Below are 144,179 nucleotides of genomic sequence, written 5' to 3'. Positions count from 1 at the left end.
CCTGGTACCACTGGGGGGGGCTCTGGAGAATTCTGCCGCTAGGGTCTGCAACTCACTAAAGAACGTGTTAGAAGATAATTGTGCCGATTCGCCTGTTTGTCCTGATATCTGCTGTGCTGGTCCCGGGAAGACTCTCCCAGTCTGTAGTTCATGTGGGTGGTAACCTGTGGACTGATTAACAGACATCCTGACAGACATTAAAGCAATTGGCAAAGCATCCACCAAATTTAATTTGGTCTGTGCACAGATTTTAGCCAATTTTGTTTTCAATGTTTGTTTCATTCTTTCAACCTTGCCCTGTGATTAAGGATGATATACTGTACCGAAAGCATGTTTCAGTCCAAACATTTGCTCCAACTGTTGCAGATCTTTGCTCCTGAAATGAGTTCCATTATCAGATCTTATCTTTTCTGGGAACCCATGTCTGGGAATGTAATGATTAATTAAACATTTTACCACAGACTTACTGTCTTCCTTTCTTGTGGGCCATGCCTCAGGCCATCCTGAATATCCATCCACATAAACCAACATGTATCTATATCCTCTTGATCTGGATACCATGTCTGTGTAGTCAATGATGATCTCCTTCCCAGGTTGGGTGTAGTTTTTAAACTTACCTGGAAATGGATGCACAGTGGGTTTTGGATTAAATTGTCCGCAAATAGAACAGTTCCTGATCTTCTCTCTCACCATATCTTTTAAATATGGGTGCCACCATTGTTCCAGGTTGATAAGCATCTGTGGAATACCTACATGTACCTGTCCATGTGCCTCTTCCAAAATGTGTTCCCTAATGTTTGGTGGCATCACAATTTTACCCTCAGGTCCTCTCCACAGACCATCTTCTTGTTTTGCACCTTTTCTCTTCCACACAGTAAGTTCTTCAGGGGAGACCCCCTTTTGCTGTTGTTTAATTTTTTCCAAAGTTAGATGTTCAAAGGTTTCAGCTTCAACACTTACTAAATTGAAGCTGACTGTATAACCTGCCGCAGTTTTCGCTGCCAAATCTGCGGCAGCATTCCCCTTTGCAGTCATACTGTTTGAGAAATCATGACCTCTGCATTTGATTACAGCTACCCTTTTAGGCAACAACAAAGCTTCTCATTTCATTTTCATGTTTGATTGGCTTCTGTGCTGCAGTCACAAATCCACTTCTCAACCATTGTTTCAAATCAACATGTCTTTTTCCATATTATCTAGCATACAGATAAGATACTGAATCACCTCTATATCCCCCTTTTTCTGCAACAACACTGTTGTTACAGAAACATCTAAGCAAAAAGGCAGACTAATCCTGAAAGAGCAATTATGCAGCAAACTACAGCAGCTGTTTAAACTTAATGAACGATTCCTCACGTCTGTGTTCCAATTCAGTGATGCATTAAGATTTTTCCAACCCTGCTTTTTTACCAAAAGACTCAGTGGTGCTGTCAAACCAGTGTAATTAGGGACATAGTTTCTGCTATTGGCTGTCAAACCCAAAAATGACAACAAGTCTTTGTTTGGGATGATGTAAAATGTCAGATTTTTGTGCATAGAAAATATGGGTTCCTGTAGTTGAAATAACTATTCCTAAAAGGTAACCTGTATTCTTCAAACTGTTTTTCATTTTACTCACGACACCTTTTTCTGCAAGCTGTAAAAGAATAGTGTTGGTAGCTTCAATACACGCGGTTGTTGTTCGGGCTGTAATCAGAAACCACCTCCGCTGGCAACATGCAGTCCTGGAGCTGCTGTTTGAGAACCTGGTTTGAGAACCTGACCCAGGTATAAGGCAAGATCTTGAGGCAACCTGGTGTCTCTCAGTTGCTAGTCAGCTTTCAGAGCTATTAATTTATCTTAAATCGTGAGCCATTTTGCAGTTACCTATAACTTTCCTTTTTACAGGCAGAATGGGGGTGTTCCAAGCAGATTGGCAGGGTTCTGACCTGCCTGCTTTTAACAGCCCCTCAATGGTGTCAGCCATTCCCGCCTCTGCAGCAGGAGAGTGTGGGTACTGGTTTTGCCAAATGGGGAAGACATCCTGCTACTTAAATTCCACAGTGGCAATGTTCACACATCCAACATCAGTGGGTCCTTGAGCCCATAGATGTGGTGGACAACTGGATAAAACAGCCTCAGTCAGAACGTGATCAGTTAATTCTCTGCCATGTTATCTAGATAGCTAAGTTGCTAATCAGTGGCTGCAAGGGAACGTGTTACACCTCCTCCCTGTTCTTTAGTCTGATGACTTGAGTGCAAGGTTAGAGATATGTGAGGTACAGCTTCATCAGACATTTCATAAATGTTTTAGAGGAAATGGTCCATATTTTCTTTTCCAAAGTATTCCTCAAACTGTTCCTGAAACCAATCTGTTTGTTTTCTCATTTCTGTCATAAAACAAAGTCACACATGGCAGAGCATGAATTGGGCCACAAGGAGGCAGGGCCCAAATCCAGGGTTTCCAGATAAGGAAACTGGACCTCACCCCAGCACTAGAAGGGGTTTCAGGCTCAATGAAGCCCTGAGAAATGTCCACACAAGGCTCTACAGACTGCAGTAAATACTGATGTGCTTCAGGGCGTGGTTCCATCTGGAAAAGTCACAACCAACCCATCCATGGAACAAAGTATTGTAGCTCCCAATGCAATCAAAATGTCTCTGCCGAGTAGATTCACAGGTGTGTCAGGCGAAACAACTAATGAATGCAACAGTTTTTGTTTTCCAACCATAGTGTGAAGAGGTGTAGGCACAGGCAGAGTCTGTTTAACCTCATCAGAGAAGACATTTTATTGGATGGAGGAATATTCAACGTGGAAGGAGTGGCTTCAGTGTTCACAAGAAGTAGCAATGTGTCCCTTTAATTCCACTGGAACAATGGGTTCTGCCTTTTTCTCATTGTCTGGACCTCTCTGTGGGGTGTGTCACTGTGGTATGAGTGATGCATTGTGCGGTGACAGGAGCTTGTTGTAGCTCCTTCTGGGCGTGCCCATAGCGCTGAGGGCAGCTGCGGGCCCCATGATCCGTCTGCCAACATACTAGGTAGGAGGAGGAACCAGCTCCTCCCTGTCCACCCCTTCGTCCGGCCCTCTTTCCAAAAGGCCCACCCCTGGCCCAGCTACGAGGACTATATGGGTGTGACTCCCACTGGATGGGTGGAGCCAGTTGATATACATTGGTAGGAGCTAGGGGGTTTTACCACCCACGAGCTGCTGAAGTGGGCGGAGATGTAACAGGAGCCATTATCCAATTGCTCCTCTTACAGCCTCTGCAGTGATCATTTTCTTATCAGGCTTTTACTATTCCTCTTCTATCTTACTGTGGTTAATTGGACAGTTTTAAGTTTTTTGTCTAATACATCAGGCTGTTTCTTTTCATGTTCTATTTGTTCTTTTTTTTTTTTTTCTCCAAATGTTCCTGCATGTGGTTTACCAAATGTCTCTCCAGCCTAATGTGACCAAACTTTTCTAAATCTGGGTTTCCTCGCATTATTTTCCTTCAGGTCTTCCATCCATGACAGTTTGTCTAAAATATTGAACTCCATCAAGTCACTGTCTGTTTGATACAAGTGTCTACCGTCTCATAAAGAAACATGTGTTCGCCCGTCTCAGAAAAATTAAAGCACGGTGTCTGAATTTTAGATGGGAACATCCCCCGCAGCGCGTCTCCCATCCCCTCACCCACAGCAAAATAAGGTGTTGCGATGCATTGATGAGAGGTGCGGGCCACATTCTCAATAACTTGGAGATTACTACGTATAGTGCTGCAACCCAAAAGTTGTCTGAAATCTCCCAATGCTAAAGTTATACCAGCTAATAATCTAACTCATCTAACCATGGCCTCAGTAAACGGATTATTAGGGTGGATGTACGGTGGTGAAGGCGACACCTCAGTGTCTGTGTTTAGTTCCTTGTCACGCAAGCAGCTGCATTAAATGCTTCCGATTACTCTCTGCCTTTTCCTCCACATTTCGTGCATATTTGCCCTTATTCAACACACCCTCTGACAATTTATAGGTAATTTAACATTAAAATAATATAGGACATATTTTACCAGTTCTATGTCTCGGCTGGTTTTAGACTGAATGTAAAATATTGTGAACAAAAAAGGTTTGCATTAATTGTACTGTTTATTTTTGTTAGAAGCTGAATGAAGGACAAGGAGAAACAGAGTTTAGGACTGAAGAAAAACAATTTGTTGAAGCAAATAATGACACATTTGAGGTATTTAGAAAATAACTTAATTTGAATTTTGCTGACAAAAGTTTTAGCCCATTCCGAATCAGCATTCAGGTTTTATCACTATCTTCTTCTGGGTTATACCGCTCTGCTTCCACCTGTTCCTGAACACACCAGCACCAGCCTCCCACTCTTCGGTTGGCTCCGCGGTTGCTCTGAAATGAGCCGCAAGTGCGCAAATAACTATTTTTTGTCTTCTCCTTTTACCTTATTGTCAGGTTATTGTGGAGCGGGACGTGATTATATGGAACACAAGTTAAAAAGCTGATTGTTTTTAAATAAAAATGTGAAGTCCAATACCATTTTGTGGCTGCATGTTTTTACTCGTACTCGTAGTCTTCCGCTTTATCCGGGACCGAGCCGCGGGGGCAACAGACTCAGCAGAGACGCCCAGACGTCCCTCTCCCCAGACACCTCCTCCAGCTCCTCCAGGGGGAGCCCAAGGCGTTCCCAGGCCAGCCGAGAGACATAGTCCCTCCAGCATGTCCTGGGCCGTACCCTGGGCCTCTTCCCGGTGGGACGTGCCTGGAACACCTCCCGAGGAAGGCGTCCAGGAAGCATCCGGTATAGATGCCCGAGCCACCTCAACAGGCTCCTCTCGATGTGGAGGAGCAGCGGCTCTACTCCGAGCCCCTCCCGGATGGCCGAGCTCCTCACCCTATCTCTAAGGGAGTGCCCGGCCACCCTACGGAGGAAGCTCATTTCCGCCACTTGTATCCGGGATCTCATTCTTTCGGTCATGACCCAAAGTTCATGGCCATAGGTGAGGGTAACAACGTAGACCGACCGGTAAATCGAGAGCTTTGCTTTTCGGCTCAGCTCTCTCTTCACCACAACGGACCGGCACAGCGCCCCCATTACTGTGGCAGCCGCACGATCCGTCTGTCGATCTCCCGCTCCATTCTTCCCTCACTCGTGAACAAGTCCCCGAGACACTTAAACTCCTCCACTTGAGGCAGGAACTCCCCTCCAACCTGAAGAGGACAAGCCACCCTTTTCCGGTTGAGAACCATGGCCTCAGACTTGGAGGAGCTGATCTTCATCCCAGCCGCTTCACACTCGGCTGCGAACCGCCCCAGTGCATGCTGTAGGTCTTGGCTAGAGGGGGCCAGCAGGACCACGTCATCTGCAAAAAGAAGAGATGAAATCCTCTGGTCCCCAAACCAGACCCCCTCCGGCCCTTGGCTGCACCTAGAAATCCTGTCCATAAAAGTTATGTACAGGACCGGTGACAAAGGGCAGCCCTGCCGGAGTCCAACATGCACCGGGAACAGGTCCGACTTAGTGCCGGCAATGCGAACCAAACTCCTGCTCCGCTTGTACAGAGATCGGATGGCCCCTAGTAAAGGGCCTCCGATTCCATACACCTGGAGCACTCCCCACAGGGCATCACGAGAGACACAGTTGAATGCTTTCTCCGGGTCCACAAAACACATGTGGATGGGTTGGGCAAACTCCCATGAACCCTCAAGTACCCTGTAGAGGGTATAGAGCTGGTCCAGTGTTCCACGGCCGGAACGAAAACCACACTGATCCTCCTGAAGCCGGGGTTCGACTATCGGCCGGACTCTCCTCTCCAATACCCTGGCGTAGGCCTTACCAGGGAGGCTGAGGAGTGTGATCCCCCTGTAGTTGGAACACACCCTCCGGTCACCCTTCTTATGTAGGGGGACCACCACCCCAGTCTGCCAATCCAAAGGCACTGTCCCCGTCCGCCACGTAATGTTGAAGAGGCGTGTCAACCATGACAGCCCCACAACATCCAAAGACTTGAGGTACTCAGGGCAGATCTCATCCAACCCCGAAGCCCTGCCACCGCGGAACTTTTTAACCACCTCGGTGACTTCAGCCTGGGTGATGAAAGAGTCCAACCCCGAGTCCCCAGCCTCTGTTTCCACCAGGGAATGCGTGATGGCAGGATTGAGGAGATCCTCAAAGTACTCCTTCCACCAGCCGATAATGTCCCCAGTCGAGGTCAGCAGCTCCCCACCCTCACTATAAACAGTGTTGGCGAAGCACTGCTTCCTGAGGCGCCGGACGGTTTGCGAGAATCGCTTCGGGGCCAACCGGTAGTCCTTCTCCATGGCCTCACCGAACTCCTCCCAGGTCTGAGTTTTTGCCTCTGCCACCGTCCGGGCCGCGGCACGCTTGGCTCCACGGTACCCGTCAGCCGCCTCAGGAGTCCAACAAGCCAACCACAGCCGATAGGACTCCTTCTTCAGCTTGACAGCGTCCCTTACTGCCGGTGTCCACCACCGGGTTTGGGGATTGCCGCCACGACAGGCACCGCAGACCTTACGGCCGCAGCGACGGGCAGCAGCATCGGCAATAGATGCGGAGAACATGGTCCACTCAGACTCTATGTCTCCAACATCCTTCGGAATCTGGTCAAAGCTCTCCCATAGGTGAGAGTTGAATACATCCCTGGCCAAGGGGTCCGCCAGACGTTCCCAGCAGACCCTCACTATGTGCTTGGCCCTGCCAAGTCTGTCCGGCTTTCTCCTCCCCCAGCGGAGGAGCAGCATCTTTTTAATATTTCTAAATGTCTTTTATCAAGAAGCCCACCCAGGTCCAACTAAGCGCCTGGTTATACGTATTTCCCTTCACTTTGACAGCATTTTCCAGACATTCTTTTACTTTATTAACGTCGTGTGAATCTATATGATCAATCCAAATATGCTACAATTCATCTATTTTGTTTTGCAAGGGGTTTCCAACCATTTCCCTTGTCAACTTCCTCAAACACCCTATAATACTCCTCCGTGTTACTATTTGATAACTGCAGCAAAAAACCAACCAGTGTTCGAATCACAATGCTTGTTTCCTCAAAATTTCACAAACAGCTCATGTGATGATGTCACCACTCGCAGCCAAATACACACAGTCACACACACACACATGCACACATACACACACTGTGCACAGCAAGGAGAGAAAAGGGAAATAAAAAGAAAGCAAAGCAGACAGTTGAAACCCTACGGTTGCCGGCAACAAAGAGAAAGATTCTCAGTTAACTAAGTGTAACATTTAGGTCCTGACCATGAAAGTTACTCCGACCTCAACGGGCACACGTTTGGTCGCTTTCAACACGGCGGGGCAAAGCACTCCTATGACTGCATCCTGTTTGAGGTGAGCACAAACCTCCGGGTGAGCCAACCCGTTCCTAAGTCCAAACGTCCCCGACTAAACTATATCCACGTTTTGGGTGAGTGTGGAACTCTCAGCAAGATCTGCAACTCCGCGTCCGGTAGAAGGGGAGCTAGGCCAGCGACCAGCTCTGGGACAAAGAGTTTTTTTATCCTAACCGCTTTTCTAAATGGCCTCCGCGCGGCCCTTTAAATACACCTCAGGTTCATCACATCATACAGCGGGGAAACAGCCAAGTAAAAACCACTTACCTTCGTCCCCGCTGATGATGCGATCTCCTTCGGTTATGCTCATGACATCCGGGTCACGGCACCAAAATGTTGAGGTAAAACAAAGGAAGCAACCATTAGCTATGTCATTGAAATGAGCGAACCAGACGCAGGTGCCAATTTTGAGGCAATTAAGACACTGATGTCTGACTATTATAACATAATATCAAAACAGTAATTGCAGTCATAAAATATATGGGCTATAATCCCAACAATAAGAAATAAGACACCACTTTTCACTTTCCAAAACTTTTTAATTTGGCTAAACCCTCCTTTATGTCGAATATCCCATGAAGTATTCACTAAGCCGATGCATTGGTGTATGTGAATGGATGACTTTTTGTGCTCTGATAAAAAGGAAATCTGCCTAATATGAATGAATAATATAATTGGTGCTCACAGGAATTTGCCTTCTTCCTGTAATTTTGATTTTATTTGATCCTAAGAAGAAGTTTAACAATCTAGATCTGTTCTTCTCTGAGAATTTGAATGATTTTTAAGGTGTTTGATAGAAGAGCAGTTGTTTTTTAACACAGCAACACAAACCGGAAATTATATCTGATTGAATGGATGGATCAATAAACATCCAACCAGAACACAAATTCTGTTGTAAATTTTACACTATAAAGCACTTTCATTCACAGGATTGCATTCCAGTCCTTCCTATTAGTTCATCAGTGCTACCATGACAACATAAGGGAAAATGACAAAAAAAAAAGCCTTATTTTGAAAAGTTTAACTATCCTTTTTTTGACGCCTAATAGTTTCTTCATTTCCACTGCTGATTGTAATGGGCAGTGTACATTGTTGTGATTATTATTATTAATATATTATTTAATTTTAATATTTTATTAACTAGTAATTTGGTCTGTTAAGTGTTGTCCAGTGAATATCAGCCCAATAAGGCATGGTGTTAGGTCAATAGTTCAAGCTTACTGAACAGCAAAACTCTGCACACACATGAAATAATTCACGCAATTTCTAAAAATACAAGAAATGAGCTGAATGAGATCGAGTAGAGGGGGGAAACGTGCTATTGGTTCAGAGATTCCAGCTCTAACTCCTCCTCTTCCTGAGCTGTGATAGGAATAGGTTAGTGTGATTTTGAAAGGTGTAGAGATTCATACAGGCCTTTGTTGATGTACAGTTCAGAGTCTAAATTCATCCATGTTCATCCCTGGCTGGGGTCCCAACAACACAAAGGGTGCCACATCCATTGGCATCCTGGGTAAACACGTGAAAAAATAAAAAAATGCATTTGTCTTTTAATGCAGTACCATTTAAAGAAAATTAAGAATTCCAACCTGTAATCTGAGTCTAATGTTTTTTAGCTCAACTGTAACTTAATGGACATATTAGAAAGATTAGCATTTACTCTGAACTAAATCATTTCAACATTTCTTTACCTGCTTACATTGGGTCAGTCGATTTTAGCAGATCATTAGGTAGGTTCAGTTTTTCTTTTAGGCGCATTGGCAGCAATGTGAGGTCCATTAAAATGAAGAACAATAGGGTTAACTGGGCAGGAATGTTGTTCATATTTTTAGAATGTATTTTTTATGCAGCACATGAGATGCTGCACAGTGTTGGTATTGCGTATTTCATTTTTATGTTTTTTGCATTTTTGACTGACTTTTTTTAATGGCTTTCTGTTTCCCTGGGGTATAAATATGATGTGACACTGTCAAAATCCTAGAACACTGTTGTGCAATTAGGATGCGTATGTTATTTAAAGTTTAAGTAATTAACCATTCGGTCTGTCAGGTATTATCCTGAGAATACTAGCCTAATATGGCGGTCGTAGTAGAACAATGGATGAAAGAGTGATTCGAGCACAGGCATTATCGAACAGCAAACTCTTCACACATTAAAATAAATTCAAAACAACATAATATATATAATATAACATATAAGCATATAAATACTGTGGCAGGGGTAGAGGAATGAGCTAATATGAGGAAATAAATTGCAGTTCAGACAGAAGAAAAAAGCAGAGAAGGGGAGAAAGACTAATAAACATGAATGGAACAGAACAAGAAAATGCCAAACAGAGATCTAAAATTAAATAAACTAAATTTAAAAGGACCTAAGAACCTAAGGACCTAATGAGCACGACAAAAACTATATGGCAAAACCCAAGTGTTAAAAATAACAGAATATGGCAAGACCTATAGAACATAACAAGGAACGTGCTGAAAAACATAAACACTAATGAAAACCATGTTATAACACCTCAGGATGTTGACAAAAAACCTGTGAAGCTAAAATTTCTTTCAATTTGAATAAAGATTTAATTAAGTTTTTTGTAAATTTTTTTATATGTGGAATTTTTGTAACACATTTACCAACAAATTCCTTAATATTATGAAAATACATTTATTTATAAAGACGCCTGGGTGACAATTTGCTGTATTGGTCAATCAGATAATCGCAAAAGAAAAAAGAAAAAAAAATCAAGAAGACCTTTTTTTCCCTCGTGTCTTCCACTGCATCTGGGACCAGGTTGCGGGGGCAGCAGACTCAATAGAGACACCCGGACCTCCCCAGACAACTCCTCCAGCTCTTCCGGGGATAGCCCAAGGCGTTCCCAGGCCAGCCAAGAGACATAGTCCTTCCAGCGTGTCCTGGGCCGTCCCCTGGGCCTCTTCCCGGTGGCCCAGGGGACGTCTGATAATGGCTTTTACATCTTCCTCCTCTAACACAGATGCTCAGAGGACTGAGGTAACCTAAAGGTCATACACTTTGGAACACTTAATAAAATAATTTCCATTACAACTCCTTTCTTCTGATTACAAGATAATCACAACTAAAGGAAAATTCTTCAAAACCAACACCTCCCTCAGCTAACAGATAATCCAAAGCCATTCTATTTGCAAACTCATCGTTCTAATAGCTTAGGCTGATTGAATTATAAGTTGTGACCGTAGGTAGTAAATGAGCTAGATAAAATAATCCAGACCAATTAGCAGGCAGATACAGATATAATCTATTTCCACACATCCAAACCATGTTCTTAGGACATGAGTACCCATCTCATAAAGGAAAAGTAACAAAAACGCTGGTTAATTTACCTGCCATGCCATACAACTTACCTCCATCCGGTAAGGCTGTAAGATTAAGAGTTAACACAAAGGGATCTGGGACCAAAGATCCTGAAATAGTAGAAGGATCAGTTCTGACAGGACATGACTCAAATTTATGTCTGTTGATTAAAGCACATAAAACAGATATAATAGCTTCGCAACCTACTGTCTTCCCAAGGAAATAAGGTCTACTTTCCTCCTGTGTAATACAAATATCTGGATCTTTAATCGGATTTCTATTACCCCAAATTCTATAAAGAGTTCCTGTAGAAGCACATGTTAAAATAGTCTCACTGGAAAATCTACTAACATTTCTGCTTTCCCTAACAGTATAATTCCTCACCCAAGAAAAAATGACCTCCACCATCTGGAAAGAAAGTAGCTAGGGTATAAGCAGTATCAATAGGAACAGGTACTAAAAATGGTTGATCATTAATAGCATGTGGAATCAAACAACAAACATAGCAACTGTCATTTCTTATCTTCCTCACAGTTTGATGCATCCGTTGCCACCAGACATTATCAGTATGATCATGGTAGTCAGAAAAGTGATGAATCTCTCTTCTAATCCGCTGATGAGTATTGTTAGCATAATTCCTCAGAATAGCCTTACATTGTCTTTGCTGCACCTTTTCCCAAATGAACACAAGAGTTATAAAAAAAACTTGCAATACCAATCATTAGCATCAGAACAGACCATCTTCCATATAGCTGCATCGTGACCTTGAAGTGGAATGTCCTTTCTTCTGGTACTGAAAGCAAACAGTTTTTTCCAAAGAAAACAAATTATAAACACAACTTTAAAAAAAACTTAAAAAACTTAAAGCTGCCCTGTTACCAGGCTGGTACAGGTGGGCGGTCGTAGGAAGCTCCTCTAGAAATATATTTAGAAGCAGGAACTCTAACCTGCTGGAAGTTAGGCTTCCATAGTCCAACTAAACAACGGTGGAAATGAACACATTCAAATTTGTAATAATACCATAATGATAGATATCAAGCAATAAACATGAAAGTTAGATAAAAGCATCCAAGATTTCCTTCTCAGAGTCAGTCTCGCTGTCAAAGTGGGAGAAAAGAATTTGGCTAATCCTCGCTGTCCAGGCAAAGGAGCCCCTAGTAGCCACCAAATGTTAAGAAATTAAGGAGAATAAGCATCATGGCGCATGTTTGACTGTCTCTCTGTTGCAGACGTCGCCAGTCCATCATCCAGAGAAAGGTTATGTGCAATGTGTAGAGGTCTTCCCTGTATGTTTCCTATGTGTCTCTCACTGTGGTGTGTGTGCAGTGAGGCAAATGACCTTATGATTTCTAACTTTCAGGCAATGCGATGGCCTTAAGTAGATTCTGAAATAACGTGGCACTGCACAAGGGATTATTGTGCCCTTGTAAGAACGGTGTTCTTCGACCAAATCTTCAATCACTCGCCAGTGATCAGCTTACAGTTCTTTGTCTTGTGGTGGTCCGCTGTCCTCACACCTTTCAGGCCGTGGATTATCCAGTTGGAAGGTGACTTGTGTCCTGGAAGCCAGATGAAGCTGGAGGAGCTTTCCTGCAGCTTTCCTGTGTGTCTAGTAGGATCTGATATGGGCCATTCCAGCCCTGGACTTCCTGTGTTTTCTCCTAAATTCTCTGAGCAGAATCCAGTCGCCAGGAATAAAGGACTGGAGGGTGGAAGTGGCTGTTTCTGGTAATGCAGCCTTCACCGTCTGTGAAACTTGAGAAAACACAGTGGACAGGTTTTGACAGTAAAACAACATCCTACCTTCAGACAAAGATGTGGAAGAAAATGATCTTGGCAATATTCCCAAATCCAAATTAGGAGACCTGCCACACAGCACTTCAAAAGGACTGAAATTTGCCTGTGTCCTTTGTCTCAATCTCATATAAGTGAGAACAATAGGTAGAGCCTTCACAACACTTGGCTAATTTTCAATTCAAAGTCCCATTCTCAAACCTAAGTGCTTAACTACATGAACGTCATCAAAACATCCAACAATATCAAAAGAATTGATCTTCTGACTTCACCTGATATACTAGCAGTGACCATCAGCTAAATATTCTGAATATCAAAAATGTGACATGATGTTTGAGGAAGGTCTGATTACAGGTCAATATTTCCATAGTTTCAGAATACCCACAAAGAATTTCAAAAATGGTCTAATCTGTGGAGATGTAAAATTTCACAAAAGAATCAACACCATAATTTCAGAGAGGTTTTCAGAATGTGGTCTTAGGGAGCTATGCACCATTTATATAAACAAAGTACAACGTCTCTCTCGCATTGTCGCTAAGTCCTCACTGGAGGTATGAGCTACCCTTTTTCCCATGAGTGCTAAAACGTTTGGAACCCCATGTTGCTTTATTCTGACATTCCCCTCTTCTGGCGCAGGGTCCAACCCATGCGACAATCCAGCAAACGTTTGTACAAAAATGTTCTAGTAACCAAGATCACATTACATAGAACCAAAGAAATGAATTCTGACATAACTATGTGTCACTATGAATTTAACGAAAGCAACATAAAGAAAATCCAGATGTTTTTAACTGCAATTCAGTTCCATTAACAACTAAACACAAACTTTAGTTATTCAATTCATCAATGTCTCACTTAGAAATTAGTCACATATCATCCTGATTTGTCTTGTATTAAGATGAGTTTTAGATTAATGGACATCTAATGTAATTCAGATGCATAAACCCTACAAATTCGAATCTAATAAATAATTCCCACCAAGTATAAAGTCATGACTCAGATTCTTTATCAAAAATATATTCCTCACTTTTGGCATATCTTGAACTGTCAGCTAGCTTAATGGCACCAGGGAAACTTTCAATCTAATAAATCACTAATGATTCTGCATGCAAAACTAATTCTTCAAACTAGTTTAAACTATTTCATTAACCTTTTAATAGTAAAACACATAAATCTAAAAGTTATGCTACATCCAAAAAAAAACATGTTTTTAAGGCAACAATCACTACAAGCATTTTGATTCTATTGTCTCTTAAACAGTGTTAAAACTCAGGAAGGGAGGTACTGAGCGTTACCATGACAACAAAGGCATGAACCAACCTGGTAGGTGGGCGGAGTCAGGCAGAACTAACCTCTGATGGGCAGCCTATGGGTAGAGCCACAGTTTCTTCATTCAAACCCATCTTAGTGTACCTTAAACTGCAAAACTGTTAACATGCACCTACCTCAGAAACAAGCTGCTTCTTAACTCTCCTGAAAATTCAAAGTTTAATCAATCTGGGATTTAGAAACATTATTCTAAACATGGATTATTGTTTCATGCAACATATAAACAAACATTCATTCCAACAAAACAAACACAAAACATCAAAGACAGACAAATGGCCAAATTTGAGGCTTCAAGAATTCAAAGAAATTTTTAACAATCTCTTTTCAGAATATGTTTTCTCAGCCACATCTTTTAATGCTATAATTGATCAATTTTGTTATGACAATCTTCAGGATCCTTTTTTAAGATGAGTGCACATAATCCAAAGAGATCTCAAAGTATTTAGAAGCACAGCAACAGTTTTCTCTTAAATGAATCCAAATTCACTGATGCTGAAACCTTTTGCTAATTTTTTGTACTGTAACTCTATAATAATAACTACAATCCTGAGAGTTATTGTTACAATTCTCTTTTTGTTTGGCTCAATTTGATCGCAGCTGTATAACAGAATTTCAGGTTAAATGCAAAGAAGTATTTTAATTCAATTCAAATTCAAATTCAAAGATACTTTATTGATCCCCGAGGGGAAATTAGAAAAGTCTGTCTCCTCTCTGAATTCAGATTAGTTTTAATAAACTTGTGGAAACGTACAACTGATCTCTGACTGAGGATTGTCCTTTGGGGTGCCAAATAAAAAAGAATCAAGAGGTGAGGAGTAATGTAAGTGTTAACGAACGGCCAGTAAAGTTTTTCTATCTCAACAGTTGGTGCCCTGACCCAGATTTGGCACTAACTAAAGGATAATTAATTGACTACGAGGCGGACGTCGTTCTACAACACCACAGGGTCGACCCAAAACAAAAGGTAAGGAGATCTATATTTATTCTCCTTTTGCCTGCTAATAGTGTAGGTGGTGTTGTGGAATAGATATCTGTTTTCTCTTAAATTTGCAGTCTTGATCAGTTTTGGGTAAAATATTTGTTGGTTGAAATAATGTATTACGGTAAAGAAATGATATATTGTGTAAAAATATTTGTTGATTTACACAAGATACATTTTAGCCGAGATACTTGAATGTTGAGGCTGTAACATACTTTTCACCGAAGATACTTCAATGGTGACGGTGTTGAAGTAAATAAGTTCTGGATTTGGCAATCCAAACTCAGTCCTGACGAGGACTGGGGTATTTAGGCTGGGGTTGGTAAGAGCCTCCCCGAGGGATTGGGACACCTCAAAGTGGCCAGGGATAGGACCCTGAGACCCTGAATTGGCAGGTGAGGGTAGACAGTTGAGATACTTAAATGGTGAAACTGTAATAATAAGATTAAGTAAAAGGAATTCCATGGAGTCAACGGAGAGTTGATTCCTAGGTGTCAAACCGGGTTTGGCATCACAGCGGTTGGAACAGGAGAGATTGAAAAGTCCTGCTGAGTGGAAGGGTTAAAGGCCCTCCGCACGCGCAAGCTATATATTCTGTTGTGTTTTCATATTTGTCTAACTGGATTTACTATGCATATGAGTGAGAAGAGAATACAAATGAGTGGCTGCGAATGGCTGCACTTGAGTGTGAGTGACTGTAGAAGCAGTGATTATATTACAAACTGTATTGCCATAGAGTGAAGAAAAGAAAAAAAAAAAAAAGACAAGTTGTTCAACATGGCAGGAGAGATTGATTGTCGAAGGAGGAGTAGGAATGAATGACAGGGAACCGTTAGGTAGATGGTTGAACCGAGAATATAAGAGGAATCTGAAGGATAAAGAAGGTTGGTTGATTAAAGCTGATGAGGAAGGGTGACTTGGTGGAATAAAGTGTAAAGTTGAAGCAAAAGAGCTGAAGTAGGGCCTAAGAGAGACAGAAGCACAAGAAATGCTTAGACTTTTAAGGGGGGTTACACTATTGGAATCAAATGTGCATAATTTATATGAGAAAGCTTCTCAACAGATGACAGAAAAACAGTTTAAAGATTCTGGAAGAACACACACCATGACTACTCATAGCCAGAGCGGTCCATCCAGATTTCAATGTCCGTTGTTGACCTCATCAGTTGGATTGACAAAATATGTCCCTTTTTCATTGGGAGATGTACAGACATTAGTGGATAAGTTGCCACCTATTGCAGGATGCGGACGTGTCTGGTTACAGGAATTAGATACATTGACTAAAGGCATGACACCGGCCTTGGGTGACATTAGAGCAATTTTGGGATGGTCTGTGCGTCCCTCGGTGGCTAGGGAGATAGAACAGAATGCTGATTGCAGTAAGGACCCTGATGACATACCCCTGACACGTGTAATGACAGCCCTAGGGATGGCCATAAGAAATCAGTATCCGCCCCCGTTACAGTCCCTCAATTCGATTAGGACACTAATCAGCATCCTAAAGAGCACATTAGTGCTGCAGTGGACACGTGGATGAGACACACAGGAGTTAATCCTAAGGGTGATGGGACAGGAATGGGACAGCTGTTTAAAAAGCCATATTAAAAGGAGTTCCTGTTGACGTGTGTCAAAAGGTGAAAAATAATCCTGATTTGCAGAGAGCAGACTTCACAAAGTGGGAAAAACATTTAATTCACCATTTACATACAGCTCAGGAGGCAGAGAAAAAGAAAAGAGGAGAAAGAGCACCTACAGAACTAGCTCCTTAAATTACAGCTGCAAGAGGCCAAAGAGAAATTAAATAAGAGAAAAAGTGATATAACTGAAAATGTAATGTTAGCTGCATCTCAACCTGTTCCTCCTGCAGCACACACCCCTATGTTTATGTTACCACCTGTGACTGTTCAGTTCCAAGCAGGGGAGTTACCCCCTCCTCCACCCTATTTATTTTATAATTACAGGTAGAGTGGCCCCGGTCGTGGAGGCGGATGGCATGTTGGTGGTCAGCTGGTCGTGGTGGATGGTGTGGAGCACCCAGAGGAAGGGGTGGAACCAGCAGGGCACTGGGAGATGTGTGCTACAACTGCGGTCAGTCTGGACATTGGGCACGCACCGGCCCCACCTGGGGGTAACAGCAGGGAGGAACGGTCCCTCCTAATGCAGGTATGGCACCTCTACCACCCCAGCAGGGCCAGTATCCACAGATGGGTGGACACCCGTCTTACAGCCCATACTGACGCCCCTGAGGAGGACCAAGGCAGCGTGGGCACAGCAGACCCCATGTTGCTTGCAAAGGTGGGAGACAACTGTCTGAATTTTTTAGTGGACACTGGAGCTACGTTTTCCACCATAACACAGCAACCTCCTAAACTACTGTTCTCTACCAAGACTGTTTCTGTGATGGGCTTCTCAGGGGCTGAACAAATTCTGCCTGTGACTGTACCATTTCCTGTTCAGATTGGAACTCAGAGAGTAACTCACCCTTTTGTGTGTTCACCCAGTACACCTGTTAATTTGCTGGGCAGAGACTTATTAGTGAAGCTGGGAGCATCAGTACTGTCTGGTACTGATTGGTTAACGGTAACTTTTCCAGATGGTTCCTCTTTGGCAAGTGGACAAATGCTTCAGCAAGGACAATATTTTTAAAGCCAGTTGCAGAGGAATATGCTGACATATACTGGGGACTGCTGATCGCACCTTCTTCTCCAAGCAGCATCTTCTCTGTGTATCAGCTGTGGAAACCCTGGATTCAAAGTCTCTGCCCCTACACCTCTCCGCCTGACCCGCCCCATGTCACTCTGTTCTATGACCGTTGTCACACTGAATGGTACCAGATTTGTTTAATGAAACAGTAGAAGGTAGGACATGGTTCATGTCATCCAAAAATATTTATGTGGCTCCTGAGGGTGTGGCTGTAACTGTTGATTTAACACCTGACCAAGCAGAATGGTATTTACTGTCAGATGAAGCTGTTCCTCATGTTTCTCTTTCTTTGCATCCTGAGCATCAAGCTAAGGAATTGGGAGGAGTGGTAAAGCGCTCTCTGGCAGCTGGGGACTGGCAGGACACCTCAGTCACCAACTTAAGGTATTCTAAGAACACAGACACATACTGTATAAATGTATAGCTACTGATGAAGTTCTGTTGTAGCATGAGATGCACATACATCATCCTGGAAGAGAAAAAACAGATCATCATAATAATTTTAAATTACATTTCAAAGCACAACAGAAAGTCTTCGTTAATCCTTCGTCATCAAACAAGAAGTGAGCGCACTTTCCCTCAAGAAGGTAGGATTATGGCAAACTTTTCAAAGCTTCTTGCCAGAGCAGAACTTAGCCTGACCAAAGATTGCATGAACGCTTGCTCACAGTACCACCTAGTGGCGATGTGAAGAATCGAGCGCCGGGCTAAACGGTGGCGTGGATGCAGTGATGCTAGTCTCCCGCGGTCATGACACTGCGAGGGCCATCCCAATGCTGCTTGCAGCTTTAATTCAGAGTTATCAGTTGTTAGAAGGTTAAAAACTCCTAGGAAACAGTCTCTGTTCCTAACATAATAGTATCAATATGTAATGTTGACAAGGTTTCAGATATTATTTTACTTTCTATATTATTTTCTTTTCTTTTAAAGGTTATTTTTAAGCTCATGATATTCTGCTAACATTTTAAGAAGCATTAATATTTTAATTCAAAAATACTTTATTAATCCCATAGGGAAATTAAATGTTGTTGTAGCTCATTATGAAGGTTTCTTCAAAGAGCCGTTAAGAAGCACACATAGTAGCATGCAAAATTTACATTTTTCATTTATACCTTTAAAGGTGTAAAAGGGGGGTTGTTAAAATAATTAAGCTTTTAAGCTAATGCTAAGGGTAATAATATTCAGTGTAGCATGAAAATTGTTGAGTGTAAAGGGCAACAAAATTAGTTTAACAGAAGCCATATAGGTGCGAGACATGACTCTATTAATGTTTTCGTATATGAGTTTCAGAGAAGAGGTTGTGGGTGTTTAGCACTTAGAAAAAGAAGGGTGAGCTATAATCATCCTCTGTCTCTAGGTAAAGGATGTGAATAAGAAGAGGAACATCAAATAAGGGATCAATTGAAGTACCGCTCTCAATGTATGTGCTTGAAACCTCTCGAGCGTGTACCAGAATTTACTGTGTGTAAAGCCCATGTCTAAGAAGAAGATGACGCGTGTGCTGCTTTGTTAAATAGAAATGTGTAAGGTTAACACAGGCATCCTTTTTGGTTCTGAAACTTGCCCTGATCCCCGCATGTATTCCTGTATCCAGTGGATACTTACTATTGTTAATCTACTTTTTCTTTCTTTCTTTCTTTCTTTCTTTCTTTCTTTCTTTCTTTCTTTCTTTCTTTCTTTCTTTCTTTCTTTCTTTCTTTCTTTCTTTCTTTCTTTCTTTCCTAATTAATACAGATTGAATAATTACAGCAGTTTCTCCTGTGATAATTCAACTAATAACAGTCTTCCTCCCATGTTAGAAGAATCCACAGTTAAGGAAGGAGGGTTAATAAAAATAGATGAAAATAGAGGATTCTATGCAGGATTATCTAAGGTGTGATTTGGAGCCAATCACAAACAAAATGCCATGACGTATGTCCTATGATTAAACTTATAACCCTAATCCTAACTCATTAAACTCAGCATTTTGTGTTTTACATATTTTACTGTTGTTTTGTACCACTTTGAGATACGATTATTACCTCCAACTCCATGGCTTCGAACTTCATCTTTCTTTTATGGCCACTCTGCTCTCCAACACTCTCCATGATGACAGCCAATAGCACACAATTTCCTCATTTAAATAGGGCGGTCTGCACCTGTTTTGCACCTATAATCCATTGCGCATTCAATCTTTGCTGATAGTGCGCACCATGCTCAATTTACTGGTCCTTATTTGGAATCTTTGAAGATCAGGCCCTCTGTCAGATTGGTTTTTTTTTTGGGATAAGATTGTGATCATTCTGAATCCTGCAGAGTCAGTGGCGAGGCAACCCAAGAGATGACTGACTGGGGAGGGGCCTGGAACGCAGTGTGGCTAGACTTGGAGTCTGCGTCCCAAGGACGGCGATCCATTGACATATTCCATGCACCCAGATAAGATCACACAGTAGTACCCGGGTAGCCATAAGAACAGTGTACACACACATTTGGATTGGAGGAATTGAACATTTTCTTTGACTTTAGGGAAGGACACTTTTATTTGAACTTTTATTTCTTCTTTTTATTTTTGAAGAGCTTTAGTTCTGGGTTTCATTTAATTTTCTAAAGTGATAATGTTGCGCCCTCTACTCGGGCAGTTTGGAAGAAGTACGTGGTCCCTTTTGAGTCAAATGGGACCATTCAAAAGAACAACCAAGCTTCTTTTCTTAGGCACAAAACAATTTTGTCAAAAGCAATCAATCTGAGAATCATCGAACTCTTAATGGACTGCAGATAATACACATATTTATACTGACAATGTTTTTAAATGCAAAAATCATGACAGAAAAATAAGAATTATGAAAATCATTTTAACTCTCATTACATTTTGACACTGGTTTTTAGCTTATGTAAATTCTAATATCAACCTGTTTTAAGCTGTGTATAAAACACTTTCTTGTAAAATAATCTAATAATTTTACCCTGTCACAATGACATTTAATGTATTTGTTGTGGGGCAATAAAAAATGTATTTTGCTATTTACTCAGGTGATTTGGGCAATACATTTTCACGCTCTACAGCTTTGGAAAGATGAGTTCCTTCTGAATGCTTTCAGTAAAATTCCAGACCTGTCTGCTTTTTCTGTCTGCATCCACTTTTCTTCAACAAAAATATCAGGGGGACAAATTGCTTTAAAAGGATTTTCTCCCTGCATTTATGTCTCTGTTCAGAAAATATTATATGGCTTTAAGAGTTTGTAGTTTGCAGGTTCCATGGATTGAGAGAAAATAAACTTAATAGAAGGGAAATATAGTAGGAGGAGGGGGGTGTGGGACTGCAGCAAAAACTTCTCTTCCAGTCAGGTCAGGATCCATTTGAAGGTCAGACATACCAAAAACCTATATTCCTGTAAGTGTACCCATATATTTTTATAGAAGACACCAGAAGTGAAACAAGCCTTCCACACACAGCAGTGTGAGCCTGATTGCCTCAGACACATTCAATTTGACAATATTTCATACTCAGCAAACCAATACACTTAATCCCCAAACCCATGTCAGAAAATGCACAGCCTTGATCTGTGTCCTGAGAAAAAGACAAATGTAAAGAGATAATTATTGTATAAATTACATGAGGAAAAGTCAGAAGTGTTAGATTTCAGAAATGTTCCCTGCATTTATTTCATTAACCTTTTAATAGTAAAACACAGAAATCTAAATGTCATGCTTCATCCTCTCAGTTATTATATAAATATGCTTTTAGAGCAGCAATCACAACAAGCCTTTTAATTCTGTTAACCAGTGGAAACTCAAGAAGGGAGGTGCTGAGCGTTTCCTTCGAAGTTAAGGCATGTACAAACCTGGTATAGGTGGGTAGAACCAGGCAAAACTAACCTCTGATAGGCAGTCTATGGGTTGGCCATGGGCGGTCCCCACAGTTCCTTCATTCCAACCCATCGTAGTGTACCTTTAACTGCAAAAATGTTAACATGCACCTACCTCAGAAACAAGCAGCTTCTTAACTCTCCTGAAAACTCAAGGTTTTAATCAATTGGGGGTTAGGAAACATTATTCTTAAACACGAATTATTGTGTCAACACACAAACAAACATTCATTCCAACAAAACAAAGACAAACCATCACAGACAGAGACAAATGGCAAAAATTACATCTTTGATCAAATTCTAAATATCAAATTTACTGAGTGGATTACTGAACCTTCAGGAATTTTAAATACATTTTTAATAATCTATTTTCAACAGTGTTTTCTCAGCAATAGCTCTTAATGCTTTAATAAATAAATTTTGTTTCGATAATCGTTAGAATCCTGTTTAAGATAAGTGCAAAGAGTCCAAAGAGATGCTGAAAGCCTTTCCCAATTCTTTGTATTGTAATAATATAAATTATAATTCAGAGATTTACTGTTATAATTCTCATTTTGTTAGGTGTTAGGTGTAATTTAATTCACAGCTGTAAGAATTTCTCTGTTTGGTTAAATGCAGAGAAGAATTTTAAGCCGGCATTGACATTTTTATGGTATAGCCAATCAGTGAAATAAAACAAAAACTGCAGTGTTAAACTTAACCAGAAATTAAACTAAAGAAGCTGGACTCCAAACTAGATTTTGTTCCATCATAATTTTCTTTAAAATCAGGCTATTTAAGTCTTTAGAGTTGCGGAGAAAATTATTCCTAGGACCCCTCTTTTGTAATTCAAATGCTGATTTGGAAATTGTCTTGTGTATCCTTGTACTCCTAGGTATTCTTTTAACATTAAAACCCAAAAAATCCTCTTTAGTGTTAAAAGAGGAGACTTAATTTATTTATTTATTTATTTATTTATTTATTTATTTTCCTAAAATAAAGGACTTTACCTGTCTTTATTCTGTTATAAAGAATCCTAGTTTTGACTCCAAAACACTTTTCAGCCACAATCTGTGATCACTAGAGTAGAAATTCTGAGTATCAATGTGTTTTAAAGTCATCAAAATGACTGGAACCAATCATTGGCTTAGATCCGATATTTAATAAGTAATTGATCTACCCTTTGCCCTTAACTAAGTGTCATATCTTTATTGATTTATTGCAAAATTTTCATGGACCCACAATCTATGGCTCACGGGCCCTTAGGAGTCCAGGAACCACAGGTTGAGGACCACAACTTTGAACAATGATGCCAGCTTTCTGCAGAGATTGAAAGACTGGAGTAAGCATCTTTGGACTAAAGAGCGTATTATTTCTGCCATGGACAATAATTAGATTTAGAGGTGGCAAATACTAGGTGAGAGCTCTTAATTAGTCCCACATCATATTTGCTCTTAACCCCGTTCATAATAAGCTTCAGACAACATTATAATAAAAAACACAGATCTGTTTTAGATTAAAGGAAAAGCATGCTTCAAAAAATTGGTACAGTGGTGAGAAATAATTCCACAGTTCTGGAAGAACTGCAGAGTTTGCAGTCTTTTAGAGAACGTGAGATTAGTGTTTTTGTGGTACAACTGTCCAATTAGATATTTTTGTACCTTCAGAAACAAAACAAAAAAAAACATATCCTTCCATTCCTATTTAAAAGGTTTTTGCCATGGAAAATGTGTTTAAAAGAACCCATTACCAAACGTTTTAGCTGGTGGGATGTTAGAAAAATATGTGTTTACATTCCCATGCAATACAGAAGTGATTAGGCTTTCTTTTTTTTCCTGGAGGAAAAACTGCAGAACCAAACTTATAGTTTTTGTCTGGACCTGACATAAGGTACAGTGTAAATCAACACGCTGCATAAATCAGAAGAGGGGAAAAAAACAGCTAATCTAACCTCTTCCCTGCAGATGCTCTGTGATCAGGCTTTTTTTTAGGTCATCTAACACGCAGACCACGCTGATATAAACGGTTTTGAAAGGTCTGATGCGACACTTGGGTGCCTCTTGCCTCCCAAAATGAATATGGATTTGAGTGGCATTCATCATCTGGCTCCGCAGGGTGCTGTTCAAAATGAAGCGGAATATTGTGGGATGTGGCCAAAGGACATCCACTCCAAACCTTTCTGTGACTCTTCCAGTTTCTCTGTATCTCTGTTGCAACCTAAAATTACATTGTTACACTCTAATCACACAGGCTCCATAACAAGCAAGGCAGAGTATCTCTTTTATTTTAACAAAGCAAATTACGGGACCCCAAAGCAGGAACACGAGGTTTCCTGTCGCTAGCTTAGCTGACAAACTAGTTAGTTGACAAGCTAGTTAGCTTAATACTTATCAAACAATATACAAGCACCAATGATAATTTTTTTGCAGTGCAAAGTGATTTAAACACATATATACAGGGTTGGAAGCATTTGCATGCAATTTTCTTCAGAGTTTGATCACATTAAAAAGGGAGATATCAAGGGAAGAATGATTAAATGAGGCTGGTGATAGATTAGATGGTGGCCAGTTCAAATTTCCAACTCAAATGAAAGTAGCTAAAGTAATTCCTATTTATAAAAACAGAGACAGACATAATTTTTCCACTTACCGGCCCATTTCTATTTTCACAAAGACTGGACACATTCCTCAAAAACATACAACATTTTTAACAACAACCAGTATTCCTTTAGAAATAATTATTCTACTGAGCTTGCTCTGGTGGATCTTACAGAAAGCATAACAGATAACATAGACACAAGGAAATATGTAATTGGAATTTTTATTGGCCTAAAAAAGGCTTTCAATTGATCATAATATTTTAATATAGAAAATAGAAAAAATTGGTATTAGGGGTATTGTGTTAAATTGGATAAAATCATATTTAACAAATAGGTGTCAATATGTCCAAATAGGGGACAAAAAATCAACACATAAAACCATCCAATGCGGAGTTCCTCAGGGTTCCGTATTAGGGACGAAGCTGTTTTTACTGTATATGAATGATATAAGCTCACTGTCATCAAAGCTTAAATTCGTGTTATTTACAGATGACACAACAATAACATGTACAAATTTTAATCTGCAACAACTTATGGTAGATGTGACCTCTGAAATGAATCGGTTAAAAACTTGGTTTGACATGAATAAATTGTCATTAAACATACAGAAAATTTAATTTATACTTTTTGAAAACAGAGAAGTTAAATCGGAGATAAAATTACTTATAGACAATAGAGAAATTGAAAGAGTAAATGAATATCAATTTTTAGGAGTAACACTTGATCATAGATTGTGTTGGAAACCTCACATTTCCATTATCAAATCAAAAGCAGCAAGAAGAATTGCTATACTCAATAAGGCACGGTATTTTCTAGGTAAACAATCACTTCACATTTTATTTCATCTTTGATTCTGCCTTATTTGATCTATGGTGTTCAAGTATGGGGGCATACATACAAAACAAATACTGAACCCTCATTTAAATTACAGAAAAAAGCGCTGAGAATTCTTCATGGAGCAGGCAATAGGGATCACACAAACATGTTATTTTTTAAGTCCAAAATACTTAAGTTTAACAATTTAGTCAACTTTAAAACACAATTACCACCAATTACCAGGAAATATTAAAATATTATTTAGTGATAGAGAAGCTAACTGTAACTTAAGAAATCCACTTAATTTCAAAAAGTTGTTTTTCCATAAATCTATGAAAAACATTTGTATAACGCGATGCGGAGTTGATATATGGAAGGAGGTAAATTACGAGTTTAAGAGTTACTTATATATATATATCAGTTTAAAAAAATGTATAAATACACCATGTTAGAAAATTATGCAAATGAAGGATGATTTTGGCAAATTGTAAAGAAATAGCATATTAGAAATTTCATAAATCATGATGACAAACCTTATTATTTTAATGTTAATCTGTCAAATTTTACAGTTACATATGACAACAGCATAAAGTTGTATAAAAGCATACAGCTATCCACATCTTGAATGGAGGAGGGTGTAGGGGTATATTAGTTTTTATTTTCCTACTCCTTTTTTTTCTTTTTTGGGCACAAAATGTTATCATGTTGACATGCATTGGTTGTTTATTTTGTCAAGTTGCTCAGTAAATAAATAAATAAAAATACAAAAATACAAAATGTTTTCAACTGGCTGCATATATAACAGTTGATAACAGTGTGCTAAAACCTATCTGATCACCAAGTACACTGTGGAAAACATTTCTTTATGCTGGAGATTACCTGAATATTCCTGATTTTTAATTGAAAATTCAGAGACCTTGGTCTCTGAGTCGGTGGTCTGGTTTGGGGATCTCCCCCCCTGCTCCTTCTTCCTTACCATTTTTTTGCAGTTTGGAGTTCTCTCGAGTGTGAACTGTTTTTATATGTTTCTGTCAATTAGTTGTGTTCTCAGAGTAACAAGTGACACATCATGTGGCATTGTCCTTGTCAGCTGAATAATATCCGCAAAGCACTTCTCTTTCTCTCCACAATCACATGCTGCTGTTAGTGCTCTCAGAGAGGAGCAGGAAGGAGAGGAGGCAGTTATAGCAATAAAAGGTGCAGAGATGAAGGAAGCTCGAGAGAGGTCTTAAATGATTAGTAAAAAAAATATTATTAATTTCCAAAAAAAAACACAAAAACTCACTCACAAGGGAGGCAGGAACCAAACACTAAGCAGGCAAAACAGGCAGGCATGGCATGGTCATCAGAACAGGAACCTGCGAAGTGAAATGGAATGTTTCCGCGATGAGTAACAGAACAGATGTGTATTTATGGAGCGTGAACCAGGTGAAGCAAGGAGACAGATTAGCTAGGTGCAGGTGAACCGAATAAAATTAATTGTCAGACAGCAGAGAACAAAACATGGCTGGAGCAAAACAGAGACTCTTGAATGCAAACTAATAGAAACACAACTAGTAAACCATGAAACTAAAGCATAACCAGATCCAAAAAACCTAACTTGGCAAAACACGAACTAGAAGACAAAAACTAAAGTATGACCAGGAGAATAATAAACAGAAGCATGATTCAAAACCTATAAAGAATAATATAATAATAAGAAGAAGAAGAAGAACCCAAAAACACCCACAAATCATGACACAGTATTGATAGAATATATTCAGAAAGGAGAACATGTGAGGACTGATGTCAGGTTGATTTTTTTAAGATGGTTTTTTTAGTCATTATTTCCACAGTTATATAATATGTCATAATGCCATACAGGGACATCAAGGCTTTGAGGAATTTTTGACCAGTAAAACTTGTTAAATCATTTACGGATCTGTAAGGTTTCCAATATGTGTCTCCCCCTAATGTTTAACTCATTCCTACACCCTTGTGTGCAAATGAAATTAGAGAAAACAAAAGTATGGTTAGTAATCTAAGAAAAATATGTACAAATTGTGTTTACAGAAATGCATGGTACACCTTCATATAAATCACTCAATTACACTTCTTTTGATTTTCTCAATAGGTTTCACAGTGAATTCACTCATCCATCCTGTGTCTTAAACTTAAACTGTGTCATCACATAACTGCGGGTCATCATCTGGGTCATAAGGTTGCTGTGAGATGAGGACATACTGTGAAACACAGGAACTTACGGTCCCTGCAGTCATACTCCTGAGGCATGGAAAATGCAGAATAGAAATAACAGAATAGAACACAGTCAATATCGGGCCCTGGATCTTTAACATAATTCCATACAATGGTCCTCCAAACCAGCTCCATAAGATCCAAAGATCTTACATAATCTTTGTCCACAGCATCCCTTAGTGCTGTTTTTGCAATTGCCTGTGTGATCACACCTCCATTAGCATCATTAGCAGGAACATAGGAGCAACATGATGCGCCCACTATGATGCACACACCACTTTGAAAAGCTGTGAGCTGGTCAAGAACCATTCGGTTCTGAAAGCCAAACAGCCTGACACCCTGCATTTTGTCTTTGAAATCCTTCAGTGCTCCTAAGGTCACATTAGCAAAAGCACTGCTTTGGCTGACACAATATAAGAATGATCAGTTAAAAGGACCGGGGCACATCTACCTGTCCAGTCTATTGAAAGTGATACATAAATGTAGGCTCCACAGAGCCGCATAAAATCTGACTAAGCCATGTTCCCCATTACTTCAGAACTGTGAAATAAGGCTTGCACGTTGCACCTAGAGGAGCTTGAGTAATGTTTAGGGTGTTATTAGTGGTATATGAGGTACAAGGACCACAAATCGAGGCGCAATGGAAGGTGAAGACCTCACCAAGATATTTGACTTCTGCAGTGAGGGTACAATTGTCAGCATAACAGTTAAACTGTTAGATGAAATGTGGACTGAGTCACAAGCAGGTTTTTTAGCTTTGCAAGTTCTATTCTTTCTGGTAATTAGTCAAATTCAGTCCTCTATTTCGAGGAAGTGGACCGAAATAAACTCTAGTTGACCTCTAGTCAGTTTGATTGAGATGTGCAGTACCCAGAGTAGATTGTAGAATATGGGGTAAGAACGCTGTCAAAAACAATGTGTATGTAAAGACGGAAATGTGTGCATATTAGTCAATAATTGTGCATAAGTAAAATCCAAAAGACGTATTGTATATTTTCTCTATAAGAATACAAAATAAAATGTTACAGCTTCAAGAAATTACAAACACAAAGTTCAAGTTTACAGTTGTGGTTTATTCTTTATGAATACAATATGCTATAACAGTTTGTGAATACAATTTATTTTCTATGAGAATACGAATTTACATCAGCGACTTGGCGTCACGTGATCTCAGGCTGGTTAGTGGTGCACAGAGTTAGTCGATTCGCGTTGCGCATGCGCTGTCACACTCCTCACCGTCAGTAAACGTAGTGCCGGAATGGGAGGTAATTCAGTCTAAATGGAGTATTAGGAACAGAGGGGAGATGGGGGGGGGGGAATCAAGAGTATTATAAATAAAGCATTGTTCTTATTTTTATGAAATACAAAACTAAAACATAGAATATAGTGGGTGGAGTTATACAATGATGTGCAGTAGGTGGCGGTATGCACCTCTGAATTTGATGCGAACCGCCAGCAGAAGAAGAAGAAGAGGAAGCAGCACTAGCGCCAAGCTGACGGACCAAGAAACTACGGTACAAAGCCAGGTAATGTTAAAAAGTTTGTACATGTCTTAATGTCGTTAATATATGCTCTTGGTCCGTCATCTTGGCCCTAGGTTAATAGACAGACAACAAAATGTGGCTGGAGCAAAAACAGAGAATTTTGAATACAAAACAAAAACTAAAGCATGACCAGGAAAATAATAAACAGAAGCATGATTCAAAAACTGTGAGAACATATAAGAAAAAAGCCGAAACCAAACACCAAACAACCCCAAATCATAACACATTAAGCATACTTATACCACACATTCAGCTCATACGTTATGTGTGGGGAATGTTCAATAAGCCAATCAATTTCAAAGGAAATTTTCCTGCTCTTGTTTTTACTCCCCCGTGAGCATTGTTCTTAAGGCATATTAGGCAAGTTGCACAGAATTTTTTTGAATAGGTTGTAAATCCATAGTGTGTAAAGACTTGCTCTACTAATTTAACCATCCTTTTGTTGACACGAGTCTGGCCATGTGTCACAACTGCAGCATATTTATATAGTGATTTGGGTACGATATTAAATTCTTTATTTTTAATTCTTGCAGTGTGCGCAGGTCAGCTTCATCACAGTAAGGGGGTGTTGATGCTTGTTTGGCTGCAGCATCTGCTTTTGAATTTCCCAATGAAACTAGATTTTTCTTATTAGTGTGGGTAACAAAGGGCACCCGGGAGAAACAATAAATGGGTGAAGCATCATTCAGTTATCCTCTAAGTCAGTGACAGCAAGAGGTTCAGAAATAAAACGTTGTGCTAAATGCTTATCAGCTGATTTCATCATGATTTTAGCTATTGTCATAGGAATATTCCCTGAAATATCCTGTGGCCTAATTACTGATCTGGTTGTTCCACAATCACACAGAAATGTGACTCTGCAGCCTTTTATAAGCGTCTCAATTTCAGGTTTCAGTGTATCAACATTTTGGAAAGGTTCTACCATTAATTGTTTTGATCATCATGCTTTTGTTGGTGGCCATTCACTATTTCTAGCTTATCTAGTCATAGTTAATTAGAATCAGCAGGCTGAGGTTGTGCTTTCTGTTTGCAGCATCTGTCCCAGTCCCAAAACGTTCCGTAGACATTCCTAAGGTTTCTGTCATATCTTTTTCCCCCTCGGCCTCTGCCTCTTCCTCCTTTAGGACTGGCTCCATGTGTCACATAAACACTTTGAACAACAGGCATAAAATCATAAAATCAATCAAGATAATAAGTGTCTGCAGTACCAGATACTTTTTTTTTAACTTGTTTTTGTCTTTAAAACAAATTCTGCATGCCTAGTATAATCCTGAACATTATCCATAGTGCTGGAGAGGTAATTGACCATGTGCTCTTTTATGTAGGCTGAAATTGGTACTAGGAAACCATTCATAAATTCTTTCTTTAACTGCTGTTCATGTGCAGTGTTTGCATCTGCTGGAGTCTGTCTCTGTAATCCACTATTTTTGCTAAAAACTGATCAAACCTGTCCACACACTCTACTACAGATTCAGATGGACCTTGGGTACATTTATTAATTTGACTCCACTCTAAATCTGTATTTTCATACAGAAGGACACCTCCCTGGTTGTTCAATGCACTCCAATCCCCATAACAACCATGCTATTTAGTACCCAGTACAGACCTCCAACATCTTTCCCATTCAGCTGCCTTCAACTGAAAACTCACATACAGATCAATTAAATCCCTTAGACGTGCTTCTAAGTCAACCTAAGGCTTAGGAATATTACGTGTAGCTGTGTCAGCATCAGCATGAGTACAAGCCCTATACACATACATGTTTAGGTCCCACCAGTGAATTCAGAAGCATTAGTATCAGTATCTGATGATTGTATGTGTTTTTGTGAAGCAGTGTATGACTGTGATGAAAACTCTCCTTCCTTATGATAAGGAGGAGGAGCTGCTGATGTTGCTTGCAGCTGCTGCTGCTGCTGTTGGCCATGGAGTTCAGGACGTTTCATTCTGCCCCTGATAACAATATTATCATCCTTTTTTAAAGACAGTGCAATCATAGATTTCACCAAATCCTTCCTCTATTTGTCTCATAATCTGCCTTTTGCCACAGGCAACCAATCGCAAGTTGCTCGATGACCCCGCTTTTTCTTTTCATCATATAGATAGATATATATCTATATATCTATATATATGGACAGGATTTCTAGACGCAGCCAAGGGCCGGAGGGGGTCGGGTTTGGGGACCAGTGGATTTCATCTCTTCTTTTTGCAGATGACGTGGTCCTGCTGGCCCCCTCTAGCCAAGACCTACAGCATGCGCTGTGGCGGTTCGCAGCCGAGTGTGAAGCGGCTGGGATGAGGATCAGCTCCTCCAAGTCCGAGGCCATGGTACTCAACCGGAAAAGGGTGGCTTGTCCTCTTCAGGTTGGAGGGGAGTTCCTGCCTCAAGTGGAGGAGTTTAAGTATCTCGGGGTCTTGTTCACGAGTGAGGGAAGAATGGAGCGGGAAATCGACAGACGGATCGGTGCGGCTGCCACAGTAATGGGGGCGCTGTGCCGGTCCGTTGTGGTGAAGAGAGAGCTGAGCCGAAAAGCAAAGCTCTCAATTTACTGGTCGGTCTACGTTCCTACCCTCACCTATGGCCATGAGCTTTGGGTCATGACCGAAAGAACGAAATCCCGGATACAAACGGCTGAAATGAGCTTCCTCCGTAGGGTGGCCGGGCACTCCCTTAGAGATAGGGTGAGGAGCTCGGCCATCTGGGAGGGGCTCGGAGTAGAGCCGCTGCTCCTCCACATCGAGAGGAGCCAGTTGAGGTGGCTCGGGCATCTATACCGGATGCCTCCTGGACGCCTTCCTCGGGAGGTGTTCCAGGCACGTCCCACCGGGAGGAGGCCCAGGGGACGGCCCAGGACACGCTGGAGGGACTATGTCTCTCGGCTGGCCTGGGAACGCCTTGGGCTCCCCCTGGAGGAACTGGAGGAGGTGTCTGGAGAGAGGGACGTCTGGGCGTCTCTGTTGAGTCTGCTGCCCCCGCGACCCGGTCCCGGATAAGCGGAAGACGACGAGTACGAGTACCAGTATATATATATATATAGAGAGAGAGAGAGAGATAGGTATATATATCTATATATCTGTATCTCGCTCTCTCTCTATATATATATACAGTACAGACCAAAAGTTTGGACACACCTTCTCATTCAAAGAGTTTTCTTTATTTTCATGACTATGAATATTGTAGCTTCACACTGAAGGCATCAACACTATGAATTAACACATGTGGAATTATATACTGAACAAAAAAGTGTGAAACAACTGAAAATATGTCTTATATTCTAGGTTCCTCAAAGTAGCCACCTTTTGCTTTGAGTACTGCTCCACGCACTCTTGGCATTCTGTTGATGAGCTTCAAGAGGTAGTCACCTGAAATGGTTTTCCAACAGTCTTGAAGCACTTCCCAGAGATGCTTAGCACTTGTTGGCCCTTTTGCCTTCACTCTGCGGTCCAGCTCACCCCAAACCATCTCAATTGGGTTCAGGTCCGGTGACTGTGGAGGCCAGGTCATCTGTCGCAGAACCCCATCACTCTCCTTCTTGGTTAAGTAGCCCTTACACAGCCTGGAGGTGTGTTTGGGGTCATTGTCCTGTTGAAAAATAAATGATGGCCCAAATAAACGCAAACTGGATGGAATAGCATGCTACTGCAAGATGCTGTGGTAGCCATCATGGTTCAGTATGCCTTAGAGTTTGAATAAATCCCCAACAGTGTCACCTGCAAAGCAACCCCACACCATCACACCTCCTCCTCCATGCTTCACGGTGGGAACCAGGCATGTACAGTCCATCCGTTCACCTCTTCTGTGCCGCACAAAGACACGGTGGTTGGAACCAAAGATCTCAAACTTGGACTCTTCAGACCAAAGCACAGATTTCCACTGGTCTAATGTCCATTCCTTGTGTTCTTTAGCCCAAACAAGTCTCTTCTGCTTGTTACCTGTCCTCAGCAGTGGTTTCCGAGCAGCTATTTTACCATGAAGGCCTGATTCACACAGTCTCCTCTTAACAGTTGTTCTAGAGATGTGTCTGCTGCTAGAACTCTGTGTGGCATTGACCTGTTCTCTAATCTGAGCTGCTGTTAACCTGCGATTTCTGAGGCTGGTGACTCGGATGAACTTATCGTCCGCAGCAGAGGTGACTCTTGGTCTTCCTTTCCTGGGGCAGTCCTCATGTGAGCCAGTTTCTTTGTAGCACTAGATAGTTTTTGCGACTGCACTTGGGGACACTTTCAAAGTTTTCCCAATTGTTCGGACTGACTGACCTTCATTTCTTAAAGTAATGATAGCCACTCGCTTTTCTTTACTTAGCTGCTTTTTTCTTGCCATAATACAAATTCTAACAGTCTATTCAGTAGGACTATCAGCTGTGTACTGTATCCACCTTCTGCACAACACAACTGATGGTCCCAACCTCATTTATAAGGCTTGAAATCCCACTTATTAAACCTGACAGGGCACACCTGTGAAGTGAAAACCATTTCAGGTGACTACCTCTTGAAGCTCATCAACAGAATGCCAAGAGTGTGCGGAGCAGTAATCAAAGCAAAAGGTGGCTACTTTGAGGAACCTAGAATATAAGACATATTTTCAGTTGTTTCACACTTTTTTGTTCAGTATATAATTCCACATGTGTTCATTCATAGTTTTGATGCCTTCAGTGTGAAGCTACAATATTCATAGTCATGAAAATAAAGACAACTCTTTGAATGAGAAGGTGTGTCCAAACTTTTGGTCTGCACTGTAAAATAATAATATAATGCCACTAAGTAATAGAACACCATGATCTACCTTGTAATGATATTAAAATATAAAGTAGCTGAAACTCTTGTCCACTGACTCACGTCAGACTGTAATCACCTCACTTCTCTCAACACCAGTCCCACTCTTGATTTCTCATGGTAATCTCAGAGCGCTTACTGATGAAGCTGATTGGTCTGGCATTGTGAAGCCCAGCAGGAGGGCTACATGATTACAACTTTCAGCTCATTCCTGAGACATACCTCAAATCATTGCTGCACTTCAGAAATATATTATTGTAGCTCATTAGTCAGACAGGGTAACATTTGAATAGACAGTGCAATGGGGGAAAAGCAACATAACTCCCATCAAGCCATCGCAAGAATGGTAGGTGAGTGCACATGCAGGTAAAAGACACAAGCTACTTGTAACAAATACATTTCATTGCTATCTTACTGTTTATAGTTATAACCCAACATCAGATTTATTAGTGAATTCATAATTGACATAGACATTACACATTGGAATAAGCATTAAGAACATGAGGTGAAATATATACAGGTCCTTCTCAAAATATTAGCATATTGTGATAAAGTTCATTATTTTCCATAATGTCATGATGAAAATTTAACATTCATATATTTTAGATTCATTGCACACTAACTGAAATATTTCAGGTCTTTTATTGTCTTAATACGGATGATTTTGGCATACAGCTCATGAAAACCCAAAATTCCTATCTCACAAAATTAGCATATTTCATCCGACCAATAAAATAAATGTGTTTTTAATACAAAAAACGTCAACCTTCAAATAATCATGTACAGTTATGCACTCAATACTTGGTCGGGAATCCTTTAGCAGAAATGACTGCTTCAATGCGGCGTGGCATGGAGGCAATCAGCCTGTGGCACTGCTGAGGTCTTATGGAGGCCCAGGATGCTTCGATAGCGGCCTTTAGCTCATCCAGAGTGTTGGTTCTTGAGTCTCTCAACGTTCTCTTCACAATATCCCACAGATTCTCTATGGGGTTCAGGTCAGGAGAGTTGGCAGGCCAATTGAGCACAGTGATACCATGGTCAGTAAACCATTTACCAGTGGTTTTGGCACTGTGAGCAGGTGCCAGGTCGTGCTGAAAAATGAAATCTTCATCTCCATAAAGCTTTTCAGCAGATGGAAGCATAAAGTGCTCCAAAATCTCCTGATAGCTAGCTGCATTGACCCTGCCCTTGATAAAACACAGTGGACCAACACCAGCAGCTGACACGGCACCCCAGACCATCACTGACTGTGGGTACTTGACACTGGACGTCTGGCATTTTGGCATTTCCTTCTCCCCAGTCTTCCTCCAGACTCTGGCACCTTGATTTCCGAATGACATGCAGAATTTGCTTTCATCCAAAAAAAGTACTTTGGACCACTGAGCAACAGTCCAGTGCTGCCTCTCTGTAGCCCAGGTCTGGGGAATGCGGCACCTGTAGCCCATTTCCTGCACACGCCTGTGCACGGTGGCTCTGAATGTTTCTACTCCAGACTCAGTCCACTGCTTCCGCAGGTCCCCCAAGGTCTGGAATCGACCCTTCTCCACAATCTTCCTCAGGGTCCGGTCACCTCTTCTCGTTGTGCAGCGTTTTCTGCCACACCTTTTCCTTCCCACAGACTTCCCACTGAGGTGCCTTGATACAGCACTCTGGGAACAGCCTATTCGTTCAGAAATTTATTTCTGTGTCTTACCCTCTTGCTTGAGGGTGTCAATAGTGGCCTTCTGGACAGCAGTCAGGTCGGCAGTCATACCCATGATTGGGGTTTTGAGTGATGAACCAGGCTGGGAGTTTTAAAGGCCTCAGGAATCTTTTGCAGGTGTTTAGAGTTAACTCGTTGATTCAGATGATTAGGTTCATAGCTCGTTTAGAGACCCTTTTAATGATATGCTAATTTTGTGAGATAGGAATTTTGGGTTTTCATGAGCTGTATGCCAAAATCATCCGTATTAAGACAATAAAAGACCTGAAATATTTCAGTTAGTGTGCAATGAATCTAAAATATATGAATGTTAAATTTTCATCATGACATTATGGAAAATAATGAACTTTATCACAATATGCTAATTTTTTGAGAAGGACCTGTACACTGCTCAAAAAAATAAAGGAACACTCAAATAACACATCCTAGATCTGAATGAATGAAAAATTCTCATTGAATACTTTGTTCTGTACAAAGTTGAATGTGCTGACAATAAAGTCACACAAAAATTGTCATTGGAAATCAAATTTATTAACCAATGGAGGCCTGGATTTGGAGTCACACACAAAATTAAAGTGGAAAAACCCACTACAGGCTGATCCAACTTTGATGTAATGTCCTTAAAACAAGTCAAAATGAGGCTCAGTATTGTGTGTGGCCTCCACGTGTCTGTATGACCTCCCTACAACGCCTGGGCATGCTCCTGATGAGACGGAGGATGGTCTCCCGAGGGATCTCCTCCCAGACCTGGACTAAAGAATCCGCCAACTCCTGGAAAGTTTGTGGTGCAACGTGACATTGGTGGATGGAGCGAGACATGATGTCCCAGATGTGCTCAATTGGATTCAGGTCTGGGGAATGGGCGGGCCAGTACATAGCTTCAGTGTCTTCATCTTGCAGGAACTGCTGACACACTCCAGCCACATGAGGTCTAGCATTGTCCTGCATTAGGAGGATCCCAGGGCCAACCGCACCAGCATATGGTCTCACAAGGGGTCTGAGGATCTCATCTCGGTACCTAATGGCAGTCAGGCTACCTCTGGTGAGCAAATGGACGGCCGTGCGGCCCTCCAAAGAAATGCCACCCCACACCATTACTGACGCACTGCCAAACCGGTCGTGCTGAAGGACATTGCAGGCAGCAGATCGTTCTCCATGGTGTCTCCAGACTCTGTCACGTCTATCACATGTGCTCAGTGTGAACCTGCTTTCATCTGTGAAGAGCACAGGGCGCCAGTGGCAAATTTGCCAATCTTGGTGTTCTCCGGCAAATGCCAAGCGTCCTGCACGGTGTTGGACTGTGAGCACAACCCCCATTTGTGGACGTTGGGCCCTCATACCATCCTCATGGATAACCGTTTGTGCAGACACATGCACATTTGTGGCCTGCTGGAGGTTATTTTGCAGGGCTGTGGCAGTGCTCCTCCTGTTCCTCCTTGCACAAAGGCGGAGGTAGCGGTCCTGCTGCTGGGTTGTTGCCCTCCTACGGCCTCCTCCACGTCTCCTGGTGTGTCTCCTGGCCTGTCTCTTGGTAGCGCCTCCAGGCTCTGGACACTATGCTGACAGACATATCAAACCTTCTTGCCACAGCTTGCATTGATGGGCCATCCTGGATGAGCTGCACTACCTGAGCCACTTGTGTGGGTTGTAGAGTGCGTCTCATGCTACCACAAGTGTGAAAGCACCACCAACATTCAAAAGTGACCAAAACATCAGCCAGAAAGCATAGGTACTGAGAAGTGGTCTCCTTTATTGAGTGTGTCTTGCTAATCGCCAAAGATTTCCCCCTGTTGTCTATTCCATTTGTACAACAGCAGTGAAATGAATTGTCAATCAGTGTTGCTTCCTAAGTGGACAGTTTGATTTTACAGAAGTTTGATTTACTTGGAGTTATATTGTCTTGTTGAAGTGTTCCCTTTATTTTTTTGAGCAGTGTATATATTTTCTCCCTGTTTCACACTGCAAAAGAATTTAATCACTCTTGCAGGAAGCAAATCTAATTATTTTCAATGTCATCAAATGAGCACATTTAAAGTATGAAACTCGGTTTGAGCTTTGTATGAATTGAAACAAAAGAGCATTTAATGTAAATACCCCACATTATATATCAAAACAATTCCTTTAGAACAATTGAACAACACAAGGTGGCCGAATAAACCAGCATGTCTTCCCCCTCTTACTTTAGATAATTGTAAACTTTGTTTGTATAGTCGAGGCCAGAAGTTCTGGAAGGATCACAACCGTGTTTTGCAGCTTCAACTTGTTTAAATTTTATTCATGTATGTATCCAAATATGGGGAATGGTGAGGGAATATTTCATTCATTTCAAAAGCATCAAATTTATAAAGAATGATTACAGTGTTGATCCCTTTACTTTATTTATGCAGTCCACTCTAATATGCTTGATATTATCTTCTGGACCAAATCTTGACTGACTGCTTGTCAAATTTCGGGTGAAGGTTTATCACTATATAATGACTTCTGTTTTTTCACCTGCTTTTTAAGAACTGAAAACAGGTTGTCAGAGGGATTGAGATCTGGGTTATTTTCTGACCTCTCGTAATATAATGGAAAATACACAGTTAATCACGAAAAGATGCCAATTTGTGGTTTTTGTTCTCTAAAAAAATATGGATCTCTTTCTTTGTTTATGGCAGTGTTCTCGAACAGAATTGGGACCAACCATCTCACTCAGGCACATGGATTATATCAGGATGCTTCAGTGCTGTCACCACACAGGACTCACAGGAGTGTTACTTTATCTCTGCATAAATGATTTCCCAGATTTTCTGAACAAATAAGGATTCATGAAAGAAAATAACTACACCACTCTTCCCCCATCCATCATTGTACTTGGTGGGCTTCTACGTTTTATGGCTATAGGTGGTTCTTTTCCTTCACTGTTGTCACAAAACCAGTTCTGTCACTCACCTATGTTCATGAGATGATTCATGACCATAAGAACAAGGCTCTATATACAAGAGTCTAATATGACCTCTTCATTAGGATGGCCAGATTTAACATTAGAGAAGGAACTCTTAACTAACCTACCACCCTCCTCCACAAAGCTGTAAAACTAAAACTGGGAATGTTTTGTCTGATTTTCCCCCGGATTCCTATTTAAGAAAAGTCTACGTCAGTCTGTAGTAGTTCTGGTCAGTTGGCAAAGCGAGTCCGCACAAAAATCTGTCAGTGTGTGATGGGTTGAAAACTGGTGTCTGGAAGTGTGTGAGGAGAACTAAGCAACAAACATGTTAGAATTTTCTGAGGTGCATCTGGATGTGGTCGGGTATTGTGAACTGATCTCCAACCCAACTGCAAGCACCTGTTGTTGATAGCCAATGAAAAAGAGAAGCTAGGATACAGCATGAGCTGTTAACTGACTTTTTTTTTTTACTTTATTTGTATACAACTTTATGAGCATAATAATACAGCAGCGCTGGGCAACTATCACCTAACCAATTACAGTTACATAGTTATGAAAAACAATCAACAAAACAACAGAGATATTTTGCTATTTAAGACTAAAATACAATAAAACTTGAAGGCCCATTTTGACATATTGCACATAAATGTAATGGGACTTATTTTAACAAACTGACATTTCTAATTAATTATTTTCCATATAAACAAATTTATCATAAATTGTTCATGTTTATTTGCATAGTCCTGCCCAAACATTTATTGTTGTCAGGTAAAATGGTAAAATAAAAATAGCATTATTAGATTACTGCCAACATTGACAGTCTCACAACTTCAAATACGTATACCAAACTCTCACAACGAGTATAACAAAGAATATAGTCAACACCATCCAAATCATATTCACTTGTCGATTACATTTAAAATAGATTAAATTGCCTCTATTTCAGTTTATGGAGGATTGGAACAGAAATGTAGCCATCCAAATTCTGTGAATATCTTCTATTACTGCCATCTAGCGTTTTTATGTTTCTTTGTTGAAAGTGTTGCTCTCAGAAGAGTTTTCAAGAGAGTTTGATGCGCTCAGTTGGCCTTATTTGGACTGATTCATTTCAATTCATTTCAGTTAATTTATATAGCACCAATTCACAAGACGTCATCTCAAGGTACTTTACAAAGTCAATTCAGTAGAATCATACAGATTTCAAGTCAGGTACATACATTCCAATTAATCCTAACTATCAAACAGCGCAGTCAGATTCAGTTTATTATTCAAATTGGTTAAAAAGTTTGTCTATCTAAGTAACCCAGCAGATTGCATCGAATCAGTGACTTGCAGCAGTCACTCCTCCTGGATGAGCATGTAGCGACAGCGGACATTCACTTGCATTGACTTTGCCGCAATCCCTCATATTGAGCATGTATGTAGCGACAGTGGAGAGGAATAATTTCCTTTAAACAGGAAGAAATCTCCAGCAGAACAAGGTTCAGTGTGTAATGGAAAATTCTTTTAAAGTGCTCTGACATTCCCTTCACCTCTCACATTTGAGTCTGTGTTTTATCACCCACAGGTGATTTTCCATCTACCCCTCACCTCTGACCTCTGTGTTTTGTTATGATGTCAGGAAGGGCAGTTAGGTCTGTTCCTAGATAACCTTGTCACCTTTGAACTCAAGAAGGGTTTGGGTCATAAAGCACAGACTCTTGGAAGTTGAGATAACACAGTCATGTTCTGGTATAAATACTGTGTGTAAATGTTGATCGGGGCTCTGTTTCACTGACTAACCTCAGTGTCAGGGTCTTCAAACGCTGAATGCCTTTGAATAAAACTTATAAGACAAAGTCCGGATTTTCTCTTGTTATGAGTCAACTTCTACCCACTTTGATAAGAAAATTCCACAACAATTTTGGCGTCACGAACAGGATCTAACGTGCCAGAGGAGACCGCAGGATGGGACACGGACGCCTGGCCAGCCTGAGAGTTGTTCTCAGTCCACCTCCATATTACGGTAGTGGAGTCCTCATGCCCGCCTGCGGCGTCTGGCTGATTAGATCCGAACAATTTGTCTTCAAATATATCTGGGTGAGAAGTTGCTCTGTATGATATAATGTATATTATTATTTTTATTACACATTAACCATCATCTCCTAACTAATTAATTAGGTTCCAGAGTTGCGAGAGGGAGGACATCAGCTGAGGGCCCGGTCACCCTGCAAAAGGAATTGCAGGGAGGTTCTTATTGGTAACAATAAGATAAAGCAAAACACAGCGTTTTGCGGGTGGTTTTTAGCAATTTTCTACACCTCATAAAGGAGAAAAGCCAGTGAGCAGACGTGCCGCTGAACGGGTAAAAAAAAAATGGTTCCGGAACCTTGAGGCATCAGGGGTGTCTCCTTCTTCATTCTCTGATTTATAAAATAATGAAAGGAAAAAGTGGGGATGATTGTGTTAAATGTGCTTTAATTTGGAAGATAAGTTTGGTTTTTCACAGCGTGGAAGTTTGAGTGTAAATAAGTTAAATAGTTTAAAAAGTTTCAAGTAAAACAGTTGATGGAAAAATAAAAAAAACAAGAAAAGATTAAAAAGCACAGAGTGCATCAATTAAGGGGTTAAAGAGTTAAAACTTTCCTGAAGGAAGTTTCGTTTGTCTTAAATATTGCGATCAGTCGGTAAAGAAGGTAAAAGTGAAAAGGACATTAGAGATGCGAAAATAAAGTTGTTTTAGAAAGGAGTATAGTTCATGTTGTGGAAGGAAGTGACAGGCAGGTGGACAACTGACTGACTGACTGATAATATTTATTTGTGCAAAATCTGAACCAATACTAAACTTTTCTTCTGCCTCTCTCACACACAAATACACACATATATGGGATTTAAGTTCAACATCTGCGTTTTTGAGTCTGGATTTTAGAAACCTGCCCTTCTCCATGGCTACTCCACCAGAGACGCTTCTCCAGCACGGCCTGAAAGAGAGAGATCTGCCTTCCTGCATGTTGAAAATCGCAGTGTGACTTTCTACAAGAAAAAAAAACGAAACTCAGAAGAAAATCCGGATTCTCTGAGATGGACAACGATCCATGCTGTTTGCAAGAGCCAGAAGAGTGATACACTGGATTTATATTGAAAGCACATCTTATGCGGGCAGGAGAGAAACCGGAGCAAAGTTTCTTCTTTCTCCCTCCTGGAGAAGTTAAAGTGGATAAAGAATGATTGAATGTCTCACCAACAGACCTGGGAAGGGCCTGGTTGTTTTTTGGACTGATAGAGAACTGTGTGCCATGACAGTCTGACTCTGGAGCGATTAAGAAACTGATGGGGGTAACGTACAAACACACACACATTTGCATAAATCTTTTCCTATTTTCTGCAATGAAGAACGCTTATTAACCGCTGCTCATGTGACGCTTGCTTGACGTTAACAGATATAGCGGGTTAAAATATTATTTTAGGGTTAGAAAAGTATCTTTAAAAAGGTGATAACTTAACTCATTTGATACTTCCCAGTTAATTATTTTAGAGAAGCAAGTTCTCTTTCGTCGTGGAATATTCAGGGTCAATTATTCTAGTTATTAAAAGTTATTAAAAAGCAGAGGAAGTTACAACATCTCCAAAACTCAGCAGTAACCAAGTGTTTCTATGTTATTCTCAGGACAGCTCTCATGAAGGAGCATTTTTAAAACCCAGCACATGCGTAACACCTGATGGGTTTCTCCTTCAGATATTATTTTCTGTTGTCAGAGTTTGTATCCCATAAATCTAATGGGTAGAGACCTCATTAAAACTACTGCAGATGGTCTTCATACAGTCTCTGACACAGTATTTACAGTTTGGTGCAGTTTTTGTCCGCAAGTGTTAACTGACGCTTGTGGAAAGTACAAATTCATTGTTTTTCACAGCAGCTGCTGGGATGAGGTTATATTAGTGTTTTTTTCTTCCCTCTTCTGATTCATGCAGCGTGTTGATTTACACTGTACCTTATATCAGGTCCTGACAAAAACTATGAAAGATTTGGTTCTGCAGGTTCTTTTTTCTCCCTTTGGAGAAGGAAAGGACACCTGATCAGTTCTGTGTTGCACAGAAATATTAAAACACTTGTTGTTTTCTAAGATATCACCAGCTAAAAACTTTTAAAACTTTTGAGAGTAATTGGTTTTGTTAAACATATTTCCCTTGGTAAAACAAACCTTTAAAATGAGAATGAAAAATGGGGTTATTTAGAAAGAATCTGATTGGACAGTGGTACCACACAAAAATTAAACTAATTCCTAAAAGACTGCATGAAAAGGCCTTCAGAACCGTGGAGTTATTTTCCACCACAGTACCAAGTTTTTAAGCATGCTTTTTCTTTATTTTAAAACAGATCTGTATTTTTGTTTTGTTCTTGGTTTTTTAGCATAATGTTGTCTGAAGCTTCTTATGAACTGTGTTAGGAGCAAATATGATCTGAGGTAAATTAGGAGCTGTGAACTAATAATTTTAAATCTGATTATTGTCCAAGCAGAAATAATATATTTAGCCAATCCTTCAATCTCTGCAGAAAGTTAACACCATTGTTCAATGCAGTAGTACTCAACTTGTGGTTCCTGGACTCCTGAAGCCTGTAAGCCATAGATTTTGGGTCCATGAAATTATAAGACTTAATTAAAGGTAGGCTGATTACTTATTAAAATAGATCTAAGCCAATGATGAGTTCCAGTCATTTTGGTGACTTTGAAATGCAATAATACTCAAAATTTCTACTCTGGGGAACACAGATTGGGGTTGAAGAGTTTAGTTTTGGAACCAAGGTTAGGACTTGTATAACGGAATAAAGACAAGTAAAATCCTTCATTTTAGGAAAAGAAAAGAAATAAAGGCTCTTAACAGTAAGAGGATGGTCGGCTCAAACTCAAGTCTCCTTGTTTGATTTCTTAGTGTTTAAAGATTAAAAGAATACATAGGAGTACAAAGGTACACAAGGTGATTTCAGATTACTAAGAGATAAAATATTGGAACGTTTATCATCATTTGGATTATTAAAGAGGGGTTCTAGTAATAAGTTTCTCCCCAACTCTCAACATTTAAATAGCCAAATTAAAGAAAATGATGTTTGTTCTTCTTTAAACACTATGTGGGAAAAAGTCCAGTTTGGAGACAAGCTTCTTATCTTAATTTATGATTAAGTCAAACACTGCAGTTTTGTTTAGTTTGGGTATAACATGAAAATGTCAATGCTGACTTTTCTAATTTCCCCTCGGGGATCAATAAAGTATCTTTGAATTTGAATTGAATTAAATTAAAAATACTTCTTTGCATTTAACTTGAAATTCTGCAATGCAGCTGCGATCAAATTGAGCCAAACAAAAAGAGAATTGTAACAATAACTCTCAGGATTGTAGTTATTATTACAGAGTTCCAGTACAAAGAATTAGCAAAAGGTTTCAGCATCAGTAAATTTGGATTAATTTAAGAGAAAACTGTTGCTGTGCTTCTAAATACTTTGAGATTTTCTGGACTATGTGCACTGATTTTAAAAAAAAACAATCCTGAAGATTGTCATAACAACATTGATCAATTATAGCATTAAAAGATATGGTTGAGAAAACATATTCTGAAAAGAGATTGTTAAAAATTTCTTTGAATTCTTGAAGCTTCAAATTTGGCCATTTGTTTGTCTCTGATGTTTTGTCTTTGTTTTGTTGGTATGAATGTTTGATTATATGTTGCATGAAACAATAATCCATGTTTGGAATAATGTTTCTAAATCTCAGATTGATTAAACTTTGAGTTTTCAGGAGAATTAAGTAGCAGCTTGTTTCTGAGGTAGGTGCATGTTAACAGTTTTGTAGTTTAAAGTTCACTAAGATGGTTTGGAATGAAGAAACTGTGGTTCCGCCCATAGGCTGTCAATCAAAGGTTAGTTCTGCCTGACTCCGCCCACCTACTAGATTGGTTCATGCCTTTGCTGTCATGGTAACGCTCAGCACCTCCCTTCCTGAGTTTTAACACTGTTTAAGAGACAATAGAATCAACATGTTTGTAGTGATTGTTGCCTTAAAAACATGTTTTTTTTTGTATAATGATTAAGGATGTAGCATGACTTTTAGATTTATGTGTTTTATTATTAAAAGGTTAATGAAATAGTTTAAACTAGTTTGAAGAATTAGTTTTGCATGCAGAATCATTGGGGATTTATTAGATTGAAAGTTTCCCTGGTGCCATTAAGCTAGCTGACAGTTCAAGATATGCCAAAAGTAAGGAATATATTTTTGATAAAGAATCAGAGTCATGCCTTTATACTTGGTGGGAATTATTTATTTGATTCAATTTGTAGGGTTTATTCATCCAAATTACATTGGATGTCCATTAATCTAATACTCATCTTTGTACAAGACAAATTAGGATGATATGTGACTAATTTCTAAGTGAAACATTGATGAACTGAATGACTAAAGTTTGTGTTTAGTTGTTAATGGAACTGTATTGCAGTTAAAAACATCTGGATTTTCTTTATGTTGCTTTCGTTAAATTCATAGTGACACATAGTTCTGTCAGAATTCATTTCTTTGGTTCTAGGTTATGTGATCTTGGTTACTAAACATTTTTGTTCAGACTTTTTGCTGAATTGTCGCATGGGTTGGACCCTGCGCCAGAAGAGGGGAATGTCAGAATAAAGTAACATGGGGTTCCAAACGTTTCAGCACTCATGGGAAAAAGAGTAGCTCAGACCTCCAGTGAGGACTTAGTGACAATGCGAGAGAGACGTTGTACTTTGTTTATATAAATGGTGCATAGCTCCCTAAGACCACATTATGATAACCTCTCTGAAATTATGGTGTTGATTCTTTTGTGAAATTTTACATCTCCACAGATTAGACCATTTTTGAAATTCTTTTTGGGTATTCTGAAACTATGAAATATTGACCTGTAATCAGACCTTCCACAAACATCTGGTCACATTTTTGATATTCAGAATATTTAGCTGATGGTCACTGCTAGTATATCAGTTTCACAGACGGTGAAGGCTGCATTACCAGAAACAGCCACTTCCACCCTCCAGTCCTTTATTCCTGGCGACTGGATTCTGGTCAGAGAATTTAGGAGAAAACACTGGAAGTCCAGGTGCTGGAATGGCCCATATCAGATCCTACTAGACACCCAGGAAAGCTGCAGGAAAGTTGCAGGAAAGCTCCAGCTCCTCCAGCTTCATCTGGCTTCCAGGACACAAGTCATCTTCCAACTGGATCATCCACGGCCTGAAAGGTGTGAGGACAGCGGACCACCACAAGACAAAGAACTGTAAGCTGATCACTGGCGAGTGATTGAACAGGTGGTTGAAGAACACTGTTCTTACAAGGGCACAATAATCCCTTGGGCAGTGCAACGTTATTTCAGAATCTACTTAAGGCCATCGCATTGCCTGAAAGTTAAAAATCATAAGTTGGACTATGGAAGCCTAACTTCAAGCAGGTTAGAGTTCCTGTTTCTAAATATATTTCTAGAGGAGCTTCCTACGACTGCCCACCTGTACCAGACTGGTAACAGGGCAGCTTGAAGCCACTCAGGAGAGTCGGCAGGATTTTTTGTTTTTTAAGTTGTGTTTATAATTTGTTTTCTTTAAAAAAAAAGAAACTGTTTGCTTTCAGTACCAGAAGAAAGGACATTCCACTTCAAGGTCACGATGCAGTTAAATGGAAGATGGTCTGTTCTGATGCTAATGATTGGTATTTCAAGTATTTTTATAACTCTTGTGTTCATTTGGGAAAAGGTGCAGCAAAGACAATGTAAGGCTAATTTGAGGAATTGTGTAAATAATAGTCATCAGCTGATTCGAAGAGAGATCCATCACTTTTCTGACTACTATGATCATGCTGATAATGTCTGGTGGCAACTGATGCATCAAACCGTGAGGAAGATAAGAAATGATAGTTGCTATGTTTGTTGTTTGATTCCACATGCTATTAATGATCAACCATTTTTGGTACCAGTTCCTATTGATACTGCTTATACTCTAGCTACTTTCTTTCCAGATAACCGGTTGGTGGAGGTCATTTTTCCTCGGGTGAGGAATTATACTGTACGGAAAAGCAGAAATGTTGGTAAATTTTCTAGTGAGACTAATTTAACGTGTGCGTCTACAGGAACTCTTTATAGATTTCGGGGTAATAGAAATCCAATTAAAGATCCAGATATTTGTATTGCTCAGGAGGAAAGCACACCTTATTTCCTTGGATTATAAGCTTTGGGTGATGCTTTTGTAGAATTTTCTTTTAGTTTTGTGATTATCTTGTAATCAGAAGAAAGGAGTGTAATGGAAAATTCTTTTAAAGTGCTTTGACATTCCCTTCACCTCTCACATTTGAGTCTGTGTTTTATCACCCACAGGTGATTTTCCATCTACCCCTCACCTCTGACCTCTGTGTTTTGTTATGATGTCAGGAAGGGCAGTTAGGTCTGTTCCTAGATAACCTTGTCACCTTTGAACTCAAGAAGGGTTTGGGTCATAAAGCACAGACTCTTGGAAGTTGAGATAACACAGTCATGTTCTGGTATAAATACTGTGTGTAAATGTTGATCGGGGCTCTGTTTCACTGACTAACCTCAGTGTCAGGGTCTTCAAACGCTGAATGCCTTTGAATAAAACTTATAAGACAAAGTCCGGATTTTCTCTTGTTATGAGTCAACTTCTACCCACTTTGATAAGAAAATTCCACAACAAGTGTGAGTGGCCATCTGCCACGACCGACTGGGAGTTTGAGAGAACAGAGCAGAGACACAAAGAGAACACAGTAGCACTGATCCAGGACTACTTTTTATGGGAAAGAAAAGTGAAACATTAATAATTATAGCTCCTTTAGAGGCTTCATCTAGGAGAGAAAGACAGCCAAGCAGATGAACTCTTAGTCAGTTTTCAAGTCTAGAGTATGAAAGAGATCACATACAGTTAGTCACAGTAGAAGCTCAGCAAGTAGCTATAGCTAGTACAGACAGGGTTAAACACTGAAAAACAGGGCCAATTGTATCACATGTATAAGGTGAGCACTAAGTTGTTGGCAGAAAGCAGCTGGGCCAATGCTCCCTCCAGGAAGGTGCCTCAGCTAAACATAGGGCCAGGCTAGATGTAGCTTCTAGGAAGGAAAAACAGAGAAAGAACAGAGAGTTAAAAGCTGAAATAACAGCAAAAAAAGCTACATTGGAGAGTAGTATGAGAATATAGCAGAGAGAGTGAAAGTGGTCATTAATGCTCCTTTTCCACTGGCTCGTTTTAGGCGGCGCAGCTCCACTTGGTTTCACTCTACTCAGTATGGTACCAGCTGTCTTTCCATTGACCAACTGACGGCTGGAGTTATGCCGGCTGAAGCTCCGCGTCCAGCTGTTAGTGTAGTAAGCTGTGCTGCTATTAACGTTACTCTGTGACATTGTCACATTAAAGTAATCTGCATGAAACGTTAAAAATTAATAAAGAAATAGAAAATAAAAACATGAATTAACAAAATACAAATAATGTTTGTATTATTGTGTATGTCAGAATGTCTTATATATGTTTTTCCATGTATACAATTATCCACTGGGATAATTATCCGGAACACAGCCCAGTCAGAACTTATAAAGTAAGGGTCAGGGGTTTTAATGTGAGTGGGGTTGGGAAGAGCAGCAGAGAGGAGAGACGCTGCTGTTTGGACTGGTGAAGCTCCAACCTTCTGACCGCGATGAAGTTAGTTTAAGATTGGATATTCCTGCTCTGCGGATTGTTGGCAGTCTGATTACGGGCAGCTGCTCTCTGCCTGCTCCCTCCTCCTGCAGACGGTGGTTCACTTAAGGACCGTCAATACATTTCTGAACCAAACATGCTGTTTCATGGTGGTTGTTTTGTTTTCTGTTGTTTTGGGTGAAATATTTGTGCGTCTGAACAGCTTATTTTATGTGTGATCAGCTGATTTAGGATGTTATTAAATACAGGGCCTGCCTGCATGTAATTCAGAAAGCTGATGTGTCTTTTTTTTCTTTCAGCATTCAGGCATGGTTTATACTTTGTAAATAGTAAAATGATATCTCGATTTCATCCGCTCCGGCCATTGTGGTCCTTAATATTATTGTGGTCACTCTTGTGTTTAATTAACTTTTCCCTGCACTACCTCAGCGAAAACCTCATTTCTCCACATCCAATGGCCAATCAGTAAACAGCCGTCTGTTCACGTCACATGTTGTTCCCACTCAGCCCCAGTCGGACCTGCTCAGGAGCAGGGAGCAAAAAAGTAGGTACCGGTACAAAAAAAACTGTAATGGAAACGCTCGCAAAGCCAGCAGAGTGGAGTGGAGCCAGGTGAAAACAAGCCAGTGGAACGGGGCATATGTCCCACAGCAGTCTAAGCCTATAGCAGCATAACTACAGAGATAGCTCGGGATAACCTAAGCCACTCTAACTATAAGCTTTATCAAAAAGGAAAGTTTTAAGCCTAGCCTTAAAAGTGGACAGGGTAGAGAATTTAAGTACACCCTTTCATCAAACATTTTGACAGGTGGGCGGGACTTCCGGTGAGGGCGGGACTTCCGGTGGGGGCCATGTGGGCGCCATGTGGTTGCCATGTGGGCAGGAGGTCACGTGGTCAAGCAGGGGGGTGTGTCCAAGGGGGCGTAACAGTGGATGCTGATTGGTTGTCGTCATTAGGGGCGATACCTTAAATGAGTCAATTAAAACACAGGGGTGTGTTTAAGGGTGTTACAGGGAAGGCCTTAAATGAGCCAATTAAAACACACAGGGGTGTGTTTAAGGGTGTTATTAATAATCTGTATGTTTTTTCAGGCATTAATACATCTAAAAAACAAAAAAAAGACATGCATCCTTTTATATTTTAAAGGTATAATCAACTTAATGTTGACCTATCACATGAAATCCTAATAAATGAACTGTGTAACCTGACAGAATTGTAAGTTCATTTTGCTTTACAGCAGGACCTATTTGTTGAATATATGAGCCAGTCTAAATCAGTTCACAATAGAAAAGACCTAAAAAGTAAATTAAAAGATTGTGCTTCACTACATCGATGGAACGAGAAAAACCTTCAGCTTCTGCGACAACATACTGGAAAAGCAGCTGAAAGAGGTAAGATGAATATGAGATTAACAGAAAAAAAAAAAGAACTTCAGTATACTGTTTCCAAGTTACAAATTGACTCTAGCAATGATGTGTTTGTTATTGAATCATGAGAGACTCCATTTTAGGAAAAAGGAATGATAATTTTAGTTACTTGTAGCTTTTCTAAAACATTTACTTTTTCATCTTAGAGTAAAAGGTTATTCAGGGGGGTTACAGTTATACCATATCCAACTGTTAGGGGAAGGGGCAGTTACGTCTGTTCATTAGATAACCATATCACCTTTGAACTCAAGAAGGGTTTTGGTCTTAAAAACATAGTCTTTGCAGTTGAGATAACACTGTCATGTTCTGGTATAAATACTGTGTGTAAAATGTTGTTCGGGGGTTGTTTCATTGGCTAACCTCAGTGTCAGGGTCTTCAAATGCTGAATGTCTTTGAACCATAACACTTGTTACATTGAAAATACCAGTACTGACAAGAAGAAATGTCGGTAAATATTTCAGGAAACCCGGAAATTGTGGCTTCTACTTCTGATAATTCACAAAAGCACAATGACATCTTTAAACGTAAGTAAGTAAGTAAGTATTCATTTTTAAGAAATCATTAAATGCATGTGAATGTTCTCTAATTTTGTTTATATATATTGTTTATATATATATATATATATATATATATATATATATATATATATATATATATATATTTGTTTCTTTGTCATAGAACCCACCGCTGATGACCTTGATGATTTCATGAACAGACGTAACTGCCCCTTCCTGACATCGCCCCTAACAGTTGGATAGGGTATAACTGTAACTCCCCTGAATAACCTTTTACTCTAAGATGAAAAAGTAAATGTTTTAGAAAAGCTACAGGTAACTAAAATTATCATTCCTTTTTCCTAAAATGGAGTCTCTCATGATTCAATAACAAACACATCATTGCTAGAGTCAATTTGTAACTTGGAAACAGTATACTGAAGTTCTTTTGGCCCCCACCGGAAGTCCCGCCCACCTGTCAAAATGTTTGATGAAAGGGTGTACTTAAATTCTCTCAGGGTGTCTGCCTCACGGACTAAAGCTGGGAGCTGGTTCCACAGGAGAGGAGCCTGATAACTAAAGGATCTGCCTCCCATTCTACTTCAAGAGACTCTAGGAACCACCAGTAAACCTGCAGTCTGAGAACGAAGTGCTCTGTTAGGAACATGTGGAACAATCAGATCTCTGATGTATGATGGAGCTAGATCATTAAGGGCTTTATATGTGAAGAGGAGAATTTTAAATTCTATTCTGGATTCAGCAGGGAGCCAATGAAGGGAAGCTAAAATAGGAGAAATATGATCTCTCTCTTTAACTTTCATCAGAACTCTTGCTGCAGTATTTTGGATCAGCTGAAGGCTTTTAACTGCATTTTGTGGACATCCTGATAGTAAAGAATTACAATAGTCCAGCCTTGAAGTAACAAATGCATGGACTAGTTTTTCAGCGTCACTCCTGGACAGGATATTTCTATTCTACTGAAGTAACAAACACATAAGATAGGTTTTCAATGTCACTAATGAATAGGATATATCTACTTTTGGTAATATTCTGGAGTTGAAAGGGGAAATCCTAAAAACCTGTTTAATGGGATTTAAATGACATGTCCTGGTCAAAACACCAAAGACTGATAAATCCTGTTGTCTGTGAACCCTAAAAAGGTCCAGTTGTTAAGTGTGTGATCCTCAGTTTTTCAGTCTGGAAACAAAAACCAGTTTGTTCAGTGTGAACACCTAGGGCCTGACCTTCAAAAGGTTTGTGTGTACAAAGCTACACGCAAATCTGTTAGCATCCATAAAACTACAAACCAGGTGCTAATTGGATTGCGTGTGAAAAATCAACGGAACAGTCTGCCTTCATGAATATGCAAAACATATGATGACACAAACACACAAATTTATGGGAGGGGGGTATGCAAATGTAATCCCTTACCACCAGCAATGTGATTTATCAAACCTGACATGGATTGCAGGTGCTGTTTTTGGGTCTAGATTTAGCACGTTTGAAATGCAGGTGCTAAATGGCGTGCAAAAATGTCTGCTGTCACTGTGGCAAGAAGAAGGCATAGATAGAATGGCAGATGACAGAGAGAGAGAATTGTCTGTACATGTGTCAACAGATTTGGGTTGTCAAAAATACAAATAATACAAATAGCTTAGAATAGAGGATTCTATTTAGAATTATCAAAGGGTTGATTTGGAGCCAATCACAAACAGTATGGCATATCTCCTATGATAAAACTCCTTGCAACACTTTTTTCTTGTGTCTCGATCATTCCAGCGCACCATTGCTGTTAGTAAGATCATCTGCTACTGAAGCGCATACATAACTGATCAGAGATGCGCAGCCACCCCCAGTGTGACTGGAATTGCACATCATGCAAAGGACCTACCGTGCTTTGATGTTTATAATATAATTAATAGGAAAGAAAAAATTACATTATAAGACATTTTTGCACAAACAACTTTGCACCCCTTATTTGGGATCTTTAAAGATCAGGGCTCTGGTCTTTTTAAAATCTGGGACAAATGTGTGAACACATGGTGTGATTCTCTATTTAGGGGAGGCACTGGAGAGGGATCAATGGTTTTCCTCATTGGTCTATTATCCTCATGACCCAATCTCTGATAAGCAGATAGATAGACGAACAAACGTCATAGTATGATATTTTTACATGAGGGCATTTTCATGCAAAATGATTACAGCTGCAAGCTTTTGTTCAGAAAACACAACACAAGATGCGAAAGATTTCAAGCATATCTGTTCCTCTTCTGTAGAAATCAGACTGCTAATGAGATTCATTGAGTGATATCACCTGGACTGTTTCTCCACTCCAGGATCATTTTGTGTCATGGAAAAAGTACAGGAATGATGTGTTATGAAATAATCTTTTAAAGCTAATAAACTGTTTCCAATCATGCATAACAATCTCAGAATATTGTCACCACAAAAACAAAAACAATGCAATTCTAAAAGAAATGTCTGCAGTATTTTGTGCAGAAATGGTTTCTTTTTCTGATCCTGTTGTTAAATGGCATTGCATTTCTAAAATGACATAAAATATAACCAGCATGAATTTGAATGCAGGTTTTATGGGGGTGGATGCACTTGCATCTTCCCCATAATGGAACCTAGATCAACATGACTGATGCTGAAACAGGGTTATAATAGCATTAACACAGACCACAAGTTTCACTTAATTTCTATGTAACTCACCTGGATTTTCATCAAATTGCTTGCATCATTATTCTCATATCTCTTTCACGATTACCTCGTCTTAATCTTCCCTACTTGCCGTCAGTTACTATGGATGACTCCTTACAAGAGCAAGAAGATTAGCACACTACATTATGGAAAAACTAACAGCCAGCTACACATAGCTACAAATGATGCTATGCATCTTTGTAAGTTTCAGTGGCATGAAATCCTTGCTTCATTCTGAGAGAAAAAAAAACATGGAAGATGAATTGGATACATTTTTAAAAAAGGTCTTTAAACACAGAGACGGGTATGTTCTGTTTTTTTCTGACTATCACCTCTTCATTATGTCTGTGTCAGTGGTTATAGGTTTCCTCTTCATCTCCCTGCCCCCACCTTGAGATGCAAAATTGTGAATGCCTTGTCACCAGCCTCTCATAAAAATGGAATGGCTTTTATTCAAGATGCTGTGTTGCCAGAGAAACAAAACTTCAGCTGAAGGAGATGTCATTTACCTTGATGTCACTTTTATTATACATTTGAAGCATTTTTCCACATTACTTTTTTGCAGGGACCATGTTTAACTGCCGTAATAATGCAATCATGGCCTTTTAAATAGCAACAAATTGCAGTCATAGTTTCAATGGATTATGAGTTGCATGTATTTTCTGTTCAAACCCCAAAGGGAAAGCTATTTATTTTATCAATAGGCCTCAAGCAGCAAAGGATGCAATCTGGAAGAAAATTGCAATGATCTTATATCCATCCCTGACTCCTAATTCAAGGCTGGCAGAAAAGTCTACGGCACCAAAAGTCAGGTTTTCCATGTCATCGAGCGCAGGCTCAGGTTGAACAGTAATAAGGTGCCTGTCAGTCTTTGTATTGACAGATTTAGAAATCAAATCAATATCTGGATTGGCACCATCTGCCTTCCTAATACTAGCCATCAGCATTCATCACTTCAGCATTCTGATGGAACTCCATGCGTTCGTCACAGCCTGCTGATTTTATCTAGCCTTGAAGCACATTAAAATATTTAAATGGGTGTCGTGAATGTGGTAAAAGGTATTTGAGGTATTTGAACCTCACTCATACAATTCCATATCAGAAAGAAAGTGGTATTCTTACCTTAACGTTAGGTTTAATTTCAAAATATGACATCCAGATACTTGATTTGTCTCACTTGCTTTATAGTATCTAGTTAGGACCGAGCAGGAAGCCTGCAAGGGCCAATTGTAATCGCGAGAATTCTTATTCTTTGTTTGTTTTTTCCGTTGCATCTTCGCGGGGCAATTTGGGGACTTTGCCATGCACCAAAACGCATAAGATTTTACCCAAAATTGTCCCCCGCGTGAAATTCTTGTTCCTTAATGTTGTCATCAGTGGGCGTGGCCAAACCACTTAGCCGTGCCCCCAAACGTGAGATAGGCCGAACCGTAAGTCCTACAGATCTGAAATTCAGCACACTGCTAGAGTTCCTCAAACCAAGAAAAAAAGAGTCTCTTGGGGGTATGCCCTAAAATGCACAGGAAGTCGGCCATTTTGGGTCAAAGGCCAATTTTTGGCCATTTTTCACTTTTACTCACCTCAAACTTTAATGAACTCCTTCTAGGGATTTTGAGCTATTGGCTTCATATTTGGTCATTATGCTGATAAGGCATGGGGGATTAAAAGTTATAAAAATCGTGAGTTTTCGGCCATGTTTAGGGGGCGTGGCCTGGGCACAAACTTGGCGTTCGTGCCAAATGTGAAAAATTGCAACAACTTTCCCAAAGAAATGGCAAATCACACCAAAGTGTGCATGAAGGAGGACCTTTGAGTTCCCGACGATCCTATGGGGTCATATGCTGACATCATCAAAGCCACGCCCCCTGAGAAAAGGAAGTCCCTTTTTTTACTGGGACAGGTCACTATCTGGCTGTCTACACTCAATCAACTTGAAAGTGTGTCAGAAGACAGATAACTAGTGGGTCTAACTTTGTTTGATGCACAGTAACTTTTCAGAAACGGGCGTGGCCGTGGTGGTGCGGCGAAGTTGGACGTCATGCCATGGCCATACGTTTGGCTTTAATTTCCACATACATCATCTGATCTGCACCAAATTCAATGTGATTAATCCTAGTCCACTCCCCAACAGAGATCTGATGACATATTTGGTGCGCGTGGCCTAATTCGTCCACAGCGCCCCCTAGAAGATTTTAAAAAATCAGCCCCAAGCCATGCTTTGACCGAGGATTGTGAAATTTGGTACACATATGTAACTTCTCAGGACCTACAAAAATATCTCTTGGAGCATTGGTCCAAACCCAACAGGAAGTCGGCCATTTTGGATTGAAGTTGCCATTTTGACCCTGTTTTGGCTGCTTATTGCCCGCATATCTGAGCAAACTCCTCCTACAGCTTTTGACTTAGAAACTTGAAAATCACTCAGTATACTCTTAAGGCACTGGGGATCAAAAGTTATCAAAAGCTTTTTGATACATGAAAGCGTGTGGGCATGGCCATGCCTCAAACTATGACTTCTCACCATAAAAGACGAAATTGATATAGCTCCTACAAGGAAAGTCACAGAGACCTGAAAGCTTCTGGGATTGATCTGCCTCTGGCCCTGAGCAATATTCACTGATCAGATGCTGACATCATCGAAGACCCACCCCCTGAGAACAGGAAGTGTAATGTTTCACTTAGTGTGGTCCATGTTTGATCCCCTCCACCTAATCAACATGAAACTGTACCAAGTGACAGATAACATGATCATCTAAGTTTGTGTCTAGTACTGACTGGTTTGGCAGGAGGGTGTGGCTATGACGGCGTGGCAAAGTCACACCACGGCCATACGTTTGCCTCTAAATTACACATGCAAGGTCCGATTCACTCCAAACTAAATACGGTTGATCTTTGTCAACCCCCAAACAGCTCTATTGGATTACATTAAAATTTGGATCAATAGCGCCCCCTTGGACACTTCAAGGGCTATATCTCACTCATACATCATCGGATCCACTTGAAATGTAGTATACATGATCATGAGTTAATGATAGACATGTTGACCCAGTCAACTGATTACATAATTTCAGCCCTACCCACTAATAAACAAGTGAATGCAGCTTGCATTTGGAAAGTCGGATTTCCCCCAAATTTTGAATACTTCTCAAAATTTCACTCAGAATTCTACATGAGTGAAGATCATTACACGACGCTCACAGCGCCACCTAGAGGCGACATTTGGAATTTAATGGCGGCCTCGTTGGTGACGTGCAGCTGGCGATGCCAGGCTCGCGCAGTCGCTGCACAGGCCAAGTTGCGATGAGACAGGGGTTTGACAGGAATGTGGCAGAGATGGGGAAAAAGGCAGTAAATTTCCCTCTGTTTTGATGCTTTGAGTCAAACCAAGGACACATGGTGTGCCAGCTATACCCTCTCTACCCCCAAATTCTACCATTCTACCAATAGACAGCTAATTTTCAAAACGTTTATTCGCAATTGAAGACTAGACAACACAAGAAAATTGATTTTGACCAATTCCCAACATGTAATCATAAATTATTACTATAAAATGTTCATCAGACTTTTATTCACAGATGTACAAATGTAGACGTTATGTTTGGGTTAGGTTTTTGTTCCATACATGCAGAAACACACTGAGAAAGCAGTTAAAGGTTAAACTGATTTTTGTGATAGAAGAAAAAATAGCAAAAATCACCGAGATCTCTCTCCTAATGAGTTCTAGTTGGGAGAGAGCATCATAATAGGTTAATTGTTTTAGGTGGTTACATGAAGATGTGTTAAGACTTGAGCAACGGACGAACCCAGAATGCAGACTAGCAGGCAGCATGATGGTAAGTGATAAGGATTTAATGACTGAAAAACAAAAACTCACTCTCAGAAGAGGCAGGAACAAAACAATAAATGTGCTGGCAAGACAGACATGGCATGACCCGAAAAACAAGACATGAGCATGATCTGAAAATGTTTCCGCGAGGAATAAACAGAACAGGTGTGTATATATGGAGAGTGAACCAGGTGAAACAAGACAGATTATCTAGGTGCAGGTGAACCGAATAAAGTTAATTGACATACAGAACAAAACGTGGCTGGAGCAAAACAGACTCTTGAATACAAACAAACAGAAACTAGAACAACATGAAACTAAAGCATGACCAGATCCAAAAACCAAACTTGACAAAACATGTTAATATGTTAGTGTTTAAGTTGTTGAAAGTTTTACAAATAAATTAAACAAATGGTATTTGTCATCAATGTATTTTATCTAGTGATTTTTATATCTATGAACACAAAAATATTTTCAACATTTTAAATGGCTGAATAATGAACAAGATCATAAAACAATAACATTTTAAAACAAAACAGCATAATAATCCATCAGCAATATGTAAAGGGTAAATAAAAACCGTGTAGTTATTTACAGTAGAGACAACGTTATTAACCTTCAGGCTCATTTGTTCGGATTCACAGCTCTGCGCTTCACGCTAACACAGTTGCTAGTCAACAGAAGTTACACTGAGGTAAAGACAAGAGAAACGCAGACTGATGTAACACCAGCGGCACTCTATGCTAATCTGGCATGTTTAGCTAATAGCTACAGGTAGCATTAGTGTTGCTGTTTGACCATCATTCTTATAGATGCTCATTTGACCTGGTGATTGATATGCGCCAAGCTCATGTATGCTGCACTGCTCCAGCTCAACATGCCGTAAAGGAAGTTTAACCTGATGTGAAATGTAAATCGATGAATCTGTGTTTGATTAATCTAAGGCTACCCTCAAGGGCCCGGATGTGTGACACAAAAAAACTGAATTTTGGAACTGAAAATGAATTACAGACCTGAAAGTGAAAGTAGTCAAACTGAATTTTTATTACAACGACATTTTAAAAGCAGATGAATTCAGTTTCAAACCATAAAATTCAGTTTCAGTTTAGTGAAATTCATTTTCAAACCAATGCATTTAATTTCAAATTACACAAATACAAATTCAGTCACACCAATTCAAATTCAGTTTCTGATGGCACAAGTTTCTTCCTACATTTGACTTTGACCGTGCATTGAACAGACAGAGCATTGTGATTATAAACACCTTAGAACATCTTAGCTGCTTAGAAAGCCATATAGTCAAACTGTCAAAAAAAAAAAAGGAGTCATCTCGGAATATTTCTTTAACCTTTGTCATGAAGGGTTTTGGAGCTGGATCCAAACTGCAGACAGGCAAGCAGGAGCAGCACAATGAGTGGAGAAAATCTCATAAATAAAAGACAACAACTTACAAGCAGGCATGAGTAGAATGAGGCATGGATTGTGGGCATGAACACAGGCATGGACATTAGCAAAACAATATATACCAACGCAATGAGAAATGGGAAGCATTAATAGCAGGGGAAACTGGTGGAAAGCATGAGTCTGATGAGCAGGCAGCAGGTGGACTGAGTGAGCTTTATTGCAGGGTGGCAGAGAGAGAGACTAATAAACATGAATGAAACTGCATGGAGGTAAAAGGAAACCCAAAGAAAATACTTTACAAAGATCTAACAAAAAAAAACTAAATAAACAGAGAACAAAGAATATTCTACTAACGAAACCTCTAAACAATAATGAACAGTGGCAATTAAACTAAAGAGGGCATATTTACCCCAACGCAGGCAATGTCTGGTAAAATGCCTTTGCCATATGTTGATGTTGCCACATCAACATATGGCAAAGGAGGAAGCTAGGATTAAACACAAAACTTTCTGATAACAAGACAACTATGCCACCTGCTGAGCCACAGTCATTTTTTCAAAGATGAAAAGATTTTAGATGCTCTAGTAAATTAGTAAAATATTTCTAGCAGCAAACTAACTAAAACCCATCAGACTGAACCAAGTGTCAGGTAATTTAGTGGAAAATGCTTAGACAGAAAATGGACACTAAAGTTTAACATCAGCATCCACAGTGTGTAAGATTGTCTGTTCATTTCATTTACATTTTATCTTTTTCCTAGAATGTGACTGTAAAAGCAGGAAAACTCACCAGGCCTGTGTAGTTCAAGTACAGCATTGATGGCAATTCTAAGGGATTATCACTTAACTCTGACCCATTTTCTGCAAAAATACTGGAACAATTTGTTTTTATTTCTAAACAACTTTTAACAGCACCACAACATAGTATTTTAGTTTATTGTCCATTCACTATTCACAACATTAGGCACGGAAAAAAGACATTTGGACAAAATCTGGTCCACATGCAGTCCAGGGATGTGTATGTCAATTGTTCAGTTTGTATTTCAACAATTAGTACCAGAGGAAAGGACTAATGGCATCACAATTGCAGTGGCAGCGTTATAACGAAGCTCCCTAATATCCCTTTTACACGATAATGTATCTTGCCTATCTTTCAATGGAGTAGGAAGATCCGCACCTTTAGCAAATAACATGTCAGTGTTGCCTTGTCAAGCATTTCACAATGTAACAATTTGATCACCAGCTAAGTCAGGCTGTCATGCATTTTTCTGGCCATGACCTCATACATACAGGTCCTTCTCAAAATATTAGCATATTGTGATAAAGTTCTTTATTTTCCATAATGTTTTGATGAAAATTTAACATTCATATATTTTAGATTCATTGCACACTAACTGAAATATTTCAGGCCTTTTATTGTCTTAATACGGATGATTTTGGCATACAGCTCATGAAAACCCAAAATTCCTATCTCACAAAATTAGCATATCATTAAAAGGGTCTCTAAACGAGCTATGAACCTAATCATCTGAATCAACGAGTTAACTCTAAACACCTGCAAAAGATTCCTGAGGCCTTTAAAACTCCCAGCCTGGTTCATCACTCAAAACCCCAATCATGGGTAAGACTGCCGACCTGACTGCTGTCCAGAAGGCCACTATTGACACCCTCAAGCAAGAGGGTAAGACACAGAAAGAAATTTCTGAACGAATAGGCTGTTCCCAGAGTGCTGTATCAAGGAACATCAGTGGGAAGTCTGTGGGAAGCAAAAAGTGTGGCAGAAAACGCTGCACAACGAGAAGAGGTGACCGGACCCTGAGGAAGATTGTGGAGAAGGGCCGATTCCAGACCTTGGGGGACCTGCGGAAGCAGTGGACTGAGTCTGGAGTAGAAACATCCAGAGCCACCGTGCACAGGCGTGTGCAGGAAATGGGCTACAGGTGCCGCATTCCCCAGGTCAAGCCACTTTTGAACCAGAAACAGCGGCAGAAGCGCCTGACCTGGGCTACATAGAAGCAGCACTGGACTGTTGCTCAGTGGTCCAAAGTACTTTTTTCGGATGAAAGCAAATTCTGCATGTCATTCGGAAATCAAGGTGCCAGAGTCTGGAGGAAGCCTGGGGAGAAGGAAATGCCAAAATGCCAGAAGTCCAGTGTCAAGTATCCACAGTCAGTGATGGTCTGGGTGCCGTGTCAGCTGCTGGTGTTGGTCCACTGTGTTTTATCAAGGGCAGGGTCAATGCAGCTAGCTATCAGGAGATTTTGGAGCACTTCATGCTTCCATCTGCTGAAAAGCTTTATGGAGATGAAGATTTCATTTTTCAGCACGACCTGGCGCCTGCTCACAGTGCCAAAACCACTGGTAAATGGTTTACTGACCATGGTATCACTGTGCTCAATTGGCCTGCCAACTCTCCTGACCTGAACCCCATAGAGAATCTGTGGGATATTGTGAAGAGAACGTTGAGAGACTCAAGACCCAACACTCTGGATAAGCTAAAGGCCGCTATCGAAGCATCCTGGGCCTCCATAAGACCTCAGCAGTGCCACAGGCTGATTGCCTCCATGCCACGCCGCATTGAAGCAGTCATTTCTGCAAAAGGATTCCCGACCAAGTATTGAGTGCATAACTGTACATGATTATTTGAAGGTTGACGTTTTTTGTATTAAAAACACTTTTCTTTTATTGGTCGGATGAAATATGCTAATTTTGTGAGATAGGAATTTTGGGTTTTCATGAGCTGTATGCCAAAATCATCTGTATTAAGACAATAAAACACCTGAAATATTTCAGTTAGTGTGCAATGAATCTAAAATATATGAATGTTACATTTTCATCATGACATTATGGAAAATAAAGAACTTTATCACAATATGCTAATATTTTGAGAAGGACCTGTATACTGCACATATGAGGCACTTCCACGGAACAGATTTAAGATCTATGCAAATGCTACAACAAACACCCAATAATAATGTTACTTATACTGTGCTGTGCAGACACTCTGTCTGCAATGATGAAAAATCCCGAACTTCCATGAGCTGAACTCAGATCTGCAAGGAAGAAGAAATGGGGTTTGCAGAAGATCTGACCCAGTAGGACAGATGTGCAAGACAGGTGCTGTGGCCAAGGATCGAGCAGGCATGGAAGGGTACAGGCCTCAAGAGACCTTTTTCCTCCATCGGAGAGAAGCGCATCTCTCTGTAGGTTAAGTTAAGCAAGATCTTTACAATGGACAGTAGATCAACAATGGAAAAGCTGTGATCATGGGGCTTCCTAGATTTTTTTGCTCTATCTCCTACAAGTTCTTTTTACCCTTTTGTTTATGTGTTCAGTGTTCCATTTAAAGACTTATTAATTTTGGCCTTCTTTGACTACAACAGGACTTAAAGATCCAATCAAGCGTAAAGCAGGTTTTTTTTTTTATTTTGTAAAAGGCTAACTGTATGTTTCTTCAAAAAACACACCAGATGTCATCAGATGGTAAATTTTGGACTCAAAAATGGTATGATATGACATGACAATCATGGTACAAACCGCTCTGCAGGAGTTTATCAGATGTTGACTTAAACCTAATGGACAATCAAGATCAAGAATGAATTATTGGTTAGTAACAAATTCCATATTTGGACACATCACAGAAGCTAATATTTCATGCAACACTTTGAGCGATCAATGCATCATAAATCTGAGCATATGATATGTTGTGACTATTAATCTGAAAATATTTTTTAATATTTAATATTAATAATTGAATATTTTATCAAATAATATGTCGGTCTGTTAAGGGTTATCCTGTGAATACCAGCCCAGTAAGGCTATGGTATTAGGACAAAATCAAAAGAGTGAGCCAAGCTCTGACATTATTGAACAGCAAAACTCTGTACACACATGGAATGAATTCACACAATTTCTTAAAATACAAGAATTTATTAAACTACCAAGCAGAATTAAAGGATAATGTGCTATGTACTATAAACAAGTTGATTAAAGATGGTTAAAACCATGACCAAAATAGTGATGCAACATTACCATGTAATGTTTATGTTTGAGAACCAAGGATTATCTTGAAGAACTTGGAAATGAAGTTAAGTTAGTCTGGGAACTAACTTAGGCAATAATCAGCAAACCTTTAGACAACCATTCACAATGCAAAATCAGATAAAATATTATTTTAATAAAATAATGTTTTAAAGAATGATCTGCTGAATAAAACCAACTGGATGACTAATTCTTAACGGTGTCTCATTAGCTGCCTTTATTTATTAAAATAATATTTAAAGAAATATTGTTAAGGGAATATTTTGGAAAAGAGCCAAATCTTTCTGGAGAAATGGGGCATAATGGTGTTTCATTAGCTGTTAGCAGTTAAAGCTAACAAAAGAAGCTGATAGCTTAGCACCAGAATCGAACACACACCTTTAAAACACCGTTGATACAAAGGGTTAAAATGCATAAGTGCGGACAGCGCGTTATGATCAATCTTCTGTGTTTAAAATCACCCTTCAAGTAAAGTTTGTCTTAAATTTAAAAACACACAAACACAGAACACCAAAAACTGAGCATGTGTGCTGCAGATAGCCTGCTAGCACTAACATAGCAGAGTTCAACACAAAAACTTCATAAAATGAAAAACGTTCAGATCATAAATCTTTCTCTATTACTCTGTCCAAACCCTAACCTCGTATGAACCATGCTGAGGAGTTGTCAACAACGAAGTTTGAAGAAAGCGCTGTGAACAAAGGTTTTGCTTCCGGCTAACCTCCGGAGCAGTGGCTGGGCAGCCCATTTTGTCCACTGACCAATCTATACGTTACCACGGTGATGCGGCTCCTGTTGTCGTCCTTTCAGACCGAGAAAAACCGCTCCACTTGGCTTCGTAGAGACAGTGTTTCTGCAGGGAATTCGCTGGAACAGTTTGCTTCTGCAGGCCTCAGAGAGAAAGTCGGGCAATGCTTATACCTTAATTTCCCCTTTTTATGAATGAATACCGGGTACACAAACAGTGATTCACCCATACTTAACTCAGTGCATATGATCGATGATCGTATGACACCCTTGGATCCACTTTGAAGAGTTTATGTTTGTTTGCCAGCAAAGAGACATTAATGCGCTGTGCCTCCCCTGTCCCGATGATCACCAGTGTGGAAGAGAAAGGACCATTGGAAAGGGGGTGCTTTTATACAACCAGTGGCATCATGGGAAGTCCGCTGTTACCCCGCCTTTTCCAAATGTTGGAAGTAGGTTAAATGCAATTTATTTTGAAAGCTCCAGAAAAATTTGTACCGGAGTTTTCATGTTGTTTCCATGGCTGTGGTCCCAACAGATATAATCAAAATATGAAACTAGAAACAATTTCAAAGGTTCCTGGAAATTCATTTCTAATTTACTGAAGATTCAGGAATATTGTAAGAATATTAAGAAAATACTTGATGTTAAAAATGATGCAACTTTACTCACATCTATACAAAAGTGAGATTTTGTTTTATTTACTATCGGTAAATTTTCCATTTCATTTGGCAAAAGTATCCATAAGGAGAAAAAGGGAGTATGAACTGACCAAAGAGTTAATTTCATATTATAATAAAACAATTGAGTGAAACCAACGTCTAAACCAACATAAACTTTTTACAGTCCAATCGATGAACATTATCAGAATAAAGCTCCTGTAGCATTTATACAAACTAGAGACAAGTGGATAGAAGAGGGAGAAACAAATACTCCATATTTTTTTAATTTAGAAAAACAAAGACAGGAAAGAAACACAATTCATAGTCCCTTAATTAATTGAATGGAATGTACAGTAATGAATCCAAAGAAGTTAAGAATTTTATAGTGATGTGTACACATCCACATTTTCAAAACAACTCTGACTCTTTTCATGTAAAATTTTGAATTGTTATTCCCATAATAGATTAAACATTTAGAAATAGTTGTGAGGAGGCTTTTTGCATTGAAAAAATGGATTATGTTATTAAAAAAGCAGCTTCATATAAAGCACCTGGCTCAGATAGTATAACTGCCAAATTCCTTTGGAAAGAAATGTTGTTTGATGCAACTATGTAAAGCATTAACCGAAAAGAATGTCTAACAACAATGAAACGGCATAATCACTTTAAATCCTAAACCAGGGAAGGACAAAAGAAAATGAATAATCTAAGACCAATAACATTTCTAAGCACAGATTATAAAATATTTATGGCAGTTCTTGCAGTTCGATTAAAAGAGGGTTTCTCAAATATAATCAGTTATACTCAACTGGATTTTGCCTGGTTCTGGATTTAATTGACTATGCTAACTTAATTAATGATGATGGTTTTATTTTATTTCTGGATTTTCAATAAGCACTTAATTCAGTAGAACATTATTTCATTTTTGGAACTTATACATTTTGTTTTAGGAGATAAATTTCTTGATAAAATCAAAATGCTTCCCACACATATTAATAGTTGTGTGTTTGTCCCAGAAGGAACAAGCCCCAGATTAACAGTAAAGAGAGGTGGTAGACAAGGATGCAGCACTTCACCTCTACAATTCATTGCAGTAATTGAGCTCCTGCTTATAATTATAGGAAACTCTAACATTTAGGGTCTGCGAATTATAAATCACAACATCACTGTTAGGGATTGAAAACTTTTGTATTGTTTATCACTCATGTTTGCTCTAAGTGCTTTTCCCTCCCACATGCCACAGTAGGGGAGATGGGGAGAAGAGCGAGTTATGCTTTTATCAGCAACATCTAGGGGCTGTTCGTACCAAGTCCCCATCCCCTCTCTGTTTAAAATCAAGACACATGAACCCTAACCTTTCTGACCCCACACACACACCCTGAATGTTTGTTGAACTGTGTGTGAACCAGCATGTATAAATAAAGAGAGAGCGGTGCCAACACTTTGTAGATTTCTACTGCAAAGTCAGCTACCCTTGTTGCAAGTAAAACTGACACGGTATCGTTCCTTGCCTCTGAGTTGATTGAATAATACCTAACAATCACCATAGTTCAGCTGGGAGACGAAGCATAAAAAATACTAAATAGTGGGTTCAAAAATAAATGCCTTCGATCTTTTTAGGAAAATGGTCATGAAGCTTGGTTCGCTCTACCATTCTAATATTACATAAAAGTAGAAGGATTGTGTTTTATTATAATGTGACATTAATATTCCTAAATCACCTGCTAAATTATCTACTTTCAACCAACAGGACTTAAGAAATTGGAAAATTGCTTACAAACAAATGTTCAGTCACCATTATGTTCTTTTTGTCAGGATCTGTGCTTTGTCTGTTTGGTGCGGTTACTGTGCTTAGCCCCTAGATGGCGTGGAACCTGGAGGAGAGGAGACAGGTGTTCATCATTCCCTTGATTACCTGCTGAGGAGTATATTATGAGGAAGCTGCCAGCAACTCACTGCCAGAGTGTGGTCCCTTAGTGGTACAGCTCAAGCCACATTACCTTGTCTTGTTCCTTGCCTTGACTCTTAGTCATTTGTTTTTGTCACCCTGCAGGATTACCAGAACCTGACCTTGTCTTTTCGGGTAGAACTCTGCCTGGATTTGCCACTTCTGGAAAGAAGCTATCAAGCTCAATGAACAAAGACTCAAACTTCTTGGACCTCAGTGGTTGGCAGCCTCCTGTATTCTTTGCTCCTTGCAGACCATTCAAGAACCCTGTCCACCCTCCTCCTTCCACTGTACCTACTTCTGAAAACCCTGGACCATCTTATCATCCTGGCACACCATTATCCACCATCATCTGTCTCACGGGTAAACAACTATTTGGTCCACTCCCCACCCTCTGGCGGATCATTCAATCAACCCAGTAAGGCTAAATTATTATTCTTTAGTTTTTGACCCTAAGTATTCCCTGCTTACCATCCTGTTTATTTTTACAGTTGGTTTCCCGGTTCCAGTTTCCCTGCCCACGCCACTGCACTGTAAATAAACACTTTACCGTAAAACACTGTCTCCTGAATTGCTTTCTGCATGTGGGTCAAATCTGTTAAAAACAATATGACAGAACACTCTGGCCAACCAGACCCAGCTTCATAAAGAATGTAATACATTTTTAAAACAAATTATTATTAGTTATTAATAATTATTATTAATTATTTAAAGTTATGACCTTTAAATTATATTTATCCTTCAAATGAGTTCATTAGGCATAGATTCAAAATTGATGTAGCAACTGTTATTTATGCAATGAACCAGAAACAACAGAGGTTGGTTGTTTTATGCATTGATGCTTTTTGTGTGTGGGTTTTTTGCTTTTTTCTCATTTCATGTTTTATATTTTCCTGTTTCTAATCATACTAACGTCAGTATATGTTTAAGCAAATCTTCTGGTTATGATGCTCATTTAAATTTCATAAGGGCTTCTGGAATCATTTGAAAGACTCATTTTTAATAAGGTTCAAGAAACAACTGATAATATGGCATTCCTTCCAACTAAGGTCAAGGCACATTAATCTATAAATCCAAGCACCCTCAAATTATTGATAATTTCAGGCCAATCATTTTACTGAACACTGACTACAATCTTCTAACCCTTATTTATGCCAACAGAATAACAGCAAACTTGCATAAAAGAATACGCTATTCCCTGTCAGGTTTTATCAAGAATAATCCATTCGTAACAATATTCGCTTAGTACGTGATCTCCTAGACTACAATTATTTAATTAAGGATGATGGTTTCATTTTGTTTCTTCACTTTTACAAAACCTTTCTTTCTATCAAACACCCATTTTGCTGTTTACAGTTAAGTTTTGGTTCCAAATTCAGTCATATTATCGTCTGTTCAGAATGATACAAATAGTTCTTTTTGCAACCAGGTACATCACCGCGACTTACAATAAAACTCGTGGATGCAATAAATGCTTTCAGTTTTTACAAGAAATTTCAATGCTGCTCCTATAGATGCTCTTAAAATGGAGTTTTGATGAAAATTCAACTTGGAAGACTCACCTCCACTTCTGGCTCCGTCTAATTACTCCACCACGTTCTCTGTTCCAACCAATGAGCTCCTGATCCACATTCCTCTTGAGCCAATCATCCATCCAGGCTTTGCTTTAAAAGACCTTCATACACAGAATCTCCTGCTCTTCGGCTGAGCTTCGACGATCAACTGCGATATGTCCGACTAGTTTCTTGCGACTTGGTGGTTCCCCGCACTGTTTTGTGACGAATTCCGCCCTCCTTCCTCCTCCGCTTGTAGGAGTGTTCGACTGGCCTCCTGCCTTGATGGCCCCTTTTCCCCTCATCTCAGCTCCGGGCATGTGGAAAGCGCCTTAAGAACTCCTCCAATCCTCCTTCAAGTTCATTTCACGGACGTAGCTCTTACCTCCGGCGAATCCTGGCTGGTTGTAACTCATACCTTTATCATTTCTGCCCGTCATGTTCCAGGTTTCTAATTCAGTCGCTCATGCCCCGTCTCGTTTAAAATTTTCAGGTCTTCCACCGTCTCTGTCCATCAGCCTACTTTTACCCTACTCCAATTATTCCTCTCTCTCCTTCCTCTTTCGCAATGTGCCAATCACTGCTGTATCTGAGGTCTAGCTCCTTCTACTTTCAAACCTTATTCCTTTGCCTGGCAAAACTTTGCAAAACTTTGAAAATTTTACCTTGCTAATAACACGTCATCGTATCTGGTTTACATTCAGTCCTAGCTTTTATTACTCATTGTTTTGAACACCATCGGTTTAAGATCCCCTACAGCCGCAGCCTTCTAGCAGGCATCGTTTTTATCGAAAGATCATCTTTCTGAGCCCATTCCGAGTCTTTTTCACTCATTATGCACTAACTTCTCCTCAAAGGCATCTCAAAACATTACATTTATTTCACATCTCTTCTCTCCAGCGCCTTACTCATTGCCTTCTACGGCGCTCTTTGTCTAAGCAAATTTTCTTTTCCTTCCTATTCATTCGTGGCATCTAGAGATTTAGCCTTTTCAGACCTCAAGTTCTATCCAGACCATTTCAAACTTTACCGCAAACAAACCAAAACTAAAGGTCCATGTTTCATTTCCATTGCTCGCCTCGATGGCCCATTTTGTCCATTCCAAGCCATGTTCACTTTTGCTCTCAAACATCACAAATCAGCTCACTCTTCATGCGTCTTTTCCTTACTCCAGAAGGAGTTCCCATGATCGCCTCCTGGTTCCTCAAATTTCTGAGGCAAACTTTGTTCAATGCAACCTTCCCCCTAGGCAGTTCTGAGGTCACTCATTCAGAATCGGGGCAGCCACTTCAGCAGCTACCCAAGGAGTTTCCACAGCTTCCCTACAACAACTCGGCCGCTGCTCAACTTCAGCATTCTCTTCATATGTCCGTCCAAACTTCTATTCTGTGCTCTCTGCTCAATGATCATTCAGCTCTTAGGTAAGAGCTTCTACATTTACTAGTGGTGGTTGGCGTTTTCAGTTTAAACTTATCCTTGCTATGTAAGATCGTTTCATCAAACCTCATTCTTTCCCCTCATTTTCTTCAAGGTCTCCATTCTCCAACATCTATCAGCTGATGTTATCCATTATGTCTCCTACGTTTCACTCATCACTTCATTCTCTCTAGATCAATACTCCTCAACACCTTGTCAGGCACACACCTTATCCCTCTCTACGCCTTGTCAGGCTCATGCCTCATCCCTCTCTATGCCCTGTCAGGCACACGCCTCATGCCCTGCCAGGCTCAATAATTTTCTTTGCTATCCTTTCAGGCACAGATCATCCCTTCTCTACATCCTGCCAGTCAGACCACCCTCATTCATACTAACTCCCATACTGTTTCTATTTCAGCCTCGGCCCCGACCTCTGCCTTTTTTGGGGGGAAGACATCTCTATTCTAATACTAAGATGTTTATTCAAGCTCTTGTCATTATCAGCATCCATGTCTTCCACCGGGGTCCGAGCACCAAAAGAAATCAAACATCAGCTAATAAATTCCTCTAATAGCCATCTCTGTGTTTCTCTCATTTGTGAGTCTTTCCTGGTTGAAATGCCAGTACTCAATACCCAGCTGGCTGACCATCTTTATGAAGCACTTAACAGAATTATTTGACACATTTTTGATGCCTTGAGTTTGAACCTCAGTTTAAATGTGAGTTAATGCCAATTCATTAAACCCATTTAACAAAGGCATACAGCATAAATCCACTGTGAAATACTTATATTCAAGGATTTTGTTGAAAGGAAAAATGAAAATATGTGGAAAGTAACAAATAACTGCCTATCTAAACTTAACTCTTGGCTATTACATGACATTATTTTAACTTAAATGGAGAGTATCTCAAGAAGTATCTACCCTGCATATTCATTGGCAATCTCTAACAAAACCATTAAAATAATTAAACAGGTGAATTTTGGAGAAGGAAAGATCACGTTTGGCACCATATTCCCAGTCAAATATTTAGGAATCTACATGGTATCTACTTCTTACTTAAATTTGACTTGATGATTAAAATACCTATTAAGACCCTAATAAATTATCTGTTTTCCACTGCTTTTTTATTTGGAATTTTCTGTATAAACATAGTTTCACCAGCAAGGAGTGTGGCGGGGAGGAAATAGGTTCCACATTTGATGGGGGGCCTAAGCTGATCCAGGAGAGGGAGCAGCCCAAGACCCAACCTGACTCAAAAACAGGTGTACACAGTCACAATTACATATTCCCACCCTCATGCGTACACATAAAAACACTCACACCTACACACCCAACGTAAAGACACACAAAAATAGACATCATACATTCATTCACACTCCCTATACATACTTTAAACTCCCAGGTCCAGGTACTGATAGCCCAGAGGGGCAAATAGTCCCTGGACCCAGGAGGTGGCCCCATTCCTTCTGGAGTGGAGACAGGTAGACCGCACCAGCCCACCGCCTGAACCTGAACAACCCTGGCCCATACCCCGACCCCCCGCTCCAACCCCAGCCCCCAACCAACTCTGTCCAGGGGACAAAAGAGGAGTCTACCTGGTCCAAAAGAGCCCACCAAAAATGGCATCCCAGGATGAAACAGTCCCAACCCCCCAATGAATTCCAATTTCAACCCCATGAGCCCCCCACCTCCCATGAACCCCAACATGAATTCGCTGTTTATTTATTTTACTATTTTTTCTTTAATGCACCCATGCTTCTGAGTACATGTTTGCATGTTCAAATTATCATTAGTACAAATGCATTGTTGTTTGTATGTTGTTCAAAACAAATGATGTAATAAAACAAAAATTGTAATGAACAGTGACCAGAGCAGAGTTGAGTGAAGCTGAGTCGAGTTGAGCTGAGTAGATACTTGAAAAGGCCCATTCAACCGATCTGGAGTTTGTATAATGTTTCAGTAGGAATTGGAGATGAGGGGGAGGGGGGTGGTTAGGGAGCATCTTTGGAACTGTAACTGATAGCAGGCTATTTATTGCGCCCTGGTTGTTAAATAGCCTTGCATGTCTGATTGGTAAAGTCTGTGTCTTAATCAGGCATGTTGATTGAGCACTCTGAATCAACTCCCAGAATCATTTGTGATAATAATGAAGACATATTTTTAATTAATGAAAGACTAGGTGTAATGCGTGTGCTGCTTTGCAATTCTAACATAGACAGAGATAGATAGAGTTCTTATACATCATTTTAAATAATTAATCCCTGGACTTTTTTCTTGTGGGATGTCTGGACATCATCCCTCAGAGGTTTTAAGTAAGTAAAGACTTTGTTTCATCCTATGCCCTGCATCATGCTTCTGACTGCAAACATCCTCAATGACAATACTTTTAAAAACATCTTAAAATTTGATTTAATTTAAAATAAAAGATGAAAATAATTTGTATTAGATTTCAGTTTCTGATTGCATATGTGACCAAGAGTCACATATGTGTTTTCCTTGTCAGGTTCTGCCATTTTGGGTTCTGGTTTGTGTTTTTGTTCTGTGGGGTTTTGATAGTTTATTTTTCTTATTTATTCCTGAATTCTTGTGTTCTTGTGTGTGCTTTATTTCAGCATCATTAGTTGTTTGGGTTTGTTTACTTTTCAGTTAGGTCTTCCACTATGTCTTCAGGTTACTTTGTTAGTTCTTATTTTCCAGGTTCTTATATCTTAGGTTGTTATAGTTTTCTTAGATCGGTTTCCCTGAGTTTGTTATTTAGTCCCTTCTCCCATGGTTTAGTTTTGTATCAGTTCACCTGTTCCTCAGCCTCCCTGCGCACCCGGTCCACACCTGGCTCTATTTCCTGCTGATTGCCTTGCCTCTCATTCCTTTGTTCCACATTCACTTCCCTCAGTTTAAAAGCTCAGTGTTTCCCATTACTGGTCGCTGGTTCCTCCCATTCACTACCCTCTTGTGTTTTCTGCTGGCTTTATGTTTCCTCGTGGGAGAACTCAGGTAAGTTTTGGAATCTATTCATGTAAAACTTTAAGGAACCTTTGATTAGTGATGTTACCTCTAACACCGAGGCATCAAAGCACGCTTCAAACTCGACAGGGTGGTTATGATGAAGCAGTGGGCCTGAGCTTGCTTCATGTGACATCACCGATGACGTATGAACCACTTCACTGCTTCTTCGAGTTGACTGGCGGAGTTTCAAACATTTGGCGCAATTCATTGTATTTACGATGGCTCAAGCCCCGGTTCACATCACCGTTCTACACGTATTATACGTTACGAACAGCTCTCGTTTTTGGATATTCGGAGTTTTGGTGGATTATTCTGTCATGGAGCAACCATCTAGAAAGCGTTGCCAAGTGGGGAAAATTTCGTTTTGCTCGCAGCTGAGAGAGAGAGAAAAAAATAATAAAGCGAAATAATAAAGCCTATACCAGCCAGGGAACAGAGGAGACCACAGAAGCCTCGTCTGTTGGAGAAATTATCTAAAAAAAAAAAAGAAACCGTTTCAGCCCTTCTACTGTGCAGAAATGACTTTTCTTGACTAAAAACACCTAAATTAACACAAACACGCTCTTTATTACACCAAGCACAATGTCCAAAAACACTCAGTACACCAAGCACACTCCCAAAGAAAATATGAATGACAAATCAAAAGTTTTCACTTCATTTATTTTTATAGTTATTTATTTAAACTGGGAGAGTGGAATTTCATTAAAAAAAATGACAATTCAAGTTTAAGAAGCCAGAATTAGTCTAATGGCTATTTTTCTGTAATCCCCTAAAGTTCACATTGTTTTTAAATTATTGTTTTTCATGAGTTAATTACTCAGAATCTTTAATGAGTTACTAAAAACATATGTACAACACGCATATATACATACATAAGTGCTATTATTTACACAAGAGGTGCATCACATTCGCAGGGCTTCATTTGGTGCAACAATCACTACTGCCAGTAGATGTCACCCAAGGGAATTGAATGAAGCTTCGGGTAGTGAACCACTTTATGACACAATGGTTCAAAATGATTCTATGCTTCAAAAAGCCTCATTTTGACATCACTACCTTTGATTAAAAAAGCTTGCTCTCATCATGCTGCTGCCCAGTGCTTGTCTGCATTTTCCTGTGGCTCATTCTTGGACACGTGCTCTGGAGCAACAAATCTGAAACTTACCTTGAGACTCCCTTGGAGTTACTTCCTGGACCTCTGTAATGTTATGTTAAGCACCAGTTTTCTACTTGCTTAACATAACTTACCTGCCGCCCATTCTTACCAATAGACCATCAAAGGAGCAAAATCATAGACAACATGGATCAGGCACTCATCTCAAACTGTTTACCACCTGCCTCATCAACTGCCTCTGCAATCTTTCCCCTGCATCAAATCAAATCAAGTGTCTGCTGCTGGGAAGACCGCTTGGCCAAATTATTCTAACATACTTTGATTGTACAGTAAACTTTCCCAGGCTGCATGGTGGAGTGTATCCAGGAAAATATGGAACACCCTATGACAGCATCTATGTTCTTTTAATCATATTAGGACATATATATTTGAATACTTAATATCAATTTGACCAGTAATGAAAATGTCAGGCAATATTAATAGACAATAAAAAGTTGAATAAAATACCTTTTTTTAAAAATCTTTAAAATGTAATAAAAATGCAATTTCTGATGAGGAATGAATTAGGACACTTCACATTTATTCCCACTTTAAACTGCTTAAAGTTCACACAATCTGATCAAATCAGGTGCATTTGATGAGAACATCATTACTCTGCATTTTAAATGTTTGCCCTTTTTAAAACCTCAGCTGTTCAGTTTGGTGTGACCCTGAGTGGTGATATCAGAGGGAACAACACTGTGAGCGTGAAAGGGCTGTTTGAGGTGTTCTGAAAGAAGATTGTAACATTGTATGAGTTGGTTAAGGAATTTAAAAAGGTCCTAAATAATTTAAAATCTGCCACTGTGTCGGATGTTCAAAACAACTGCCAACAAGTCCAGATCTGGCTATCCAGACATGTTTACCCTCAAAGCAGCCAGCAAAATGCTAAAAGAAGTCTCCAAAAACCCTAAAATGTCATCCCAGGACCTATTGCAGGCTCTACCTACTGTTGATATGTAAGTGCACAACCGTACAATCAGAAAGAGTTTGATTCCAGACTTCTTAATTATTGTTCTTTGGACATATGAGTCTAAAATGTAATTGTTCGGACACCAGAAGAAAGGGCCTACTAACTATGAAGCATAGGGGTGGAGGTGTAATAGCCAGCTCACCGTCATAGAACCAACCATAAATTCTACCATGTATCAGAGGGTCGCCTGAGGAAAATATGAGATCATCTGTAAAAGAAAAAAAAACACTGGACCCCAAAATATATTTGTAAATTCACCCAGGAGTGGATAAGAGCTGAGAAATAATCCTGGGCTGAGTAAAAGAACTTCTATAGTTAAAAGCTGCTTCTCAGAAAGTTCTGCCAGACACCTCTCTAGTGTTTTAGAGGGTTCCGAGCTTCAGCATAATTCCATGATATTGACTGTGTCACAGGTTGAAGAAGTGGGAATCAAATGCTGAACAGAGAAGCCAACAGATTGACTAAACTAAAAAAAACTTTAATAACAGAAGGTGTTGCAATGCAGGGAATTGAAAAAAACAAAAAACAAATGCAAATCAAATACAATCATTCAGCAGCAGAAAAGGTGGGGTCTATAGGCACATAAGAAATCCACAGACTCAAGCTTGAGTGTAAATAATTGGATGAAAAAAATGTAAACTGGCAGATATGTGTTAAGTAACCAGTTCTATGAAATTAAACATTAAGTAATGGACCCAAGTGACAGACAAATCAAGAGTCAAAGCCTTTTTGGACCACAATGCATCACATGCATTTTTGAAAATACATGTGATGCATTTTGCTATCAAATAGTGACATTTTCCACATCTAGCATTAGCTTTAATTTGCCTATATTTGTCTCAAAAGCGCTTCATGGTGGTGTAGCAGGCTAAATCTGCGTCTTTAATAAGAGCGACCTAGGTTTGAATCTCAGTTTCATCAGGAGGGACATCCAGCTTTCATAGCCAATTCTTGGCCCAGATTTAGCTGTCAGATAGGTTCTCTAACATTTGACTCTGATATACCATATGATATATGGAATCCCTGTGCAAGGCACCCAGGTCCTTTGACAGCAAATCTGCATTTGAGTTTCTCCAAAATAGGCATTGTGCAATATAGCCAGAAATCTCTGATGAGGTCTGATTTGTTATATACTTTTAAGAGCTAAGAGCCTTTTTTCTGGCAACCTTTCCAAACAAGCCAGTCTGGTTCCAAGTTTTTTTAAATGTGCTAACACAGTGACTCAGGCCTGCAAAATCTAGTTCTTAGGGGATTTGTTGCATTTTATATAAATATTGCATGGTCTGACCTTGGAGTAAATATGTTGCCTGGCAGCTACTTTGTCTACTTAGTTTTTCATGTGAAGCTTTTTAATCTTAGCTTCCATTGTTATTTTTCAATAAATAAAACAAGTTTGGAAGTTTTTGATTGTGTTTCTATACACTTGATGTTAGATTCAATTAATTTTATAATTGTGTAAAGACCAGATCACATTTACTTGTGCTGATGCATAAACACCTGGAACAGAAAGAGAGTGTGAATAAAAACGTTTTTTCTTTAAGTTTGTTTTACTGCTTCTGTCTGCTCTGGAATTTACAATTGAGTCTTTATAGCTTTTCTGTTTGATAACTTCATTAAGAGCATTGCACCAGTGCAGTTCTTTATTAAGAACCTGCCTTATTGACTTAGATGTCAGCTTGTCCTTGACCCTACCAGGCACACTCACATAAACACAAACACATAAAGGTTCTCATCACAGTATATTTTCAAAGTGCCAAAAGATCATTGTATCTCTTATTTAATAAGAACATAGTGTCAAATCCCAAAACCAAAGTGAGTTCTTCCATCAGAAGAGGCAATTAAACAGGAGCACAGTGGAGCGGGCTACTAACAAGAACATAAGGCTAAAAAGGTTCAATGTCCTCTGAGGCATACTCCAAATATTTTTAGTGGGAAGCAAAAAGGGCAGAGAAAAATTGAGATGTTTAACAGTTGTCATCATCTGCAATCAGTGACCAGGCAGGAGAAATCGATCAGATGTTCTTGCAAAGTAAAAGAACTGAGGCATTGGATGTTTGGTATTTGAGTGTCTCTGCTGCATGCCAACATATGTATATGAAAGAGCGTGCTAATGTTGTTTGTCTATTCATGCATATAAAGTACAGGGTAATTTGAGTTTTAATGCCACAGCCATACATCACAGTGATGTACTTTTCTCATGGCATGCAAACATTTTAGAGCACACAAACATGTTCCTGTGGATCAACCTGTGCAAGTCACAGAGGTGCTAAAGGATTACTGTAGACTCTTTTGTCATCATACATATTCTGAAGAGCTTCACCAGCAGATTCATGTCATGGAACCAACATGCAGTCCTGCTCTGTGGCCTCATGCGGCGCAGTGTGAATAGTCGGGCCAACATAAAAAATCACCATTGTGGGTAAAAACTGACGCATTAAAAACACGAAAAATTCGTAGTTGCTACGAAACGAGGAAAGGCTGCATAAGTCACAGATGACAAAGAGGTCAAGTGATTAGCATCAAAAGGGCTGGTTACTCTATTTAGAAGTAAACACTACTGCTGGGCTACTTAACATCTGCTAGTTTACGGCCCTAATTTAGCTCCATAGCAGTAAATATAGACTTATTTTAATTATTATAAATATTAAGAGTAGCGTGTAGGAAATACATGACTTATACACTAAGCTCATTGATGAAAAAAAAAGTAGCTTCCTACTTCCGGGGAAGGCTATGCGTAATGACGTTTGTTGTATTACGTAAACCGTTCGGCGCAAAATTCAAACGCTGAACAGGAAAAAAAACAGCTGCTCCTTCTCTCCTTTTGTTAAATATTAAAAGCAAATATCTACAGTTAGGAGGGCTACGTCGGAACTTTGAAACCATAAGGTTTGTTGTGTATTGAGGTTATTCTGAGCTAGTGCGCCATTTAGCAAACAATTAGAAGATAGTTCGATCAAAGCTCTGGTTGTAGTAGTGTTGAGTTAGCATAACGTTAGCAAGATTTGAGCTCGGACAGATATTTTCATGAGGTGAGGTTGTCTTTGATAAAACAAATATGGTTATCTTATTTCGTTTTACAGCATTTTACTTATAGTATGGCTAATAATAATTACCGAAAATAAGACTATTAGAATGGATCTAAATGTTCGTGCTTTCAAGCTATTTGTGTTGCTGGATATCACCCGAGTTGTGTCTTTGGTTGTGGTGAGTAAGAAGCCGATTCTTCTACATGAGAAATCTTTCCCAAAACTAAAAGACAAAAACATCTTCCCTAGCAAGAATATTTAAATTGATTAATATGGCCAGCTCACCAGTCATTCTTGTATCCACGATCTTCTCGACCTCATTCATTGTGCTTGTTTGAGATCATCGGTGTGCGTGTATTATACAATACTTATTGCCAAGTCTGAATATTTGTGTATGAAAAAATATTCATCCATCCCGTCGTCCGTTTCTATATTATCTATCCGTCCGTTTGATCTTCCATCAGTTTGTGAGTTTATCTAGCTCTCCATTAGTCCATCTGTTTGTCCATCCATCCGTGTAGCCAACTTGTCCAACCTGTGTTTTTTGCAGATTTTGTAATTATAACCTAGGACTGATAGATATTCTGTCATGAAGTTGCAGTGATCATAGCCAAAACGGTGTGAGAACTATTTGAATCTGGGAAGTATTGAATTTCAACATGAACATCGAACATGTGCAGGAAGCTGGCTACTGATTTCCAGTAGAAATCAGCTGGCTACTGACAGACAGTATTATTGGGCATATTATTGAAAGCTCTTTGCTAACGCTTTATTGTGTGTGTTTAATTGCAAACATTGCCACAAGCCACAGAATTAGCTTAGTCTGGTTCATCTATTCAGTCCAAGGTTTTGTTGGAAATTCAGCAAATCTAGGCTGACTGTTATTTAATCTGAATCTTTGTTTTTAATTAATGTTCATCTTTGCCATGTTCCACACCTAAAGTAAATATGCTATTTAAAGTATATATATGCAACTTTGCTATATAATAAGTTTAGCCCCCTAGGCAATAACTCACTTATTTTAGTTGAAGAAAAAACTAAGTTGTTTTCTTTGCTCCCAGATAAAATGAGTACAACCAGCACGCCTGTGTCCCGGGTCCGTCCAGGATGGAACTCTTCCTCTTTAAACAAGAACTGTCTGTCCCCGGCAGCCTGCAGCACTCCGCTGCTGGCAGCCTTCCCTGGCAATGATGATGAGCAGGAACGTCGTCAGCGCAGGAGATCGAGAGTCATCGACCTTCAAGCTGCCAACGATTCTTCCTTTACGGACTCTGCTTCTCACAGGTGAGCTGTGGTGTAAACTAACTGCTGCACCCCTTTTCAGTTTGACTGGTTTCCATGTATCATGGTAGCCTGGTGGTTTTATGCTTCTTCTGTACAGTGCTGTGGGGACTCCTGCTGCTGTACCCAAGCTGTCGAATGCTCAGATCTCAGAGCATTACTCCACCTGCATAAAACTTTCAACTGAGAATGTAAGTTTATCTGGACTGGCTGCACTGCATTCATGGAAAATTAAAAGCAACGCCAAACAGTGAAGAATTACAAAAACAACTGTCACCTCCATTGTAACTAAATGGACAGTTTAAAGGCGAGGCTGCCTAAATAGTCAGTAAAAATTAATGAAATCGAATGTAATTGAACTCTTTTCCAGGTCTGAGTAGATGTGGAAAAAGAAAATAGTGTATGGAAAAAATAGTATAGAAAAGTATGGAATTTAAAGTGTGTAGGAACCATGAAATCCACAGTGAGTGGCTTGTCTGACATAAACACTCCATCTTCTCTGGAGCTGACCCTGATTTTCAAGAAGGTAATTTGTTTTAGGATTTTTACACGGCTTTGACCATCAATTCTGTAATCTGCATAAGAGGATTTTTCCCATGCTGCACACCATACGACATTGTTCTACTTTGGGGAATTTACAAAAATCCTACGTAATGACAGTCTGGATTTAGCATATTAGTCAGAAACATGTCTAGAAACATGCTTTGTAACATGAGTGCCTAAAGGAAAAAAAACAGTTCCCATGAGGACGGATGCTTATAAAATGTAAGGCTATAAGTTTCTATTTTTATTTATTCATTTTCAGAAAATCACAACCAAAAATGCTTTTGGTCTGCATCTGATTGATTACATGGCTGATATTCTAAAACAGAAGGATTCTGAGATCACTAACTTCAAGGTATGTCTCTTGAAATCTACCGCATTGTCTCTGAAGTTTTCATTGTTATAATAAATCTAAAATAATGGGTGTACTGAACATTTTTAGATGAATCACAAGGGTTTGTTATCGCTCTTAATAATAAGTGACGATATGTAACGTCTGTTGTGTTTGTATCCTACAGGTGGCAGCTGGTACTTTGGATGCCAGTACAAAGATCTATGCTGTGAGAGTGGATGCTGTCCATGCTGATGCCTACAGAGTGTTGGGCGGTCTTGGGGCTGAGACAAAACCTGGAGAGAGTAAGTACCCAGTATTGAGTGCTGCTTGATCCCTGTCCTTAACACTGGGGAGTGTGTACTAATAAGCATGTTCAATTGATTCAGAGTATATTTTGATTTTTAAGTCGTACTTTAACAATTCAGATCTTGCGTAGTTGTATCCCAATCTTGAATTGGTGAATCAACTCAGGTTTTCTGGATGCACATGTGTTGGTGCATATGGATGTAGTTGCCATCAGGTGACCACTCACAATAACTAAACTTAATTGACAATCTCCTTTTAGTCAAAAACACACTACTTCTAGATTATTAATATCTCAAACATGTATGAAATTTACAGTGACTGGCACAAATGTTCACATCCCTTAAACTATTCTCAAATTTGTCACATTATGTCCTCAAAGTTAATGAATGAACACAAAGTAGCATGTAATAATGAGTGGGAGGTAAATAATATATGCTTTTCATTTGTTTGTTTTTTTGTTTTTTATTTAACCCAATATCTGAAAAGTGAGGCATGCATTTGTATCCAGCCTCCTTAAATCTGATAACCTTAAATAACTCTTCAAACTCCTCTTCATTAGATGTGGTTCTAGACTTTGACTGGGCCATTCTAGCAGACATATGTGCTTTGATCATCATCACTCCATTGATGCTCTGCCCACATGTTTAGTGTCATTACCTGCAGGAAGGTGAATGTCCTCTTAGGTTTCCAGTCTTCTTCGGCCTCTAACAGGTTTTCCTTTAGGTTTGCTCTGTATGTTGGCCCATCTATGTTCCCGTTAACTCTGGCCAGCTTCCCTATCCCTGCATCTCATGGGCATGAAGCTGCCTCCGTGTTTTGCTGTGGGGATGGTGTGTTGTCTGTGTTAAAAGCGGCACAAACATCTGCCTGTGCATAAGAAATGTTAATGTCGGTGTCTTTAAAGTAAAGCAAGAGAGTGTTCTATCTCTTCAAAATGTGCACCTTCATAAAGAAAATAGGAGAGTTGTACTAAATAATATATTGTACATTTCATAGGATAAAGGTTTTTCTATAAAACCTTTACAGATAGGCCAAGCGTCTTTAAAACCTCCTGTGTTATAGGAAGAACATTAAAATATACTTGAATCTCAAAGTGATGTCTCTTTAAAGCAATTTAATCCTCCTGCAGGTTTTGTGAATTATTAGCTTTTCATGTCCTTGCAACACATGAAGATCTACTTTACAATAAACAGTTCAACATAGAACATGAGACACAGATACTGTTTCATGTTTTGCGTTTCATGTCCCCTTATTACTCTATTACTCCATGCTTAACATTAATGGTTCATATTGGGTCCAAACAATCTGCTCTGAAAAGCCAAACGTTTTTCATTTAATTCGTACATTATTTGTATTTTTTCTGTATATGCAGACCACTGTCTGAAGGACAGGGATAATGAGGAGGCATCGGGAGGGGACATGACCGCCAAGCAGCCAAAGAAAAAGAGGCCTCCTAAAAAGACGGTGGAGCAGAACCTGAGCAACATCAATAGTACAGAGTCTGAGAGGAGGTGTGAGGTAACATGACTATTAAATGTCAAACAGGATGAATATTCCTTTCTATCTGGTTTTTTTTAAATTCCGGGATCAGAATTTTTTCCAAAGTACAATTGAGTGGGAATGATTCAAATTAACATCAGTTTTCCAACAGATGTCACTTTAATCTAACATTGACTATAAAACTGCAATTCAGATACTTGAATCTACAAATGATTAAAACTGTATGATCGTCTTATATTCATTAAATGTTGGGTGATGGCACTGGGGTCACTGAGAGCGTTCTGTTTCGTCTTTAATCCCTTTTTTTATTATGGCCACTTCACTTTGGCAGCTTCACTTTGTATCTGTTATTCGGTGTGGTCCTATGTATAGATTTCTTTAAAAAAAAAGCTAACTTTCCACATCACACATCCAGGTGGACCCAATGTTTCAGCGGATGGCCTCATCCTTTGATGAGAGCAGCACAGCAGGAGTCTTTCTGTCTGTTCTGTTCAGTGAGAACAGTCGCTGTGAGCTGCTGTTTCCCTCTCAAATGATCCTCCTGCAGTCCAGACCCTCTCACTCTCCACCATCTCCTCAGAGAGTCTCTGTATCACCATTCAAGGGTAAAGAAGTAACAAATACTAAAGGAATTTTATTTTTAGTTCACACGTGTTGTACCCTGTGTAATCAGAATATTTGAGCCACGTTTAGGAGCTGATACTTACTAGGAAGGCTAAGCTCTCTCTTTCTGTGCTCTGCTTCTGCCAGCTGGACTACAACGTTCCCAGCAGAAAAGCTGCATCTGCCCCTCATTGCAGGACTTCTCATTCACAAGCTGGAACCCTGAGCAGGTCAGAGGAACAACAAAACTAAATATTCTCCTGATATTCTTTCAGAATACATGTAAATTATTCCATGCCAGCTCATCTAAACTTCCCAGTTTATTTGATCAATTTCCTTTAAAAAAAGACAGCAAAACCTCTTCCATGAATATGGGCTTCAGAAGATCATTGAGCCCTTTACGTTTAGGTCTGAAGTTAGGCTTAAAGGGTTTTGTTGATGACGTTTTGTTAGTATTATTACTATATAATTTGCAGCTGCATTTGTGCTGATTAGGTGGCATCAACTTGTCCTTCTTTCAAGTTCGATTATAAAAACATCAAAATCCTTTAGAATAAAAATAATAATAATCATTGGGAGTCGCTGGTAAGAAGTAGTTTTAGTCCAATATTTCCGTAATTTTGGCTAAGAGATAAAAAGTTAGGAGTAAAAGAATGCAAGCAGGCAGGGAGCTTAGGAGAAAAGCGTCTGAGCAGGCAGAGAGGCGGAAGTAGAAATGTCACCCTGCCAATTATATTGGGTATTTTACACTAAAACAATGATAAATCTTCAGTGTTTCCCCTGGGAATGTCATCTTTCTACAATTTCTACAGAACATTAGTATAAAAACATTTAATCAATGTTACTAATAATAATCCCTTCTTCATTATTTGTTTTATCAGTGTATTTCTGTCAATCTTTCGGTCAACATCTTTCTATCTTCATCTACATGTTTCTCTTCATCTCTCTATATTTATCTACTATGTATGTATTTACACACTTACTAACAAAGATCAGTCTTGTACAGCCAGGGGGAATATTTCCCCTCTGCCAGCCAAGCCGGGTCAAACCTGTCACCCCTTGATGTCAACTTTTGCTGCTTGTAGGGGGAGGAGCCTGAAGCACTTAGGCTATTTTCTATAGTTGGATACAAACCAGGAGAGTTATTAAAGTAGTGAGTTTGAAGCAGGGCACATTTTTCTGATCTTCTTATAACTAAGGGATTTTCCCCCTGCTGGTCATGGAAATCAAGGCAGGGTCAATGCACTTGGTTTTCTTTGTAGATGTGTCCCAGTGTGATTTCCTGTTTCTTCTGAGGGCTGACCTACCAGTCATTACAGATTTTTTGTTTATTCTAAGGAGAATAACAGAAATAGAATGTGCTGCATGTTTTTCGATAGAGCTAGCAGCTTTAAATGGAACCCAAACATTAATGAATTACAATGTTATCCTGATTTATGCATTGCTAATAACAATTTTGGAGATCAAGTAATAATATGCCTTCATGAAATATGAAAAAACAATAATGCGGCTGTAATGTGACTCTGAACTTTTTTATCAGGTTTTCACTCAATTTTAAAAAGGCAACCATTTCTATAATGTTGCTTGATGCATTTAAATACCAGTAATGCTAACAGTTCTTAGTTTTGATGCATTAAATTAATTTAAAAAAATTAAATTTCACTTTATTTGACAATTATTTGCCATTGACTGCTTGAAGACTATTATTGGGTTATTGGTTGATTCTGATCTCTGGCCAGTTGATTGGTGCAAACCTGCTTTTTCCCCATTCTCTAGTTCAGTTATAGCAAGGTTGTTAAATTCCTTTGACTTTAAAGCTTTATTTTAGAAAGACCTTTTAAAACTACTTAGCTTCATTTTTATGTATTTATTTCCAAAACATAAGAATATAATCTACAGACTCCATTGATAACCTAATTGCAATTCTATAGATGTAACAAGTACTGGTTTAAGAGTCGATGTCTATATGGGGTCAGGGCTAACCAAGATTCATCCTAAGGAGGCGAATACATATGTCTGAATGTTTATCTGCCTTCAGACCACGAATCAGCTCCTGGAGAAGATGAAGCAGGGCGAGCACGTGTTCGATGTGAATGCTGAGCCGGAGCCAGAAGAAGACGACTGTCCTGACTTTGATGCTGATTATGAGGAGGGATTTGCTGACGGTGAGGAAGGATCAAAGGAGCACAAGGAGGGTTGTGAGACCATCGGTTCTGGCAAAGGAAGGTATGAGGACTGATACTGTCGGCCCAACAAGTGGACGTAAATGTGAACACAAATTTTATATAACCAAGAATGTCTTTTGTCTTGAGTAAAAATGTTTACTTTATGGCACTTTATCAGCCTGTCTGTCATGTCATATATCCACGATTAGCCAGTCAATTCTCTCACCACGATCATAACATTCCAGCTCATTTGTCATCAGCATGTTGAGCAGAAAATACACTTTCACCCCAAATATGTTCTGCTTTAGACTGACACGCTCTCCACTCGGTCCCTTGTTATTTCAACTTTGAACCAGATTTTATTTAATGAGCCCTTTTCACACAATGAAGTTTAAAACAGTGCTTTGCAGAGGTTAAAACAGTAAGATAGGTGGAGCGAATATGGCACCGAATCATTTAAAATCCGTTCTATTCTAAAGTTACTTCTTCTGCGTGTTTGTCTTTAAATGATTCTTCTGTTGGTCATACAGAGACGTGATTCCCATTGGAGAAGGAGACATCGCCACCATGTGTCTGCAGCTTTCCTCTCAGCCCAGAGAATATTCTTACTTCAGCCCCAGGACCATGGCCACATGGGCCGGCCCCGGATACTGGCAGTTCAAACCTAAACATAAGTGTGAGTAAAAAGAAATATTTCCTACTCATCTTAAGCAGGACTTGTGTCATTACATGCTAATATTTATTAGAACAGTAAATAAGATGAATTACTTACTGTAATTTATTTGTTTTGTTCTGATTGTTAAACGTGTTTGTCAGAGGATGATATCATGACAATCCAAGTCTCAGACCTGGACTCAAATTGCACTTCAGACTTGACTTCAAGGTGTGGGAGTCTTGTTAGCATTATTTATCTAGCGTAATCATGGCTGGGAACAAGCTGGTCAGTAAACCAAAGACCGCAGCTCATGGGCATATTTTCCCATAAAGAGGGAGCTCAATTTGTTTCCCGGGGACATTTGCAAACCATGACCTGTTCATGGTTTGTATCAATCTGTTCTGTTTCCTGTAGGATCATCATAATTACCACTAGTATGTCTTTCAAACTGAACTCTATGACTTCTATATGTCTTCAGGTTAATTAAGAATAAGCTAAAGTCTCTATCTGATGTCTTATTCTCTCACTATTAAGCAAAAATCATTAAAAACATTGAAACTTACAGCTTTTTAAAACATAAAGAGTTTCAGTTCAGTTCAATCAGAAATTTAACTGACTTTTTTTCATTCACTCACTAAATTGTGCCACGCTCTTTATTTGACCATTATTATAAAACCTTGGTATTTAGGACAAAAAAAAATAAAAAGGGGAATCTAGAATCATCATGGCCAAGCATCCTAAAAGTTATAATTGAAGCCTATTAGTCAATGATGGAACGATAACATTCTGGAGGACTTAAAAGCAGACAACACTGAATATGTAAAAGCAAGATGGGAGAGGGAAGCAAACATTGAGGAGGAGAGGAGATTCATGTATTTCATTGGAAAACCACAAGTTCTTCATTTTGGGGGGAGTATGGCTGGAGGAATAAAATTAATGTATTTTGTGATTCTGGCGCAGAGAAAATATGAAGATACCAAATATTGGCGATCCTGTGGTGCAATAAAAGCAGATCATTTCCATATATTCTGGGGATGCCTCTTAATAAATCCATATTGGATAGAAATAAAACGAGTAATTGAAGAGGGGATAAAACTTAAGATTCCAATTTGATTTGTAATTATGTACCTTGGGAATATTAACACTTCAAAATTAAAAAGAGGGGAGGACTACAAAATGTTGAGAATATTGCTGTTGGCTGCTAAAAGAGCGAAATCCAGAAGGTGGCAATGTGACCTGGTGCCTAAAGTGAAAGAATGGATGAATGTTTTGTGAGGTATTTATAATACGGAGAAGTTAACAGTGTCAATATTATTGTAGGTTGATACATTTAATAATATCTGGAATGGATGGTTACAATATATAAGACAACATAGACCTGACTTTGTTTAGAGCGTGTGAACTGTTGGGAGGATTATGGTTGTTTTGTGGAGGTATTGAGGCGGAGGAAGATTGGACAAACAAGAAAACGACAGAATGAGTACCCTACACCTTGGTTCGTTGCTAAAAGTTGTGATTTAAAAAAAAAAAAACGTTTTTGTTTTGATTTTTGTTTTTATTGCATATATAGTTCTTGTTTGCTAACACAAATCTTACGAGCATGGACACTCAAGGACAGGCAACTTTGACCAAAGCGGTTATTATTAGATGACCTTTTATATGTGTCTACTGTAAAATTTAGTCTGTGAAATCTACAACGATAAAAAATCGAATTATTAAACCATGGTACATGTTCACTCATGTTTCTAATGATCTTTCCAAGGCTCTCACACAGTGAGGAGTGAGTAAAAGAGTGGACACTTGGAGCACAGGGATTATTAGGTGTTCACCAAGTCATTACAAAGGCACTTACAGCTCTTTAAAATAAAGGCACTTCTTGCTTGATTCAATTAGAAATTTGACATTATCCAGAGTTAACCTATCAGTGCATTGTTTCTTTGAACAGAAACCCATATTTCAAAATACAGGAGTTTTTAAATGCTTCTTTTTGTTGAACTGAATATCCTGAAAAAGAGGATCTGAAAAATCAAAATATACATGTGTTAAATTAGGCCTAATGAGGTGACAATGAATAATTAAATTCAGTTATGCAGGCAGATTAGCTCATTCAATTAAAGCTTCACAAGAACAATTGTTTTTTTGTTTTTTTTGTCCATCAGACAAATCAATCATTCTCCCTGAGGCAGAAGCAGTAAAACTAACTGCTTCCTTACACAGCTAACAGCTCTACTAACACGCGTGAAGCTTGTTTTGTACTTTGAGTGATGTGAGAGCAAATGATGCTCTCCCATTTTCTAAAAGCAGCAGCTAAGCGTTCATTAATGATGCTTGTAATGCGTGTCTACAGACGACTGATTGTGTTTTTCTTTGTGTGTTCAAGTGGATCATGTTCCTGACAAAGAGCCACGAAAAAGGAAGCCCAAGAAGATATTTGAAATAGACTTCAGCGTAGATGTCAATTTTGACACATACTTCCGCACCACAAGGGTAAGCTTACTTTAACCCAGAGAGCTGCATTTTTACTCAAACTGTTCTAAAATGTAGAGGGTTTTATATCGTTGTCTAAATTCTCATCTGATGACAAGTATTTGAGCTGAAGTGTATTTATTGTTTTCTATTTACTTAGTGATAGATTGTGGTGGGTGTTTCTACTTGGCTAAACACCATTGACACACTCTGCCTTTGCTGTGTTGTAATTAGCTCATAGCACAATATGATTTTCTTTTTTTGTGCCATTTCTGCATCTGTTGACATGACCATGGTGTGTTGGTTTGATGTCACTTAAAAAGAGCAGGGAGATGGGATTAGTCAGATTTCCACCATAAAGGTCAAGGCACTGCTTCTGGTCATCTAAAGTATTTTATTTGTTTTGACATGTTTTTTATTGGCACCAAATTAAAATGTGTTTATATACATTTGTATCATTTTTGCTTGAGTCTACTGTTTTGAAATTTGACAACGGCAGTGAGCATCTCGCAGTATGTTTTCTCATAGTTTGAAACTATCATAAGAGTTGGAATATGCCTTGATGCACTATAGTACTGATGGCTACCCTTTATGGAATTGGTTATGCCCCATGAAGTTTAAGTTTTATCACGTTACAACCACGGCCTTTAAATACAAATCTGAAAAGTGTGGTGAATCAAGGAGCACAGCAGACACGTTGGGGGATAAAAAGCTGTGGAAAGGTTTAAAGCAGGGTTAGATTATGAAACGATATCTTGAGCTTAGAACATCTCACTGAGAACAGTTTGGGACATCATCTGAAACTAAAAACCTACTAAGACCTGGCTGCCCATGTAAACTAACTGACTGGGCAAGAAGAGCATTAGGCAGAGTCAGCCAAGAGGCCCATGGTGCCTCTGGAGTAGCTTCAGAGAGCCACAGCTCAGGTGGGAGAATCTGTTGACATAACAATTAAATTTATGGCAGAATGGCAAGAAGAAAGCCATAAGTTGTCTAATATGCAGTTAACCAGAAGCCGTGCACACGAAGGTGCTCTGATCAGATGATCATAGTGACACCATGTTCAGGTGTTAAAAGTGGCCAGGTAAAGTTTGAGTCAACACTTCAAAATTTATGTTGATAGCTTCTCTCCTTCCAGTCTGAAGCAGCTTCAGCTGTTTTGCAAAGAAGAATGGGTAAAATATTCTGTATCTGGATGTGCAAAGCTGTCAGAGACAAATCCCAAAAGACTTCGAGCTGGAACTTGAATCAGGGTGACTGAATACAAATGGATGCCACGCTTGCTTTTTAAAACTTTTTAAAAACTATGTACCATTTCTCTTTTTCAATTATGCATTTCTTTGAATTAGTCCATAGCATTATGTCAAAATAAAATACATAAAATCTTATAGATGTGTAACATGGCTAAATTTAAAATTGTGTGAGGCACTATAGCTCCAGTAACCTCATGCATCCTGCTGAAACAGAATTTCTCCTAAATGTTTAGTTTAAAATAATGCAGGTGAGATGTTGACCGTATTGAGTCTCCCATTTCCTTCTCAATCATTACAGGCAGCCACAACTAACAGCAAGTCTGCCCTCAGTGCCAGCAACAAGAAGACAACCCTACCTGCAGATTTCAAGTTTGCCCCAGAGAAGCTTTCCCAGCTCAACCTCAAACCCTCCAGCTCGGTGAGATTTGGCTCATCTGGACATTAAATTGATTTGACTTGGTCTAACTCTAAAATACATCAGAAGTAATAACGTTTTGGACCTCAAAATGGACTGTTCTATGTTTGGGTTTGAAACTGATTAATCAGACTATATTTAACATGGTGTTCAGGAGAACTTGTAGCAATAATCTCACCAGTCACTAACTTAGTTAAGTTTTGTTTTCATTAAAATAATCTTATAGAAAGGCAAAACATAACAGACTAGTTTTAAAAAGTACCAGTTCTACGTCTTAACTAGATCTGGTCTAAACATTACCTGGTCTATACGTATCTCTGTAGAGACGTCAGTACAGAGCAGGTCATGTACTGTGAAAGTATTTCCCCTGCAAGTGGGTATCTGTTATACAGTGAGAGGACCCAGACATTTCTCATAAACTGCTGCTATACATTATTATAAGGCTCAAAAACATTCATTTCTTGATGAAATTGTGTCTAAGACTTTCCCTAAATCAAGTAGTTAGGCATTAAGAGTATACAAATATTTTGCTCTTCAAACATATTGACAAGGTTCCAACGCATGTCTAGAAAAGCATGAAATCTGTTTAAAATTTCAAAGTGTGGAAAAAGTGTAATTCCTTTCCAATTGTCTTAACAGTTGGCCATTCATGCGTCTGTCCATTCTTCCTTCCACCTTTTTTGTTCATGATCCATTCATCCCTTTATGTATCAATCCTTTTGTTCTCCCATCCATTTGTCTATTTGTCCCTTAGTCCGTGATCCATCCATCTGTGTCCAATTCCTACCGCCAGCCATTTGTCCTGACGTCCCTTTATCCATCTGATGTCCATCCAACCAGCTGTCTGTCTATATGTCCTTCCTCACTCCCTCTTTACCAAATTCAGTACTCTTCTCAACCTTGCTTTCTTTCTTTCTGACTTTCGAACTTACAGCAAGTAACACTGGTACAATGTAATTCTTGGGACCTGCCTTTTAACCTGAACGTTAACCATTTTTTGAAAGTGAAACGTGTTTTCTTCACTACCTAGTTGAGCCAAGAGGCCCAAAAGAGGCTGTCTGGTGAGCTTGGAGAAGGCATCGGTGATTATGACTACAACAACGCCAACGATACAGCCAATTTCTGTCCAGGTCTTCAGGTGTGTATATCATCAGCAGATTTCTGCTGATTTAGCACTAAATGTAAGTGGAACAGACCTGATGTGTGTCAGTACGATCATATTGATGCATATCTTACTGATTACAATGTCCACCTGGGTTTACATGTCTGACTTTAGCCACTCTATTTCAGGGCGGTGACAGTGATGAAGATGTTGAAGGCTTTGCTGGTTCAGGTGACAGTATGCCTCCACCTTCACAAGACCTCGAGGAGGTGTCCACATACGGGGAGGAAGATCTAGTACCTGAGCCGCACAGGGTATGCTGGATATCAGATAGCTAAATTAGTTTTATGCTTTTTGACAGTTTTTCTACTAGTATACAGTGCCTTACAAAAGTATTCACACCCCTTGAACGTTTTACCTTATAACCACAAACCTTTATGTGTGTTATGATTTTGTGAAATGTTGATATGCTTGTTTAGTCCCATGAGTCTCATGTCCCATGAGAATAAACCAGAGGCCAGCTTCAGCAGTGTTCTTTATTGATTTGTGGAAAAGTAAACTTATAATAAAACCCAACTCAGTGAATATTTTGTAACTGAATGGCCTTTATGTCATAAAACTGATTGTAAACCCTGAAAATAATGTAGTTGGAGAAAGTATTGAATTTAGAAATGAAATCCTTGTAGGAATTCTTCATTAGGAAATCAATATCCACTCCACACATTTCAGACGTCTATGTGTAAAACACGTTGAAACTATGTAGTCTTTTCCTTTCATTACAGAGCTATGAACTACTTTGTGTCCGTCTATTACATAAAATTTCAGCTTATTACATTGAAGTTTCTGGTTGTAACAGAACAATATGTGAAAAGGTTTACAGGCATCAATACTTTTGTTTTTGTAGCTGTTTATGTAAAATGTGTAAATTCACCTTTTTTTCTTTGCAAATTGGAGTTTTTGCTTCGGATTTGTCATAGGCTTACTGTGTTGCTTTGCTATAAAGGTGAACAAAATTGAAATCAACTATGCCAAGACAGCAAAGAAAATGGACATGAAGAGGCTGAAGAACAGCATGTGGACTCTTTTGACTGAAAGCCCAGAAAAAACAAAAAAGGTAAACCACTTTTTTCTTTTCTTTTTGCCTTCAATCAGTATTTTCATGGGGCGAGCAAAGTAGGCAGGCAGCCAGTGGGGTTCAGCTGGATTTGTTTGATTCTGTGTGTTCAAGTCTGTTTTATAGGTTTTTACCTTGATGTTCCCAGCAGGTGGAGGTGACTGCAGAGAGTCCAGTGTGTGGAGAGAAAGCCTTCAGTCAAACCACAAAAACTCTGCTTCAAAGGTACTGGCCAACCTGCTGCCCTGCCTGCTATGACATAACACATGTGAAGATGATTAATTAGAGTAGCACTCATGCTTCTTGACAATAATGAATGATTTCATTCACTCGTGTATTGTCCTCTAATTCATTTCCCAGATTACTGTTATGACTTCCAAATAATGGAAAGTAAATTTTGTGAATGTGTCTCTATTTTACTGTTTCTCTTATTATGTATTGGTCCAGATTACCAAGCACTATGGCTCAGAACCTGTCAGTACCGTTGGCGTTTGTTGCCCTACTTCATCTTGCTAATGAAAAGGTGAGTGTCGCTTAAATAGTTATTAAGAAGTAACTTTGTAATTTCCATGGCCAGTTCTACTGGTTAAAGTTCTGGAGGATAAAGATGGACTTGTTTAGGAGTGTCCCTTTGATTCAGCTCTTCGGGTCTCTCAGTCTCACTTTGAGGATTCCCCTTTTCACTTTATTAATAAAGTAACTTCTTTACAGGCCTCTATTATACCCTCTCTAAATGACACCTTCATCTGAGTGTCCCTTCCTGCTACCTTTCATCAATTTAAGCCAGTAAATCCTAATCCTCACCTGCCCCCCTTTAGGGTGGAGTTCCTCAGGGCTCAATTCTAGGTCCTCTTTTTTTATTATCTCTTTACCTGCTTCCCCTCAGCCCTATTCTTATGAAGCATGGTATACACTTGCACTGTTATGCGGATGACACAGATTTACCTGCCTCCCAGCAGAAAGGACGCCCATTTGGTACAACACCTACTTGAATGCTTTGATAAGGTTCAGTCCTTACATTTTTTGAGTTTTACTGAAAAGAAAACTGAGGTTAGGGTTTTCAGTAGTGCCCCCACCTCTGCCTTCCTAGATATTGGTTCCCCTGCCCCCTTTGTAAAGCCAACTATTACAATTTGAGGAGTCAAAATTGACAGTGAAGCTAAGTTTGATAGTCAAAAAAGAAAGTGATGAAATCAAGTTGTTTTTTTTTTTGTTTTTTTCCATTTGAGGTAGCTGGCTAAGATAAGGCCCATGATTCTGTCACATCGCTTTAAAATACTAGTCCATGCTTTCGTTTCCACTCTACTGGACAACAGTAATGCCCTTCATGCCAGGATTAGTAAATCTGCTGTCACCCGTTTGCAGATGGTGCAAAATGCAGCAGCACGTCTTCTAACCGGCACAAGGAAATTGGATTGTATTACACCTGTTTTAAAATCCCTGAATTGGCTTCCAATTCATTTTAGAATAATGTTTTTAATTATTTTATTTGTTTCTAAATCTAAAATAGTCTTGCCCTTCCATACCTTTCTGAGCTGCTACAACCTTACATGCCCTCCTGGTCTCTCATATCTGCTAATCAGCTTATTCTGAGGGTACCCAGAACCAGATCTAAGCTCGGAAGGGATCGGTCCTTTGCTGTGTTGGGGCCCAAGTTATAGAATGACCTCTTGTTACAAATCAAATAGGCCTCTTCATTATCTGCTTTTAAAACTTTACTCAAGAACCATTTTTATTCCACGGTTTTTGCTAACCTTTAATGTCTTGACTTTGTGGTTGACCGGTTTATTTTGTCTCAAATGTTTGGGGGGTTTTCTATTTGCTGTTTAGCTCTCATTTTTGTTGTTGTTGTTTTTACCGTTATATTAGTGTTTGCTGATTGTTTTGCACTGTACAGCACATTGCGCCCATTCTTTAAAGCGCTTAATAAAGTTGGATTGGACACAGATTATAGTGCCTAAAATGCTAAAGGTCACAGAGAGTGTTGGAAGAACAGAAGACAGACAAGAGTGAGGAAATTAGGAATTATTACAACTGATATCATTATTGCATTATTTTCCAATTATATCTTTTTAACAGGATTTTTCAATTATTGCACAACCTTATGGCATAATTATGACTATGTTTGATGATTTAACTGTTTAATCTTAGAATTTTATTGATAATTTTGTCTGACTTCTGTAACGTGTTTGTATAGTGCTTTTTTTAAAGCTCTATACAAATAGAGAAATTTGCAGCAAATACTGTGACATAACAGTTCCGAAAATGTAATAGAGAATAGAGAAAACTGAACAGATTGAAAAATATGACCCAAACAATATAAAGATATCTATGCAGGACTTGGAGAGACTAAATTCAACTTTTCGGCACATTTTGTCCCATGTATCTCATCTTTAGGTTAGATGGGCACAACAAATACTAGCTTTAAATTATGATTTGGTTTTTTTTGTTTTGTTTTTTAAGAATTTATTCGGCACTAGAGGCCTTTATTTTGATAGTGGGCAGACAGGAAGAGGGGTCAAAGAGAAGGGGGAGACATTCGGCAAAGGTCGCAGGGTCCGGGACTCGAACCCGGGACGGCCGCTTCGAGGACTATAGCCTCTATATGTGGTCGCGCACTAACCCCTACACCACCAGCGCAGCATCTTTAAATCATGACTCTGATTTCCATTTTATTTTACAGAATCTGGAGCTGGTGAAGCTTGATGACATGTCAGATATCATAATCAGACAAGGCCAGTGAGCTGACCAGAACAACTGAGGATTTAATTGAAGATTTGGATTTTCATTACCATTCTCTACACTTTCTACAGCCTTGCTTTTCATATCTGATGTTTATCTATTTTAAACATGTTTTTAAGTCTCTTTTCTAGTCTTTATGTAACAGATTTCACCAAAGAAGAATCTGCTATTATTCCTTCTAATAGCAGAACTTCTTCAACTCTTTACTTTCTCCATTTATGTGTGTAGATAATTATAACTGCACAAAAATCCATTATCAAAAGAAATAAAATGTTTTTTTCATAAATGCCGACTAATTCTTAAACATGAGGATATTATTTTATGAATGGTCTTCATTGCAAATCATTTTGACAATAAGCTCAAATTATTTGTAGGTGTTTCAGACAAGGTGCAGCTGTTGGTCCTACCAGCAGGAAAGGAACAACATGGATGACGTCCTTTAGTGTTGCTGCTGAAACCGGTTGGTCAAGGAATGATGTAACTGGCTGGGTGGGACGTGGTTTGACCTCAGTTCAACAAGGAGGAGCTGCTGGAATAAAAGTTCCTGTCATGTGGGCTGAGGAAAACTTCTTCAGTCATTTTCATATTTCTGTTAAATGTAGTGGGACTGGTTGATTTTCAGTTGTCATTTTCAGTTAGTTATTCAACTTAAAACCAAGCTTCCATTGAATGATGAATATTAAGGAAACATTTACTTTGATCAGCATTAAAGCACATCTATACAGCATGCCAAGAAGTAAAACTTAAGATTCCTGCAGCTGGAGGCAGTATCATTAGAAGCATCATTCTTGGAGGAAGTTCATTCAGCTCTTTTATTTTGTAGAAAAATAATGAGAGCCTAACATTCCTTTCGTAGCTATTCTCTAAATCAAGTGGGGAATAACTTCACAAGTGAGCAAATAAGAGCAGAGCAAAAAGCCTTTTCTACTGGAAAAATGTAATGACATGGCCAGGAAACGAGCTTTATCTCAGTCTGATTATTCACAATTTGTTTGAACTATGAACTTCAAATAAATCACAAGGTTCAATCCTGGAGAATTAAAAGTTACATGAAAAGCCAGAGAAGGTTAAAAAAAATCCAACCTGACATATTTCATTGCTCATTTACAGAGCTTTAGAAAAATATTTCTACTACTTAAATTCATTACAACCAGAAATTATAACATATTGCATCATAATTGTATGTGAAAGACCAACACAGAGGAAAAACAAGAACAGGATGCATGGCTTTCAAACATGTTGAACAAGTGTGATCTACATTAGTATTACACCAACTTTAATCTGAGACCTCCAATTAAAATCCAGCACAAACAACTGCTTTCAGTCGTTACCTGTTTCATAAACGGATTGCACCTGTATGTCATTCAGTCTCAATATAAATACAGCTGTTCTGTGAACAAAGGTCATCAGACAAGGAACACGGCAGATTGGTCAGGAATGGCGTTTTGGGGACATTAAAAGCAGTGTTAGGTCATAAAACATTTTACAGAGCGCTGTTTGATCCACCATTCAAAAAAAAAAAAAGCCACAAGGCATGGAGAGCATGTATCAGATGAGCAGCCAAGAGGCAACTCTAGAAGAGCTGCCGATATCCGCAGCTCAGGTGTGAGAATCTGTTCACATACGATGTGAATTTGGAAGAAGTTGCTCTGGTCAAATACAAATAAAATTGAACTTTTTTTTCAGCAGCTATTGATTTAATAAATGTACATTTCTGTGTTTAAGCTCTCACTGAATGTGGTGTCTGCCTATTGGTACAGACGTTTGCTCAATGCACTTCTTTTTTCTATTTTTAAAGAAAAACAAAAGGAGACCAAGCACACAGCCTTGAGTTTTCAGTTAAAAGAAAAATACAACGTGCTAAGATAGTTTACATACTTATGACTCAGTCAGTCCACAGGATGTGCCGAGAACACCTGAGAGTGACACCAGGACAGAAGCTGCTCAGGTGTAGTTTACAACGCGAGGTACAGGTTCAGTTTCAAAATAAAAGCATTTTAATTTCCCGTGCATTGTGGATAGTAGCCTGAAAACGTTGACATAATTTATTATCCTAAACAAATAATTAAAAACATAATAAATAATATGGTTATTTTAGTGTTTGTTCGTAGATAAGGAAGTAGTGTGTTTCAGTGTGACAGAGGAAGCTGGCTGCGATGTGTTTACTTGATAGCAGCGGCGCGGAGGAATTCAGTGAGAAAGGAAGGAAAACATCTACCAGGAAGTTAACTCGAAGACGAAACGTAGTTGGAACTTGAAAGTATTAAGCGTTTTTGTTTTAAACCAGGTTTTAAGTAAAAGCAACAGGTGACATTAAACGTTTACGAGCCAGAGGACTTTTGCTTCTAACAAGATGGACTATGATCCGGTAGGTGATGGAAATAATGAAGTTCTGTTTGTTGTTCAGAGTCGGAACCGCTCCAGCGATGCCATTTCTGGTCGCCATACAGGCGTCAGGTTGTTTCACAGAGAAAACGACTTCTCTAGAAGGGAGAGAAATAAAACAGGCTAACTCAGGGAGGACATTAACTTTTTCTCTGTCAAGGAAGGAAGTTCCCGCATAGCCGAGCTAAAGCTGCTAATAATACGACCCACTGCCCAGCTGTCACTTAAACCTAAAAACTGCTTTAGTTAAACCTAAAAACTTGGCATTAAAAATTGTATTCACTTCATATAAGATGCCGTGGTTACCACATTGACTTTTAAAAAAAAAAGTCATTTATTTTTAAATATGTCTATATCTTTAATAACTTTCAAATGACTCCAGCTCCTGTTACGCATCGCTGTTAATTTAATTACACTCATGATTGTAAAAACGAACCAATCTTAAACTATTCCTCATGGCAGATATGTACAGTATGCAAAATTACATTACCTATACATTTATTTATTTAGGTGGGGTTAATGAGTTTGATGAGAAAAAATAACTTAAGAAATATCTGAAACCTCTAAACACCTGCTACATGCTGTTGTTTTTAAGTGATTATTCTGCAGAATATACTGATTTGCCATTCTGCTCTTTGTGGAGTAGCAGAAGTACAACAAGCAGATATTAATTGGTTAATCAGTAGAGAAATCTTGGGTAGTCTACCTGCAGTTGGCTGCTTTACAGACATGCTGCTTTGAGCACGCCAGCTCTGGTTTTAAAACGTGATGAGTGGCTGTCAGTTAGTTTCCAAACCATGAATGTTGCTTGTTTTCACAAGCAGAAATGTTTCCAAAGAGTTAAACGTGTCTTTCTTGCAAGCCATGAAGAAGCTTTCTTTCACCCAGCTGACTGGCAGTACGCAGCAAAAGGCGGGGGAGGGATACACTAATGACTTCAGTCGCTCCATCACTTTCTCTTGCATCTAATTAAAAGGACTTGCTGTAACTTGATTTTGTAATCGGCCAATGCCTTGTTGGACAACATTTCTTTGGTATTCATTTTTAAAGAAGTTGCAAATCCCAAAAAAAAGTAAGATTAAAAAAACTGGAATGTCATCACTGCCTTTATATGTAGTAATTCACCATGCAGATTATATCCTAATAATTTGTGTTAAACAGCTTATGATTTAGATATTTTACTGTCTGCATCAAGCACAGATCTATGTACAGTCATGACTAGAAAAAACCAAAACCAAACAAATGTTACACACCCTGCGTAGCCACCAGCACTTCTTCCTGGTTCACTGACGTCCACTTCATCTTCCTTGAATATTACCCCTATACCACAATAAACGTTTTCCCCTTTTAGCCCAAGTACTACCAGGGGTAATTGGGCCACGGTGTCAGAACCACGGAGTTGATCTGCTGAATATCGAAGGGAAGTTTGTAAAGTTGCTAAACTTTATAGAAAAATAAACTTCCATGCAAGCTGATGAGCAGCTGCTTAACTGTAACCAGATGAGTCAACATGGAAACAACCAGTGTTTTCATGTAACATATTTTATTGTCTTTCCAAACAGAACCATTTATTGTGATTAAAGTAGAAAGAAATCTCAGTGCATGTTTATTATCTTCATGCTATTCAAAGCTTGGCACTTATTCCTTTTGATTAGAGAAGTGTAATTTGCCTACCTAAGGAGTGGACAGTTAGGATTTGGAGTGGCTGATTCAGACAAGGAAAATCAGTGCCTTTGCATTTACGTCAGCTGTCAAATACACACCTTTTAATCTTTGCTTTTGTATTAAAGAGAGTGCTTCTTTTTTTAAACACCTTAAGCTATTATGTACCTGATAAATTGCTGTAGCCCTCCTCATCTAACAGGCTTTTGTATGAGTAATCAAGTTTTACTGGAACACCAAGGTCAGTTTCACGAATCTAACTCTTAGTGAATCAGGCAAATGTCTCTCTTTCTGTGAAAAATGATACTTGATAGCTATCAGCCATACAGTGTGACCTGAAGGAATCATTGGTATGAAGAGATTAAGAAAAGACTGAGCCTGGTTGGTGTGGCAGGTGAATACAAGTTGGATATTACTGAATTCTCTGTATGAATGTGGGATTCAGCAGAAAGAAAAGGTGTAGTTTGGGCATTATCTAACACAGCTATTTAGAATTCAATCTGTAAAACTATTAACTGGGAACCAAAAAGTATAGAGGAAAGGACAGTATCAGACGAGATAGCGGACAACAGATGACGCAGGAAAAACCAGCTTTGTTTCCTAGATACAGTTTTGTCTAGAGGCTGTTGCTGTCTTCTGGGATAAGGAGGTCTCACTCTGCACACTCGCACTCCTTCCACTATTTCAGATTTCAGTTCACACCTAGAGCATTGTAAGATGACAGTTTACTTTGCACTTTATTGAAAACCAAATGAAAAAAATAGTTTGGCATTAAGCGTGGTGTGCAAGAAACAGCAAGTAGTTTAAATCAGTGGTCTAAAAATGCCAACAAGATACCAATCAGTGTTATATTTAGTGGATGGCAGTGTTTGGTAACTGGGAATGTAGTCTAAAGGTTGGTTTGAATATTCATGAAGAGTTTAAGGTTGAAGTGATATACAGGTCCTTCTCAAAATATTAGCATATTGTGATAAAGTTCATTATTTTCCATAATGTCATGATGAAAATTTAACATTCATATATTTTAGATTCATTGCACACTAACTGAAATATTTCAGGTCTTTTATTGTCTTAATATGGATGATTTTGGCATACAGCTCATGAAAACCCAAAATTCCTATCTCACAAAATTAGCATATCATTAAAAGGGTCTCTAAACGAGTTATGAACCTAATCATCTGAATCAACGAGTTAACTCTAAACACCTGCAAAAGATTCCTGAGGCCTTTAAAACTCCCAGCCTGGTTCATTACTCAAAACCCCAATCATGGGTAAGACTGCCGACCTGACTGCTGTCCAGAAGGCCACTATTGACACCCTCAAGCAAGAGGGTAAGACACAGAAAGAAATTTCTGAACAAATAGGCTGTTCCCAGAGTGCTGTATCAAGGCACCTCAGTGGGAAGTCTGTGGGAAGGAAAAGGTGTGGCAGAAAACGCTGCACAACGAGAAGAGGTGACCGGACCCTGAGGAAGATTGTGGAGAAGGGCCGATTCCAGACCTTGGGGGACCTGCGGAAGCAGTGGACTGAGTCTGGAGTAGAAACCTCCAGAGCCACCAGGCACAGGCATGTGCAGGAAATGGGCTACAGGTGCCGCATTCCCCAGGTCAAGCCACTTTTGAACCAGAAACAGTGGCAGAAGCGCCTGACCTGGGCTACAGAGAAGCAGCACTGGACTGTTGCTCAGTGGTCCAAAGTACTTTTTTCGGATGAAAGCAAATTCTGCATGTCATTCGGAAATCAAGGTGCCAGAGTCTGGAGGAAGACTGGGGAGAAGAAAATGCCAAAATGCCAGAAGTCCAGTGTCAAGTACCCACAGTCAGTGATGGTCTGGGGTGCCGTGTCAGCTGCTGGTGTTGGTCCACTGTGTTTTATCAAGGGCAGGGTCAATGCAGCTAGCTATCAGGAGATTTTTGGAGCACTTCATGCTTCCATCTGCTGAAAAGCTTTATGGAGATGAAGATTTCATTTTTCAGCACGACCTGGCACCTGCTCACAGTGCCAAAACCACTGGTAAATGGTTTACTGACCATGGTATCACTGTGCTCAATTGACCTGCCAACTCTCCTGACCTGAACCCCATAGAGAATCTGTGGGATATTGTGAAGAGAACGTTGAGAGACTCAAGACCCAACACTCTGGATGAGCTAAAGGCCGCTATCGAAGCATCCTGGGCCTCCATAAGACCTCAGCAGTGCCACAGGCTGATTGCCTCCATGCCACGCCGCATAGAAGCAATAATTTCTGCCAAAGGATTCCCGACCAAGTATTGAGTGCATAACTGTACATGATTATTTGAAGGTTGACGTTTTTTGTATTAAAAACACTTTTCTTTTATTGGTCGGATGAAATATGCTAATTTTGTGAGATAGGAATTTTGGGTTTTCATGAGCTGTATGCCAAAATCATCCGTATTAAGACAATAAAAGACCTGAAATATTTCAGTTAGTGTGCAATGAATCTAAAATATATGAATGTTAAATTTTCATCATGACATTATGGAAAATAATGAACTTTATCACAATATGCTAATATTTTGAGAAGGACCTGTATTTACCTTAGTCAAGGATTAAAGGGATCCTTCAAGCCGCTTATTGTTGCAAAGTTTCTGGAGTAGTTCCCAAACTGGTTTTTATTATGTTTAAAAAGAAAGTTCAGCTCATCACGGCACACATAGCTGAAACAATATTGATGTTAACTAAAAAGTTCAAATATTGAGGAGAAATGAAGAAGTTGTCTCACAGAACAATTAAGGCCACACAAAATTGGGTTTTCACAAGGAGATTTAAAGGAAAACTTATTTTTGTAGCTTTGTTTTAGTCATGACAAACAAACGGACCACAGCCTGGTGTTCCTAATAAGGGTGACACTGGTTGAAATCTACAGCTAGTAAGCTACAAGTGGCGTGACTGTTAAGGAGCTGACTGCCGTCTCGTTTCAGACTCCTAGGCTGCTCTAGAAAGAACAGAACAGCAGAAAGGAGAAATATTCTGTTAAAAACTCCTACAAAATCTAGCAAGTGTTTAATCTGTATTTTTGCTTAAGTCTGTGTCCAAATAAATATAACAAGATGTAAATCCACCAGACCTCACATAGTTTTTGTACTGACCCTGAAAGATTGAATTAGCATAATCTCATTAATGTCGTGTGACTGCATTGATGCTGAACGGTCCACTTTGGACTCTGAGATGGGACATTTTGAGCCTTTAAACAGAGGGATGTTTAATCTACTACTTCTATACCCAGGAATCTTTAGAATCAGTTTACTCACATTTAGCCAAGGTAAGTTATTTGTATAACACATTTTAGCAACAAGACAATTCAATGCGCTTTACACGATGAAAACCGGACATTAACGAATGCATTCAATACTTTTAGGCCCATTTTTTCTCAACATAATATCAGACTTTTCTCCTTATTTGAGGCTAATCATCATGCTTAGATGCTGCTTCCAGTTTACTGCACAGGGCCCACCGCCACTAGGAAAGGTGTTGATGAAGGTTATACCTGCAACTTTGTGTCTGGCCTGCTTCAATGCTCCAGTTTCTCCTTTGATAACCTATATGTTTGGTTGTGTTCCTCTGGAAACATTTGTTTGACACTAAAATGATTTGACTGCAGGTAAGCTCATTGGCCAAAAGAATCTGTCCTCAATGCAGGAAGTGTACAAGTACACCACCATGATTCCTTTAATAAGAACAGGGTGGCATTCGTAAAATGGGACTTGGTTTCCTGTCGAAGCATGCTGGGAAGCAGTCTAGAAAGATGCAGTCTCAGTGGCACTGGACTGGTCCATCTGTAGTGAGGGTTAATAGTCAGGTGTTGAAAAGGATGGAATTTGGATTTTAGCATTTTGCAGGTCTGGATAAGTATGGAAAATGGATTACTGAGTATGGAAAACAAAATACAGTCATCACATAATAAATGGAGTGGTTTTCAACTTGATTTGTAGCAATTTGACTTGCTTTATATTTCATTTGCAAATTACACACTAATTTGAACAACATTTTGACAAACTGTTTGGTGTCCTAACTTAAAATGCTGAACTGGCTCTGTGATTGCCAAGTAACACATTAAAGCAGGGGTGTCCATACTTTTTGTCACATGGGCCAAGAAAACAACAATAAACTAAACATGCAATATTTTAATTAAACAAATAAAGTAGTCAGAATTTGTGTAGTAAAGGGATGTGTAAATCATTGTTGATCCAATTTTAGCATCAAGGATAGAGCTGCACATTTATATGAAGTCACAACTGTTACCCCAACATCAATGTTTGCAACATCTAAATCACCAAGAGCAGCTTTTCCTCAATATTTACTAGAGTTTCTATTTGAAGTGCAGCGCATTTAGCTCTACATCCCATTAATGTATCTGGTCAGTGGGATGGATTGTGACTGCCCTTGATGCCCACACATGAAGAAGGTTTTAATGGCTGAAGTCCTAAGGCTAATGGATATTGGTGGGGACACCAGGATGACAAAAAAAAAAAAGAATCAGTACTGATATTGTCATCAGTTAAAATTCAACCATATCGCAGTTGCATGTTTTCCACTCACACTAAGCCTGGTTCTGCTGGAGCTTTCTTCCTGTTAAAGGGTAGTTTTCTTTTCCATTGTCGCTACATGTGTGCTCAGTATGAGGGACTGCTAAAAAGTCAACGACACAATACAAGCAACTGTCTCTACATGCTCATCCAGGAGCACTGAATGATGCAATCTGCTGGGTTTCCTTAGATACAAAAGTTTTTGACAAATTTGAATAATAAACTGAATTTGACTGCACTGTTCGATAATTAGTATGTAGGTACTAGCTTGAAATCTGTATGATTCAATTGAACTGACTTTGTAAATTACCCTGAGACAACGTGTGTTGTGAATTGCCGCTATATAAATAAACTGAATTGAATTGTCTAAACCTTAGTCCAGAGAGACCAACATTACAGCTTTCTAGTTGTTCTGGTCCGTTCTAGGATTTTCACGTTTAGCATTGCATATATTGGGCCAATTTACTAAATATTTACTGTGATCTTGCAGTTCATAATTTGAACCATGAAAATGTAAAACATCATAAAGTTGACGACACACGTATTTCACCTTATTCTGAGCTCTCTGTACGTCATCATAGGAGCGGGGAGGAATAGAGGATGCACCAGAGCCGAAGGACAAGGTCCAGGTCCTGAAGGATCAGGTGGACGGAGTGACAAACATCATGACCCAGAATGTGGACCGGATCCTGGCACGAGGAGAAAGGCTGGGTGACCTCATGGACAAATCAGAGGATTTGCAAGCAGGGGTCAGTGTTAACACATACATATTGCTTTTGCTCTCATTTTGGTTTGGGAAGAAGTTGGTTGCTATGTGTAGCTTTATATCCATGTTGTTAGGCAGTGACAGTCATCAGAAACAACTCAGAACAAGATGTTTTATATTTAGTCTTTTTCTACTGTCAGATGCAACTTTTAATGGAGGGCTTTTTAGTCAGGTACTCTGTAAAGAGAATGAGCTCATTAACTCCACAGCTTGCTATCTCAGGATCAGATGTCTCATTGCACAGTGTTCTTCAACCCATGTCATACTTTAATTTTGGTGTTCATTAAAGGTTCTGATTAAGTCTCAGGGAGCTAAATGAATCAGCTGTTATAGACACAGGAATATTAAAAGAGTGCATGTATAAGGAAATCAGTCATAAAAATTGATATACTTTTAATGTTGTGAGGTATCAATATGATTGAAAGTATAGAAATATAATGAAATATAAGTTTCCTGTAAATGTAATACTGCTTAAAACTGGTCCGGAATAGTGTTTTGTCTATATCGATGTGTTTCTATGTAGTGTTATGAGAAAGGGGGGGGCTTTTCTGTTTGTTTTTGTCAGAGGTGTCAAGACGTCACTGCACTACCGATCAAGATGTCCTTAAATCTCCTCATTCATGGTCACAGTTTTCAAAATGTCAGTTAATGTAACTCCATCTAGCTATTGTCTTAATTTAAGTAAAATGTCACATATGTCATGGTTCTGTTGTGTGGTAAAGCAGATGCTCATACCACCTCAGTTCTTTTGATAGAAGGGGGACTACTAGTATTTAACTAGTAACTAACCACATACTTAAGTTAATGGCCAGGCTTGCATGACCTTTTCAAAAAGAGGTTTTTAAAAAGTGTTTTTGCAAAGTGATCTTCATAATCCCTACTTCTCTGCTTCTAGCATGGCAAGTGTTAATGTGCTTGTTGTTAGATTCCTACTATGCAAAGAATGGGAGGAGGATGAGGAGAGGCGATTTAATCCAAACAGTAATTTTGATTGCGATAATGCGCATCTCAATATTGCATTTTTGATTGGGATTCCATATGTTATGCAGCTCTAGATTGGAAAATATTGATCTATAAAAACTGGACCTCCATTTCTGCTATTGCAGAGAAGTTGTGCTTGACCTCCACATGAAAATAAAAAGGTGTGTCAACCACAACAGCTCCACAATTTCCAGGGCCTTCAGCATCTGAGACTGAATCTCATCCCACTGTTGCATCTTGTTGCCAGTAAGTTCCTTAGCCACCTCTACCAGGGTATTGGACTCTCCTTCACCAGACTTGTTAACTCCGCCTCTTCAGAAGCAGATGTGGTCTGATTTAAGGAGATCTGTTAAGTGATCTTATCTCAACCAGGAGGAGCTTGGCACGTGCCTCATTTAAATACAGGTCCTTCTCAAAATATTAGCATATTGTGATAAAGTTCATTATTTTCCATAATGTCATGATGAAAATTTAACATTCATATATTTTAGATTCATTGCACACTAACTGAAATATTTCAGGTCTTTTATTGTCTTAATACGGATGATTTTGGCATACAGCTCATGAAAACCCAAAATTTCTATCTCACAAAATTAGCACATCATTAAAAGGGTCTCTAAACGAGCTATGAACCTAATCATCTGAATCAACGAGTTAACTCTAAACACCTGCAAAAGATTCCTGAGACCTTTAAAACTCCCAGCCTGGTTCATCACTCAAAACCCCAATCATGGGTAAGACTGCCGACCTGACTGCTGTCCAGAAGGCCACTATTGACACCCTCAAGCAAGAGGGTAAGACACAGAAGAAATTTCTGAACGAATAGGCTGTTCCCAGAGTGCTGTATCAAGGCACCTCAGTGGGAAGTCTGTGGGAAGGAAAAAGTGTGGCAGAAAACGCTGCACAACGAGAAGAGGTGATCGGACCCTGAGGAAGATTGTGGAGAAGGGCCGATTCCAGACCTTGGGGGACCTGTGGAAGCAGTGGACTGAGTCTGGAGTAGAAACATCCAGAGCCACCGTGCACAGGCGTGTGCAGGAAATGGGCTACAGGTGCCGCATTCCCCAGGTCAAGCCACTTTTGAACCAGAAACAGCGGCAGAAGCGCCTGACCTGGGCTACAGAGAAGCAGCACTGGACTGTTGCTCAGTGGTCCAAAGTACTTTTTTCGGATGAAAGCAAATTCTGCATGTCATTCGGAAATCAAGGTGCCAGAGTCTGGAGGAAGACTGGGGAGAAGGAAATGCCAAAATGCCAGAAGTCCAGTGTCAAGTACCCACAGTCAGTGATGGTCTGGGGTGCCGTGTCAGCTGCTGGTGTTGGTCCACTGTGTTTTATCAAGGGCAGGGTCAATGCAGCTAGCTATCAGGAGATTTTGGAGCACTTCATGCTTCCATCTGCTGAAAAGCTTTATGGAGATGAAGATTTCATTTTTCAGCATGACCTGGCACCTGCTCACAGTGCCAAAACCACTGGTAAATGGTTTACTGACCATGGTATCACTGTGCTCAATTGGCCTGCCAACTCTCCTGACCTGAACCCCATAGAGAATCTGTGGGATATTGTGAAGAGAACATTGAGAGACTCAAGACCCAACACTCTGGATGAGCTAAAGGCCGCTATCGAAGCATCCTGGGCCTCCATAAGACCTCAGCAGTGCCACAGGCTGATTGCCTCCATGCCACGCCGCATTGAAGCAGTAATTTCTGCAAAGGATTCCCGACCAAGTATTGAGTGCATAACTGTACATGATTATTTGAAGGTTGACGTTTTTTGTATTAAAAACACTTTTCTTTTTTTGGTCGGATGAAATATGCTAATTTTGTGAGATAGGAATTTTGGGTTTTCATGAGCTGTATGCCAAAATCATCCGTATTAAGACAATAAAAGACCTGAAATATTTCAGTTAGTGTGCAATGAATCTAAAATATATGAATGTTAAATTTTCATCATGACATTATGGAAAATAATGAACTTTATCACAATATGCTAATATTTTGAGAAGGACCTGTATTTTGACATTCAGAATGCTTTCCCACAACTTCGAGGTCAACCAAAAGTCCTTTTGCATTTGTTTACCATATTTACACACGCCTGGCTTTTTTGGCCATCAGGTACCAGACAGCTACTTAATTTCTGGGTTAATTTTCAAAATCTGAGAGATCCCACAATTGACAATTAAATAATCGTAGATATAACATCTTTGGTGTGGTGTGCAGCTACACCACGGCAAGCACAACACAACACACACAAACAGATTTTACTCACTAACATCCAGATGTCAGACTGGAAATCTCGCAAAACTCTTGAGATCAAATGTGAGTTCAGAGTAATAAACATGGCCAATGAGGAAGAAACAATGGTGATAGTTTGACTAATTTTAACAGAGAAAAAACATTACAAAAAGAAAAGCCTTAGTGAAAGGACTGGAGACAGCGGTAAACACCTCACATCGCTTTCTAATTGGCTACACTTCCCACCATTCAGCAGGCTGCATGCTCGTTTGGCCTTGAGGGGCGTCCCACACACTAGGATATTGGGCGTCCTGACGTCCTTCCAAGCAGACGAGATCACTCTTAACACACCACACACAGCAGGAATATTTCATAAGGTTATCTTTAGAGCCATCACAATAATGATGGCGTTAACAACAGGCTAACAATAACAATTAGCTTCAAAGAGGTCAATAATTGGAAGTGGAAGATCGGATGAATAATCAACATAATTATCTTGCCGTGTGAATCAGGCATTAGGAGACCCTTGGGATCATAGATCTGTAAAGGTTTTGGAAGGCTTCCATCATCGTCAGTGTCCACCAGGGAGTCCTTCAGTTGCCTTTGGGACCTTTTGACCACTATTCCTGGATGGGGAGGCCTTGAACCTAGTCAGGTGAGATTGCATGTCCCAAGCATCCCTCAGGAAGCCAGAGAAATTGATACAAAATTGCGGAGAGGGAACTCATCTAAACTTTTTCCATTTAGCCTCAGTTCTCGTTTGGGTGTCAAGTCTGCCCAGCACTACCAGATCCAATCCAATCAATCGACATCCTATGTTTTTTGGGGGGGGTTTTTAGCCCGAGTGCCCAAGGCTTTGTTCTTAGGTGACCTGGTCTGAAGTAGTCATGGCTCAGCCACAAGTTACCTTCCCCTGGCCTGGCTCAAGGGTATCTCCCTAGTTTACTGTGATGTTGCTCCACAAAGGTCTATGAATTGTGCTTAATCCAACCATTTTCCTTGATAGGAACTATGCTTGGAGAACCTAGCAGGAACCAATGCCCAAATGTCATGATTATATGGGTTTTTAAACTGCTCCATCACATAAAGATGCCTTTTTGGTTGAAAAGAACTATGAAACAGCATTTCATTATTGTTTCATTTTATTAAAAAGCAAAAACAAATGATTGATATACCAAAAAAGAAGAAAATGTGATGTGTTCAAAATGGCAGCAGTCCAACTAACCAGCTCACAGTTTTTATTAGAAATCATATGACCACGTGGCAAATAATTTCCTAGTAGGTGTAGTAGAGTCATAAAAAACCAACAGAACCAACATTCATTATTACATGCTCCTGAGTCTCTGTAATTGAAGAACTCATTGGAAGAGGTGTGTTCAAAATAACAGCAGAGTGGAGTTTAATTGCTGAGGTCATTCATTCTTTGAAGAAACGTGTTGTGCAGGTGGCCCTTATTTAAGGATGATGTTAGCACATGCTCTACATGCGTTTCTCCTGCCAAAACCTGCCAAACATTGGTCATTCCAGGTACTGTTCAGAAGAACAGTGTACTTTAATTAAAAAGTTGACTAGAGAGAGAGAAAACATATAAAAAAGTGTAGAAGATGATGGAGTGCCCTGCTAAAATGATCTCCAATGCTTTAAAAAGGAGAGTAAAACCTGTGGAATCGTTGGAAGAATAGCCAGAATGGCAAAGACTGAGCCTAAGACCAGCTCCAGGGTGATCAAAAAAGGTCTGAAGTTAACGGTGAGCTCTGTGACAATTAGAAGACGCCTGTGTTTGTCAGACGACCCCCAAATACTGATGCCACAGAACACTGAAGACAGTGAAGCATGGTGGTGCAAAGCATCATGAATAGGGACGTTTCAGGTACGCTGGAGTACCTGTTCAGAGGTGCCAGAAGTTGGTCGACTCCCAGCAGCAGTGAAGCAGTTCTCAGAAACGGTGGTTATACAACTAAATATTAGTTTAGTGATTCACAGGAATGATAAATCCTAAGGGGTTTTCAGTTTATACAATAAACATTTGAGTTTGTAAAGAAAACTACAGACACCTATTTTATTAAACAGAACAAAGTTCATTTTTCTTTGTTTTCTGTAATATGATTAAAAGATTGATGAATTTTTCTTCATGATTTGATGTGCAGTGTTCCCAATGCATGGAAATAAAAGTTCTGCCAAAGATTTTGAGCTGTACTCATATTTTTTAACACACTGCTACTATATTGACCACAGCTTTACAATCCAAAAACTGGCAGCCTTTTTTTTTTTTTCTTTGAATGTGCCCTCATCCAGGAATGGACGGATCGTTGGATTTGTTTGAAGAATGGTGAGATTGACATTTTGAGTGATCTTCTCATATCTCTCCTCTCCAGTCTCAGCAATTCAAGCAGACGTCTCACAAAGTGGCGCGCTCTTACTGGTGGAAGAACGTCAAGCTGATCGTAGTCATCGTTGTGATCGTGCTCATCATTGTTCTCATCATCATCCTGCTGGCCACTGGAGTCATTCCTGTCAGTGCGCCTGTAGGTCCTGTAGTCACTCCAACCACCAAGCCCTGAACAGGAACACGCACACAAGATGTACAATGAGATACAATGAGGTCATAAAAACAGTATACTGAGTAATATATTGACTCTAGCAAATTACTTATTGTTTCTGGTAAATATTTAAGGTTTCTTAGTTTCTTTAGGTTACTTTAATGCATTTGTTCCAAGCACTTTAATGACACATAAACTCTTTAAAACAGTTTTAGTAAAACCAGGTAGCTTTGGTGAGTATTTTTTCCTGTTCTGTGTTTTTTTTTTTTACTGGAAGCCCCCCAGTCTCCATCTCCATCCATAACCAGTTAACCGTCATCCTGACATATAGACGAACCCTTGAATGTTTGTAGATGGCAACATCTACAAACAAGGAATACTCTTTCATTTTAGATTCTCCATAGTTCATAATTTATGTTGTTTTCAAAGATCTGCTTGAGAAGTGTTAAAGAGGATAAATTTACGTAATGTGTTACGAGATGCACATCAGATTTTGATTGTAACCTCTTTCTTCATTGAAAGAGAATCTGCTTTTCTACACTCACACACGCTGTAAAGTAAATGTGTACTGCTAACACTGCACTGGCTCATCCGCTCTGATGTTTATGCAAACAATTGATTTCTACTTTCAAACATCCGTTACAGAGAAGCAGCCTGATGTGTTGAAAACAAACCTCTTAGCTGCTGTAAGAGGTTCAGGTTCTTTCAGTCTACCAGCTGGAAGAGACCATTTCTAGCCATTTAGACGCTGATTTATTCCTACAAAATTCAGGATCTTTTTTTTCTGAGCAAGACCCCCCGCCCCACACACACACACTTTCTGCAATCCCCAGACCGGTTTAGCTTCAAATAGGTCAAAATGTATCTAATTATGCAGTGTATATAGTCAATCCTCACCAATGTGTATATTTACTGCAACTATTAACACGTCTGTCAAAAGTGTCTAATCTTTAGAACCAAATTATTTAATGCTTAATTTTGTTCTATGAAATCCAGAATGATTCCTAGATATTTCTGTATAAATGGATAATCTACACTAATTAATTATAAAATGGTACGTTTTGGTTTTGTTGCTTTTTTCAGTAACAAGATGATGCTATAAAATGTAGGATGTGTTGGAACAAATTCTCTCTGTATTATTTTCTTGCCGTGTGTGATTCTGGGATGCAGTAACCTTTGTTCTCTTAGACTGTTGTTTTCGACTGGCCAGATAAATGCTGTTTGAGACGGCCCTGATAGCACACTGCTGCAGAGCAACTGTATGATGTAGCTGCTCATTAGGGATTATGGTATTTAATGATTTTACTGTCCGATGAAGTCAATAAATAGTATTTACCTCAGCTGTGTTGTTTGTAACTTTCTTCTTTGTTTATTCAAAAAGTTGCCTCAAGATGGCGACAGAACAGACGTCAACTTGTATTCTCAGATTTGAAACAAGATATAGCGCTATGGGTCCTCTCTATTCTACAATGCACCCCAAGAACACTTCACCCTCAATGAACCAACCTGTACTTATATTCAGCAATTCTTCATCCACACCCTTCAGCCCATTAAGTATTTATTTCCTCATTAATAAAAGCCCTTGGACATTACTAACCAAATTCTAGCTGACCTATTATCCATCTTTAAAAATACATCAAAACAAAAAACTAAAAAATTTAAATATCCCCCACAGATCTTAGGTCGGACTGAAAAATTTGAAAAAAAAAAAATGCAGCGGTTTATACTCCTTTCTGAAACACAAAACAATTCACCAAAACAGGATAGTCTCTGATTAACCAAATTGGATACCTTTTAAATCAGGCAGCTACGTACTTGCTTTGTCAAACCAAAAAAAAAAAAAACTTAGACCCACAAAAATTATGGCCCTGCTTTTGCATAAGGTCTATCTAAAAATCTGAAATTTTAAGTACAGAAAAAAGTAACCGGCAAAAAACATGCTAAACTGCTAACATTAGCTTGCATGTCACTGGTGGACATAAAAACAGTACAGTAATATTCTATTCCCAAAAGACAAACAATAGTACGTTCATCTTACTTGTGACAAGTTATCCCCCGAGCCCTGGAGTTGATAGTCCATTGATTTAAACACAGATATGCCGCAGTGCTTGGGCATCTTCTGCTGCGTTGGTGTAGCCGAGTAGGTAGGACCGCTTCAACATGGCGCCCGTATTTTATGCGCTCCAGCAAAAAATGCAGGGTCTAGTCTTTATATATTTCTATGGTCAATCACACCTTATGCTGCAAGCTCTACATGCCACACAAACTATGAGAAAATGGACAGTTTTAAAGTGACATACCACAAAACTGACTTTTACTTGTTAGACTGTAAGTTTATTTTCTCTCTTTTTTAATGAACTCCTGCTTATTCAGTTAGCCAGCTATCATTTATAACTGCTCTGCAGAAATACTGCGCATCTTCTTCACTTTCTGAATTCTCCTGCTCCGCTTCCTCAACTGACTAATCCCACTCATATCTTGCTCCTGAGATATCAGTGGATCTGGTGGCAGGCCTCTGTGATAAACAGTTTTTCCTGGGAAATCCTATTGGTAACAGGTGGACTCTATGAAGAATTCTCACTACTCCCCTTCCAGTCTGGTTTTACCCGATACACAAGTGAGTTAGAGAGCTCTCCAACAACCACGTAAGGCTGCAGATTCCGCTTCTCTTTTAACTTCTGTTTTCCAAGGATACCCAAGGCTCAAATAAGAACCCGGTCTTCTTCCTGCAGGTTCTGGGGTCGTACTTTGCTGCCATAGCTCAGCTTCTTGTTACATGCCTCTGTTGCCATGACAACTCTTTCTTCAGTTTGTCCACATATTGTTTATGTTTTGTTACTTCCTCTCCCTCTCAGGAACGGCCAAAACACATATCCACTGGCAGACAAGCCTCTTGTCCAAACATCAGGAAGTATGGCGAATATCCTGTCTCCTCATTATGAGTACAGTTATAAGCGTGTACCATAAATGCCACATGTTGACTCCACCTCTATTTGTCCTTTAAAATCAAGAGTACCCAGCATAGACAGGAGAGTATGATTAATTCACTCTGGCTGAGGATCTCTTTGTGGGTGATATGGTGTAGTTCTTGATTTCTTTATCCCCAGTATATTAAGGAGCTCTTTTATAAAGGAACTCTCAAAATCACAACCTTGGTCAGAGTGGATTAGGCAGGGCAGGCTAAATAAGTAACACGTTTCTTCCTCATTGATTGTTGGAATTCCTCTTTGATTTCATTAAACAGTGTCAGAAAGGAGGGAGGATTATTCTTTCTCTGTCTTAGACCTAACTGTAGAAGCAGGATTTCAGAGTCTGTAGCTCCACAAAGGAGCTGTTCCACACATGCAGTGTCTCTCTGTTTGGGAGTTATCCCTCCTCGCTGGACTACTTTTGTTAACATTCGCTCTACCCTCCTTAAATAGTTTTTCACCTGCACTTTGGTGTAAGGCTCTGAAGAAGTAAAGATCCTCAGGACTCTCTGGCAACCTGAATGCACTGTCTAGGGCAGGAGTCTCCAAACCCCAGACTCCGGTCCAAATCTGGACCCAGAGAGCAGCTATTCCGGTTCCTTGAACTCAGGATGCTAAAGCCCATTTTTCACTGGCTCTATTTAGGTGGTGTGGCTCCGCTCCACTCGGTCTCTCTCTACTCGGTATGGTACCAGTTGCGTTTCCATTGAACCACTGACGGTTGGAGCTATGGTGGCTGAAGCCCTGCCTCCAGCCATCAGCGTAGTGTGCTGTGGCGCTATTACATTACTGTTAATAGCTGTTAGGTTACTAGTTTGGGAGGTCATGCATGCTGATAGTACAATGACTTGATGGTGCACAGATGAGTGAGTAAAAAAGAGGGCTTATTCAAAAATAAATAAGGTGAACTATGAAAATCGCACATTTAAAGATAGGACAGAAGCATATGCTTTCCTTTTAACTTCCGTCGGGTGTAAGGCCTGTCTGCCTTATATGTTCAGAATCAGCTGGACTTCTAAAAATTGGAAATCTAAAAAGAAATGTTCAAACCAAACATAAGAACTACAACCAAAGCTATCCGCCTGGGTCTGACTGTAGGACAAGGAGAAAAATGAACTGAGGGGACAATAGGAGCAAGCTACATGGCTGATAACACACTCTCTTACAGCGCAACAGCGACCATACAAGTATTCACTGCGAATGCAGAGGATTTTAGGAAAACACAAAAACCCTCTCATTCACTGAGAAATGATTAAAGAGTGTAAAATTGTTAAACCAACAGATGTACAGAGCCAGTTCAAATGTGCCATTCAATGTGCGTTTAATATTGGTACTTAAATTGGATTGCACATTTCTGTTCAGCACATGATTTCATGGGCATATGAATAATTCATCAGTAGTTAAAAAAAAACTATTGGTAATTAAATGTTAAATAAAAATAAAATAAAATATTTTTGTCAGTTGATTTAAAATGTTCAGACCCCAAAAGGTTTGGATGTTGAAGGTAGTAGACCTACTGCTATTTCAATCAATATATTCCTCAGGGGATGCATCTGGATCATTAGCCCTTACTGCTTGTGAAATTTCCAAGGCAGGCCCTTTCAGGCTTTCCACAATCCTTTTACATTTCTCCAGAGTGGAACAGTCACACTCATCCACTTTTAATTGGGCTTGCTCCATCGGTGTATCTAAACTTTCTTCTCCAGGTGGTGTGTGACTTATGCCACAATATGTGCGTAGATGTCTGAAGACATTACTTTCTGATGTAGGCCTTGTTGTCTTCGGCAGCAGATCTCCCTCTGCTCCAATGATTAACTCTGCAGAGTTTTCCTGAGATCGAATCTGAAAGCAGCATTTCAGATGGAGAAGTTTCTCCAGTAGTTGTGCAACTATCTTGTGTACTGAATTTATGTCTCTCCTTGTTATCATTTTCTTCTCCACTTGCTTACACATGCAATGTCCAAAGTTTGCCTCAGTCAACAGGTGGGGCATCCAGAGTAATAGTTTTTGTGTTGACTCGCTACACTCACATAACACCATCAGTGACTGTAATTGAGGGCCAAACATTTTTCTTGTCACCCAAACTTGTTTTAGGGCTTTAATAGTCGTCAAGGTTTCTTCAATATATTTAACAGTGGTTTCTATGGGGACCTGATTTACTACAAAAGAGTGGGCTACATCTAGGCACCTCCCCTTTGCACCAGTTTTCCAATAGTGACATGCTGTAGTTAGATTTCGTTTTCTTTTTATTATAGCTACAGATTAACTAACTTTTTCTCTTGAGTCATAAACTAACAATAGATAACAGTTTAAATAAAAAAAATATTGAGGTCTACTTTACATTTGCATATTGTTTTTCTTTTACTCTTAGTATTAATTCCAGCGGTGCCCTCCATTCATGTAGCACTTTATCAGTATTTCAAACTACATATAGCACTCTGGGTTCTCTCTATTTCACAGTGCACCCCAAGAACACATCACCCTCAATGAACCAACCTGTTATATTCAGCAAATTTCTCAAACGCAAAATAATTCACCAAAATAGGATAGTTTCTGATAAATGAACATTGATACCTTTCAATGCAGGGAACTACAGGGGTTGGACAATGAAACTGAAACACCTGTCATTTTAGTGTGGGAGGTTTCATGGCTAAATTGGACCAGCCTGGTAGCCAGTCTTCATTGATTGCACATTGCACCAGTAAGAGCAGAGTGTGAAGGTTCAATTAACAGGGTAAGAGCACAGTTTTGCTCAAAATATTGAAATGCACACAACATTATGGGTGACATACCAGAGTTCAAAAGAGGACAAATTGTTGGTGCACGTCTTGCTGGCGCATCTGTGACCGAGACAGCAAGTCTAAAGAGTGCGCTGTAGTTTTTGATGCATTATCCAACACTTTGATGCAGCTATTTAAAGGAACCAAACCTATTATTTCAGTTGGAGACACACTTAGAAACCCTATAATGCTTGGTAACGTGGAGGTCAGTAAAAAGGTTTGTCCCAACAAGCTAATAAGAACATGTATACAGTAGGTTACTTTACCTCTTGGTAGGTTTTTTTGGTCTTCTATATTTGGGGAAATTAACTGGAAGCAAATTTGGTTAAATGGAGAGAAATTTTGTATAACCAACAAAGGTTGGAGATTATTTATAAAAATTTTCATAATATATATCCTGATAAAAAAAACTCTGGAAAGATTTAAACTTAATATTGACTACTCTTGTACATTCTGTGAACAACATACGGAGACAATTTCTCATTTATTTTATCAATGTACTCAAGCAATGACATTATGGGTAGAGGTACAACAATTTATAAAACTAAAAACTGGACAAACAATTCAACTTACAGAAAAAGAGATTATACTATGTTTTGATGATAAGGACATGGATAAAGATTTGATCTACTTCACCCAACTTCTACTCCTCCTTGGAAAATTCTCCGTTCGCAAGAAGAAATGGACAAACTCCAAACCAAACATATACCAATTCAACAAGGAGCTCCTTTCATACTGCACCACAATTGAAGGACTTGACAACAAAAAGCCAATGAAAACCATCTCAATTCTAGATAAAGTTAATGTGAATTTCTGTATGTAACCTGTTTATTGATCAGTTTACTTTCTTTTCTGTGCATGATCATATAATTCTATACTCAGTTGTTGTACCCCTGGTAGACAAATGTTTCATGTTATGGTTATGGAAATAATAAATAAAAAAAAAGTAGGTATCTCTGCAGACGAAGTGGGTGTTTCTGAATCAGGGGGTTTCTCAACCACCAATCCTGATTGGACGAACGAAATCAAGCGCAAATCAAGCGCAGCACGATTTGACGAGCATGTGACTATGGGCGTAACTGAACCCCAACATATGATTGGACGATAACAGGAAGTGATTTTTCTTTTTACATCGAATCTATTTGAAAATAAAATAAAATAAACAAAAAAGTCTCTCTACGGACTTGTTCTATTTTTTCCTAATTTCAGTAGTTTATTCTCTGGCATCGGACTTTTATTTATTTGTTTAGTTTCACAAAGTTGATCTTTTAATGATCAATGGTATTGATTTTTAGGAGATTTGTGAGGGCTAAAAGTACATATTGGGACAAAATGATTGATACCCTGCTTTTATTTTCTAAAACAATATCCGTTTTGGTCATGAAAGTAATGTGAAACTCACAAAAGTAGTTTGGAACAAATAATAATGAAGACATAAAAATATTTCATTAAAAAAATAATAATGGTAAGGAAAGTAGCTTGGAGACAAAGAATGGTACCCATTACTATATTTTTTTGTTCAACCTTTTGAAGCAGTCACCTCTGAGTGATTTATTTTCAATTCAAATTAAATTCTAATTCAAAAATACTTTATTAATCCCACAGAGAAATTAAATGTTGTAGCTCATATTAAACAGGTTTCTTCAAAGTTGTAGATGCATATTGCTGTGGGCTGGAAGGATCTCCTTTAGCGGTCTGTTTTACAGAAGGTCTGAAGAAATGTTTTAAACACAAGTAGGCTACAATAGATCACCTTTCTCCGCTTACATATTAAATCTGTGCTTTTTGACCTACAAATTTGTACATGTAGGCTTCATAATACAAACTGACATTAAAAATATAATTTTGAAAATTAACTTAATGATTGATAATTGCGTTATCTTCATTCTGCGCTTCTCCGTACAACTTCATACAGGTTAGCTCTGCATATATACCTTTGTGAAAAACAGAGGACATAAAACCAACCAATCACTGTTTGTAAGCACGGAACGCCTACAGGTTGCGAAACGCCCACTTTTAGTCTGCAGAGAACTCCTCAAAAGATTAGATACGTATCGGATTTAGGACCACATATCAGATTAGCCTGGGTCGCATTTGAAAAAATCGGGTCGTGAAAAGGGCAAAAAAATCGGATTTGGGTCACTTCAAGCTGCAGTGTGAACGTAGTCTATGAGAGGGTGGACAGTCCCGCAGTCAGGAACCCCATGTGCGCGTCGAGTTTTCCTCTGTCTCTTTCGTGGTTTTCCCACACGCCGGGCTGCAGGGAACCCTCCACATCACATCACCGAACACTGCCCTAGATGTTTGGTCCCGCGGGTCCAAAAATTTACTATTTTCTCTATTTTGTAATGAACTCCTATTCATTTAGTTATTTGTTTTTTCAACAACTAGTAAAACATTAACACCTGTTCAAATGTGTTTACTCATGGGAAACAAGGGTTACACAGGAAAAAAACAAAAAACATATTGGATTCAGGCTGCAATTCGATCAGTAAAAAATTAAACAAAAATGTTCCTAATTCCTTTATTTCTGGAAAAAAAAAATCTCAAATTAATTACCCAATTTTCCACACTGGGTAATAAAAAATCCCAAAAAAGACTGGGTGTCATATTTCCCATTAGGCAGAATGCTGAAGGTCTTTATGTTATGTCCAAAACCTAATGTGCAGAGAAGTTTAAACTTGGTTTGCTTTTCTTTAATAAGTAAGGTGAATTCAGTTAGAAGATGGTTTTCCTAGGGGTTATAAGTCCTAGTAAAAAGTAAGTAGAAAAGTTTTTAGTTATTAGGTTTTAAAGAGGTACTGTAGAAAATGTGTAAATGTATCAAAGACTAGATCTCAAATGAACAACATAATATGTTATACCATGTTATGTGTCATGCTATTTACAAAATGGTAAGTGAGTGAACCCAAACAAACAGTCAAAGTCATTGAGAACTATCTTCAGCGTAAAGAAGAACAAGAATTACTGGAAGTGATGGTATGGCCCCCACAGAGCCCTGATCCCAACATCGAGTGTGTCTGGTATTACATGAAGAGACAGAAGGATGTGAGAAAAGCCTACATCCACAGAAGATCTGTGGTTAGTTCTCCAAGATGTTTGGAACAACCTACCAGCCAAGTTCCTTCAAAAACTGTGTGCAAATGTACCTAGAAGAACTGTTGTTGTTTTGAAGGCAAAGGGTGGTCACACCAAATATTGATTTGATTAAGATTTCTATTTTGTTCATTCACTGCATTTTGTTGATAGATGAAAATAAATGATTAACACTTTGTCATAATTCATAATTCTATTTAGTGGTGGACCAGAGGCAGACAAGCACAGCTGAAGCAGAGTGGGATCAAAACTCCAGTTTTAATTTAAAAAGATAACTCACATGAAGGCGAGGTGCAAGGTGACAAGATTATCCAGTTCAAGGACAAAATCCAAAAGACAGCTCATGAGGACATTGAAAAGACATAACGACACCACGTGGAACAAAGGACGAAGGCAAACTTAAATACAGACAAAGGTGGACAAGAAAACAATAGGGCAGGTAATCAGAAGAACGGGGAACAGGTGACACAAGGAGGCTGGGAGGCAGAGGGAGCAGGTGAAACAGATTAACCAATAAGGAGAAACACAGACCCAAGCAGAACAGGAGACTACGGTAAAATAACCAAAACATAAGAAATCTAGAATAACCAGAAGATAGAGGAAACAGAAGAATCTGGAAGGAACAGGAAAAACAACAGAACCTAAGGCCTAAGAAAAAGAAACCCTGACTACAAAAGCAAACACTGAAAGAACAAACAGAATGAAGCAGAAGAAATGATGACTAGAATAAAAGTAAACAGTAACTAAAGCTAACCTGTTAAAGGAGGAACTGGAGAATAAAGAAAAACAGTGGAAACAGAGCTAAGAGGAACAACGAATGTAAAGGGAACAGAAACTGAGTAATTAACAACTAAAGAGGAAAACTAATGATGAGAGGAGAACAGACAGGGAGGCAAAAGGAAACCAGAATTGTCAGAACACAGAAAGTGATGAACAAGAATACAAAACTTCAAACAAGAGCATCTAGTAAAACAAAACACCAAACCACAAACAAAGTCCAAAATCTCACATCCTGACACACTTCCATTTTTGAAAGCATTCTTTGTTTACAGCATTTTTTCACACGTGCCTAAAGCGTTTGCACAGTACTGTATGTATATATATACATTGATATATATATCAATCACACGTGAAACAAGTTTCGTTTATGATCGAAAGGGTGGGATGTTGGTGAAAACTTTGGTGCCTTGGATGAGAGCCCTCGTCATAAACTGATACTCTGCATGACCTAAATTATTAATCACCCCCTCTCCCTGTCATTTAATCTATGGCCTAATTTATATTGAGGGCCCAGAGCAGTGGATCAAATGATGTCTCTGTTCGTCCCAAGGAGGGTTCCAGAGATGAAGAGTCCAAGATAAACATGCCACTGTATCAGGGCTTCAGTCCCAAGAATTATGTCTTGAACCTGTTATGAAGGGATGTTCTTTGTTTGACTAGTTAGAAAGGTTTTGGCAAGGCTCTTGAATACATCTCTGACTTCTTTACACTGTTCTAAAACTTGCATTTTAGTGTTGCTTATCTCCGCTCAGACAAAGCTTCTAATGAATAAACTCAAGCAGATCAACTGAGAACAGCAAAACTGTAAAGTCAGTTTCAAAATTCCTTTCAAAGATGGAAATGACTGATAATATACATAATGTTACAGTATTGCAGCAAACTGGTGTTTTAGTGTTGCTCATCTGAGATTGTGCTTGTCTAACATTACAACCAAATGATATTCCAGCTGAGGGCCCAGCAGAGGACAGCGAGGGGAGGGTCACCTGGGGTGTTCTGTCCCAGAGGCAATGCACAAACAGGGTCCTGAACATCAGTGTCAGTTTCCATGAACTCTCTGAACTGCTGCCATCAGGAAAACAGTACCACAGCATCAAAAGTAGAACCATCAGACCACTGAACACTCTCTGCCTCTGAAATACCGAACTGTTGTTAACATCATGTATTTTATAATACTGCAATTGTTTTATGTTTGTGCTCCGAGCTGTTTTTAATTTTCAGTGTAATACATTCCTGATCAAAATCTCAAAAAAATAATAATAATAATAATAATAATAACTTTGCACCATTGGATCTTACGAAGGTTCCAAGTAGAGCTTCATAATGCTACAATAAATGGGAGACAAAAGTTTTTGAGCAGACAACTTACTGACAACTGTGCTTAAACCTAAAAAGAGATTTTGTCATCTGATCAAATAAGACCGCAGCCTTTAAAAGCCAAACTCTCAGCAAAAATATGGATTCCTGTCATTGTTTTCATAACAGTTCTGACCCACATACAGAGAACACTCCGGAGAAAATAGAATGAAAAGATGTTTATTTTGACAAAAAAATGATCTGGAACGTAAACGGGCAAAAACTCCAACTGTGGGAAGAGTTGAAGAGAACTGGTGAAACAGGGAACACACGTAGATGGGAAAATGACAAGAAGTTCTGCAAGGGAAGTAAACGAATTACTGAGTGGATGTGGTCAGGTCGCCAGGGGTAGAGGGATGCGGGATCTGAGTTGTAGAAGCCGAGTATGTTCTGTTGCTCTCTTAGGTGTTTCGTAGGTGAGCTTGGAGAAAGTTGAGTTAGTTTCTTTGTGTTGATACTTGCAGTGGAGGGTGGACAGGGTACGCTTAGATCTTGGTCCAGGAGATGAAGGAAGCAGGACACTGCTAGCTTGATCGGTGATCCAGACAAAACAATAGTTAGGAAACAAAATCCTTAGAATGTAGGTCAACCAGGAAATTGTTAGTTTTCGAAGTATGAAGTCCAGTAACATATATCCAAAAATCCAGATACTTAGTCTGCAAAAGCACATAAACAAAGTTATTCCAAGAAACGAGAGACAAACCATAGACTTAGCATTGGCTGAGCTTGTTACCACAGAAGTCAAACACTCTGGTGTCAAAGTTCTGGCAGCCTCCTGCTTAAGTACTCAGAACAAGTACACAGAACAAGTTGCACCTGTCACCCAGCACACCTGAGAACTCCAGCACCGTCTGAAACACTGAACACAAGTTGCAAGCACAAAACACACAAAAACAACCCAGATCCCGACAATTCCATGTCAAGAAAACTAAATCTGTGTTTCTCTATAAAAAGAATTCGGACAACCAACAATTTGAACATCAAAATGAATGGAGAACTCATTGAAGAGGTAGAACAAAAAAATATTTAGGCGTAACATTAGATTCTCAGTTAAAGTCACATTAAAAGCATTGTAAGAACAATGACAGCTAGTATGAACTGTTTCAGAATGATCAGGAGCTATCTGACAATGGAATTTGCTCATGTCTTTTTGAATACAATGATCCTCTCACATCTGTCGTACTGTACTCCTGTTTGGTCTCAGACCAGTTAATCTACCTTAAAGCCAATCGAAAGCCTATTAAAAGGCTAATCAGGCCTTAAACACTTTTGCTTAAAAGCCCATTCGATTTCATCACTGTTACATTTTAAGTAAATATAAATTCTTAAATTTTGTGAAATTTGTTAATTTTGTTAATTTCACTATAAAAAGTTGATTTTTAAATGTTAAATTAGACTTGCAACTTAGCCACTTTGTAAATTTGTTAACAGTCTGGAAACCTCCAGATCAACGAGAGCTGCTACTGTAAAGTTCCATTTTGTAAAACATCTTTTGCTAAAAATGTATTTTCTTTGAAAGGAACCAACCTGTGTCTTCCCACTAATACAGGTCCTTCTCAAAATATTAGCATATTGTGATAAAGTTAATTATTTTCCATAATGTCATGATGAAAATTTAACATTCATATATTTTAGATTCATTGCACACTAACTGAAATATTTCATGTCTTTTATTGTCTTAATACGGATGATTTTGGCAAACAGCTCATGAAAACCCAAAATTCCTTTCTCACAAAATTAGCATATCATTAAAAGGGTCTCTAAACGAGCTATGAACCTAATCATCTGAATCAACGAGTTAACTCTAAACACCTGCAAAAGATTCCTGAGGCCTTTAAAACTCACAGCCTGGTTCATCACTCAAAACCCCAATCATGGGTAAGACTGCCGACCTGACTGCTGTCCAGAAGGCCACTATTGACACCCTCAAGCAAGAGGGTAAGACACAGAAAGACATTTTTGAACGAATAGGCTGTTCCCAGAGTGCTGTATCAAGGCACCTCAGTGGGAAGTCTGTGGGAAGGAAAAAGTGTGGCAGAAAACGCTGTACAACGAGAAGAGGTGACCGGACCCTGAGGAAGATTGTGGAGAAGGGCCGATTCCAGACCTTGGGGGACCTGCGGAAGCAGTGGACTGAGTCTGGAGTAGAAACATCCAGAGCCACCGTGCACAGGCGTGTGCAGGAAATGGGCTTCAGGTGCCACATTCCCCAGACCTGGGCTACAGAGAAGCAGCTCTGGACTGTTGCTCAATGGTCCAAAGTACTTTTTTCGGATGAAAGCAAATTCTGCATGTCATTCAGAAATCAAGGTGCCAGAGTCTGGAGGAAGACTGGGGAGAAGGAAATGCCAAAATGCCAGAAGTCCAGTGTCAAGTACCACAGTCAGTGATGGTCTGGGGTGCCGTGTCAGCTGCTGGTGTTGGTCCACTGTGTTTTATCAAGGGCAGGGTCAATGCAGCTAGCTATCAGGAGATTTTGGAGCACTTCATGCTTCCATCTGCTGAAAAGCTTTATGGAGATGAAGATTCCATTTTTCAGCACGACCTGGCACCTGCTCACAGTGCCAAAACCACTGGTAAATGGTTTACTGACCATGGTATCACTGTGCTCAATTGGCCTGCCAACTCTCCTGACCTGAACCCCATAGAGAATCTGTGGGATATTGTGAAGAGAACGTTGAGAGACTCAAGACCCAACACTCTGGATGAGCTAAAGGCCGCTATCGAAGCATCCTGGGCCTCCATAAGACCTCAGCAGTGCCACAGGCTGATTGCCTCCATGCCACGCCGCATTGAAGCAGTCATTTCTGCAAAAGGATTCCCGACCAAGTATTGAGTGCATAACTGTACATGATTATTTGAAGGTTGACGTTTTTTGTATTAAAAACACTTTTCTTTTATTGGTCGGATGAAATATGCTAATTTTGTGAGATAGGAATTTTGGGTTTTCATGAGCTGTATGCCAAAATCATCCGTATTAAGACAATAAAATACCTGAAATATTTCAGTTAGTGTGCAATGAATCTAAAATATATGAATGTTAAATTTTCATCATGACATTATGGAAAATAATTAACTTTATCACAATATGCTAATATTTTGAGAAGGACCTGTATTAAGAGTTTGACTAGACTGTCCCTTTTCAAAAAACAAACCAAATCCTGGCTCATACAGCAGCAGCACTGTGACCATGCCATATGAAATGCATGACTTTGTTATGAGGCGTGCATTTGTTTGATCTTGAGTGGATGTGTTAATTTTATTACAAACATTTTATTAGTGCTAACTGGTTTCTGGACATTTCTGATTGCATTTATAGTAATTGTTTTTATTTTTAATTTATTTTAACTGTTAAAAGCCCTTCAAGGGATAGATGTTGCCATAGCTATAATCACTATGATACAGGCATCAGATTATTTTGTATATAATGATCTATGTTTACTGTATCTGTCCCTACCAAATAAACTGAATAAAGAAGTATTCACACTGTCACGACCTCCTAACGGCAAAGGCAAAAAAGTTCACAGTCTTGGAATGTGGTGGGATAGCTGAGCTGCATAAGCAAGGCCTCACAACTTGCCACCACAACTGAGGATGGACGCAATAAGAGTTTTTATGGAACAAAAACGTGGTAGACCCAAAAAAAATTTCACCTGCCCTGAGCCGCAGGATTCAAATCCTGTTGTTTGGAAGAAAGTTTTATTCTCTGATGAGAAAAAGGTTTACCTTGATGGTCCTGATTGTCTTTTTACTGGCATGACAAGGGCTATGTCCCGATTCAGGGGCTGCATCCAGGACCGGTCTTCATAGGCTGGGTCCTTTGAAGAATGCAGCCTCTGATTTCAGACACAGCCAGCTAGAAACATTTGCATCAACCTTGCCTAAATGACTGTTTGAAGTGATCAACAGGAATGGTGGAGCTACTTTTTTGACACTTCAATTTCTGTTTTGAGGGTGGTTTTGTTTTGTTTTGTGTTGTTTTTTAGCTGTGGTCTTAAACATTTAATCAGCTGATGAACAGCCTACTTTAGTTAAATTGTTGTTTTAAAAAAAAATCCAGCTCAAATTGTCTCTTGCTCTCATTTCTTCTGTTAGCATTGTTAAACTCTACTTGGAACCTTCCTTAGATCCAATAGTGCAAAAGGCTAATTTTTGCATTTTGTAACTGGTCTTAAAGGGGACATATCATGTATCCTCCACTTTTTTAGCCCTTAAATATACTTTTTGTGTACCTGGAGTCTGTAGGAGTGCAGAAAAGTTGAAAAGTTTAGTCTCTCCAGATTTTGTGTAGATATCTTTATATTCTGTTTGTGTCATATTTTTAAATCCATTCAGTTTTCTCTATTCTCTGGTACATTTTTTTTTCACAATTTCATCACAGTATTTGCTGCATAACTGCTAAAAAAGGTCATGGCCCTTTGGCTACCAATTTCATGTATAAGCCTTTTTCTTTCTTGCCAGTTTTGTAGTCCAAGCTTAAGTATGCAGAAGCTGCAAGAGGATAGGTCTAAATGTTTGGTTTTTGGGTGTATTAAGCCCCCATAATATTACATAATGACCCTGCATCAGAACCTCTTAAAGTGCCTAATTAAATTTTATTTGTCATGGAAATGTGTCCACGTCAGTGGGACATTTTCTATTTCCCCACTTCAAGGATGACCTCCACCAGTATCAAGAAGGATTTGCTGAAAGACTTCATCTGATTAAGGGGTCAGTTCCTTCTGTCTATGGAAGCGACGACATAGCAGAGCGGTAAACTCCAATTAATGACAACATACTTTATTTTAGACATACATTTATTGTGTGTCCTGGCCATTGTTTTGATAGCAGTGGAATAGTGCTTTCTGCTGAGGACATAACCTTACTGTCTGTGTTGAATATTATTATTACATAAACAGCTTTGCATTGTTTTTGCGGTACTTGTCTTGCTTCTGTGGCTTGATCGTTATTATCAAAGAACAAAAATGGCCAAACAGGTTAAAGCAGAACACTCTTTGACATGGAGGAAGAAGGATGTGAAGTGCCTCAATAGCATTTAAAGAGACCGCACCAAAGGAGTTCTCTCAGATGCACCTCAGAACAGGGGTAAAAGTGGGACCTGTGGAGCTGCAATAACAAGGAAGTCAAAACAAAGCATTGACGTTCCACTTTTTACAGATGGCAGCCGAATGATTTAAGTATGAAAAGAAAGGATTTAAAAGCATGATATTTCCCTTTTAACATTTTCATGTTGCAGATCTCAGAGAAACAGTCTTATTTTAATGTATTCATTTAGTATATAATGTAATAATAAGTTGAGTTGAATTTGACTTTGTAATTCATCATTATACAAAAAAATCGCAATTTCACTATTACAAGCTTACTTTAAGTTGTACTAACTTTTGTTGGCTTAGTGCAATAAAATAGAGGAGGATGTATAGAAAAGCAAATGGATAAAAGAAAATGAAAATATGACGAACTATCCTTTAAAATAATAATAAAAGAGATTAAAAGTGAATGCCACACCACTACCCATCTGTAAATGTTTAACTTTTAGTATTCTTTTTATATTTTTTAGTTCTGGTGTTTGTACATTTTTATATTCATCCTCCCTAATGATTATTTATTTTTCCGTGTTTGTCTCTGAGTCATCACCAATGTTCCCAAGTAAATGAAGAATGACATTACTAAAAATACCATGCTTTCCAGGAAGTTAAATATGTAAAATCAGAGGATCTTTACAGCAACGGCAGCAGAGACCTGACATAGTACAACACAAACTAAACCAGGGACAATGGCAGCAACAGTGAGTATCAATTTGTATTATTTGTTACCTCTGTCTTTACAAGTATCTTCCGATATGCAATCAAATGTGATGATAAGAGAACTGACTTCATTTTACTGTTTTTAAATTGATGTTTCAAAAGGAAAATAAGACTTGTATTTGTGGGTTATCTATTAGCTGACATTTACTGAATAATTCATGTTATTTATTTATTTCTAATTTAATGCTAAGGAAACTGTATCTGTAGTTTTATTGCACTTTAATTACAATTTTTTTATTCATTTAAATAACTTGATTTACTACGCTCATTCATATTTGTTGTATTGGTGTAAATTTTCACAGTGTGCTGGAAAAACCTGTTTGACCCAGAATGTGGACTGGATCCCGGCAGAGGATTTGCAAGCAGGGGTCAGTGTTGACACATACTTATTGCTTTTGCTCTCATTTTGGTTTGGGAAGAAGTGGGTTGCTATGTGTAGCTTTATATCCATGTTGTTAGGCAGTGACGGTCATCAGATCTGAGAAAGCCTCTGACTCTTTAACAAGGCTTGACCAACATTACAGCTTTCTAGTTGTTCTGGTCCGTTCTAGGATTTTCACATTTAGCATTGCATATATTGGGCCAATTTACTAAATATTTACTGTGATCTTGCAGTTCATAATTTGGACCATGAAATTGTAAAACATCATAAAGTTGACGACACACGTATTTCACCTTATTCTGAGCTCTCTGTACGTCATCATAGGAGCGGGGAGGAATAGAGGATGCACCAGAGCCGAAGGACAAGGTCCAGGTCCTGAAGGATCAGGTGGACGGAGTGACAAACATCATGACCCAGAATGTGGACCGGATCCTGGCACGAGGAGAAAGGCTGGATAATATCAAGAAAATATCTGAGGATTTGCAAGCAGGGGTCAGTGTTAACACATACATATTGCTTTTGCTCTCATTTTGGTTTGGGAAGACGTTGGTTGCTATGTGTAGCTTTATATCCATGTTGTTAGGCAGTGACAGTCATCAGAAACAACTCAGAACAAGATGTTTTATATTCAGTCTTTTTCTACTGTCAGATGCAACTTTTAATGGAGGGCTTTTTAGTCAGGTACTCTGTAAAGAGAATGAGCTCATTAACTCCACAGCTTGCTATCTCAGGATCAGATGTCTCATTGCACAGTGTTCTTCAACCCATGTCATACTTTAATTTTGGTGTTCATTAAAGGTCTCAGGGAGCTAAACCAATCAGCTGTTATGGACAGTGTCAGATGAGTCTTAAAAGAGAGCATATATATGGAAATCACTGATCAAAAGTATAACTCTACAGTGTAACATATCAATTTGTTTGATAGTAAAGAAATATAATGAAATACAAGTTTCCTGTAAAACGTAATACTGCTAAAAACTGGTATGGCTGCAGTTAGGTTTTCACATACTCTGACCTTAACCTGAAAGAAACTTAAATGATTTTAAAAGAGGAATAGTGTTTTGTCTATAGCTTTTCTGTTTGTTTTGTCAGAAGTCTCAATACGTCACTACCAATCAAGATGTCCTGAAATCTGCTCATTCATGGTCACTGTTCTCAAAATGTCAGTTATTGTAACTCCATCTAGTGACTGTCTTAGTCCAAGTAAAATGTCACATATGTCATGGTTCTGTTGTGTGGTTCTGGTAAATAAAATGACACTTTTGAATTAGAACTTTTTTGAATTTTGAGGATATCACAATTCTGCTCATCCCAGAACGATATGTGTTAAATACTTCAAAGTGGAGACAACCAGGAGACATCCAAATGAGATGCTCAAACCGCCTCAGTTCATGCTTCTAGCATGGCAGGTGTTAATGTGTTTATTAGATTCCTACTGATGGGAGGAGGACGAGGAGAACAAGATAGCTGCGGAAGTACTCATGGCTGGGCAAAAGAGGATGAAATCAGACCTCTGTTGTTGCAGAAGTCACACTGCACAGTTTTCCCAGAGAAATTCTGACACAGCTTATGTGTTGTGTTCACCTTTGGTCTTGAGAACAGTAAATTAGGTGCACTAACCAGCGGTTGGTAACGAAGGAGCTCATCTTGACCACGGCACAATCACTTGTGGACTGTTGGTGATGGTCCACAACAACAACAACCAAAGATGGATCTTGAGGTTTTCAAGCAAGGCAAGAGCTTCTCCTGTCCCTCAAGATCCAACCCATAAGCATTCCAAAGGGTGCTTTAAAAAGCTAGTTTGTGCCTAGAATGCAATTAAGCTCTTTACAGGGTCCGCATGGCCTGCAAGAGAAACCTCTGAACCCCATATATCCGGAGCGCACATGAAATTCTTTGATTGGCATGATCGTAAGCCTTCTCGAAGTCCACAGAACATGATATGAAAGATATAAAAATAAAGGGTGGGTTTTACTTGTTGTTGTCTTCCTTCTGAGCGGGGTTGAGAGAGAATGGGGTGGAAGTTGGAAGTTAATGTGCGTCCACAGTTAACTTCAGGAAAAGCGGTCAATCTTCGTCCTCTGGCCTCCTTGGCGAAAAGGAAAAATATGATCTGACCATCACAGTCGACTAGAACAGAAAACAAGGTGGCGATTTGTCTCCTTGAAACTCCGTGGTTTTTTTTTTGTTACATGTTAAACTCACGTCTTCGATCGGCAAAGTGAAATTTCTGGCCTTCTTATTCCAGAAACTTCAGTTATGAATTTTTCGTTGGCCAACGAAGGAGAATAAAGGAAATCCACTCGGGACTCTTCTCCAGGTGATGCTTCAGATGTTGGTAACAGTGTCACGGTCTCTAGCTGAAAAGCAAATGGTGGGTCGTCTCATCCTCTGTTACATAGTTGACGGTGGCCTCAGGGCTGCGACGACCCTGTCTTATCAGCCGCAGGGGCCAACGGGATCTGTAGGAACAGGCTGTCCTGGATACAAAATGGCCAAAAACGCCAGGAGGTCTGGTGGCGTCCAGCAACGTGCAAACGGTCCAATATTCAGCAAACAAGTGGTCCAACATGATTCACAAGAATGATAAATCCTAAGGGGTTTTCAGTTTATACAGTAAACAGTTGAGTTTGTAAAGAAAAATGCAGACACCTTTTTTATTAAACAGCCCAAAGTTCATTTTTCTTCGTTTTCTGTAATGTGAAATGAGTTGGAGGTTGCCCTTTACCTACCTTATACCGAAGATGGGTCAATAGTGTGAATATATAAAAAAGTTGTGACTGCAGTGAAACATGCCTCCCTAACACAAAACATCATACTCTCATCCTTTCAAAAATCACATAGATTAAAACTTTTTTTTTACTTCCTCTGCTCAGGCTCAAAACTTCCACCGTACAGCCGTGAAAGTATCCCGCTCTTACTGGTGGAAGAACGTCAAGCTGATCGTAGTCATCGTTGTGGTCATGCTCATCATTGTTCTCATCATCATCCTCCTGACAGTGCGCCCGTAGGTCCTGTAGTCACTCCAACCACCAAGCCCTGAACAGGAACACGCACACAAGATGTACAATGAGATACAATGAGGTCATAAAAACAGTATACTGAGTAATATATTGACTCTAGTAAATTACTTATTATTTCTGGTAAATATTTAAGGTTTCTTAGTTTCTTCAGGTTATGCTTTTGTTCCAAGCACTTTAATGACACATAAACTCTTTAAAACAGTTTTAGTAAAACCAAGTAGCTTTGGTGAGTATTTTTTCCTGTTCTAATGTGGGTTTTTTTCACTGGAAGCCCCCCAGTTTCCGTCTCCATCCATAACCAGCTAACCGTCATCCTGACATAGAGGCGAACCCTTGAGATGTTGCCATCTACAAACAAGGAATACTCTATAATTTATCTTGTTTTCAAAGATCTGCTTGAGAAGTGTTAAAGACGATAAATTTACATAATGTGTTGCAAGATGCACATCAGATTTTGATTGTAACCTCTTACTTCATTGAAACAGAATCTGCTTTTCTACACTCACACAGGCTGCTCAGTGTAGTGAGCACACCACCGCTGTCATACTGTTAAAACACTTCTGCTGTAAGAGGATCAGGTTCTTTCAGTCTACCAGCTGGGAGAGCATTTCTAGCCATTCAGACGCTGATTCATTTCTACAAAATTCAGGATCTTTTTTTTCTGAGCAAGACCCACCCACACACACACACACTTTCTGCAATCCCCGGACCGGTTTAGCTTCAAATAGGTCAAAATGTATCTAATTATGCAGTGTATATAGTCAATCCTCACCAATGTGTATATTTACTGCAACTATTAACACGTCTGTCAAAAGTGTCTAATCTTTAGAACCAAATTATTTAATGCTTAATTTTGTTCTATTAAATCCAGAATGATTCCTAGATATTTCTGTATAAATGGATAATCTACACTAATTAATTATAAAATGGTACGTTTTGGTTTTGTTGCTTTTTTCAGTAACAAGATGATGCTATAAAATGTAGGATGTGTTGGAACAAATTCTCTCTATATTATTTTCTTGCTGTGTGTGATTCTGGGATGCAGTAACCTTTGTTCTCTTAGACTGTTGTTTTCGACTGGCCAGATAAATGCTGTTTGAGACGGCCCTGATAGCACACTGCTGCAGAGCAACTGTATGATGTAGCTGCTCATTAGGGATTATGGTATTTAATGATTTTACTGTCCGATGAAGTCAATAAATAGTATTTACCTCAGCTGTGTTGTTTGTAACTTTCTTCTTTGTCTGTCAACTTGTATTCTCAGACTTCAGTGCAGCAAGAAAAACAAAAAAATTGCAACCTGGATTCAGGTTTGGTAAAAGATTACACAAAATGATTGCTCATTCTTTTATTTCTGGAAAAGAAGATTAAATTAATTACCCAATTTTCCACACTGGGTAAAGAAACAAAGACTGTCCCATGAGACCGAATGTTGAAGCTTTTTATGTTTTCTGATCACACCAACACAGGTGGACAACTATAAAAATGTTAACATCTTTTGATGTCACTGAAATTCAGGCATTTCTACTCTGGCATAAAGGAACTGACCGTTATTAAACAGCAATATGTCCAAAATGTGAAGTGCATAGAAGTTTACCATTGGTTTGCCTTTCCTTAATGGGGAGACTGGACCTCAAATGAACAACATATGTTATACCATGTTGTTGTTTAGTTGTTTAACTACACTGTTCCATAGTAAACACAGGGTTACCATCAGTCAGGTGCTAATAATCGAATGGCACTGATTATCTTATCATCAGCAAGTGTGAGTACCTCTGTCAAAAAAAAAAGTAAATGCAGTCGCAATGAAAGGTCATACGTGAATCATATCAAAATGTTGAAGCTTCACATTAATAAACTCAACTTAATCAGAGCAACTTAAAAAAGCAAAACTGTGAAGTGAGGTTCAAAATTCTTCTCTCAAAGTTGGAAATGACTGATTATAATATACACAAGGGGATTATGTTAAAGTGTTGCAGCAAACTGGCTTTTTAGCGTTGCTCGTCTGAGATTGTGCTACTGTGTCAGGATATAAAAAATATTTTTCACCATTACAAGCTCACAATAGGAAAGACCAACAAATGAAAATGTTCCTTTAACTTTCTAATTTATTTTGGTTGTACTTAATTTGTTTGGTTTAGTACAGTCAAATAGAGGAGAATGTATAGAATAATTAAAATAATAATAAAAATGGTTAAAAGTGACAGCCGCATATAAACCTTGGTGTTCAAAAAACAGTTCTACACCACAACCCAACTATAAACTGTAACCTTTATATTACTTTTATTTTTTTTAGTTGTCTTGTTTGTACATTACTATGTTGATCCTCCGTAATGAATCCCTAATATTTCCGGGTTTGTCTCTGAGTCATTATCTATGTGCCTGAACAAATGAAGAATGACTTCATCAAATAAACCTTCTTAACAGGAAGTTAAACATCGGGGGATCTTTACAGCAACTGCAACAGAGACCTGACCCAGTACAACACAGAAAACCAGAGACAATGGCAGCAACAGTGAGTATTAAAATCTTTTTAAAGCAGAGAAGTTTTTAAAAATGTGCCCAAATTGTTTGTTAACTCTGTTTTTACAAGAAACTTCCTCCAAACCAAGGCATTATCCTCATTACAAAGCTGTTGAGTTTTAATTGATGACAAGAAAATGTTTTAAGATCTATCAGTTTCAGTTCATTGATCGTTACTTCGATGGTGATTTTACAAACTGAAAATTATGCTGAGATTATGTGAATATCACATGTAAACATAAGGGTCAGATATGCAATCAAATGTGATGATAGAGTACTCGCTTAATTTTTTTTTCTGTTTTCAAATTGATGTTTCAAAAGAAAACATAAAACTTTTATTTTTGGTTTCTCTTTCAGCTCACAGTTGCAGAATGATTAATGTTATTTATTTCTAATTTAATGCTAAGGAAGCTTTAGCTGTAGTTTTATTGCACTTTCAGTAAGTTTTTTTTATTGATTTAAATAACTGTATTTACTACACTAATTTCTTTTGTTGTATTGCTAAGAAGGATGATATTATTTTATATATTCATTATTCTAAATGCGTTTTGGTTGTGTGTTCACACATCGTCTGCAATAAGCGATCTCTTTCTACAAGAAAAACACCAAGTCATTGTCTGTTTGCTGACAGACAATACGCCAAATCAAATTCCTTGTATGTCCAAAAACGTACTTGGCAATAAAGCTTTTCTGATTCTGATTCTGACAATAGATTAGTATAATTTTGTCCTTTTATAAAGTGAGTTAAGATGAGCTTTTGTTGTTCATCTTTTATTCCCTATAAAACATAGCTGTTTTTCTCTTGTCTGTGGATGCAAAGGAAATTACATTTGGGGTCAAACTACTGTGATATCTCGCTCTGAGGTCCCTCACCAGTCTGCTTCCTCTGGGTGTAACACATTTTACTGTAAATGTTCACCATGTGCTGGAAAAACCTGTTTGACTATATTGTACAAACCTGGCAGCAGTGCCTGCCACCGCACACTGAGAAAAGGTCTGAACGACAACACTTATGTATTGTTATCTCTATGATGGTTTAATGTTAAAGTGAACTTAAATTAATGGTAAAAATTACTGAACCCTTTGCTCTTTGTTTGAAATAATAATTATCATTAGCAATGTTTGACATTTTCATTGAGTTTGTTACTGGGACACATTTTGGCTGCTCTTTGTTCTTTCAAAAGCATCCAAAATGTTTGAAGTGGCCCCAAATTAGAGCAACCAGAATAATACAGATAATATTTATCTGCTGACTTAGTTGCACTTTTAGAGCATTGAACTTTCATGCCCAGGTAATTGATGATAGAAAATAATTAAATAAAGCTAGAGAAAAGTTTCACGTCACATGTTACCCTTTTATCCCAAATAGCATACCACACAAAATGGAGGCACATCCAAAGCAACACACACAGTGCCATTAAAAATTAAATACAAATTTCTACTCGTTTTGCTTTTGTCACATTTAACTATATCAGGTCATTCAATTAATTTTAATATCAGACAAACATAAACTGAGTAAAGGTGTTACTTAGACATTTATCTTCAAACTGACTATGAAGGCATGAGATCTTTATTACATAATTATGCTATTACTTTTAATATAAGTGCAATGAATTGGCTTCTATAGATGCTGACACGAAGACATAAAAACTGGGTTTTTTTTAACATTCTCACTGTATATTGCTTACATTTTCTATTTATGTTTCAAGAGAGGTCATTTGATGAAGTCATAATATTACAAAATACACAATATAACTATCAGTGATTTCCACAAATGTATTGAGGTTCCAACCCCTTTGTGATAGTAGAGAGGTTTTAATATTGCACACCTTCATTCACAGCTCTGCCCTCATTCATCATCCCATGGGGAACAAGTTCCCTAATGATTTGCTGGCCTCAGCGGACGACACTGAGCAGTGAAATGAGTTGGAGGTTGCCCTTTACCTACCTTATACCGAAGATGGGTCAATAGTCCACGAACAGGACTGGCCATCTTTGTGCAAGCAGGCTGCAGCACCTTGCGCTGAGCGTAAATGGGGATCAGACAGCCAAGAAACAATACCTGTATAATCCATGCACTGTCTGTGATCTCTCTGTACACCATCATAGGAGCTGGAGGAAAAAGAGCATGGACCACAGCAGAAAAATAAGATCAAGGAATTGTCAGATCAAGTAGAGGAAGTGAAGGACATCATGAAGAAGAGTTTGGACCAGATTCTGGATCGAGAAGAAAGGTTGGATGTCCTCCTGGAAGTGTCTCAGTTTTTGAAAGACAGGGTCACTGCTTTTAGTTGTCAGTGTTTTAAGTGTGAATATATAAAAAAGTTGTGACTGCAGTGAAACATGACTCCCTAACACAAAACATCATACTCTCATCCTTTCAAAAATCACATCAATAAAATCTTTTGTTACTTCCTCTGCTCAGGCTCAAAACTTCCACCGTACAGCCGTGAAAGTATCCCGCTCCTACTGGTGGAAGAACGTCAAGCTGATCGTAGTCATCGTTGTGGTCATGCTCATCATTGTTCTCATCATCATCCTGCTGGCCACTGGAGTCATTCCTGTCAGTGCGCCTGTAGGTCCTGTAGTCACTCCAACCACCAAGCCCTGAACAGGAACACGCACACAAGATGTACAATGAGATACAATGAGGTCATAAAAACAGTATACTGAGTATTATATTGACTCTAGCAAATTACTTATTGTTTCTGGTAAATATTTAAGGTTTCCTAGTTTCTTTAGGTTACTTTATTGCATTTGTTCCAAGCACTTTAATGACACATAAATTCTTTAAAACAGTTTTAGTAAAACCAGGTAGATTTGGTGAATATGTTTTCTTTTTTATTTATTTATTTTTTTTGTTTTTTTACTGGAAGCCCCCCAGTTTCCATCTCCATCCATAACCAGTTCACCATCATCCTGACATATAGACTGTTAGGTATTATTTAGTCAACTCAGAGGTAAGAACGATACAGTCATAGTTACTTGTGACAAGGGTAGCCCACTTTGCAGTGAAACTACAAAGTTTTGACACCCTATCTCTTTATTTATATACACAGTTCAACAGACAGTTCAGACAGGGTGTGTGTGTGAGACGGAAAGGAGGCTGGTTCACACAGAGATAACAATGATCTCACACACACAGGGAGGAAGGCACAGTGCAGGTGCCTTCCAACCCAAGGTTTTTACATGAGTGATAACAAGTTTTTGCACCCATCCAACAGTCCCTCCTTTTATCACAAGTAAAAACATTTAATATAAAAACGAGTAAGAAAAATACTTTGTATGAGCGAAAACCCACGGACGGTAAACAGATTATATTTTGTGGGAAATACTCATACGGCCCCGCCGCCCTCGGCGACCATTAAAAGTTAAATGTTGATTAATACTTGAAATCATAAAAATAAAATAATGATACTTGAAATCATAAAAATAAAATAATGATACTTGAAATCATAAAAATAAAAGAATGATACTTGAAATCATAAAAATAAAAGAATAATACTTGAAATCATAAAAATAAAAGAATAATACTTGAAATCATAAAAATAAAAGAATAATACTTGAAATCATAAAAATAAAAGAATAATACTTGAAATCATAAAAATAAAAGAATTAAAAAATCTGCCCTGTTTATGTCATCATTGTACTTTTTCTCATTTCACTTAAGCAACAACTTCTTTCGATTTTCTGCTGTAAGGTTATTTTATGAAATACAATGTATGAGTACACTCAGGCTTTTGATGTGATTTATTTACAACATGTCATCATAATCGTCCCCTTCATTTTCGTGCATTTCTACCTGGTTCAGTGTTGCATATGCCACCATGAACAATACCAGAAATTCTGTAGGAATGGATGTGCGTCATGTTCTTCCGTCAGTGTTCTGAGATGGGTCCCGTCTGATGTCCATCTCTTCTGGTTCGGTATCACCTCCTGTGGATCCTGCTTTAGATAGAGAAAGAGTCCTGCTACCAGAATTAAGCTCAGGCTTATCAGTCCTGTCCACAAGTTACAGAGAGCCATTTTATAATTGGGCGCAGATCAGCTGTTTTCTTCACCGGTTTGAGACGCTGGGCCATCTTTGAACCCGGACTTCCTCTGCTACCCCGTCGGTTGGTTTGGCTCCTGTAACGGCAAAACTGGCTTACAGTGGCTTTTATGGATCCAGGAAGGCCTCTCTGCTATTTTCAGAGCTGTGGGCGTTGTCAGGAGTATTTGAAACGGCCCTTTCCACCAAGGAGTGCTCCAATCCTTCCGGTGGAGTGTCTTAATCAGGACCAGGTCTCCAGGCCTCATTCTGTGGGATAGGAGCAGAGATTATCGGCAGACCACTGGACATTTGTTCTTCTTTTGTCTGCAACATTTTATTCATCCACTCAGCTAATGAAGGTTCCTGTTGTGCTTTCTCTATTTCATTCATGTCAGAGGGCAGAGAAAACGGTCTGCCATGTACTATTTCTTTGAGAATACAAATTCACATCAGCAACTTGGTGTCACGTGATCTCAGACTCAGAATATAGTGGGTGGAGTTATACAATGATGTACAGTAGGTGGCAAATGGAGTAAGACCAGTTTGATTTGGAGTTATTCTCATCCATAATTTAACCAGGGATAGGCATTCGGGCCATGGCCTCCCTGTTTCTTCCATTGTTTTCCTTAATCTTTAACTGAAACCCTAATGCATTAGAACTTAGTTCTATTAATTTATTTACAAAATGAGTTCCATTATCTGACCTTATAATCTGTGGGATACCATATGTGGGGAAGAAATGTGTCACTAGGTTCATCTATTACAACTAGGCAATATTTCTTCCCCCGTGTTTGCAACAAATTATGTATGATCTGCAAAAATGATTTGCATAGTCAGAAATATTTATAGTGTAGCATTAATGCTTTACCAGATGTGACATATTCCCCCCTTGACACGTGGGTCTTCCCAATGTGTCACTGTAGCCGCTGTGTTGTATAACTTTTTTGGGAGGATTGGTTTATCTTCTATCTGATAGATGTCATCTTTTTTCTGTGCTCCTCTCTTTAGCCAGGCCTTTATTTCTGTCTTGGTTGCTGACTGTTGGGCGTCTTTCAGCACGTCTGTGTCTATAAATAGCAGATCTGACATTTTCTCTTTAATAGGTTGAAATGAGTTAGTTCTGTCCCTGATGATGTTTTAAAACCTCTATTTTGCCAAATCTTAGCATGGTGATGTACTGATCCGAAAACGTATTGGCTGTCTGTGTATATAGTAAGTATTTGTCCCTCATGTAATTCACATGCTCTTACTACAGCATATAATTCTGCTGTTTGGGCTGAGCATGTATTGGGTAGAGATTTAGCTTCTATTATCCTATCGATGGTTGTTACTGCATAACCAACTCTATTCTTTCCATATTCATCTTTAGATGCTGAGCCATCTACAAACACAACACATGAATCTGGTATAAGGGTTTGAGAAATGTCTTGTCTGGGTTTGGTGTCTTCTTCAACTTTTGCTTTATAAGAATGTGGTTTTCCATCTTCTGCAGTAGGTATTAGAGTACTTGGATTTAAAGGGCACATCTTTTTAGAGTTATGTTTGGCTGTGATAATAATAGCGATGTCAGTGTGATATGCCTTGCATGTAGCGTCAGGTGCTTCTCTTAATATTCCTGACTTCAACATATCTTGTATTATTGGCTTAGTATCTTCTTCAGCTTCTGGCTTTAAGGGGTATTGACGGACTGATTGCCTTTTTTCAGATATTAGTTTAACCTTGTATGGTGGGAACCCCTTTATAAGCCCTACATCAGTTGATGATTGGGACCACAGTTCAGGTGGGACAGCAGCTAGGGCAGGATGCATGTTGCTCTCTTTGCTCTCAGCTAAGCCCTGTATTTGTCCCTCTGCCTCATCTAAATGTATCCTTGGATGGACTTTGACTATCCACGCCAGAATGAGCTTCCAGATTCCTGTATTAGGATCCACTTTTGACAGTGTCAGTGCTGTTCCTGCAGAGGTTTAAAGCCTCTGTTTTTCCAAATTCTTATTATTCTTTTTTATCATATATTATAAAGTAAGTCCTTATTACATTTAAAAATGAGATCAATATTTTTGGTAGTTGCTATTATTATAAATAATGCTTGGTTTAGTTCTTATTAAAAATAAAAAATAAAAACTCACTCACTGATGAACACAAAAAAATGAAGGGCATATTATATCTTATAATCTTAGTTTATCTTACCCAGTTTTATAGATACAACATACAGTTTCAGTCAGCTTTGTATTTAGTTCAAGTAACTAAAGTTTGTTTCAATTAACTAAAGTTTTATCTATTTCAGTCCAGTCCAGTAATTCTGTTAAGGTTAATTTCATCTTATGTTAAGTTTGAGTCTAATTCAATCATTTTGAACCTGACTGGAAAAAGTCTAAACATCTGTTAAAATCTTTTTGTTTTACCATAGAGAACTGACCTAATATTATTATGGTATGTTGAGGACTCTAATTTTTACATAACATGAAACAGACATTTATTTCACAAAAACAGAAAGTCAAACACAGACATTTGGCCACATGAAAGTTTAAATAACCTGTTTGTAAAAGAATTAGGAAAAATTGAAGACAGATCTATGAACTTTCCTATGGTTATCAGTATTTTTAATACAGGTAGAACCTTTGCTATCTTTATATGATTTTTCGGAAAAGATTCTGGAAACCTTATTAAGATATAAATTTGGCAAAGATCATCAGAACATCAGATCTTTATTAGTGCTTTTAAGGTCCCTCAAAGATGCATTACAATGAAATCAGTCATTCCCATTCACACACATTCACACACTACTTACTTATTTTTCTGTCAGAGTAATTTTTATTTGCAAAAATTTGAACATAATTTGACTTCTATTATTCTTAAAATGCACATTGTTTCCTCATAACCCCTTTTGTTTCCACTAGGTCTGTTTTGAACGCTTCAATTCTTTTTTTTTTTTTATTCACCAAGAATCAATAAGGTGGTCTTAGTGGGTCCACCTTAAAGGTGTTATCTGTTGGGTGTCATGTTATCATTGTCAGGTCAGTGAGGTTCATAAGTCAGTCAGAACCTTGGTCATTTGTTCTGTGCTCATAATGTTTCATAGATCCAGCCTATGATTAATCAGCAAAACGTCCACCTATAGGAGAAAAAATGATTGTTAATGAATGAGCTGCATTTCCTAGGAACACTGTCTTCCTCCTGGATGAGCATCACCTGTTGAAAAACTTTCATCATTGTTTGTTTCACATATTCAATCACATCTTTATATTATACCAGTAGGTGAAGTTGTTAGTATCTCATGTAGACTGACATATACTGTTGCATTTGGAGAGGATCTCAGATTAAATAAACATAGTTAGAGCTTCAATCCAGGTTCATTTTGTGTCTGCAGACTTTAGCCAATTTCTCTTTTCTTTTTTTTTTTTTATACATAAAGATCAAGATTCAAAACATTTTCAAAAGGCAGATTGTGGCAGAATGTAGACAAAACTGCTTATTGATTGACAAAATAACATTCAAGCACACAATCACCATATTAAAAGGCTCTACTTCTAGAGAATCACTAAACTTCTGGGGTCCGGTTTTGGCCCGCGGACCTTGAGTTTGACACATGCAGGGTAGAGTTACAATTTTTTTTTTTTTTTCAGACCTTTCAGCAGAGACAGACTTCTGCTGTTTGCAGAAGTTTTATCTTTGTTTTCAGGCAGCTGCATCTCTTTGTCAAGGTCGTTTCACAGAGCTGAAATTTAACTTCTCTCAAAGAGGAAAAATCAAGAATGCAAACAATCTGAGCCAAATATGGAATTATTTCCCTGTAAAATGAATCTTTTGCATTTTATCATGATATTGTTAGTAGTATAACACCATAGAATGATTTTTAAAGCACCTGTTTCTCACTAATACTTGCCTACAAAATCTTTTACTCTCAGATTACTTCTTTAACAACTCTAGTCATTGTTCACTGGGTTGTCCAGTTGGACAGTTTCCATGTTGTCCACATTGTCACCTCCTCTTTTAACTTCTTTTACCACGTCCTCTAAAACCATCTCTTAGTCTTTATAATCTAACCTGGGATGGGTGGCGGTCCGCCCCCCCCCCCTTTATTTGTTTTCAGTTAAGCTGAAAGTTTTTTCCTGTGCTTTTCTTAAGGCCTCAGTATTATGGCTATGTCAGTTAAAAGCTGCTCTTATTGTTGTTTTTTTAATTCATCTTTTTGTTTTAATCTGTTTATCAACTGTGAGCACTCAGGGACTGAAAAGTCCCCTTTGAAATTATAACCTGGCAAGGTTTTTTATTGTCTCTTGAATCTTTTGAATGCATAATCTCCAGTTTAAGATCCCCGTGTAGTTTTAGGATTTCAGTGATAATTAAGTTACCTGAAAATCCGTATTTTTATGCCATCGTGTACATATTTCTGTTAAATCAGAGCTTTTTCTCTGTTCTTCCCCCATTGTTCTTTGTTATTTTTCTCTTTTTAGTTTTCATTATTGCTAATTTTAGATCCCCTTGTAATTTTAAGACATCCTTTGTATCTAATTTGCCCAAAAACCCATGTTTTTTATTTTTTATTCCATCTATGACAGATCATACCTGCTCCTTTTACATAGTTCTCCATAAACTTTACATCCCCTTCTAAGTCAATTAGTTTACTTTGTTTCTTCCCCATTATGTTTTATGTTAGTTTAATTATAGTATAAATGTCCCAGATAAAAGGTCACTGGCATGAGACTTTAAGGAGAGGACATTAACACGCCCTTCTACTGCGACTAATACGCAGCGGTGTTAATTTTCTGGAATGAAATCCGACCTGAATCTCCAAAGTCACCAGTACGTAGTTTTAATCTGGGCAAAAGAAAACACAGGACTAGCAGAATCATGCTATGATTCTATTAAAATGCTTAGTCCTCCATACACACACAACACAGTCACACAGTTAGTTTCAGGTACCTTGTAATTGTTCTAAGTTAACTTGGTGTTATTTTATGAGCTCAATTTACTCCGTTCTTTTTACTTTTATAGCGCTTATTCTATTCCCACGCAGGGGAATAACCCTTAGTCGTTTTATTTGGCCCCCTTCTTGGCGGGGCCCTACCTTAATTTGTCACTATTCCTTTCACGGTGGAATAAAACCATCCCAATGCAGCGTCCTTACCGGCGACGCACTACCAACGACTTTTAAGTACTTTTCTTCTTTTATTTATATAGCGCTTACTCTATTCCCTCTCAGGAGAATAATCCTCAGTCGTTTTCTTTAATCCCCTTCACGGCGGGATTGTACCAAATTTGTCACTATCCCTTTCACGGTGGAATAAAACCATTCGAATGCAGCGTCCTTACCGGCGACGCACTACCAACGACTGTTAAGTACTTTTCCTATGAACTGTATTTTAAAACTGTCTCACCTCGGAGTTGACTTCTTGGTGACTCTTTGGACCCTGTGACAGTCACCCCGCGCAGAGGAAGGCAATAACCCACTGGCCAGGTGTGAATTCACACACACCGGGACTTTCAGCCACTCCGGCTAAAGGAGGCTGTGCAGCGGTGCTTCGCTCGACGTCAGGCTTCCCCCACGGATCCCAGAGTCACTGTTAAAGCAAAGAGAAACAAGGTTATTGAATTAATCCGGCTTCGAAGGACCAATAAATGTTAGGTATTATTTAGTCAACTCAGAGGTAAGAACGATACAGTCATAGTTACTTGTGACAAGGGTAGCCCACTTTGCAGTGAAACTACAAAGTTTTGACACCCTATCTCTTTATTTATATACACAGTTCAACAGACAGTTCAGACAGGGTGTGTGTGTGAGACGGAAAGGAGGCTGGTTCACACAGAGATAACAATGATCTCACACACACAGGGAGGAAGGCATAGTGCAGGTGCCTTCCAACCCAAGGTTTTTACATGAGTGATAACAAGTTTTTGCACCCATCCAACATAGACGAACCCTTGAATGATCATAGTCATCATCGTGATCGTCATCATCGTCCTAATTGTCCAGCTGGCCACTGGAACCAGTCCTTTCAGTGCACCTGTGGGTCCTGCAGTCACTCCCACCACCAAGCCCTGAACACACAGGACCTCATGCATAATTTATAATGAGACACTTTAAAATCATGAGTCATCGGTGCCACTCAGTATAATGTGACTGGCACGTGATGTGGACAGATTTGTTAGTACCCTTACAGCTTACTGCAACAATGCTTCATTTCTACTATCAAGTCATACAATCAAAAACTATATTTCTACAACCCAATTCCAATCAAGTTGTGACATTGTGTAAAACCTAATTAAAACAGATTAGTGTTTTGCAAATCCTGCTCAACCTATGTGCAATTGAATACACCGAAGACAGGATATTTAATGATATTTAAACTGATAAACTTTATTGGTTTTTTGCAAATATTGACTCATTTTGAATTTAATGCTTGCAACACGCTTCCAAAAAAGCTGGCACAGAGGCAACAAAACACGAGAAGGTTGAGGAATGCTCAAAAAACACCTGTTTGAAGCATTTCCCAGGTGAACACATTCATTGGAAACAGGAGAGTATAAAAGGAGCATCCCTGAATGGCTCTGAATACGCTCTCCTGTGTGTTTCTTAGTCTGTTTCAGACTTGTTAGTATTAGTATTAGGGTTAGTATTAAACAACTTACAGAGGTTTCACATTGTGACGTTATCACACCTAAACACCTTACCAATGTAGAAGGTTAGACACTCAATCAAGATCAAAATAGAATCGACTGCCTATTTTTGCAAATCCTTTTGTTTACATTTAAATGGAGAGACAGTTTCAAAACACAAGATAATATCTTTCTGGGTGGAAGCAGCTGACGCTCAAGGTTGAATCCTGAACAGGATAAGATCATTCACTTTAAAAGGCCATTATCTGACAGCTATTTGGCATGCAGAGAAAATAAACACATTTTCAACAGCTTCAGGGTCATAAACACTGCATGGTTTGAAGATCCCAGGAACACCATCTGTGGGATATAAAATTGTTTTATTTTAAACTAATGTTATGATGAGGTGTACGGCAAACATCTTGGTCAGAGTGTTAAATGTCTGCAAAAAATGTGATTTCTGAGGCTCTGTATTGCAACATAAGGAATTGTTTAAAGTTAAAAGTTACAAATGATTGTCTAAATAAAACAAATGTACATTTGAAACAACACTGACTACTTAACATTGTATCAAAATGTCATATCTTCAGTGTTGTCCCATGAAAAAATATAATAAACATTCTTCAAAAATGTGAGGTGTGTACTCACTTTGTGAGATACTGTATATGTTGCCTCTATAATTCCTTATTCCATTTTTTAAGTTCTAGCACTGATTTCTCTTTCTTTCTCACATGATCACATCTCTCTTTGATCTTTTTCCCTTTTCCCCCAAGTGAAACAGGACATCAGCACAAAAAAGCCTATTTTTCTCATAGCTCAAGATCCCATGTCAGAGGATCCTCATAGTAAATGCAGCTAATATCTGGCACTCACAAATACAGCCACAGACATAACAGACATTGTAAGAGTTCAGATTTCTCTTTATGCTAGATAGGTTTAGTGTAAAATCTGAAAACTGAGCCACATAGAAAGATAATGAGAACAGAGCTTTTAAAATGTATTATTGTTATTTAAATTACAGGAATGCCCCTATTTGAACTATTATACACATGCTCATTGACCAAAAAAGGTCGTAGTTGTCATAGTTGCTAAGGAGACACTGTAAACTGTGAACTGACAGCTTATACCTCGCACTGTCTAAATGCTTCTATACTGACTGCTCACAACACAATTAAACCACAACAGAATGCCTAAAGTAAAGCTAATTTAAACAAATGCTGTGGCAAAAAGATTTTTCTACCAGAGGCTCTCACTTAAGCAGTTGCTTCTCCAGAGCTGCAGAAAACCATGGTTCTCTTGGCAGCTTCTCTGATTGATGTTCTCCTCACTCAGCCTGTCAGTTTAAGTAAACAGCTATATCTTGGTTTGCAGATGTGTCAAACTGTTGCCAATTCTTCATTACTTTTTTTAGTTAGAACCACACAAGGGTATTTTACCACATTCCTTATTAGGATGTTTTCAATACTGCTTTGATTACAGGTGTGTACAGGTAGGAGATCGCATTTTTTTAGATGTAGGGTTAAGCCACATGCCTTTGAGAAAGAAAGGATTTTGTTAATTGCAATCGACACCTTTTTTTTTATTTTTAAGAAACAAAGCTGTGTCATCAGCAACTTGGCTAATTTTTTATTCCCTACCTAAAATGCTTATGCCTTCAATATATGTAGAGTACTTAAAGGAAATGGCTAGTAATTCAGCTGCAATAACAAACAACAATGGGCTGATTGGGCATCCCTGATGAGTACCACGGTTTACAGTGAAACTATTTGACAAACCTCTGTTGAGTACAATACTGCTCGTTATGTCTCTGTAAAACATCCTCATTATGTCACAAAATCTTGGTCCAAAACCAAAACGTTCCAAAGCCTTGAATAAAAAAAGGATGTTCTAGAGAGTGAAACACTCTAAAAAAAAATCAAGAAACACAATAAGGAATGAGGAATAACAGAATTACAATCTAAAATATCTAAGATTAGGCAAGTATAATGATGTATATGACGCCCTTTTATAAAAGTTTGTGTCTCATCTGTTGTTTGATTTATTCTTTTTTTTTAGTCTGTTGGCATAAACATGAGCTAAACTTTTATAATCACAACAAAGAAGTTATCCAGTTATCAAGTAATAAACTGTCGTTGCCCAGTTTTGGTAGAAATTATTCCTCGTTTCATTGTTGGAGATAACATATGTTTGTCTATTAACTCCTTAAATACATCCAACAACATTTCTCTAATATCATTCCAAAAATATCTGTAAAACTCAACTGTAATCCCATCAGAACCTGGTGATTTAGCACGAGCCACTTGGGACAAGGCTGTAACAAGCTTAGCCAGAGTGATGTAAAATTCAATTAGGTCTTTAAAATTTGGATCTATTTTGGTGATTTTATCCTGAATAAAGCTGAAAAACGAGGTAGTTTGTTGGTTTGAATAATCAGTAGTATAAAGAGATTTGTAAAACTGATGAAATTGCTTATGACATTTTGATCTTCAACTAGAGCATTATCGATAAGAAACTTTTTTATATAGTTTTTTGTTTGTCTAATTTGTTCCACCGTAAATTCCCGACTACAGAGCACACCTGATTAAAAGCCGCATGCTCTAATTTTAGAAAGAAAACCAATTTTGGACTTGTACAGGCCGCACCGGATGTTAAGCCGCGGGTGTCCCACATTGTAATATGATTTACACAGAAAGATATTACACGTGAGGACTTTTTAACTTTTAACTTAATCTGTATGGTAATATAAACAAATCCATATTGGAAATGCTTCTTTTCCGAACAGTGCCTGTAACACGGCTACCTTTAAATATACGTACGTTATCAGTAACACAAAAATTTCGTTGCTAATGCTTTTTTACTGAACAGTGCACGAACAACATTCCAATATCTCCTAACTGATATACACTGCAGCCTACCAGGTCAAAAGTCATCACTAAAAGTCATCATCTTCTTCCTGCGCACTGAAACCATCAAAGTCCTCTTCTTCAGTGTGCAAATTGAACAGAATCAAGGTCTCATCACTCACTTCAGCCTCTTCGTTGACGCTCTCATTTGAGCGCCCCCGGTCCCCTTAATCACGCAGGAGTCCAGCCTTTCGAAACCCTTTGGTGATTTTCCATGTGGATGAGGGTGAACATAAATGTCTGATTTACAATACGGGTAATTGAATATGAAAGTGCTCTTGATTTATCGCACAAGTTCAGTGAACCTCTTGTAACTAATCATCAATTTGATTGGTCTATTTACCAGGCAAAATGTTGAAAAAAAACATGCATTAGCCG

General features: G+C 39.0%; 3 protein-coding genes and 1 long non-coding RNA gene across 7 annotated transcripts; all 4 read left to right on the top strand.

The window, feature by feature from the left end:
- Window positions 1-70,660: 70,660 nt before the first annotated feature.
- On the top strand, window positions 70,661-92,731 carry ncaph (non-SMC condensin I complex, subunit H). 3 transcript variants are annotated; one of them, XM_047380506.1, is made up of 18 exons: window positions 70,661-70,802; window positions 77,028-77,250; window positions 77,348-77,438; window positions 78,053-78,145; window positions 78,309-78,426; window positions 79,803-79,948; window positions 80,346-80,535; window positions 80,681-80,763; window positions 82,572-82,759; window positions 83,229-83,374; window positions 85,734-85,840; window positions 87,371-87,490; window positions 88,518-88,625; window positions 88,778-88,903; window positions 89,593-89,703; window positions 89,855-89,928; window positions 90,151-90,226; window positions 92,387-92,731. In XM_047380506.1, exons 2-18 carry the CDS (start codon window positions 77,033-77,035, stop codon window positions 92,444-92,446), a joined length of 2,055 nt encoding a protein of 684 aa, XP_047236462.1. In that variant the 5' UTR covers window positions 70,661-70,802; window positions 77,028-77,032; the 3' UTR covers window positions 92,447-92,731. The 3 variants fall into 3 exon arrangements, with proteins under 3 accessions (XP_047236462.1, XP_047236460.1, XP_047236461.1); XM_047380504.1 differs by having other exon boundaries at window positions 70,662-70,802; window positions 89,852-89,928; XM_047380505.1 differs by lacking the exon at window positions 70,661-70,802 and adding an exon at window positions 75,692-75,826 and having other exon boundaries at window positions 89,852-89,928.
- Window positions 92,732-94,612: 1,881 nt separating this feature from the next.
- LOC124878494 (vesicle-associated membrane protein 8-like) lies at window positions 94,613-128,960 on the top strand. 2 transcript variants are annotated; one of them, XM_047382462.1, is made up of 4 exons: window positions 94,613-94,813; window positions 101,620-101,787; window positions 107,394-107,547; window positions 127,734-128,960. In XM_047382462.1, exons 1-4 carry the CDS (start codon window positions 94,799-94,801, stop codon window positions 127,763-127,765), a joined length of 369 nt encoding a protein of 122 aa, XP_047238418.1. In that variant the 5' UTR covers window positions 94,613-94,798; the 3' UTR covers window positions 127,766-128,960. The 2 variants fall into 2 exon arrangements, with proteins under 2 accessions (XP_047238418.1, XP_047238417.1); XM_047382461.1 differs by lacking the exon at window positions 127,734-128,960 and having other exon boundaries at window positions 94,615-94,813; window positions 107,394-108,898.
- LOC124878235 (vesicle-associated membrane protein 8-like) lies at window positions 124,310-127,727 on the top strand (the record flags this gene model as incomplete). The annotated part of the gene is made up of 4 exons (XM_047382091.1): window positions 124,310-124,321; window positions 124,532-124,708; window positions 125,047-125,214; window positions 127,599-127,727. Coding segments are annotated over exons 1-4 (486 nt in total), but the record flags the coding sequence as incomplete, so codon positions are not given.
- A 1,211-nt stretch (window positions 128,961-130,171) lies between the features above and the next one.
- LOC124878495 lies at window positions 130,172-133,169 on the top strand. Its single transcript, XR_007040792.1, has 3 exons — window positions 130,172-130,260; window positions 132,378-132,502; window positions 132,694-133,169. It is a non-coding gene; the product is annotated as an uncharacterized LOC124878495 (long non-coding RNA).
- Window positions 133,170-144,179: the final 11,010 nt, after the last annotated feature.

The sequence above is a fragment of the Girardinichthys multiradiatus genome, chromosome 12 (assembly GCF_021462225.1).
Source record: "Girardinichthys multiradiatus isolate DD_20200921_A chromosome 12, DD_fGirMul_XY1, whole genome shotgun sequence".
NCBI classification, from domain to species: Eukaryota; Metazoa; Chordata; class Actinopteri; order Cyprinodontiformes; family Goodeidae; genus Girardinichthys; species Girardinichthys multiradiatus.
This window is presented reverse-complemented; position numbering and strand designations above follow the sequence as displayed.

What these genes read in the sequence shown, in the direction of transcription:
- LOC124878494 (XM_047382462.1), top strand. An exon ending in CAGAGGATTTGCAAGCAGGG is followed by an intron (nt 101,788 to 107,393) that starts GTCAGTGTTAAC and finishes TCTCCTCTCCAG; the next exon opens with TCTCAGCAATTCAAGCAGAC. An exon ending in TCCTGTCAGTGCGCCTGTAG is followed by an intron (nt 107,548 to 127,733) that starts GTCCTGTAGTCA and finishes GTGCGCCCGTAG; the next exon opens with GTCCTGTAGTCACTCCAACC.
- ncaph (XM_047380504.1), top strand. Translation starts at nt 77,033, where the DNA reads ATGAGTACAACCAGCACGCCTGTGTCCCGGGTCCGTCCAGGATGGAAC. An exon ending in AGTCTGAGAGGAGGTGTGAG is followed by an intron (nt 79,949 to 80,345) that starts GTAACATGACTA and finishes TCACACATCCAG; the next exon opens with GTGGACCCAATGTTTCAGCG. An exon ending in ACAAAAACTCTGCTTCAAAG is followed by an intron (nt 89,929 to 90,150) that starts GTACTGGCCAAC and finishes GTATTGGTCCAG; the next exon opens with ATTACCAAGCACTATGGCTC.